We start from the raw sequence: 143,700 nt of genomic DNA on the forward strand, positions 1-143,700 counted from the left end.
CCTGCCCTGCCCCATTTCCTGTCTGAGAGTTGTAACATTTTGGCCAGTCCAGAGCCTCTTGGAATCTCTCTTTCCGGCCTGGCTAGGGATCCTCAGATTGCTCCTTGTCTTCCCTGACCAGCCAGCAGGCTTCGCTCCAGCATCCTAACTGTGAGGCAGGCACAGAATAGAAGTCTGCCGGTTATATGTGGGTTATATCTGACAGAGGATTAATGTCTAGAATATACAATGAATTTGCAAACCAAACCCTAAACAAGCAACCCAATTAAAAAAAAAAAAAAACCGGGGCTGGAGAGATGGCTCAGTGGTGAAGAGCACTGACTGCTCTTCCAGAGGTCCTGAGCTCAATTCCCAGCAACCACATGGTGGCTCACAGCCATCTGTAATGAGATCTGATGCCCTCTTCTGGTGTGTCTGAGGACAGCTACAGTGTACTCATATACATAAAATAAATAAATCTTAAAAAAACATTTAAAAAAAAATTTTAAATGTAAAAAAGAAAAAAACAGACTAAAAATCTGAATAGAGTTGTAAAAGAAGAAAACTAGCTGGTGGTGGTGGTGGTGCACTCCTTTCATTTCAGCACTCCAGAGGCAAAGGCAGGTGGATCTCAGAGTTCAAGGCCAGCCTGATCTACAAAGCTAGTTCTAGGACAGCCAGGGCTAGCTCTGTCCTACCTCAGCACTCTACCACTGAGCTAAATCCCCAACCCCTTTTTTGGGGGGGGGGTTGTTTGTTTGTTTTTGGTTCTTTTGAGACAGGGTCTCACTATGTAAGTAGCCTAGGATGTCCTGGAACTTTCAGTATAGATTGTGCAGACCTTGATTTTACAGAGATCTCTGCCTCTGCCTCTGCCTAAGTGCCAAGGTTAAAAGTATGCACGCCCAGCTACAATACAGATTTTTAAAGGAAGGAAGATGACTGTGTTGAAAGTTAAAGGAGGGTTGGGGATTAGCTCAGTGGTAGAGCACTTGCCTAGCAAGCGCATGGCCCTGGGTTCGGTCCCCAGCTCCAAAAAAAAAAAAAAAAAAAAAAAAAAAAAAAAAAGTTAAAGGAGAATGCAGCAGACTGTATAGTAGGACACAAGGTTACAGCTGTGCCTTCTATGTTAGGATGTTTGGATATAGTAAGGTACATCAAGCCATACAAGTAAGAGTACTGAAAGAGCTTCATTGTTTGAGGCTTCCTTTTATTGAGTTCAACAGAAGCAGGGGCTGCTACTAAGGGTATATTGAGGGTGGTTCTCTGTTTTAATTGCTAAGTTAGGTCATATATTAATTTTTCCTACTACATAATACATTTGGTTTTATTTAGATCAGAGACATGCCAAGTTATGCACAGGCATAAGATAGCAACTGGGATTCTCCCTAAGTTTTAACTCACTGGGTATGGTGGTTCAAATGGGAAATGTCCCCTATGGACTCCCGTATGTATTTAGACACTCAGTCCCCATTGGACGGCAATGTTTGGCAAGGCTATGGAAGGAAGAAGTACATGACTGTGGGTGGCCTTACCCATCTCCAGCCCATGTTCTCTGCTTCCTGCCTATGAACAGAGATGTGGTCTCTCAGCCTCTTGTTCTAGTGGCCATCGGCCACACCTCCCAACACTGTGGACCCTTCCGCTGAAACCATAGCCATAAGACACTTTGGTTTTGTTCATGGTATTTTATCACAGCAATAGAAAAAAGACCACACTGGTCATGCATGCAAAACCAGCTCAGGCCCCCTCACCCCTTCCATCTTTCCTGCCTAGGTACACTGAGAATAGAAACTTCCTAAACGTGATTGTTACTAAGGGAAGGGCAAAGCGTTCTAGTGTTCCGAGATGGGAGTACCCATAGCCCAATACAGGTGGGAGGTGGAAAAGGTTCTGGGGTGTAAGGAGTATCATTTGGACAGGGATGTTTGGATATAGTAATAAGACATTTCTCTGCCAGGCGTGTGAGCCAATTCAAGCTAAACCAGAGAGCCAGAGTATATATAAAGGTGGGGAGACAGGATGGGGGGAATGAGAGGGGACAGGGGGCGAGGGAGAGAGAGAGAGAGAGGGAGATAGATGGGGGTGTCAGGCAATATATAGGAAAGAGCCTCTGGGTGAGGGGAAAGCATGGACTGGAAAGGGTAGAGGGCAAAGTTTATCAGGTAGAGACTGAGGGATGCTGGGAGATCCCCTGAAGGCCAGGTCCACTTTGGTATGTTGAATATGCACCTCAGCTATGTGTCCCAGGTCTCAACCCCAAGAGATAGTAGTGGCAAGTGAAGGAATTAGGCAGAGGAGTGTGTTATTACAAGAGAGAGGGTGTGCATGACCAAAGAAGACTTTCCAGGCCAACTGTGTCTGCTTCTCTCACAATGACTTATTTAACAAATGCTTGCCGAGTATCTATCATGCGATAAACATCATCTTATTTGTCACACATTTATTTTTATGTAATAGGAAATACGATTTTCAGTATGGTGGGGGTTAGAGGTATGTGTGCATACCTTTAATCTCAGAGCTCAGGAAGCAGAGGCAGGTGGATCTCTATGAACCTGAACTCATGTCCAAGGCCAGCTTAGATTCCAGATCAAGTTCCAGGACAGTCAAGACTACACAGAGAAACCCTGTCTTGAGAAACAACAACAAAAAAGAAATAATAATTTCTTGTACGTTGGGACGTGACTCTGTTACCCCAGCAATCAGGAGGCCGAGGCAGAAAAATTTCAAGTTTGAGGCCACATTAGGCGTCCATAGCAAAATCTTATCTTGAAACAACAATCTGGATGTGGTGGTGCATGCCTTGTTATATGAACAGTCAAAGGCAAGTGGTGGAAGATACCACCACTGAGACTAGCCTAGTCTACAAGGTCAGTTACAAGATAGCCAGGGCTATATATGGAAACTCTGAAGAAAATGAATCAGGGTTGGGGATTTAGCTCAGCGGTAGAGCGCTTGCCTAGCAAGCACAAGACCCTGGGTTCGATCCCGAGCTCCAAAAAAAAAAAAAGGAAAAAAAAAAAAAGAAAAATGAATCAAACAACTATTTTTAATGGGTTTATGTGCTGGATAGTTTTATGTCAACTTGACATAATCTGAAGTCTTCTGTGAGGAGAAAACTTCAATAAAGAAAATGCCTCCAGCTCTTTCTCTCGGGCCTGTGGTGCCGGCAAGATGGGTAAGTGTCGTGGTCTCCCACTGCTCACAGTCACTGACAGGACCAGAAGTGGCATGATAAACAGTACAAGAAAGCCCTCTTAGACACAGCCCTGAAGTCTAATCTGTTTGGGGGTACCTCTCACGCAAAAGGAATTGTGCTAGAAAAAGCAGGGGTTGAAGCCAAACAGTCAAATTCTGCCATCCGGAAGTATGTCAGGGTGTAGCTCGTTAAGAACGGCAAGAAGATCCCAGCGTTCGTGCCCAATGACGGTTGCTTGAACTTCATTGAGGAAAATTATGAAGTTCTGGTTGCTGGATTTGGTCGCAAAGGCCATGCCATGAGTGATATTCCTGGAGTCCACTTTAAGGTGGTTAAAGTAGGGCTGAAGAGATGGCTCAGCGGTTAAGAGCACCTGACTGCTCTTCCAGAGGTCATGAGTTCAATTCCCAGCAACCACATGGTGGCTCACAACCATCTGTAATGGGATCCGATGCCCTCTTCTGGTGTGTCTGAAGACAGCTACAATGTACTCATATATAATAATTTTAAAAGATTTATTTATATAAATCTTTTTTTTAACAAAAAGGTGGTTAAAGTAGCCAATGTGTGTCTTTGGCTCTGTATAAAGGCAAGAAGGAAAGACAAAGATCATAAAATTTTGAAAATGGAAACAGAGTAATAAATTTTCATATCCTGAAAAAAAAAAAAAGGAAAATGCCTCCATAAAGTCAGGTTGTAGGCAGGCCTGTAAGGCATTTTCTTACTCACTGATTGGCGGAGGAGGACCCCATCTGTTGTGAGTGGTGCCATCCTTTGGCTGATGGTCCTGGGCTAATAAAAAAGTTTGCGGAGCAATCTGCAGAGAGCAGCACCCTCCATGGCTCTGCATCAGCTCCTGCCTCCACGTTCCTGTCCTGTTTTGAGTTCCTGTCCTGACATCCTTCACTGATTATAATATGGAAGTGTAAGCCAAATAAACCTTTTCTTCCTAACTTGGTTTTTGGACATTGGGCTTCATCACAGCGATAGAAACCCTAAGAGAACATTCATGGCATAAGTAATTAATCATCTGTTATTATCACTTGTAGCGCTGTTTTGAATTTGTGCATCCATCTCTGCATATGAAATTAGCTTTTCATAAATTCCCAGAAATGCAAATACTGAGACGAAGGACCAAGATAATGAAACTTTTTGTTGTGTGTGCCTAGATTATCCACAGAACCCATGGTTTATCTCTCCTACATGGTATGAAGGATTCTTGTTTCTCAACATCTCTTCTAAAATGGGCACCCTTTTAAAGTTTTGCTCAGCATCTGGGCATAATGGTGCATGCCTGCAGCCCTAATATATGAGTAGCTGTAACCAGAGGATTACTATGCATTGGAGGCCAGCTTAGGCTACACAGTGAGACTTTCTCAAAAAAACAAAGCGATGCAGTTGGCATAGTTGTGCAGTGTGTTGTGAAGTGGAAATTTCTGGTTTCTTTGGAGACTCAGTTGTGTCATGATGTTTTTCTGGGAAAAAAAAGTCTTATGAGAGAATGTTTTGTTGAACTTTACATGTGGAAGGATGTTTTGCAGACATGTGATGTTTTTCTAGAAGGTTCCTGGAAACAGGGCATGTGATATTTTGCTAGAGCAGATGCTTGAGAGAACATACTATGTTTGAGAATGATATAAATATAACCCAACAGACAGTGGACAATGCTGGATGGTATTTGTATGCCCTGCCACTCTTTACTGGTCACTGTAGATTTTGCTGATGCTGGTCTTTGATGATGGCTCTGGGTGGTATTAGTCCACCTTACCATTTGTACTGGCTAGTTTTGTGTGTCAACTTGACACAAGCTGAAGTTATCACAAAAAAAGGAGCCTCAGTTGAGGAAATGCCTCCATGAGACCCAGCTGTAAGGCATTTTCTCAACTAGTGATCAAGGGGGAGGACCCAGCCCATTGAGGGTGGTGCCATCCCAGGGCTGGTAGTTTTGGGTTCTATAGGAGAGCAAGCTGAGCAAGCCAGGGGAAGAAGCCAGTAAGTAACATCCCTCCACGGTCTCTTCATCAGCCCCTGCTTCCTGCCCTGTGTGAGTTCCAGTCCTGACATACTTTGGTGAGGAACAGCAATGTGAATGTGTAAGCAGAATAAACCCTTTCCTCCCCAACTTGCTTCTTAGTCACGATGTTTGTGCAGGAATACAAACCCTGACTAAGACGCCATTCTTTGCTGGTCACTGTTCATTGCAACTGTATAAAGAGAAATGCACCAACAAAACTCTGGTGGTATTCTAGCAACTTCTTGCCACTTCCACAGACTCGAGCCTCGTGGTTTCTTCTGGATCGACCTACTGTTCCTGATTCATGAATGGTGTTTGCAAGTCCTGCCATTGCTGGTTCATAAATAGTGTTTGTGAGTGGATCGAGCTGCCTTTGCTAATTCGTGTGCACTAACCTGCTGATATTCTGACAACACAGATTGTGTTTGCTCCAAAGAAATATTTCTGAGCAGGTCCACATCCTTCTTTGCTCTGCTAACCTTTCCTTTCCACTACCTCTGGTAGGTGGTGGACTAAAAGGGACGTTAAGGCATTTAAGAACCCTTATTAAAAGTAGATATTAAAAAAGCTAAACTTACACAGGTGATGGGGGTGGGAGAGTTAGCTGGAACCCTTTATAGAGCCAGGTTGAAGGTTTTTGGATGAAGAAATGGTTGCAATTTCAGGGAACTAGGACTATAGTCTCTCCTGCAGTCTCTCTCTCTTTTTTTTTTTTTTTTTTTTCCTTTTCTTTTTTTCGGAGCTGGGGACCGAACCCAGGGCCTTGCGCTTGCTAGGCAAGCGCTCTACCACTGAGCTAAATCCCCAGCCCCTCTCCTGCAGTCTCTTTTTCCTGAAACTGTTTGCCCAGGATGAGACAGACATTCCTCTCTGGGAAGACTGACTGATTGTAACTGGGCACAGTCATTTGTAACCTCACACAGATACGCTGTTTTGCAAACAAGGCGCTCTATCACTGAAGAGATGGCTCAGTGGCTTAGAGAATCTACCGAGCTTCATAATATTTATCCTTTTAAATTTACTTAATAATTATACCCAATAATGACAGGGAGCTGAGGTAACTTTATTCTTTTTTAACTGCATACAAAATACCTACTTACAAACCTTATTCTACAACTAAACTATTAGCTCTTTTAAAAATCTCCCTCTGTGTTGTCCTACCGAGCTACTCTTATCTTTCTCTGAGCACTCCCAAACCCAAGTGGATCCTAAGCTCTCTTTCCAAGAATCCTGCTTTACTTGTCCTTCTAGCTGATCTCCGTGATTCCTGAAAGCCAAGAAAGAAAATCCCCACCTCTTACTCAGACCCTCCATGAAGCTCCTCCAATTCAAACTAGAGAACCAGAAGAGCAAGCTCTGAAAGGTCCAATTGCTACCAAAGAGGTCTCTAGCTCCTCCTACACCTGGCAGGCTGAACCTTGTCACTGTCATGATGAGGTGCTCCAACCGAAGTCAGCGTGGGGGGGGGGGGGGGGCAGAACCATTCCTCCACCATCCAGCTGACTTTGCCTCAGGTCATAGAACAAAGATGGTAGAACCAAGGAATTTGCCTCAAAATAGGCAAAAACTTTCTTTAAAGTCCCTTACTTTCTTTTAAGTCCTTAAATTCTTTAGCATTCTATCTAAGGAGGCTTTTAGAGGTACACCCAAACTGTATCTTTATGGGACTCACTTAACACTGCCTCTGTGTGGTGCTCTCAGACCTAACACGTCTTCAACCCCAGCAGTCAGGAGGCTGAAGCAGTTGAATGTCTGTGAGTTTGAAGCTGGCCTTGTCTACATAGAGAGTTGTTGTGTTAGAAACATGGTTCATGTCCGGAGAGACCACAGCAGGCCACACCTACTGACAATAGCAGTATCTTTCTAAGCTTGTGGATTTTGCTAACGATTAGGTTTTCTATGCACAAATAATCAAATATCCTGTAACAGATCTTACAGAGTATCCATGCCTGGCGGCTCACAACTGCTTATAACCCCAGCTCCAGAGGGTGCTCCAGTGAACTCCATGGCTACCTGAACTTACACAGGTTCATATATGGACACATCTACACGTAAAAACCTTTAAAAGTTTTTTTAAAACATTTTAAACTTTTTGTTACAATAAATATTGCTTGTTTGTTTGGGGGAGATAAACATGAGCAGTAGCAGGAACAGGGAGGTCAAAGAATTTCCCCCATTTTGGTTCCAGGTCTGACAAAGGGTAGACACAAGTGCCTTTACCTAACAAGATCTCTCCGTGGTCTTTTTCCCCCCTTTTAAAGATTTATTTAGCAACACGTGGTTATGCTGAGAAGATAACATAAACTCCATTTTAGAGCCAGGCCTGACTCCAAAAGGAAAAGACATCTGTTCTAGGAACTAACCATAAAACCCACAACTCATTAGTCCCAGAAACTAGGCCATAAGTCACCTGCTCCAGGAAAAGTCTGTAAATCCCAGGAACAAGGTCATAGAATCCCCCATCCAAAGGACAACCTGGAGAAAATCACTAGGATGGGAAAACATCTTGTCTCAGGATGGGCCATTTGTGCAGGGCAGCCTTATATGGATTGGGGATCTGGTCCTGTGGTTAAATGTTCACGACACAGGGATGCAGCCCACTGGCCATGTGGACACAAGCCAATCACAAACTGACCCATGTTACATCCCCAGCACCCACCAGGGAAGTTTTAGATTACCCAACCCTAGCTATAATTTCCCTACTTCCCTATAAAGAGGCCCATGTGTCCTTGTCTAGGGTCATCACCATTTTCGTAAGTGACCAACCCCTGCAGGCTTCTTGTTTTCATGGAGTGAAAACACTCTTGCCAATTGCCAAGCCAGTGGTAGTCTCTGTGTGGTGCTTTCGGACTTAACACGTCTTTAATCCCAGCAATCTGGAGGCTGAGGCAGTTGAAGCTTTGTGAGTTTGAAGCCAGCCTTGTCTACACAGAGAGTTGCTATGTTAGAAACGTGGCTCATGTCCCGACAGACCACACCGGGCCAATACAGTTCCACATGAGAGATAAGGGATCAGGGGCACAGGGGGCAACGGAGATGAAGAAAGAAAAGAGAAAAAGGGGTGAAGGTAAGGAATGGTCTGCAAGGTAATCACTCGATGGTAAGAGTGGGAGGTCAGCCAGGGGACGCTGGGAATGTGGGAATGTATGGTGATTGCCATGGCAACAGATGAGCGGGTCCCTGTTGCCTATGGGTGATGTCACCATCATCTCGGGCTTCAGAGGCAACCTATAATCATAAAGCCAGTTCCTGATAACAACACACCTCCCTTTTTCTTATCATAAAGAGAAAAAAAGGGGGGAGAGGGAAGCCGATGGTGAAAGGGGAATAGGGGCATCGTGTCTCTTAAACTGCTTCCTGCTGTCTTGGGGCATTGTCAACTTCAGGGTGTAGCTGACTTTTACCATCGGGGTCCACCTGTTAAATGTTCACATCAGGCTCCTCTGTGGACAGCAGTTGGTAATCCTCTAACAGGAACTGATTAATAGTTTGGTTAGAAATTGTATCCATATAGGAGTTTCAGAAATCCAGGAGTCAGAGGTCTCACATTCCCTGAGATTCTGTATGTCTGATTGTAGCTCCTGGATTTTATTTCTCACTATCCCAGATTGGTTGACATAGAAACAGCATTCTTGGAGGAACAAGCAAAGACCACCTTCTTTAGCTTTCAGGAAATCCAGCCCCCATTGGTTCTGAAGCACCACAGCTACCAAAGAATCGATCTGTTTCTATAAGCATGGTTTCAGACACTTTTTGAAAACCTGTGCTAAGCTTGGAAGAACTCATTATATTGGGTCATGAAGGTCGTTATTCCTGCAATCCCAGTGCCAGCGCCTATGGCTATTCCTTCAGTGACCATGAGTGGCATGAGCTGAACTGCCCTCTTATGTTGGGCAGCTATCATATCTACAGCTGGGATTGGCAAGGACTCATTTCCCTGGGTTACCCCCAGTTCAGGGAAAAGGAACACCAACGTGCAAACTCCTGACCAGCTGGCAGGTAGGCGATGATATACCTGAGTGCCGCATGGAATTGATGTGCTTTAGACCGCAGGGCATTGCGACAGAGATGAGGTATCAAGGGTTGTGGTTCTATTGCAGTCTAGGGAGCTTAGTGTTCCTACAGAACATGTCCCGGATGTCTTAAAACAGTTTGCCACACCGAAAAGAGGGATAGCAAAAAGGTATGGAGTCGTGGCAACATCAGAGTCAGGGCAGCTGACAAAAGGTGAGGTGAGGTTACTTGACAGTACCACCAGAGAGGCTGTAAGTGGCGATTGTGAGCTAGTTCCAGGGGGTACACACAGCCAGCCATCTTTAAAGCAACCAGGTCGGGTGTCTCCTTTGCCCCTTCCCCCACAACAAACCTCTCTCATGTGGAACTGTATTGGCCTGGTGTGGTCTGTCCGGACACAGGCTGTATTTCTAACACAACAGTTTCCCCTCATATTTTTATAAAGATAAGATTTCACAGTATTCCAGGCTGACCTAGAACTCACAATGATCCTTCTGCCTCAGTTTTCTGAGTATTAGGGTTACAGGCATCAGCCACCACACAGGAGCTCTTATTTTCCTGGTTGTTGTTAGTGGTTTGTTTGTTTGTTTATTATGAGACAGGGCCTCACACTATGAGTACAGGCTGTCCTGAAACTCATCATGTATACTAAGCTAGACTCAAAATTGTAATTTTTCTGCCTCACTCTCTGTCTTAGTTAGAATTTCATTACTGTGAAGAGACACCATGACCACGGCAACTCTTATAAAGGAAAATATTTACTTCGGGATGGCTTACAATTTCAGAGGTTTAATCCATTATCATCATGGCTGAAGAATGGTGGCACACAGGCAGACATGGTGCTGGAGGAGCCAAGAATTCTACATCCTGATCCTCAGGTGGCAGAAGACTCTGTGTCACACTGGGTGCAGCTTGAGCATAGGAGACCTCAAAGCCCGCCTCCACAGTGACACACTTCCTCCAACAAGGCCACGCCTCCTAATAGTGCCACTCCCTAGAGGCCAAGCATTCAAACACATGAGTCCATAGGGCCAAACCTATTCAAACCACCACACCCTCTCAAAAGCTGTGCTTACACGTGTGAGCCATACATAGGCCAGGATTTGTATAAATTTGAAGCCAACTTGGGCTGCATGAGACCTTTCTCATAAAAGCAGGAGCATGGTAGCATTTGCCTTCAATCCCAGTACTCAGGAGGCAGAGGTAGGTGGATTTCTGTGAGTTTGAGGCTGGCCTGGTATACAAAGAAGTTCCAGGACAGCCAGGGCTTTCTTGAACCTTCCTCCCCCACCAAACCAAAAGAAGAAAGAGAGAGAGAGAGAGAGAGAGAGAGAGAGAGAGGAAAAAAGAAAAGAGTCTCCATCTTTAGAGTGTATTAGATCAAGAATGAACCCAAATTTGAGTTCTCCACTTCTCTCCCTGTGTCATCCTGCCTGTAGTTTGTGTCACTGTGCACCTTATGCCTGTCTGTCTGTCACTAACAAAAGGTTTTTGTAGGCTTAGATTTTTCAAGACCCACTTTTAATAATGGTTCTCAAATGCTTCAATCCCCCCTTCTAGCCCAGCATCCAAAGGTAGAGGGGGGAAAGATGGTGAACAGAGCAAGGGGATGTGGACCTGTTTAGAAGTAGTGCCTAAGGGCAATTTCAATCTCTTTTTGTTTAGTGGTGTCAGAATATCAAACATGAATCAGCATCGGTGGCACAATCCAGTGGAAACAGCCAGGCCTCCAACAAATCAGCACTGGTCAGTGGGAGCGAGCGACCAGAGTTGGCTCAGATGCCAGAAGTCCTCTGTCTCGCCTCTCTCAAGGAAGTGAAGATCAGCGAAGACAAAGACTTGAGACCAGCAAAGCTTTGCAAAGCTAGCTATGCAAGCTCATCTTCATTGTCTGTTCAGTCCTGTTTATACTTTCTCTAAACATCATGTGTCCTCCCATGGGTCTTGCCTCAGCAGAACACCACATGAGACTGTGTCCCATGACATATCCAGAAACTTCCACTTCAGGTTCTGCCACCTATTCACTGAATGTCACAGAGAACAAGGTGTGGGAAAGGAATGAGGGGTACTTTCTACAAAAGCCTTTAACAGTGTTAACTGACCCAGAACAGCTAACAGATGTTACTAAACCATCCACAGGCTACTCCCTACATTTATAGTGAATAATTGTCCTAAGGTTACTTTCAATCTGTTGGTTACTTTCAGCAAGTGATTACCTCAACACACACACACACACACACACACACACACACACACACACACACACACTATTCTAGACAGGGGCATGGAAGACTACATAGTTTAGGATTAAGGCTAGTAAGTTGTGGTTTACCAGTTGTAAAAAGCTGATTACACCATGGGCTCTCTGGTTCTATGTCAACTTGGCACAAACCAGAGTCACCTAAGAGGAGGGAACCACTATCAGATGGAGCTGTAGGCAAACCTGAAGAGCATTTTTTTAATTAGTGATTGATGTGAGTGGGCCTAGTCATTGTGGGTGATGCCACATTTGGGCTGGTGATCCGGGGTTCAATAAGAAACCAGGCTGAGCAAGCTATAAAGAGCAAGCCAGTAAGCAGCACTCCTTCAAGGCCTCTGCATCAGCTCCTGCCTCCAGGATTCTGCCAGGTTTGAATTCCTGCCAGGACTTCCCTCAATGGACTGTGATTAGCATATGTGAGCCAAAATAATTCCTTTCCTTCCAAAGTTGCTTTGGGTCAGGCGTTTCGTTGCAACAGTGACCCCAATTAAGACACACAAGTCAAATGCATAGTAAGGTTGGTTATATTATTTTCTTAACTGCAAGTTGAAATTAGACAGAGTACACAGTAAGAAGACAGATTGGGAACACAGCATTAAGTGAGCCCAAGGTACATGATGAACTTGGTTTCGAAGTCTAGCAAAGGCTCAGTTTCTGAAATAGAGGGCATTTTCAGAAAAAGTTGTTTCCACAGTTAAAGCCATCAAGACTGGTCCTAAAGGGAGATTACTTGTGTTCCTAAGAAACAAAGGGAATTCTTTGACCTTATAGGCTCCAAGGGGCCAAGCTGGGAGGGGTCTCACACCACATGACATAGCGCACCTGCTGAGAGTCATAGATAAAAGATAAAAATAATTCAAGGTTGTCTTGGACTTTGGTATGGGGTTTGGACTGAGGATCTGAGTTAGATCTCCAGAGCCCACATACACACAGTCTTTTTTTTTTTTTTTTTTTTTTTTTGGTTCTTTTTTTCGGAGCTGGGGACCGAACCCAGGGCCTTGCGCTTCCTAGGTAAGCGCTCTACCACTGAGCTAAATCCCCAGCCCCACATACACACAGTCTTATGGGCACACACATCCTCATGGCCAAGTGCGCACACACACACACACACACACACACACTGAATAAATGTAAATTGTTTGCTTTGTTTTTTGAATAGAATCTGTCTTTGCTGAAGTTTTAGGGCTGTGAAGAGACACCATGACCATGACAAGGCATATCATTTAATTGGGACTGGCTTACCGGTTCTGAGGTTCACTGCATTAGTATCATGGTAGGAAGCATGGGCAGCATTCAGGCAGACATGGTGCTGGAGGAGCTGAGAGTTCTACATCTCAATCTATAGGCAGCAGAAGGAAACCGTGTGCCATACTGGGCAGAGCTTGAGCATATATAAGACCTCAAAGCCCTCCCCCACAGGGATGCACTTCCTCCAACAAAGCCACACCTCCTAATAGTGCCCCCTCCTGTGGCCAAGTATTCAAACACATGAGTCTATAGGGGTCATTCCTATTGAACGACCACAAAGTCTTTGAGTCCACTGTCTGTCTGTCCTAGAACTCACTGTCGACCAGGCTAACGTCAGACTCGCAGAGATCAGCCTGGCTCAGCTTCCCAAGTGTTGAGATTAAAGGCATGAGCCACCCCACTAAGCTACTAAGTGTAATTTTTAAAAAGTGAAAAGATAGAGGTTACGGAGATGACTCAGTGAAATTACCTTTAATCCAGATCTAGGGAACATGGTGCCCATCTCCTGACCTCTTTGAGAACACACACACACACACACACACACACACACACACACACACACCACAGGACACAGGACACAGACATATACACATACATTAAAAAAAATAAATCTTAAAAAATCTTTTTGAGAGTGAAAAGATATACCTTACACCATGGCTGGGGAGGTCACAGACCCTAGTGGGGCAGGTCCCACAATTGTTCTCTTACGTAGATATGTTGTATCCATCAAAACTGTCCATGGCCACAGATGGTGTTGCCATGAGTTTTGGTCAGGAAAGCCTCCTGGACAGTGGCCATTACTGCAGAGACTCCTAACTAGTCAAAGTTCTGAGAGTAGTGACTAGTGGACGAATTCTTGCCCTAAGGGGAACATCATTGTCATCCAGCCAAGAGTTAGGTTCCCGTTAGGGTTCTCTAGAGAAGCAGAACTAACAATGAGAATATATATTGAATGAGAAGGTATCAGATCGTCTTATGCCCTTACCGGAAACCTCAGCAGGAAAGTCTGCACTGAAGCAGGCAGCAGAAATGGAGTGGAGGATCAGGAATAGTTTGTTACATCCACAGCTCAGTGGAGTTGTCTCTGAAGCTCTGAACAACTGTACAGAGGGTGTTTCCATTCATTCATTCATCCATCCATCCCAGTATGTATAGCCTTTTCAGCACTATTTTTAAGTACTTCATCATTGGAAAGGTTAACTCCCTATCAGCCTTAGAGGGGCTACAGGTCTAAGACCAAAACAAGGAATCTCTTGCAGTCAGGCATGGTTACAGAAGCATAAAGTGCTGAGGTTAGGGCATTTTCCCTTCTAGTAAAATATGATAATTACAGGCAATAATCTGTCTCCCCAGATTGCTGTAAGCAACTGGTCCCTCCCGGTGGTCTCTACAGTTGTTTTCTCCTTTCATTTTGTTTTGACTTTATTTCCTCCTTCAACACAATAGGTTTAGTCCAGCAATGGCTATTTCTCACTGAAGAGACAGAATCCAGTAGTTGCCAACAAGACTGGGGGTCTCAGTTGTCCCAGTTTGACACGCCAAAGGCCGGAGGAATTCCTGGAGCACCACCGGTTTTCTGTCCAAGTTGAAAGCCAGAAGCTGTTTGTATCAGTGAGTTCACCAGCAAGAATGAAGGCCAAGAGAAGAAATACCATAATGCTTCTCTTCTGGGTCCTTTCACCACAATTTAGGCAGGGTCTTCCCACATCAATAAGGCAAGCAAGACATCCTCCCTCCCCAGACATTCCTCCAGATCAGCTCAGTGTGGAAAACCTTTCAGTGAGATTCTGTTCCCAGATGATTCTAGGCTGCACCAAGCTGTCAATTAAAGCTAAATACTACAATCAATCTCTCTCTCTGTCTCTCTCTCTCTGTCTCTCTCTCTGTGTCTCTCTCTCTCTGTCTCTCTCTCTCTGTCTCTCTCTCTCTCTCTTTCTCTCTCTCTCTCTGTCTCTCATACACACACACACACACACACCCCTCAAAATGTCTTAGTGGATGCTCTATTGTTGTTAAAGAGACACTATGACCAAGGCACCTCTTGTAGAGCACATAGGGGCTTACGGATAAGCACTGTTGAAACCAGGAATGTTACTCACGCAAGTCGTCTCCTCAACAGAGGGGATGTATAGCTGTTTACTACCAGGATGGCTGGGGTGGATTGTTAATGACTTGGTGACCCTTGCTACCTGTAGGACCAGGCCTCGCCCAAATCCCCCAGAGCGTTTATCCCAGACTCTCCCTCCTTAGACCTTTATCCTCCTTTGGCTTTGTCTGTCATCAATAGAACCCATCCTTCGGGGAGATGCCACATTTGCTTTGTGGCCTGGTGACCTCAGATCTTACAAACAAGAAGCTGTTTGTATCAGTGAGCTCACCAGCAAGAGTAAGATCCTTAAGGTATTGAACCCATGTTCAGGGTACACATCACATGTACTTTGCAAAAGTGTTCTGTAGTCATGCCTTAAGCTTTATTGGGCACATGGGATCGGGATCATTGATAACGAACTTTTTTTCCAAAACTGTACTGGATTTAAATATGTCTGATGGTCTGGTGTCAGACTCCAGAAGTTTCAACCAGCACCAACTGAGTTGTGCTGAAATTCTTATTTCGTCTGGATCGTTCCTCTGCCAGCTGTGATGCTTGCAGAGACCTCGAAACTCTTAGAAAAGAAAGCGTTTAGCTGGGGGCTTGCTTACTGTGTCAGAGGGTGAGTCTATCGTCATCATGTCAGGGATCATGGCAGTGTACATGGCAGGCACTGGAGAAGAAGATGAGAGCTTCATCCATCCAGGGAGAGAGAGAGAGAGAGGGAAGTGTTAATAACAAGGCTGGAGTGTTGTGGATGCTGTTTTCTGTCCACGTCATGGCTGCTACATTCACCAACTCACAGTGGCTATGAGTACACGTGCAAGACATGCACAGGGCTGGGGTGCAAGTGTGGGAAGGTATGGGGAAGTGTGGACGCAGGGCATGGTCCTGACTCGAGAATAGAGTTTAAATAGAAAGTAAGAAGCATGCATAACTAAACAGCCCGGCAAAGTGTGTGATTCTTGCCTACTAATTTACCAGTCTGGCCGGCAAGGTCATCTGATAAATTCTAAAAGATTTCACAGGAGATAAGCTTCTGCTCTGGCTGCTCCCAGCAGGAGATTTCCAGGGAGAGTTTAATTCCTGAGGGTCCTTTCTTTCAATAGTCTGATGGCACAAGTGTCTCTTTGGAATATATTCATTTCCGCCAATGTGGGCAATATCATTAAAAATTGCAAAATAGAGAACCTGACAGTAAATTGAATAGAAGATAGGCAAGGGATTAAAGAGAACCTAAATGAATGCAGTCAAAGCCATGACCCTGGAGAAGATATTACTTAAAAAATATGCTTTAAGAGCATCAGAAACTCAAAACAACACCAACACCACCACCAAAAAGCGTCCTTCGTAAACTCTGAGTCTGGGGATATAGCTAGGGTGGCAAGGAGGGTGCTTGTTTCGCATTCACAAAGTCTCCAGTTCAATCCCTAGTCCTGCACGAATAGAACATGATAGAATATTGTTGTAACCCTAGCACCTGGGAGGTAGCAAGGAGGATTAGAAATCTAAGGTTGGGGCTGGAGAGATAGCTCAGTGATTGAGAGCACTGGCTGCTCTTCCTCGAGTGCCCGGGTTTAATTTCCCGAGTCCACAGGTGACAGACAATTATCTCTAACACCAGTCCTAGGAAATCTGATACCTTCCCTGGGCACCAGGCATCCAAATCACATGGTGCAGAGACATGAATGCATGGAAAACATATATAAATGAATAAAGTGTGTGCAGGTGGTTGTTGTAAGAGCCCCAGGCCCTTAGGAGGCCCCTACAGCTTAGCACATCTGACTCCATGTTGGAAGTGCTATGCAGGTCATAAAACTCAGCATATAAACAGCACTGCTTGCCAAAACTTTCTGGGAAAGTCTCTGTGGTAATTTGAAAATGTGTAGCCCAGGGAGTGGCAATATTAGGAGGTGTGGCTATGTTGAAGGCGTGGCCTTGTTGGAGGAAGTGTATCACTGTAGTGGTGGGCTTTGAGATTCTCTAGCCATGTGGGAGACAGTCTTCTGTTTGCCTTCAGAACAAGATGTAGAACTCTCAGCTTCTCCAACGCTATGCCTGCCTGGGTGCAGCCATGCTTCCTGCCTTGATGATAATTGACTGAACCTCTGAACCTGTAAGCCAGCTCCAAATAAATGTTGTCTTTTATAAGAGTTGCCTTAGTCATGGTGCCTCTTCATGCAATGGAAACCCTAACTAAGACAGTCTCTAACTGTATTAACCTTGCTTTTTAGCTTCTGTAGTCTGGCTAACTGTTCTTAACTGAAATACGCCAACCCTTGGCTTTTCCTGAGAAAGACTAGGGGCTACACTGGGATCCTCAACACCCAGTTTAGTCACCAGGTGACTAATGAGACCTTCTATTGGCTTAAACCCATGTCTAAGCATTCTCTGGTGAACACTGTACAACTCTTGTGAGCCACAATATGCATGCTGGAAAGTGTATTCTAGCTCACAGTTTTAGAGGGGTTGGTTCTTGTTTTGGGCCTGGGGGCATATGATGACAGGGCAGAGCAATACCCTTTACTTCAGCCAGTTCATGAAAGAGGAAAAGAGAGAGGCTGGGAATGGGGTGTGGTAGAGAGATGGATCAGTGGTTAAAAGCACCACAGACTGTGCTGGAGTGCCTCGGTGGGTCATAAAACAGGTTTCCTGTAGGATTACAGTTGACTGTCTCTTTCTGCTTACCGTTTCTCAGTGCTGCTTCAGAAATCTAACACTAAGAACCCGAGTTTGATTCCCAGCACCCATATGGTACCCCACAGCCATCTGTAAATCTGGTTCCAGGTGGTTTGATGCCCCTTTCTTGTCTGCGTAGGCACCAGGCATGCATGTGCACCAATTAGACATAAATACAGGCATGAAAACTCATACGCATACAATGAAAATCAAATGTTGGGCTGGAGAGATGGCTCAGCGGTTAAGAGCACCGACTGTTCTTCCAGAGGTTCTGAGTTCAAATCCCAGCAACCACATGGTGGCTCACAACCATCTGTAATGAGATCCGATGCCCTTTTCTGGTGTCTGAAGACAGCTACAGTGTACTTACATATAATAAATAAATCTTTAAAAAAAAAAAAAAAAAGAAAAGAAAATCAAATGTTGGCTTGGCATGATGGTACATGTCTTTAATCCCAGCACTTGGGAGGCAGAGGCAGCGGGATCTCAGAGTTCGAATCCAGCCTGATCTACACATGCAGACCAGCCCAGGCTACATACATAGTGAGACCCTTTTGATGATGATGATGATGATGATGATGATGATGATGATGATGACAACGACGACAGCAATGACGATGACAAAATTTTAAAACAAAAAAAGAGGTTGGGGGATTAACTGTTCTTTTACATGCATTTCTACAAGGGATAAGGGCACACAACTCAAAACAAAATGAGGGTCCTGGGGCACGAAATTGTCTTCTGTGCTTGTCTGTTTCTGTTCTACCACCGTCCACACCCTAAGAGCTAGAAGCAAAACCTTCAGCACGGATGTTTGGAAACTAAAGCACAAAGCAACAAAATGGAAGCCTGGTCTCACATCAACTCTACAGCTACCCTACAAGGAAAGGCTACAGGGAGACCAGCAAACTGGACCACTTGGGGAGGAAAAAGAGTTTACTGGGGTTGGGTGGCGACAACAGTGCATGCCTTTAATCTCAACACGCAGGAGGCAGAGGCAGGAGGATCTGGGAATTCGAGGCTAGCATGGTCTACAGAGTGAGTTCCAGGACAGCCAAGTCTACACAGGAAACCCTCTCTCAAAAACAAAAAAACAAAAACAAACAAAAAACGGTTCACTGGGGGAACAAACTGGGGCTACCTCTGAGAGCAGAGGAGAGCCAACTTGTTAGGGACGGCAGGCAGGTTTTATCTGACAGCCAGAGGGAGAGCTCGGGCAGGTGAGCTCTTTGAGCTGATACAGGCTGGTCATATTAATCCTTAATCCAGAACTAGATGCCCTCAAGAGGACGGGACGGGAGTGTGGGCAGATAAAGGAGGTATTGGATTTTCTTGCTAAGTAGAAATCTGACTTTTGAGATTCCTGAGGAAAGCTGAGTTTGAGCTTCCATTTTCCCAATAACAATCCTGCTTACCCAGTCAGAATGCTTCCCTTTAGGACACAGTCATAGGCACTGCCACTGGGTATCCATGTTGGACCTAGTAGACCAGGTATTTTTGTTTGTTTTCTTTGCTTTTGGTGGGGCTTTCCTTTTTATTCCCCTTCACTTCTTTGAGACAGAGTCTCACTAGGTAACACAGGGTCTCACTAGGTAATAACAATGGTCTAGAACTCATTGTATAGACCGGGCTGGCCTCAAAATCAAGACAGATCCACCTCCCTCTGGGATTAAAGGCATGGGCCATAGGTGCCGTACCTGGCTTCTGTGTTTGACTTTTGGAAGATTAATTTATTTCAATTTTATGTGTTCTTAACTGCTGAATCATCTCTCCTGCCTCATGTATGTAGAGTTCTGTAGAATATGTGTGTATGTGTGTGATTTCATAGGTACTTTATACAACTTTAATTATGTCATACATAGTTTTGTTTTAAACATAAACATTAAAATGTTTGTCATATATTATTCAACACATGATAATAATTTAATATTTCTTTTATTGTTTGTATTTATGGGGGTACAGTGAGTGTATAAGTACATTTGCAGTGTATGCATGTTGTGGAAGGCAGGGATTGACCTCAGAGGTGTTGGTTTTTAAATGTTTATGTGTGTTTGTGTGTTTGTGTACGTGTGCATGCAGTGTCCTTGGAGACCAGAGGGGCACTGGACCCTTTGGGACCAGAGTTACAGATGATTGTGAGCTGCCATGTGGATGCGGGAATCAAACCTGGGTTGCCCTCTGAAAGAGCAACCAGGGCTCTTAACCACTAAGCTCTGTCTCTAGCCCCTTGTTTTGTTTTCGACACAGGGTTTCTCATTAGCCTGGAACTTGCTATGCTAGGCTGCTGACCAAGGAGCCAAGGATCCATCCACCTTCCCCGTCTCTCTGGATCTGGGACTCCGGGTGCATTCTACCATGTCTGGTTTGTTTTTAAAAAAACAAAAAACAAAACTCAGGTGCTGGGGATCCAACTCAGGGTACATGGAAAGCACCCTACTGGCTTAGCTGTTTCCATAGACCTATTTGTTTGTTTGTTTACTTATTTATTTTAGGTTGACTCTCATTGTGTAGCCCAGGCTAGCCTCAAAATCAAGACAGCTTCTTGCCTTTACCTCTCATCTGCTGAATCCTGCCCCAGGCTCTCCAGTGTCAGGATTATCAGTGGCTTCCATGTGCTAGGCTAAAGTACAGCTCTACCCTGACTCCTGCAGCAGCCGGCTGAGCCCCCTTCCTGAGATCCCTCTACTCAGGAGAAGACAGATTCTTGACACATAGTTCCTGCAGGAAGCAGTTGTGGGTTTCTGATTGGCAGGGATAGTGTTAGGGACCATGAGGTGAAGCCCTAGGTTAGAAGGCCTATGAGGTTAAAGAGCACATTTGTTAGTTTTCTGGGTTTTTTTTTTTTTTCTTTATTGTAAGTGAGGGTTTAATCTTGCTTTTGAGGTTCCCAGAAAAATGCCTGGGTGGGAGTCAGGAAGAGAGAAAGCAGTATGGTCTTCTTCAGGGTCACACAGGCTCTGGCTAATCTAGCATTGCTATTTGAAACTAATCCCACACAGAAAGAGGTATTGCATCTATTTTGGGCAGGCGGCTGGTGCTGACCACTGAGCCATGTTCTTTGGTCTTGGTTGCTGAGAGTTTTCAACCAGCCTCCCTCCTCCCCTCCTGAGTTCCCTTAATTTCCCCTGTCTTTCTTTCCTGCCTCAGGATTATAGACATTAGCCCCACAGTCAGCTAAATTGATGGTTCTCATGTCTGGCCGTCTACTGCAATTAACCAGAAGGAATATACAACAGCAGAGTCTAGATCCTACTCCACACAGTTTGACCCAGAGCAGCGGGGACCTTAGACATCTTTACATGATTCAGTGAGACCCTTTTTTTTTCTTTATTTTTTCTCTTTGAAACCAAGTGTCACTGTGCAGCCTATTAGAACTCACTAGGTTAAGCTCAAACTCACAGAAATCAGCCTGCCTCTGGCTGAGGGTTGAGATTAAAGGCACATGCCACCACGCCCAGTCTATGTAGTGCAGGAAACAAAAGAGCCTGGCATCCTGCATGTGAGGCAAGCACCCACCAACTGAGCTTCATTTCCAGGCAAATACCCTTAAGTGTTTACTGGTTCATGGAGCGTGGGGGCCAGTCCCAGCGTTTAAGTTAAATACAGCTTCACCTTCTCTCTACCTCCCAGCTAAGTTTGAACTGAATTTCCCAGAAAGGGGGTTGTGGGGGAGCCTACGTTAATGATTCTACAGAGCTGACTGATTAGAACCTCCGGATTGTAGAGAGTTGGAATGTTGCAGATTCAGAGACGAATTATCTTGAGCAATCTTTGATCCCCTTGCATAACTTTCTATTGCCCACATCTGTGTGTGAACTGTGTGTCACTTGCAATGTGGTGGGGTGTATTAGATCACTACTATTCACCAATCCCAAAGCCAATAGCCACAGATAGCATCTCAAAGCATTATATATATACATATATACATATATACATATATACATATATACATATATACATATATACATATATACATATATACATATATACATATATACATATATACATATATACATATATACATATATACATATATACATATATACATATATACATATATACATATATACATATATACATATATACATATATACATATATACATATATACATATATACATATATACATATACATACATACATACATACATATATATATATATATATATATATATATATATATATATATATATATAAAATCTGCTCGCTTGATGTTCTCACTAATTTCATTTATGGCTGCCCTGTTCTGTAACTGCGAAAACTTACCATGTTTGGCATTGTCACCGCTTTCAGCATAAACTCACTGTCTCCCGTTGGTGAGAGCTGTGTGTTGCTTCCATGGAAGGAACTATGAAGTCTGAAGGAGTCTGGGCGCTCCCTTGGGTCACCATTTTCTTCCTAAGCAGAGAATGCTTGTTACTTTATTGGAAAACTGGAGATGGGAATTAGTAGAGAAAGAGGGTTTGTATTTAAAATTTTGGCTAGAACTAGGGAGACAAGAGCCCCCAGCTTCTTTCTACATTGTTTGCAGCAGTGTTGTGATTTCTAAAAATGAAGGAAGCGCAGGGCAGTGCACAGGCTCAGCCGTGAGGTAAATTACCAGTCCTGGTAAGCGGTTACCCTGGGAGATAGCGCCACCTCTGGCTTGCTCCAGAGCTCCAGCCTGGGGCTTTCTGGATAAATTTTAATTCTTTAGAGCCCTTGTTAGAGAGCTTAAACTCCGAAGAGAAAAAGATTAGGGAAAAAGATTAGAGAAAAAAGGAAAGGGATCAACTGGTCAGATTAATTTTACCTCTGAAGCTGCTTCTGGTGGCCTGGTCGAAAAGGACCTTAGTGAGCTGGATAGTTTTATGTCAACTCGTCACAGACTGAAGGCAACTGAGAGGAGGGAGGCTCAACTGAGACCATGGCTCTATACACCAGGCTGTAGGCAAGTCTGTAGGGCATTTTCTTAATTAGTGATTGATGGACAAGGCCCAGCCCATTGGGTAGGGTGGACCGATGGTCCTGGGTTCTGTAAGAAAGCAGGCTGAGCCATGAGGAGCAAGTCAGTAAATGGCACCCTTCCACGGCCTCTGCATCATCTCCGGCCTCCAGGTTCCTTTTTGGCTTCCTTTGATCATGAACAGTGCTGTGGAATCCTAAGTCAAATAAACTCTTTCCTCCCCAAGTTGCTTTGGCCATTAAGTTTCATCATAGCAATTGTAACCCTAAGACATTTAGCTTTAAGGCAACCTGCCGCTGGACTCCCATGGCTCTGTCCCATGAGGGTGGTGGCCTGGAACATCTTCTGCCCTTTCAAACTCCAGCTTCAGTGCATTGCTCTAGCTCGAGCTCGTTATTCCTTAGAATTTTTCAGCCTTTGTAGCTCAGAGCCGAAGGGGATGTCCCAGGACATCCTTCCAGAAGAGGGCGCTGTTTCGCCCTCGCTGAAATCATTCTGAGCGTCATCATGTTGTAAGGGTCCCAGCGCTGGCAGGAGCCAAGCTATTCCAGAGAGACTCTTGTGTTCCTTATAGCTTTCAGGAGGCAGAGGCTAGTGGATCTCTGTGAGTTCCAGGCCAGCCTGATCTACAAAAACCCTGTCTCAAAACAAAACAAAACAAAACAAAAAGAAAGGTCTACAGTTGCTAGAAAATTGTGCTTGATAGAAAACAAACAAGCCGACCCAACCAACCAGCCGAAAACCCTCCTCTGGCAAGGGTGTGCCAGATACTCATTTTAAAACACAGAGGCAGAGGCAGATGAATCCTAGTGAGTTCAAGGCCAACCTGATCTACAGAGTGAGTTCTAGGACAGCCAGGGTCACACAGAAAAACCCTGTCTCAGAAAACCAAAAGAAAACCCACCACCAACAAAACACATTTGTTTGTTTGTTTGTTTGTTTGTTTGTTTGTTTGAGAAACATTGTCTTGGAAAAAAAACCAAAAAACTGAAAACTTTATTTACTTGAGAAAACCAAAGGAAAAGCCATTACCACCAAAACATTATCAATTAACTTAATTAATTGTATATGTATGTATGTGTGTGTGCATGAACTCCGTGATGTGCATCATGAGAATCAGTTCTCTTCTATCAAGAGGATTCAAGGGATTGAATGCGGTCATCAGGTTTGGTGGCAAGTACCTTTAACTATCTTTCTGGTAAGTTGAGCCATCTTGCTAACCCATGAGGATGCCCCGGACTTGCAAGGTAAGAACTTTACTTAAGTGTATAGTGGGGCTCTTGTGGATATAATTTGCCCAAGCTGAGCCCTGCCCAGCCATTTTAGCCTTGACTGGAAAAACTGGGTAGGGACACTTCACTTTCCTGGTGCACCTGGGCCCTGGAAACCTGGAATGGGCTTTGGGGCTTTAGCAAAAATTCCCTTTTGAGTGAGGCGGAAGTGGCAAAGGTCTGCCTGGAGGAGTCTTGCAAGCTGAAACAATGGGTAGCTTAAGAGATAAGGAACAAGACTGCAGTTGGAAACCCCATGGATTCCTGAGCAAGATCTCTTGGGCTTTGTCCCTACACAGCAGGAGCAGCCTGGAGGCGGGGCTGGGAGTGGGGGCGGTAGGGATCAGAGGCTGACTGCCTCTCCTATGGTCTAGTGAAGGACTAGAGGGTGGATAGAAAAGGCAGAAAACAGGGTGATAGTAACATAAGCTATTTACAAAATTCAAGCTCTGGCTGAGGTGTGGCTCAGTAGCACCATGCTTAGCCGGTGAACCCAAGGCTCTGGGGCCACCATCAACTCTCTGAAATGAATACTAGAACAAAAAACAAAAAAATGAAGAGTCAAGGCTCAGAGTATAAATAACAATTCTTTGAGTTTATGTATGGTGTATAGTGTGGTATATGTATGGTGTATATATGTGTGTGGTGTGTGTGGTATATGTGTGTGGTGTGTGTGGTATATGTGTGTGGTATGTGCCATGCATGTGCAATATATACCAACAGTATATCTTATTTTTTAAGATTAATTTTATTTTATGCGTATAGGCGTTTTGCCCGCACGAACATCTGTGCACCTGTGCATATGTCCAGAGCCCACGTGGGCCAGAGGAGTGCACCAGATCCCCTGGAACTGCAGTCCCAGGTGGTTATCTACCATGTATAGGACCTGGGACTCCAACTCCAGTCCTCTGCAAGAGCAGCAAATGCGCTTAACTGTTGAGCCTTCTTTCCAGCCTTCAATGGGGAGTTTTAAAGAGAATGGGAATATGTGCAGATTTCCATCTTTAGAAGGTAACTCTCGATAGTATTTAGAAGGAAAATGGTAAACACAAGAATAGGAACCAGATGTCTGGGCTCTTGACTCAGCAGATAAAGGCACTTGCCACTGAGCCTGAGCACCTATGTTCAATCCCTCGAACCAATGTACTAAGAAAGGTTTTTAGAAGGTGGGGCCCATGGAACAAGCCAGTGAACAGCATTCTTTCCGTAGCCTTTGTTTTGGTCCCTGTGTCCAGGTTCCTGCCCTGACTTCCCTTCATGATAGACTGTGACTTCTACCTGTAAGCCAGGGAAACCCTTTCCTCCCTGGTTGGTTTTAGTCAGTGTTTGATCACAGTCACAAAAAGCAAACTAACATAGTAATAAGGTATAGCACACATCTACTTATAAACTCCAGTTCCAAGGAATCCAATACTTGTGGCCTCCAAAGACACTTGTGTCTTATGTGTACATCCTTCTTTCTCTTACACACACACACACACACCCCTATCTCTCTATGTATCTATCATCGACCTATCAGTCAATCATCAATTTATCTGCCTATTCATTTGAGGCAGGTCTTACTGTGCATCTCTGCCTTTTACTTGCTCCCTACCTAAGTATAACCTTCCAGAGAGATATCTCTTGTGTGCACGTGGCACTGGCATAGCATGGAAACTGTATGAATGAAGAAAGCGCGTGTGGTGGTTTGAATGTGCTTGGCCCAGGGAGCGGCACTGTTAGGAGGTGTGGTCTTGGAGGAAGTGTGTCACTGTGTGGCTGGGCTTTGAGACCCTCCTCCTACCTACCTGAGGGATTGTCTTCTCCCATTTGCCTTTGGAACAAGATGTAGAGCCTCATGTCAGCTTCTCCTGTCTGCCTGGACGCTTCCTGCCTTGATGATAATGGGCTGAACCTCTGAACCTGTAAGCCAGCCTCAATTAAATGTGTTTTATAAGAGTTGCCTTGGTTATAGTGTCTCTTCACAGCACTGGAAATCCTAACTAAGACAGCAAGCATGGGGTTGGGGATTTAGCTCAGTGGTAGAGCGCTTGCCTAGGAAGCGCAAGGCCCTGGGTTCGATCCCCAGCTCCGAAAAAAAGAACCAAAAAAAAAAAAAAAAAAAAGACAGCAAGCATATTTGTCCTCTTCTTCAAGAGCTGCCACAGTGTGACTGTGGGCTGTTATATACGCTATCTTCAAACAACCCGGTTGAGTGTATAACATTGCAGGTAAGGAACCCAGAGTGGTGCTTTGCCCTGGGTTATCTGGATGTCACAGCACCCTTAGACTCAATCAACTGAGAATCACACTTATTTTTTAAGGTTGTCCTCTGACCTCCCTCTGTCGGCGCCAGCACCGACCTGGTACTGAGAATCGACCTGGTACTGAGAATCGGGCGAAAGCCTACGGGATGAAAGAAGCACACACACAGGTTATTCGTGTCAAGCCAGGAGAGGAAGAGAGAGAGTCCTGTAGCTTTATTCACCACTTATATACCCAAGTTCCCCAGGTAATATCTGGGAAGCACAGTGGGAAACCCTGGCTCGTGACTACCTGGCTCGTGACTTCGGTAACAAAAGACCGACTTCGAGATCTGAATTAATTAGGGAGAAATCTGAGAAGACCAGCCTAAATCTCCAGGATAAAGGCTGAGGAAGTAAAAGGCAGAAGTAAGTTGACCACCACCCAGGTGTGGTCCAGGTGTGTCGGTTCCATATGCATCAGCCGGGCTCAGCAGAGGTCATGCAGTGGAGATACCGGGTGTTTACTACTTGGTCTGGTCTTTTCTTCCTGTGCCGTAAATACATGGGAGAGGCTCTTAGGAGTATGTGTGGCCAAAAGTCACATAGCCACTTTGAGCTATCCAGGCCCAAATCCAATATGGCTCACTACAACTCCCCCGTTATTTATTTATAAAAGACCATTAGGTGGAGGTAGTGGTCTGAGAGAGATCAGACATGCCTCACAAAGTGCCCAGCTCGGCCATGGCGAGCCACTCTTGCAGTTAGGACTGCACCCCAATGGCTAGGAATGAACTTATGCTGTAACACACCGTTCTGGGCTATACGTGTGTGTTTATTGGGGGAGAAACTGGGCAGAGGAGCATTTGACCGGCCCGTACATTTAAACGGGGTGTAGCCACCTCTGTCTTAGGATCGACCTCTCAAACCCCAGCCTTATCTGTCATAGGATCACCTTGTCGCCCCCAAGGTTCCTGTCTTAGATTGGTCAAGGGTCAGAGGAAGTTGCCCGTCCCTGAGGATAGCTACATTGGATCATCTTGTCATTCCTCTTACTTGAGCCCAGGGGCGAAAGAGTAGGAGCCAGATGGCATTAATTTAAGAGATTGTGGAAGTTGAGCCTCTCCCGAAGTGATGGGCACCTCATCTGGTTCTCCTCAGCTGCTATGGCTATACCACCAAGGGCCCTAGTCAAGCAGCTCCTGTAATAAAATTTAGAATTCCCAATTGTTAGCAACTACTCCAGAAAGTTCACCCACTGTGCTTGCCTAACAATAGATTGGGGGAGGGTAACTCCAGACACTGCAGACACAATGGCTGCAGCAGTGATGGCTGCTACAGTAGCAGTTAAGGCAGCAGGAGTCACCAGGGGAATGAGGGGGGCAGGGGTAACAGCTGGAGTCCAGTTTTCTCCAGCAAGCAGCAGTGCACAAAGGGTCGAAGCGCAGGCCGCAGTGGGACGGGACACACGCAGTGGTCAGCAGGCAGGGCAGCTGCTTTTTCTGGCGTCCTATTGGTGGACATCACTGCTGACTGGAGTGTGCTCCTTATTCCCACTGGTATCAGGATCACGGTCTCCATCGGTACCGGATTCCATGGAGACAGGACGAACACAACGTTCAGGAATCCAAATGGGTGCTTCAGCATCTCTAGGAAAAACACAAGCAGAACCCCTAACCCTAACTAAGACAGGGTCAGGTCCCTTCCATACTCCTGAGGCCAAATCTTTCCAACGGACCATACCTTCCTTGTGTCTTTTTCCTTTCCAATGTCTATCTGCTGCTGAACAGTTATTCTTATCTACTAACAAAAAATTTAAAATATAGGTAATAAAGGCAAGTTTAGCAGGTGGGGAATTCTGGTCCCCTGTTTTAGTTTTTTCAAGATAATTCTTTTTTTTTTTTTCCTTCTTCTTTTTTCGGAGCTGGGGACCAAACCCAGGGCCTTGCGCTTCCTAGGCAAGCGCTCTACCACTGAGCTAAATCCCCAACCTCAAGATAATTCTTAAGTGTCAAGTGAGCTCTTTCTACTATAGCTTGTCCTTGAGGATTATAAGGAATGCCAGTCTTATGTACAATATCATAATCCTCACAAAATTTTCTAAAAGGCCCACTAGTATATGCTGGACCATTATCAGTTTTTAATTGTCGTGGGACTCCCATAAAGGCAAAGGCCTGTACGCAGTGACTTCTAACATCTTTAATTTTCTCTCCACTATGAGCAGAGGCAAAGAGCAGGCCAGAATAGGTATCAATAGACACATGGACAAACCGTAGCTTCCCAAAGGAAGAAATATGGGTAACATCCATTTGCCAAATATCATTAGGTTGTAACCCTCTTGGGTTAACCCCCAAATTGGGAGAGGAAATAAACGGGGCACACCGGGGACATTGACTGACTATTTGAGCTGCTTGTTCTTTAGTTATTCCATTGTGAAACATCAAAGAGCTAGCATTAAGATGAAATTTTCTGTGCATTTGTAAAGCTTTATCATAGGCAGTACCATTCATTAACACATAGCAACATGAAGATCGAGTATAAGAATCAGCTAATTCATTGCCTTGTGCCAAGGGGCCAGGTAACATGGAATGACCTCTTATGTGGCCCACAAAAATAGGTTCCCGACGCTGCCACAGCAAGGCCTGTACTTGTAATAAGCAGGCACAAATGGATGAAACAGGAGCAACGAAGGCAGCGGTCTCAAGGGATGAAACAATCTGAGACACATCACACTATCAGTGTATATGTTGCAAGGTTCATCAGGAAACATAACCAAAGCTAATTGTAAGGCTTTCAATTCGGCTAGCTGTGCAGAACAATTAGGAACCTCTACCTTCCCTCCAGACACTACCACAGCACTACCATTGAAGGAACCATCAGTAAATACTAAACGAGCCTTTTGTAAAGGAGAACTAACAATGATTTGTGGAAAAATTACCGGATGCATTTTGAAAAATTGACAAATCTTACTATCAGGATAATGGTTATCAAATTGACCAACAATTGTGCATATTAAAATAGCCCAATCTGTAAGTCCCTGGGCTAAATGCTGTAGCTGTTCTTTGGTATAAGGAGTAATAATAAGATCTGGTTCTTTACCAAAAGTCTGTAAGCTAATTCTTTGAGCCTTGAACAGTAATTGAGCAACGGCCTGAGGATAAGCCACCACTATCTTCGCAGGTGAAGCTTGTAAATAAACCCACGTTAAAGGTCCATCTTGCCAAAAAAGTCCCATAGGGGAATAGGCAGATACAAAAATCAGAAATAAAAGAGGTCTAGAATAATCAATATAATTAAGATGAGCCTCTTCCAAAGCCCGTTGTACTAAATTTAAACATTCACGAGCTTCCGGTGTTAATTGTCTAGGTGAATTTGGAGAGGAATCGCCTTTTAAAATATCAAACAATGGCTTCAACTGTCCTGTGGTTAATTTTAACGTCGGTTGGAGCCAATTTACATCCCCTAATAATTTTTGAAAGTCATTTAAAGTCCTTAGTGTATCCAACCTAATTTTAAGTTTTTGTGGGCGAATTCCTTTTTGTAACAATTCATGTCCTAAGTATTGATATGGGAAGTCTTTTTGGACCTTTTCAGGGGCAATCACTAGTCCTGCAGCAGCCAAATTTTCTTGTAAGTCAGCATATGCTGTCAACAACTGTTTTTCATCTGGAGCCGCTACCAAGATATCATCCATAAAATGGACGATATAAGTCTGTGGATATTTTTGCCTTAAAGGCTTTAAGGCAGAGGCTACATACACCTGACACATGGTAGGACTGTTGGCCATTCCCTGAGGTAACACGACCCAGTGATAGCGATGAGAAGGCTCTTGAAAATTTATGGAAGGAATGCTAAAGGCAAATCTCTCACAGTCTTTAGGATGTAGCGGAATAGTAAAGAAACAATCCTTTAAATCAATAACTATCATATGCCAATTTTTAGGTATAGCAACAGGACTGGGAGACCAGGCTGAGTAGGTCCCATAGGTATCATAATTTTATTGATTTCCCTTAAATCTTGTAATAATCTCCACTTCCCAGACTTTTTCTTAATCACAAAAATAGGTGTATTCCAAGGGGAAGTGGAAGGAACAATATGACCAGCTTCTAATTGCTCCTGTGCTAATTGACGAGCTGCCTCCAATTTTTCCTTGGATAGGGGCCACTGTGGAATCCACACCGGATCATTAGACTTCCAGGTGATGGGCAAAGGTTTAACATTCGGAGGCTTATTAACAGTGACCCTTAGGATAAATTTCCCAAGTCTGTTTTATTGCTTACACTACTAGGTTTGCCTTGTTTCCTCATCACATTTCGTACAGGCTGAGTTGTCAGCACAGCCCCCATATCATTGAGCACATCTCGTCCCCACAAATTGGTAGGTATTTGCTCTAAAACAAAAGGCTGAAACCATCCCTCATGTCCTTCCTCGTCTCTCCATTTAAGAATCTTGCTACTTTTTAGAGGAGCTGTAGCTGTCCCCACTCCTTGTAAGGTGGAGTAAGATATCTCTAGCGGCCAGGCCTGTGGCCAGAAAGCTTTAGCTATTACAGTTGTATCAGCTCCGGTATCCAGGAGCCCACGCAGGGGCTTTCCTTCAACCCATAGAGTAAGCGTGGGACGCTTCTCTAAGGAGGACACCCAAAATGCTCCGGGCCCAGTGGACCCAAAGCCCTGATTACCACGGGCAGATTTAAACACAGGATTATCAGTATGAAACTGGGGCAAAAGGACCAAATGAGCTATCCTATCCCCTTGAGGAATAACTACAATGCCTTTTTCTACAGAAACCATAATTTTAATTTCTCCTGTAAAATCGGAGTCAATCACTCCAGGAAAGATTTTTATTCCTCTCATCAGGGCACTGCTTTGGCCTAACAAAAGGCCTATACTCCCAGAGGGCAGAGGCCCATGTACCCCAGTGCCAAGTGTCTGGGGGCCCATTTGAGGGGTTAACACTGCTCTGGCAGAGGAGCAGAGGTCCAGTCCTGCGCTTCCTGGGGTCCCTCTGACCAGGTCCTTGACGAAAAAGGATTGGTTTGAGGGATAAACTGTGTCGGGGTAGGTTCTACCTCGGAAGTTTTCATGGCTCCGTACACTCTGGCTTGTGGGCCCCGGAGCAGGCCCCGTCTCCCGTTTCCCGGAAAGTTTAAAGGCTGCCCTTCAACATCTTCCCTAGATCTACACTCACTTCTCCAGTGATGGCCTTTACGGCACCCAGGGCATAATCCAGAGTCTCCTATCTTTTTGTTCTGAGGGCACCCTCTTTTAAGATGTCCAGGTTGGGGCTGGGGATTTAGCTCAGTGGTAGAGCGCTTACCTAGGAAGCGCAGGGCCCTGGGTTCGGTCCCCAGCTCCGAAAAAAAAGAACCAAAAAAAAAAAAAAAAGATGTCCAGGTTGTCCACACCTGAAACAAATCATGGTTCCTCCGTTTCCCTTGTGCATGGCCGCAGCGATAACCTGTCCCATTACATAATTCCCATCTATTTCTTTACACAACTTAATATAGTCAATCAGACTCTTACTCTTGTGAGATCTAATAACCTCCTTGCATCATTTATTAGAATTCTCATGCGCCAATTGTTTCACTAAAGGCATAGCAGTATCAATGTCTCCAAACAGCCTCCCAGCCAACTGTAATAATCTATCAGCAAATTCCTGGAAAGGTACCGAGGGTCCTTGTACTACCTTCGATAATTGTTCCCCAGCTGCCTTATTGGGCAGGGCCTTCCAAGCTTTAACTGCCGCTGTGGAAATTTGAGCATAAACGGCAGGATCATATAGAATCTGGGCTGGAAGGGCCGCATATTGTCCTGTTCCCGTCAACATTTCTAGATCCCTCTGGGGAAATCCTGCTTGCGCATTAAGTCTAGCTAGTTGCGCACATAGTTCTTGAAATTCTCCCCTCCATAATAGAAAGTCTCCGCCACTCAATGCTGCCCTACATAACTGTTGCCAATCTCCAGGAGTCAAAGTGGATGCAACATAGGACTCAAAAATGGCAGAAGTAAAGGGAGCGAGGGGACCATAGGCAGAGACTGCCTCTTTCAGGTTTTTCAACTCCTTAAAACTCAAAGGAGCATGCTGTCTGATGGATTGATCCGCATTGCTGGGGTCCGGGACCTCAACAATAGGAAATGCCACCCTCTGTCCAAGGGGAGGCTCAGAGAAAATTACCCCTCTCCTTGTAGCCTTGTCTTCACAACACCACTCCAAGGAGGAATAGGGTTCATAGGCAGAAGCAGTAGCTCCCTCTCCTTTAAAGAAGGGATTTACACTAGGGGGACGAGATCCTGATCTTTCAGTGGCCCTGTGCTTATTAATCTTTCTCTTAGGCACCTCTAATTCCTTTACTGATGTCTCTCCTTTTTCCTCCTCTGAGCTAGAATCCTGATCTGGATCAGAGGTTTGTAAGGACCTACAAGAGGCATCATCTTGTGCTGCTCCAAATGCTCTTTCTATCTTTGACCTCCGTCCCCTTATTTTCAAGAGAGCATCCTTGACCAATCCCCACAAAGAAAGCGTGGCAGCAGGAATGCTCTCAGGGCCATATTTCCGCAGCGTTCTTTGCAAATCTCTCATAACCTGTTCCCAATCAGGAATATTAAGTTCTCCTGAATGGGAAAGCCAAGGACTAGTCTTTTCTAAGGTTTTAATAAATTCTTCAACTGTTTCTTCTTTTATACCAATTCCCTGATGCTCGAGCAAAGTAACTACCTGATCAGCTAGCTGTGAAGTAGAACTCGCAGTTCCCATGGCACGAAAATTTTCCTTTTCCACTATCCACTCACCCAATCCGTCCCTTCTCCTATGCCGGCCGGGCTCCTGGGACGTCCCGTAGGTACCCCTTTCTTCTCCGATCTCGGTGGGACCTCCAATTGTCGGCACCAGCACCGACCTGGTACCGAGAATTGGGCGAAAGCCTACGGGATGAAAAAAGCACACACACAGGTTATTCGTGTCAAGCCAGGAGAGGAAGAGAGAGAGTCCTGTAGCTTTATTCACCACTTATATACCCAAGTTCCCCAGGTAATATCTGGGAAGCACAGTGGGAAACCCTGGCTCGTGACTACCTGGCTCCTGACTACCTGGCTCGTGACAAAAGACCGACTTCGAGATCTGAATTAATTAGGGAGAAATCCGAGAAGACCAGCCTAAATCTCCAGGATAAAGGCTGAGGAAGTAAAAGGCAGAAGTAAGTTGACCACCACCCAGGTGTGGTCCAGGTGTGTCGGTTCCATATGCATCAGCCGGGCTCAGCAGAGGTCATGCAGTGGAGATACCGGGTGTTTACTACTTGGTCTGGTCTTTTCTTCCTGTGCCGTAAATACATGGGAGAGGCTCTTAGGAGTATGTGTGGCCAAAAGTCACATAGCCACTTTGAGCTATCCAGGCCCAAATCCAATATGGCTCACTACATCCCTCCTACAGTGTGTTCGAAGAGCTTCATGCACACAAAACACATGTATAACTACATAATGTTATAAAAAGATTTATTTAAAAAAAAGAAAGAAAGAAACAAAGACGGGTGGGCAGAGGAGGAAACTGGGAAGAACTGAAAATTTAAAAAAGAAAAAACCTTGTAAAAACTATCTTTACTGAGCACATGCAGACTTCTGTAGTTATCCAACACGCAACACAAGCCTAAGTTTCTGTGGCAGTGCTGCTGGTTGCTATGGTAAGAAACCTGGAGATAATTGGGACCTTAGAGGGAAGATGTGTGTAGGCTGTGGGCCTTGAACTTTGGACTGTATTATCAGCAGAGTCCTGGAAACAGTCCTTCTACTGCCTGTACATGGCTATTCACTGCAGTGTACCCATGCACTAAATCAGAGCCAGGGTGAGGGCTAGGGTCTCCAGCTGAGCAGCGCAGAGCCATAATGCTCAGCACCTCGGAGAAAAAGACTTTCCCACCAGACTCTCATTCATGCTTTGTTGGTATTAATTACACTACAGTGGGATTGATTTTAAAGGTCCAGCAACTAAAGTTTAGGTTCAAGATATATTTGATAACGCTAAAGTTATATATATATATATATATATATATATATATATATATATATATATATGTATATATATATATACACACACACACATATACACACACATATATACATTTATACATATATATACATACATATACATACATATATATATATATGCTGTCTTCGGACATTACAGATGGTTGTGAGCCACCAGGTGGTTGCTGGGATTTGAACTCAGGACCTTTGGAAGAGCAATCCGTGCTCTTAACCACTGAACCATCAACTCTCCAGCACGTTAAAGTTTCTTTAACAGGTGTTTGTTTGTTTGTTTGTTTGTTTGTTTGACACAGGTCCTTCTACATAGCCCTGGCTGTCTTGGAACTCACTATGGAGACCAAACTGGCCTGGAGATGAACTAAACTCAGACAGATTAAGCTAGGAGTTACCACTCCCTGCTTGTTTTTGTCAGTTGTAACTAATCAACTTGTCATTTTTAGTTTGCAATAACAGCATCAAATTTGCCACTTCAATTAATATTTATTTATTTATTTAATGGGCTTGACTTTTAAAACAAGCTGTTTTTAGCTGGGCACACCAAGGCAGAAAAGGGTCAGAGCTCAAGGTTATCCTCTGTTACAGAGCTAGCTAGAGCCAGCTTGGGACACATTAGACCCTGACTCAAACACTTAATGGGGTGTGGTGGTGCATGCTTTCAGTTCCAAAGCCCTCAGAAGAACAAATAAATAAGCTGGGTGGTGGTGGTGGCCACACCTTTACTCCCAGCACTTGGGAGGCAGAGGCAAAGAGCTCTTGTGAGTTTGAGACCAGCCTGGTTTACAGAGTGAGTTCCAGGATAGCCAGGGCTACACAAAAAACCCTGTCTTGAAAACAAAGAAACACTCTGTCTTAGGGTGTTACTGCTGTGAGCAGACACCATGACCAATGCAAGTTTTATAAAGGACAATATTTAATTGGGGCTGGCTTACAGGTTCAGAGGTTCAGTCCATTATCATCAAGGCAGGAGCATGGCAGCATCCAGGCAGGCATGGTGCAGGAGGAGCTGAGTTCTACATCTTCCCTGAAAGAAGCCAGGAAAAGACTGAGCATCCTCAGGCAGCTAGGAGGAGGGTCTCCAAGTCCACTCCCCACAGTGACACACTTCCTCCGACAAGGCCACACCTTCTAACAGTGCCATTCCCTGGGCCAAGCATATGCAAACCAGCACATTCCACTCCCTGGCCTCCATAGGCCTGTTCAAACACATGAGTCTATGGAGGCCATACCTAAACATAGCATAATAAAGTACATTAAGTCCAACTTCCAAAGTCCCCATAGTCTATATCAGTATCAACAATGTTAAAAGTCCAAAGTTCAGTCTCTTCTGAGATCCATTCAATCACGTAACTATAATCCCCTAATTAAGACAGGCAACAAGGGCTGGAGAGATGGCTCAGTGGTTAAGAGCACTGACTGCTCTTCCAGAGGTCCTGAGTTCATTCCCAGCAACCACATGGTGGCTCACAGCCATCTGTAATGGATCCAATTTTCTCTTCTGGTGTGTCTGAAGACAGTGACAGTGTACTCACATAAAATAAATAAATAAATCTTAAACAAACAAACAAAAAAAGACAGGCAACCAGCTGGGCAAACTTCAAACTCTGCCATTTCCATGTTTGATGTTAAAGCAGTCTTCAGACCTTCAACTCCTTTTTTCATCTTTGTCGACTACAACAAATTTCTTTCTCCTGAGCTCCCTGTTAGCAGCCTTCCTCAGCAGATAGCCCTGGGCTCTGGCATCTTTAACATCTTTGTGTCTCTAAGGCAGCTTCAATGTTACAGCTTGTTTCAATGTCTGAGATCTCACATGATCCTCCAAAGTGCTGGCTTCACTTCTCCAGCTCTGCCCTCTGTAACACTCAGAGTGATCCACTCCACTGCCTCAGCTGTTCTTGGCGATCCTCCCATGGTACCAGCACCTTCAATACGCTGGGGTCTTCTGTTGCAACTAGGCTTCCCCAGTAGCCTCTCACAGGCTCTCTTCATGGTGCCAAGCCTCAACTCCTTTGCATGACCCCTTCAGTTCTGGGCCGTCAACTGCAACTGAGGCTGCACCTTCACCAATGGCCTTCCACGGCCTCTCATAGTACCCAGCCTCAGCTGTTCTTCATGACCTCTTCATGTCTTCAAAGCCAGTACCACCTGGGTGACTCTTACACATTACCAAGTACAGCTGCAGCAGGAGGTACAACCTTGGTTATCTCTGGAACACAGCTTCTCTGTGCTCTCAGAGAACCCTTCCCAGAAGATTTCACCTCAGTGATGCTGATCTCTTTCTTAGCTCCAGCTAACCAGCATCAATTGTCCCAGTAGTCTCCTTCTCCTCTTGACTATAAAGCCAGAGACACATGGCTGAAGCTGCTGAGTTCTGCTGCTCCCAGGAGCTGGAGCATGGCCCCCTTGATCTATTACATTATCACTAGCTTCCTCTTCTCTAACTCCTTCACTGCCTAAGCTTGGCTGTCCTGGACCTTGCTCTATAGAATGACCTTGAATTTAGAGATCTCTATGCCGTCTCCTGGGATTCAAGGTGTGTACTACCACACCTGGATTTAAGTTTTTCTTCACCTAGAACTTGCTCTGTTCTAGGCTGGTCTTGAACTCAAAGATTTGCTTGTCTTTGCCTCCCAGGATTAAAGGTTTGTACTAAGTTGCCTGGAGCTAACTTAGCTGGGTGGGATTAGCCCCAAGGTCATTACTTCCTTAATTCAATTTAATATCCTTGAACACAGGATTCAGCTCCATTTCACTTCCTGGTTTCCCTTTAATACTCGAACCATGTATTTTTTTTTTTCAACTTCCCTTTTTTCATTAAAATGCTCTTCATAAGAATGAATTTTAGTAACCACACAACAGAATTTACACCAGGCTGTTTCAGACTTCCTTTTTCAAAGCAATTAATCTAAATCTCTTCACCTTAACCTCAGGCACACTCTTTGGACAATGGCAAAAAGCAGTCACGTTTTTCCCCAAAATACCACAAGAACAGTCTCTAGGCCACATACTGAAATTCTTCTTCACTGAACCACCCTGGGCCAGGTTCAAATAGTTCAAATTGCTTTCAGTAACAGTCTTCCAAATTCCTACTATGATAGCCCATTAAGCCCCATTTAAAGCATTCCACTGTTTTCCAAATCCCAAGTCCCAAAAATCCACATTCCTCCACACAAAAGCATGGTCAGGCCCTCACATCAATAACCCATTCCTGGTACCAACTTCTGTCTCAGTTAGGGTGTTATTGCTGTGAACAGACACCATGACCAACATGAGTTTTATATAGGACAACATTTAATTGGGGCTGGCTAACAAGTTCAGAGGTTCAGTCCATTATCATCAAGGCAGGAGCATGGCAGCATCCAGGCAGGCATGGTGCAGGAGGAGCTGAGTTCTACATCTTCATCGGAAGGAAGCCAGGGACAGACTGAGCATCCCCAGGCAGCTAGGAGGAGGGTCTCCAAGCCCACCTCACAGTTACACACTCCCTCCAACAAGGCCACACCTTCTGATAGTGCCATTCCCTGGGCCAAGCTTATGCAAACCATCACACACTCAAAAAGAATAAATAAACATATATTTTAAGTTAGTTTTTTTTTTTTTTTGTTCTTTTTTTCGGAGCTGGGGACCGAACCCAGGGCCTTGCGCTTCCTAGGTAAGCGCTCTACCACTGAGCTAAATCCCCAGCCCCATATATTTTAATTTTGATAATGCAGTGTTTTCTTGAAGAGGTGGTATTTTCCCCCAGCCCTTTTCTAATGTTTGAAGGGATCAGGATTTTGATTGTTTAGAGATAGGTTCTCACTATGTTAGCCTTGGCTGCCCTAGAGCTCACTGTGTGGACCAGGGTGGCCTCAAACTCACAGATCTGCCTGCTTGTGCCTCCCTAGTGGTAGGATCAAAGTCATACCACCATACCAAGCCAGTTTTCATTTTTGCTGCCTTGTGTTGTTGAGGTTTAGGTAGAAGGTTAAAAGCCTGGGTAGCATTACCTAGCCTGTCTAGCCTGCCATTTTGTGCTGTTAACAAATATTATGGGGGTTGGGGATTTAGCTCAGTGGTAGAACGCTTGCCTAGGAAGCGCAAGGCCCTGGGTTCGGTCCCCAGCTCCGAAAAAAAGAACCAAAAAAAAAAAAAAAAACAAAACAAAACAAAAAAAAAAAAACCAAATATTATAAGGAAATTTTTCTCATGGGTTGTTTCTGGTATTGCCAGGAAACTTTCTCGTGCTGTCTTAGTCAGGGTTTCTATTCCTGCACAAACATCATGACCAAGAAGCAAGTTGGGGAGGAAAGGGTTTATTCAGCTTACACTTCCACATTGCTGTTCATCACCAAAGGAAGTCAGGACTGGAACTCAAGCAGGTCAGGAAGCAGGAGCTGATGCAGAGGCCGTGGAGGGATGTTACTTACTGGCTCGATTCCCCTGGCTTGCTCAGCTTGCTCTCTTATAGAACCCAGGACCACCAACCCAGGATGGCACCACCCACAATGGGCCCTCCCATCCTTGATCACTAACTGAGAAAATGCCTTACAGCTGGATCTCATGGATGCATTTCCTCAAGGGAGGCTCCTTTCTGTGATAACTCCAGCTTGTGTCAAGTTGACACACAGAACCAGCCAGTACGCATGCCCAGGTTGATTAAATATTCTGTATAAAATCATTTATTATTACATAATCTGTATGTAATTATGTTCTGTGCTCTTGAAAACCAATCACAGCAGAAGTTAGAACTGTTTTGTATAGTTAACCAAGCCAATTACCAGGCAGCACTTCCCACATCTATGTACAAGATTTTATGGTTTTTGCTTTTATAACCTGCCCCTGGGATGGACCCCAACACAAGAGAAACACCTGCATCAATATAAAAAAGGTTACTTGAAATAAGACTTCTGACAGACAGGCGGCAGCAAGCGGCTGGTGTCCTCTGATTGGTTGGAGCCAACCGATGCCAGGCAGGCTGCCTCGGCTGGCACAGGCCCTGTGGAGCGAAGACCGTTGGCCGAAACAGCGCCAGCGTCGCGGGCATGTGCGGTACCCTCTTCGTCGGGTACTGCATCTACTTCGACCGCACAAGGTGGAGTGACTCCAACTTCAAGAGCAGGCTTCGAGAACGAAGAGAGAAACAGAAGCTTGCTAAGGAGAGAGCTGGGCTTTCCAAGTTACCTGATTTAAAAGATGCTGAGGCTGTTCAGAAATTCTTCCTCAAAGAGTTACAGCTTGGTGGGGAGTTATTAGCACAAAGTAACTACGAGAAGGGTGTGGACCACCTGACAGACGCAGCTGCTGTGCGTGGACGGCCTCAGCAGTTGCTGCAAGTGTTACAGCAGACGCTTCCACCACCAGTGTTCCAGATGCTTCTGACCAAGCTTCCAACCATTAGTCAGAGAATTGTCAGTTCTCAGAGCACGGCTGAAGGTGATGTGGAATGAACCAGGTACCGACATGACGGAGTCTCAGTAAAATAATTTAACAGTTAGCTTGGAAGCTGATCTGCTCCGGGGGGATAAGGGCAAACTGTGCTTGTCATGAACTGTCCCACACTGACATCTGCCAAAGTGAATGTGAACCTTGGTAGATCCATGTCTGTTCTATTTATTTTCCCAGCGAAAAGTATTTCGATAGAGCTTTTCATTTTATAAATACACTGTGTTAACCAGAAGATCATGGACTTTTTGTTCTTAAGGCATGCAATTCAAATGTGAATAGAGCAGAGTATCACTTAGGTAGAGAACGCCTAGTGATTTTAAAAGATTGGAAAAGACTATGAGGAATAGTTGAATAACATGCATTTTAAAGATTAGAACATTGGGTAGAAACTTGTATTTGTGAAAACTGAGCATTAAAACCTTACAGAGCCAAAAAAAAAAAAAAAAAAAAAAAAAAAAAAAAAAAGAAAAGAAAAGAAAAGAAAAGAAAGAAAGAAAGAAAAAGAAAAGAAAGAAAGAAAAGGTTCTCCAGACCTCCCTGGGAACTGACATCCTACTTGACAGAAAGAGACTTGAACATGGGTAATGGATGTCCTGGTTGATAATTAAGACACGAAGTGTTAGATGTGGCAAATCTGTCACAGTTGACTAACATAACCACTGAAAGCGTGATAAGTGTACAACAAAGACATGTTCCTAAGAAAGTCCCCTATCTCTAAATCCTGACTGATAAAGTAACTTGGCACAGATGTTTGTGGATTTCAGGCTTAAAAGGCCTATAGGATCTTAACTCAACATTGCAGTTAGCTCCCAAGTCTGGCCTGCAGCCCTGATCGACCAGTCCTGGGGCGAATGCTCAATAAACTATCCCTGTCTGACTGAGATCGGTGTTCTTGTGACGTAACTCCTGGACTCCAATATTGGATTTTGCAATTTTTCAGAGGTAGATTTAACACCCAGTTAGAGACAGAATGTATGTGGCCTTCTGTCGTGTTTCCAGTGCGTTTAGCTAAGAAATGTAAAGGATTATGGGATAGTGTTATCCTAACAGTTAAAGTGAGCTGAGCATCATGGCACATTGCTATAATTAAGCATGTGGGACGATGAGTCTGCAGGACTCCTTTAATTAGAAGGCCAGCATGGAATACTTAGTGAGTTCAAGATCAGCCTGGGCTTCATGTTGAGACCTTGTCTCAAAAATCAGAACAACAGAACTAGGGCAATAACTGGTTAAGAGCTTGCCTTGCACAGCCCCCACAGCCCACCTAGATAGCAGGCATGCACTGTGGCGCACACTTGTAATACCAGTACTGGGGAGATAGATGGCTCCCTGGAGCCTACTAATCAGACAGCTTAGCCTACTTGTTAAGTTCTAGGGCACTGAGAGACACGCAGCTTCACAACACAAGGGAAACAAAAAGAGGTGGCTCTCAATGAATGACACCTGGGATGGCTATCTTGCCTGTCAATCTTACTACGTCTGGAACCCAACCAGCTTGCTCACCTGTGAGGGATTTTTTTGATTGGAGTATTTGAGTTGGGACCTAAATCTGGGCCACACCTTCTGGTGGCAGCCCATATCAAAGGACACAGAAAAAGGAAGATTTCGCTTTTTGACTTCTTGTCTGCGTTCTTGCTGGCCAATTTACCCGTCCTGCTGTTGAGACAGTTCATTGCTGGGGTTAGAACTACTTTGGGATTCCAACATAAATTGAAGGCCAGCTACTATGGTGGTTTGGATGAGAATGGCCCCATTGGCTCATGTATTTGAGTATTTGGTTCCCAACTGCTGGATTGTTTAAGGAGTATTAAGAGGTATGGCCGTGTTGGAGAAGACATGTGACCCGGGGAGGAGTTTCAGGTTTCAAAAGCCCACACCAGGTCAGATCTCCCTTTCTGCAAGTCAGATATGAGCTCCCAACTGTGCTCCAGTGCCATGCCAGCCTGCTGCCACCAAGATCCCTGCTGTGATGCTCATGAAATAACCCTATGACACAGTTTGCAAGCCCCTGAAGTGGAAAATTTTAGTTTCTTTGGAGACTTAACTGGGTCATGTGATGTTTTCTTGGAAGCTGTCTTATCAGAGGATGTTTTGCTGAAGCAGACACTTAAGAGGATGTATGGAAAGAGTATAAGTATAACCCAACAGACAGTCGACATCGGTCTTGCATCGGTTCAATGCTTTGCTGGTCTTCACTGATCTTCACTTGCCATGACTTTGTAGAGAGAGAAGCGCCAAAGAACCTCTCGTGGTATTCTGGCTGCTTGCTGCCACTTCTGTGGGGACTCAGGTTGATTCAGCGGAGCCTTGGGGTTTCTTCTGGATGGAACTTATGCTACTGATTCATGTTTAGTGTTTGCCAATTGGACTGGACTGCCACTACTAGTTTGTGTTTGATGTTTTGGACTGGATTGCTGATATCCTGACAACAAAAAATGGAATTGTCCCAAAGAACTACTTCTAAACAGGTCCACATCTCCCTTATCCTATTAACCATTGTGAGGGTTTGTATACGCTTGGCCAGAGAGTAGCACTATTAGGAGGTGTAGCCTTTTTGCAGTAGGTGTGTCACTGTGGGTGTGGGCTTAAGACCCTCTTCCTAGCTGCCTGGAAGTGAGTCTTCTCCTCCAGCCTTCAGATGAAGATGCAGATCTCTCAGCTCTGCCTGCACTGTGCCTGCCTAGATGCTGCCATGCTCCCACCTTGATAGTAATGGACTGAACCTCTGAACCTGTAAGCCAGCTTGAATTAAATGTTGTCCTTTAAAAGAGTTGCCTTGGTCATGGTGTCTGTTCACAGCAGTAAAACCCTAAGACAACCATCTTCTACTACCCCTGGTTGGTGGGCTAGAAGGGAGGTTGAAACATTCAAGAAACCCAATTAAAGTAAGTTTTGAAAAATCTAAGCCTCCAAGCCTCCAATTAACTGATTTCTTTTTTTTTTTTTTTTTTTGGTTCTTTTTTTTTCGGAGCTGGGGACCGAACCCAGAGCCTTACGCTTCCTAGGTAAGCGCTCTACCACTGAGCTAAATCCCCAGCCCCTAACTGATTTCTTTTATGAGTTACCTTGGTCATGCTGTTTCTTTATCACAGCCATGGTAACCCTAACTAAGACAGCAGCTCTCTGGGAATCCTCCAGGACTCTAGCACCTGATTGATTCTCTAAAATATCTACTCCCAGAAAATGAACAGTTCCTGGATTCTTGGCCTTTCTGTTGTGAGAAAGCCATTGTTGGACTACTTCAACTATACCCTGTAACTCTGTAACTCAGTCTGATACGTCACTTCTGTTCCTTTAGAAAACCCTGACTAATACAGTGCCCAAGGTTATCCTCTGACCTCTACGTGCGTGTGCACACGTGTACCCCTCCAACATATACAGAAAATACCTAGAGAATAAAAAACACAGCAGCAAGAATGTATGAGGCAATGACCATGTACCCAGCACAAGACTAAGAGCTGTACTTAGGTTCTTTCAGTTAACCCCATGACAACATCATGGAGCTGGCACTGCACTTACCACTATTCTCCTTTCGAGAGGAGAAACGCGCCTGGAAGGCTTCAATTATTTGGCGCGATCCTAAAGTAAACAGTAGAAAGATGAGATTTGACTTCCTAAAAGTCACATTCTGGGTGGATTCTTTGGGTCAGTAAAAGCAGAGTGAGGGCTTATCAATGCTGTAGCTATGCAAATACAAGAATAAAGTGAGAGTTGAGAAGTATCCATCAACACTGATGTGAAAATACTCTGTCCCCAGCATACAGCAATCACACACAGAGAAAATGTAATGACTATTGACGTGAAGTTCTTTTTTTTTTTTTTTTTAAAGATTTTTTAAAAGATTTAGGGGTTGGGGATTTAGCTCAGTGGTAGAGCGCTTGCCTAGCAAGCGGAAGGCCCTGGGTTCGGTCCCCAGCTCCGAAAAAAAGAACAAAGAAAAAAAAGATTTATTTATTTATTTAATGTGTATGAGCACAGTGTTGCTGTCTTCAGACACACCAGAAAAGGGCATCAGATCCCATTGTGAGTCACCATGTGGTGGCTGGGATTTGAACTCAGGACCTCTGAGTCAGTGCTCTTAACCACTGAGCCATCTCTCCAGCCCCTGATGGGAAGTTCTTGATGCCAGAGTAGTTTTTGTGCAGAGGAAATGTTTATAATATATTTATTTTAGTTACAATTTTAAAATATTTTTATTCATGTGTATATATATCCATGTATTTATATGCTATACTGTGGACGTCCAAAGAAGAGACCAAAGGAGGGTGCTGGGTCCCCCAGAACTGGAGTTATAGACAACTATGGTGTTTCCATAGCTAGAAACCAAACTTGGGTCCTCTGGAGAAGCAGCAAGTGCTCTTAACCACTGAGACATATCTCCAGACCCATGCGTTTTGTTTTCTTTTTTAAATTAAATTAAATTTAGTTTTGAGACAGAGTTTCTCTGTGTAGTTCCGCTGTCCTGGAACTTACTCTGTAGACCAGGCTGGCCTTGAACTCAGAGATCTGCCTGCCTCTGCCTCCTGAGTGCTGGGATTAAAGGCATGTGCCACCACTGCCCAGCTTCTTTTATTTTTTAAGTTACAAGTTTAACAGCATGATTCTTTAGATTTAAAATTCACTTCACTTAGCTTTGTGTGTGTGAGTGTATGTGTGTGTGTGCCTGCATGGATGTGTGGCCTGGAACTTCTTGATATATATATTGCTTTTTTAAATGAGAATAGTCTCCATAGGGTGATATATTTAAATGATTGGTCCGTCCCCAGTGGGTGGAACTGTTTGGGAAGGATTAGAAGGTGTGGCCTTTTAGGTGTGCTACTGGGAGTGGGCTATGAGGTTTCAAAAGCTGACAGCGTTCCTAATTAGCTCTCTCTGCCTCATAGTTGTGGATCAAGGTGAGCTCCAGTTACTGGTCCAGCACCATGCCCACCTGCCTTCTGCCATTGTCCCTACTATGATGGTGTGAAACTAGGAGCTCAAAAAACTCATAGTCTATAAGTTGCTTTGGTCATGGTGTCTTATCACAGTGACAGAAAAGTAACAAAGACAGAAGTTGGTTCCTAATACAACCAAGCTAGCTTCAAAAGTGCTTTGATCCTTCTGCCTCTACCTCCTGAATGCGGAGTTTACACAAGTGTTTCAGTGCTGACTGTGCCATGCTCTAACCATAAATGTTGTAAATCTGAAATGCCATTGTCAAACACTAGGCAGAGTAGTACTGAGTAGTACTTGGGAGGCAGAGGCAGTCAGATCTCTGGGAGCTTAAAACCATCCTGGTCTACATAGAGTTCCAGGACAGTCAGAGATACATAGTAAGACCCTGTTGTGGTTTGCCCTGAAGTTATCTGTATTTTGATGCTAATTCCACTGCCCCAGGATAGCTGCCTAGTCTGGTACTCAGGAATCAGGTGACTTCACCAAAACCTTTTCCCCATTGAATTTGTAAAGTACAGGTGAGGGGCAGGTACAGGATAGAAGGAGGCCTGTCATTGGAGGAGAAGGAAGGATGGGCGGGAGAGAAGTTTGAAGGAAGAGGAGGAGACTGGGAGAGAGAGGAAGAGAAAGGGAGGAGGAGAGGGTGAGAAGCCGTGGCAGGAGATGTTAAGATTCTGCTCTGCGTATTTACAGATTGTTATCAATGTTCCTAAGGGATGGATGGTACCCGGCTTTGTATGTTTAAGTGGGCAATTATATCTTATCAATTGGATCTAAGATTATTTTTTTTAAAGATTTATTTATTTATTATATATAAGTACACTGTAGCTGTCTTCAGACACACCAGAGGAGGGCATCAGATCTCATTACAGATGGTTGTGAGCCACCATGTGGTTGCTGGGAATTGAACTCAGGATCTCTGGGAGAGCAGTTAGTGCTCTTAACCACTGAGCCGTCTCTCCAGCCCTGGATCTAAGATTATTGTGTTGTGTGTTCTTTTATGTGAGGGTTTGAGTGTAGGAAAGTGTGCGGCTGGGATGTTTCTGCCAAGATATCTAGCAGATATCTTGGGGCACCGCAGTGCGGACCCAGCGAGGTAAAAGACATCAATACTCTTTTATTTTTATATTTTTACAACAACAAGACCCTGTCTCAAATAAAAACAAAAAACAAACAAAAACATTACAACAAATTCCATTGTCCTCCAACACTGTATACTAATATATTGTAGCTTAAAATCAGTTATTAAATTCAACACTTAAAGTATAAAGTAAATAACTATTCCATTAGGGTGAATTTCTGTAGACAATACTTGAACATAGGTTTGAAATGTGCCCAGACTGCTTAAAACAATACATTAACATCATAGACTCGAACTGAATAAATATCACATATTCAATTCTCAGTCTCCAGGGCTAAATGCTCTTACAGTAAAGTTTCTGTATTTTTCTTCAAGGACATTTTTATGGTAATTTTATCAGCACACACTGTTTATTTAAACACGTATACTTTTATGCATGTGCATTCAAAAAGGCCAGAGGAAGGAAGGCATCAGATGCCCTGGAGCTGGAGTTGTCCATGTAGCTGCTATGAAGTAAATAATTGTGTCCTCTGGAAGAGCAGCAAGTTCTTAATCCCCGAGCCAGCTCTCCAGCCCCAATCAGACGTCTTTTTATCTATTTTCATTTCATTTATGCTTTTTGAGACAGGGTCACTCTCTAACCATAGCTGTTCTGGAATCTGCTATATAGACCAGGCTGACCTTGAACTCACAGAAATGGATCTGCTTCTACTTCCCGAGTGCTGGGATCAAAGGTGTGCATACCAGACCAGGCCTAGTGTTTCCGAACGACAACAGAGTGCAGACTTTACCGGCTTTCACTGATGCTGTAACAAAAATATCACAGCCTTTAAAAGGTGGCTGTAATAGTTCCTTGAATTCAGATTGCAGTTTATGATTCTTAAGCCAGAAAAATGATGTAGTTGCAGTACTGGTGAATTAGACCAAAACAGCATTTGTTAATTTTAAGATTAGTTTACTTTACGTGTATGGATATTTTATGCACAGATGCATATGTACTGAGCTGGTGCCTACATTGTCTCATGAGTGCTGGAACTGAACCCGGGTCTTCTACCAGAACAGTAAGCGCTCTTCTTAGTCGAATGTGACGATGTAAGTTGGTGATTCTAGTACTTAGCATATGGGAGGCATGTGGGTGGTGAGTTCAAGGCCAGGCTGGGCTACTCTATGAGACAAAACCTCAGTGTGGCGGTGTGTTTTAGTTAGTGTGTATTGCCGTGTCGAGACACCATGACTAAGGCAACTTTTATAAAGGAAAGCATTTCACTGGGGCTGGCTCACACTTGCAGAGGTTTAGTCCGTTTATCACCGTGTCAGGAAGCATGGGCAGCGTGAAGGCAGACACTGTGCTGGAGGAGCCAAGAATTCTTTATCTTGATCAGAAGGCAGCCAAGAGGAGGGTCTCATTCCACCCTGGGTGGAGCCTCAGCATAGAAGTCAGCAAAGCCCACCTACACAGTGACACACTTCCTCTAACAAGGTTACAGCTTCTCCAATAAGGCCATACCTCCTAAAAGTGCCATTTCCCATGGGCCAAACATATTCAAACCACCACATGGTGTGAACTTGAAATTTTAGCATTTAGAATCATAGGCAAGTGCCACTGTGCCTGACACTGTAGCTTCTTTCTTTTTTGAATTATTTTCATAGTTTTCCTTTTTCTGGGCTACAACCCTAACACTAGACACTGGAAAGGTCAGTTGGGGCTCTGCCCAGAGTTGTGAGGTCAGACTCTGATGTGTTGGGAAGATCATCTGTACTTGTAATCCCGGTACTTGGTAGACAAGAAGAGTGATTGCAGTGTGTTCCAGGCCAGCCTTGTCTGCATAATGAGCTCCAGCAAACACAAAGGTCAGAAGTCACATTCTAAATTAGTTCGGACTTAGCAGGCACTCAGAATCTTAGATATGTGGTACTTTGTTTTCCAGGAAATGAATTTCACTCACTCAGACAAGGACTTGAAAGTATACAAAAACAAAAAACAAAATAAACAAACAAAAACCGATAGTTGCATGTATTATAGTTTGTGTGCAATTTTAGGCCATTAAATAATTCAGGACTCAGAGATACGAGTCCAAGATAAGACATTGCATTTTCATAAGTTTTGTTTAGAACGTCAGGGTAGCTATGGAATACAGACCCGGACAACTTTTCTAGGAGGATCCTGGATGGTCCCAGAGTCAAAGGATTCACTTTCATCGCTGAGTTTTCCTTTTTTTGTTCTTAGATTTATTTATTTTATTTTATGAGTGTCTTGGCTGCTTGTGTATATGTGCACCACATGGGTGCCTGGGCAGAAGAGAGCGGTTAACTGGAGTTAAAGTCTGTTGTGAGCTGCGGTATGGGTGGGAGCCAGGTCCTTTGTAAGGGCAAAGAGTGCTCTTAACACTGAGCCATCTTCCCAGTCTGCACCACTGAGGTTTCCCATGCACACAGGTGGGTGAGATCCATCCCAAATGATCTTTAGGAACCGGACATATCTTTGGCAGATCTCATAGCTTTCTTCTCATCGTTCATGAAAATACAGGTTTTTTTTTTAAGTTACAGAGATACTAAAAATATTATGATAGCAAAGTCACATGCCCTCCATCGAGATCCCGCCGTTAACTGTAGTTATGCTTGTCTGTTATAGACCTCCCTCATCTTGATTCCTCACAGCCCGGTAGGGAGAAAGACCCGCTAGCTAGGTGGCCTTTCCCACGTTCCCATAAGAGGCTGGCAGTGGCGGTGGGGGTGGGGGGCGGCGGCGGGCGCGCAGGGCGGGGCGGGGCGCTGCGTGCGCTGGAAGCGGGGCTGCGCTCCTCGGGTGCGCTCTTGGGCGCTCGTCGCCGCCGCGCCTTGAGTCAGCAAACTCCGCCGGGCTCCGGGCCGGACCCAGCCGTCCAGGACCGCGCGTGAGTAAGCCGAACCTAGGGGAGGGAGTCGGGTGGCGGGCGCTGCGCCTGCCCTGGCACCTGCTCAGCCGGGCTTGGGGCGCCGGAGATGCTGGCACGAGCCGGTCTCCCTCCCAAGCCCTGCTTCTTTCTGAATACAAGGCCAGGCACCTTTGAGTTTAGAGGCTGGGAGGGCCAGGAAGGATTTTTTTTTTTTTTCTTTTCTTCTCCTCTTCTTCTTCATGGGATTGTGGGATTGATGGAAAAGGCCGCGGAGGAAACCCATGCTGATGATCGGATTTGCTGACATAGGGAAGCAACAGCCTGTTTATCGGTTTTGGACACATCACACTTTGCTAAAATTACAAGGATTGTTAAGGGATGGTCACCGGATGTCTGTTTCCGCAAAGCACGGGCGCGTGGAGAGCTCCACGGAGATCTCAATTTACGCGATCTCCATCAGCCCTTTTAGTTTGCGACAGGGGAAATCAAGGTCTGAGAGGGTGGAGCAGCACGCACCGGGTGGGAGGGGTGTATGAAAATCCCTCTTGTCCTGGGAGTGGGCTTGTGGGAGTGGCCGGAAGGGGGCTGGGGGCATTAGGGGATTCCTTCAACCACTGGCCAATCCATGAGGGGCTTTCTGGAGGAGGAGGAGGTGACGGAGGCGGAGGCCGAGAAGGTTAAGTGTCCTGGCAACAATACCTTAAGTGAGCTTGAGGAGTCTGCATGACTTCGCTTGATTCCTGTCCCTAAGGCAAGGGACAGTCATTCCGGTCTCACTCACCGTGTCTTCCTCCCTTCTGATCCTGGGAATGGAGCCCATGATCTTGAGCGTATTATTAGCAAGCATTTTACCACTGAGCTGCACCCTAGCCCCCGTTTATTTTTAAAGGAGTGGTAGAATTGAGATTGACTGACAGACTGTTTCGAATAGCGATATAAATGTAGATATATTTAGAAGTGACTATGTGGAGATGCTCAAGACCTCATTAGCAGCTTCTAGTTAACCAGACCATCCATCTCCGGTTCTGCCAGCACATTCTTAGTCACAGAAACGGGCCTCCCTCAAGGAGGTGTGCCCGTGGTGGTAATGGGGTGGGGTTGCAGCCTTTTGGCCGTGTTACCCACTTCCTTTATTTCACTTGTAGCAAGACCTTCCGAGATTGGTGTCTTGAAATGAGCACCATCATTCTTTCTATGTGCTAAGTGTCTCCTTTACCACACAGTTCTCCTCTACTTTAAAGCATTCTTTCTTGATCTCTCTCTCTCCTTTTTCAGCCCAGGCATGGCACTACTTTCATTTTGAGTTAAGGCATTGGGGAACTAGTTTCTTTTTCCTCTTTCGGTATCAGGGCTTTGATGTAACAACCACTTGAGAAAGGGGGAGAACTGCCTGAGGATAGGGTCCAGCCTATAACAGAAGGCCTTGGCTGAAGTGATGATGGCCAAGTGGAGAATTCCCTAGATTTTAGGGCTGTTATCACCAAAGGGCTTTTTATTTTTAAGTAACGTGATAGGTATGAGTTAACATGTAAGCTCTCTATGCGGTGCTCCAGCCATACATGACTATGCGTTAGCCACCACTTCTGGTTTCAGACCCTTCTGAGTTGAAATCTTGGTGCCTTCATTTGCTACTTAAGTTATCGCTGGCAGGTCAGGCATGGTAGTGCATGTCTGTAATCTGGACACTTGGGAGGTGGCAGCAAGAGGGTCAGGGGTTTGAGGTCACCCTTATCTCAAAAATGACAAAAGTGTCCTGGAACTCAATATGTATGTAGATCAGGCTGACCTCGAACTAAGAGATCTCCTTGCCTTTGCTTCGCAAGTGCTGAGATTAAAGGCTGAGACAGTATCTCATGTTATCCAGACTGGTCTCTAACTTGCAGTGTGGGAGAGAGGATGGTCTTGAGCTTCTGATCCCCTTAAGTGCTTCTGTTACAGACATGAACTATTATAATCTGTAGTTGAGGATGGCCTTGAACTCTCAAGGGCTGGGGTTACAGTATGAGCCACCATACTGACACCATTATTGTTACTAATGTAATTCCTTTTGAGGAGCTTCTCATGTGGCTCAGGGCTGCACAGTGTGTAGCAGAGGTTTTGAACCTACTTTCCAAGTGCTGGGATCACAGGCCTGTGCCGCCACCCCATGATTCCAAGGTGGGGGGGGGTTCTAGCCAGGCAATGATGACACAGGATTTTAATCCCAGCACTCAGAGGCAGGAGGGCCTATGAGTTCGAGGTCAGTGGGGTTGTGTAAAGCTAGCTCAGGAAAGCCAGGGCTTCTCAGAGAAACCCTTTCTCAAAAAATGAGGAAAAGGCAAGAGGGGCGGTTGGACTGAGTGTAGGTCCATGGTAGAGCACTTGGCTAGTATAGGTGAAGACCTGGATTGGATCCCCAGAATGACTAAGTAGAGCTTTATGTGATAGCCTCACTAAATCATGACAAATTATAAAGCCAATTTTATTATTTAATCAGCAAGCAAATGTGTTGCAGGTTTCTAATAAAGGTATAAAATGATTTAGGACTCATGTATGTCAGACCCTGCACTTTTTTTTTTTAAGATTTATTTATTCATTTATTATATATAAGTACACTGTAGCTGTCTTCAGATACACCAGAAGAGGGCATCAGAACTCTTTACAGATGGTTGTGAGCCACCGTGTGGTTGCTGGGAATTGAACTCAGGACCTCTCTGGAAGAGCAGTCCATGCTCTTAACTGCTGAGCCATCTCTCCAACCCCAGACCCTGCACTTTTAATAAGTTTTGTTTAGTATTGTATTCTCTGTGTGTGTACATGTGGGTGCTTGCTGGGGTGCACATGTGGGTGGTGGGGATTGAGCTCAGACTGTCAAATTTGGGAACAAACACTTTACTTGCCGAGCTATCTTGCTGGCCCTGAATCTTTTCTTTTTCTGTCTTGTATTCTTTATTATACTCTTACTAGTTATTTTTGTGTGTGTACATTCACACATGGGTTTGCATGTGCCCTGCACATAGATGGAAATTGGAGAACCACTCTGGGAGTCACTTCTCTCCTTCCTTCCTGTGGGTCCTCGAGATTGAATTCCGGCTTCTAGGCTTAGCAGCAGACACCATTACCACCGAGGCTTCTCACCGGCCTCCCTGCTCCCTGAACCCTTTTTCTTTTTAAATTTGATGTAGCTGAGACTGGCCTTGAACTGCTGCTGATCCTCCTATTTCTGCCTCAAGTGCTGGGATTATAGTTGTTCACCTCCATGCGCCCACCTCATGAATCCTTTCAGAAGATTAAGAAAGGTACTTTTTTGTTTTGTTTGTTGATAATTAATACGAGTTTTCTTTTGATAAAATTGTTGAATACCAAGTTAACAATTCATCAATAACTAAGACACATATATGCACAAAGAATTCTGCTTCTTACACAGTTCTGTCCCCACCACCAGTCCTGTTGCACGAGGAGCAGGCTCTTCCAGCCTCGTTAGGTGCTGTTTTTGGAGTCATTCGAACTAGATTTGATGGATGCCAACACTGATATTGAGTCAGATTGCTGTATATGGCTGTTGCTTGTCCCCCAAGGGATCAAGGATTTGTCACCAGTGTGAACCCATGACACGTTGAAAAACTTGTAAGAGGTGGGGGCCCAATGGGACCCCCTAAAGTTACTGGGGGCTCTGCTCTTAAAAGGGATCAAAGAATGTTCTCCCAGGACCATGAGTTAAATCTCCTGTGGGAAAGTTGTTCTAAAAGCCTGAGGCTGACCGCTGCACTGCTCTTTGCTGTCCCATCGTCTGTCACGTGACGTCTTGATTTTATGCTCACTCTGTCCACTTCCAGGCCTTCAGCCGAGGAGCACACCGCTGTTCCCACCATGCACCTGCAGCGCTTCCCACTAAATACACCTCTGGGTATCGTGATGGTACCCTGTTGTGAGTGTTAAGTCACAGGTGGGAATGGATCAATTTCCAATGGAAAGAAAGGGAGTCTGGAGCCCTTTTTGATTAGAGGATGGGAAGATAGTGAGGGGTGAGGGGAGGCAAAGGAGGTCCCTGAGGACCAAGGCAGACTTTGCCAGGACCAGTCCTTGTGTCCAAGGAGTGTGATGGAGCTTTCTGACTTCCTTCCAGGGATATTTTATGCTTGTTAGGCATGATGAGATAGATGTTGTACAAAGGCGATGGGGACAGCTGCTCACACTGCCCAAGCACTTTGATTTATGTTATTTAATCCGGTGAAGTAGGAATTGTCATTGTCAGTGGTTCAGGGAGATAAACTAATGAAGAATTTGAATTCGACACTGTCTTCTGGAATATTCCTGATGCTATGTTTGCCTTCGGAGATAGGATGGTGTTCAGGGGTCAGGGGCAGGGCCAGGGGAATCTCTTACTGCTATTGCAGAGAATCTAGGTTTCGTCCTCAGTACCTATATTGGGTGGCCCTGAGTGATCTATAGCTCTAGTTCCAGGGGATCTGGTGTGCAATTTTGGCCTGCACATCTGTTCTGTGTAGAATCCACAAACTCCCACCCTCACCATTGCTGCTGCCACTGCCATCACCTCCACCATCACCATCACCACCACCTCCTCCTTCACCATCACCACCACCTCTTCCTTCATCCACCCACCCACTCCACATTCAAATACAGTTTATCTGGCATAGTGGCATATGCCTGTAATCCAGCACTTTCTGAAGCAGAAAGGTCTCGAGTTTGGGTCAAGGTTGGGCTATATACGTAGACATGATTGCAAAACAAGACAAAGGGAAAGAAGGTTGAGGCAACACTGATTTGGGTTTCCCCAGTGGAGGTCAGAAGGGAGGGAGAATCTGTAGCAGGTCACTGCTAGCTTTGAAGGACTTGGCCACCATTTTTCAGGATTCGCAAAACTCTGTTCTCCCCTTTGTGCTTTGGTTGTTAGGAGATCCCTAAAGTTGGTAGTAGCAGTGGGAGCGTGTGTAAGACACCCCAGGCTGCTGAGACAGCTGCCTGGAATCTGCCATTCAAGCACACAGTCCCTGTCTCCTGTGGGCTCCAAGACCCTGGGTCTCCTTCTCCGTGCCTCTTCCTGGGATCTCTTTGCACCTTACATGGCTGACCTGGGGCTGACCACACATGAGTTCTGATTCAGCACTCACTGAGCTCTTGTCTTTCTCAGTATGTGTTTTGATCCCAGGTCCTTCAGCTGTCCTCTGCTTCTCTGTGTGTGTGTGTGTCTGTCTGTCCGGAGCCTCTGCTTCTCTTTTTCTTTTTCTTTTTTCTTTTTTTCGGAGCTGGGGACCGAACCCAGGGCCTTGCGCTTGCTAGGCATGCGCTCTACCACTGAGCTAAATCCCCAACCCCCCTCTGCTTCTCTCAGATCCTTCCAATGTCATTCTGTCTCCCCTGGATCTCTGGATCTGTGCTTTTCAAACTGTAAGGATCCCTGAGTCCTGGGACTCAAGTAGTATGTAAATGCAAAGAGTGTTTTATTCTGTAGAAGTCCAGCATGCTGGGGTCTCCCATTACTAAGATAGAGAGACTCTGAGGTGAGCCTGCAGGCCCAATTTAAAGCACCTTAGGGGAATCCCTGGATAGGTGATCTTTGTCTTACTCTATCTCTAAGGACATTCCGTTACTGGGACATCCGAGCTGGCTAAAACTGCTGAAATTGTCTAGGTGGTGGGGCAGTTTCTGACTAGCTGCCTAAAGCCTGGATTTTTAGGCCTAGTCTCCTTAAACTCCTAATTTGAAGATTGTCATAGAGTCAGCCTAGCCTTCTCAAAACACTAAAAATATTTAAATAACATTATCTATTTATTTGTGTGTGTGTGTGTGTGTGTGTGTGTGTGTGTGTGTGTGTACACACCATGGAATGCAGGTGTGGAGGTTGGAGGACAGCTTGCTGGGGTTGACTGTATCTGGTCTTTTTGCTACTTTGTGGGTTCCTTTTTTCCTTTCACCCTTCTTCACCTTTCTTCTTCTTCCCTTTAAACCCCCTAACACTAGGTAGGAGAGAAAAAGAGGATAGGAAAGGGGGCAATGCTATCGTTAGACTACTTCCTGCTGATTAGGGGCATTAAGTTCCCTAGAGCAAGTTTGATCTTCTCTGTCAGGATATCTAATTTCTTCTTCTCATTCCTCTGTATATAATCACTTAACAAACTAGCAAACTGCATCCAACCACCAGCCAGCCAATCAGCCCCTTCTATTGGGGCTCTAGCATTGATTTAGCCTCTAAGGTCCCTAGAATTCCAAACGTCACACACTCACAAAAACTATCTGCATCTGGCAAAACCACACTCCTGTTGGAGCACGAGACAAATCACAGTCAGCTGCTGTGGGCTATATGAAGCAGCCCCATATCCCACACCTGGGATTAAAACGAAAATACGTCCTTACTGCATTTCTGAGTTATTAAAGTTGGCTCTCTTCTTTCACTGTGTGGGTCCCAGAGATTGAATTCAGGTCTTTGGGCTTGGTGGCAAGTGATGTTATCTGTTATGCTATCTAGTTGGCCCTCTCAGACATTTTATCCGTAAGAGTCTTGGGAGAAGAAACAGATTTCTGGGCCTCAGGGCTCAGTAGGCCTTCAGTGAAACCTGGGAGTCTATTTCTCATTCTCTGAGGCTGGCACAGATGCTGTACAAGTGAGACTTGTACAAATCATTGGTAAGCCAGAGACTCCCTTTTGTGCAGGGGATGGAAATCAGAGCCTCCTGGAGCATGCTGGGTAAATTCTTTAGCATTGAGCTATCCCCCCAGTTCTCAATTCTGAGTTCTTTTGTTTCCCTTTCCCTTTCCTCACCCCCTATTCTAGGGTGTGTCAGTCTGCTGACCCTCCTAGGCTGAAAGAGAAGCCATCTGTGTAGCTCCAGGTTCCTCCTGAACTCCAGCTCCTTTGTTCTGTAACTGTGGACACCACCCAGTTCCTCTTTTTTCCAACCCCAAGCTTTATTTCGTTATTTACTATGTGTATGTAAAGGCGTGTGGTGGTTGGAATGAGAACGGTTTGTAGAGGCTCATATATTTCAGTGCTTGGTCTCCAGCTGTTAGAACTGTTTGGGAAGGACTAGGAAGGAGGTTTGGCCTCTTTGGAGGAGACACATCTCTGGAGGTGGGTTTGGAGGTTGTTAAAGACTCCCATGATTCCCAGGCTTGTTCTCTCTGCCCGTGGTTGTGTTTTAAGATGTGAGCTCTCTGCTGTTCCTTTGCTCTGTCATCATGGACTGTAACCCTCTGAAACCATAAGATAAATTAAGTGCTTTTAAAGATTTATTTTCTGTGTGCGTAGGCGTTTTATCTGCATGTATATCTGTCTACCACATGTGTGCCTGGTTTCTTTGAAGGCCAGAAAAAGAGGTTGGATTGCCTGAAACTGGAGTTTTAGATAGTTGTGTCGTAATTGAGCCTAGGTCCCCTGGATGAGTAACAAATGCTCTTAACCACTGAACCATCTCTTAGGTCCCTAAAACACGTTCTTTTATAAATTGCCTCAGTCAATAGAAAAGGAAGGAAGAGATGGCATGTATACCATGTTGTGTGTGTGTATGCATGTGTGTATGTGTGTGTGTATGTTGTGTGTGATATGCATGTGTGCCATGGTAGGCAAGTGTCAAAGAACAACTGTGGGTGTTCTCTCCTTCCTTCACATGTGCATCTCAGAGATTGAATTCAGGCTATTGGACACTCAGGCATGCCGTTTATCAAGTTCTTTTATCTGCCGAGTCATCTTGCCATCCCTCTGTTCCTCTTCTGTGAGGACAAACTTGAATGGTTAATGTACAGGGTAGAACACAGGGCTTTGTAGGGAACTCATATTCTTTAACTCACAGACACGGACATACCAGGAGCTCTGTGTGGCGCTATGACTCAATTGTGACTTCTTCCTGGCAGAGCAGGTAGTAGAATGGTTTTGGAGAGGTGGGGGAGGCAGGCTGACCCTGCTGTGTGTGAGACGGGGCTCTGCTTGGGTTGGATGGCTGTAGTGTGAGCCTCAGAGATTTGCCTAGCAGTGATAAGAGCCTTAGAAGCCAAGCTCCATCTGGCCTCACCTTCAGCCATGTTCCCATGTTCTGGGAAATCAGGGTTATGATTTGAATCAGGGTGCTGGCCATCACCGACTTTCATGATCAGTTCATTTCTCTGATGGTTGAGCAACATTGGAAAATTGAAAAACTGTGACCTGTGTTTTGAGAACTTGGCGGTGCTGAGTCCGCAGACAGATTCGTATCAGATGCCCTTGGCTTACCTCAGTGTTTCTGGCAAAAATGAAGTTAGGAACCTTGGCATTTCACCTCCTTCTAGAAGGGCTTTCTGTGTGTCTCAGGCTTCTTCATCCAGGCCAGGCCTGGGAGTTAGAGATCTGACTCTCAAGCCGACGATGACCATGGTAGATGCTTCACACTGGCATGTGAACCTCAGAACACGTAGACGGAAAACATTCTGTCCCCTAAACATTGCTAACTGGCACAGAGGATATTTAAAGGAAACTTGTTTTTAGGTGAATGGTGACGGAAGCTGGCATAGTGAGTGCCAGGCACTGGCCTCCATATTTTCTTGATGGATCTTTACGGCAGATCCATGAAGTACACAGTTGGCTCGATTGTCTACGTAAGGAAACTGAGGCACAGAGATTCTAAACGACTTCCCTTGGCCAAGGGCAGGGTGTGAATGGACAGCCCATCAGTTTGGCAGCAAACAGCTTCACCCTCAATTCTCTGCGCCCTTGGCTGAGCATAGAAGTACCTTGCTCTTTCCCCGGATGGCCGCTGTGTTCACCGGGCAAACCTTTCTCCTTGCTTGTCAGCTCTTCCTGCATGGAGCAGTATTCCCTTAGGCCCTTTGTATTTGATCTTTCTTGGTGCCACGCGCCACGGAAACTCCACCCAGCAGTTCTTGGCGAGTCTGTGGCCAGTGTCAAAGGTGATGATTGCCCATGTGTTGCAATACTTCTGTTTTTTGTTTCCTTTGCATGGTTTTGAGGCAGTGTCTCTGTCTGGAGCCCAGGATGTCTTGGATCTCACTGTTATCCGAGCTGCCCCGGAGTTTAAGGAAACCTTTCCCAGTTTTCCAAGAGCTGCCACACCCAGCCCCACCTCTCCCTTTCCGAGGAGATGGTATCAGTTTCCAGGCAGAACAGTCACCAGTGGATTTTTCCATATCAATCATGCCTTCCTAATCCAAACAAGGGTAGCAGAGGTCCTGCGTTGTGCTAGCTTGCTCTTGAGCTGGATTTTCTCTCCGACTCCAGACAGAGGCCCCCTTTGCAGCTTCCTCATCCTGCCTGTGACACTAGCCTTCTTCCAGTCACTGGTCTGTGAGTCACGTGACCCCCCCTTGCCCATCCTGCCCTCCATCCAAGTCCTTCCTGTTACTTAATGGCCTTTATTTCCTTTTGTAAAAGTTTTTATTGATTTTTTAATTAATTCTGTAAGAATTTCATACAATGTATTTTGATCCTATTACCCCCAACTCCTCCCAGATGCACCCCAACTTCCTTGTCCCCAGTGGTCTTTATTTCTTAGAGTGGATTTGGGCTGAGCAGAAGTCGTAGAGAAAACAGAACTTGAATTTGCAGTGAAATATTATAGCATGTCTGTGTAAACCGAAGCTGTGTGTTGATGCTGTGTTAGATATTGTAAGACTCAAACTGGACACGGGTGTACACCTGTGATCCTGGCACTTGATCAGGAATTCAAGGTCATCCTTGCCTGTGTGCTGAGTTTGCAGCCAGCCTGGGCCCAAACTCAAAAACCCAGAAAACCGGCTGGAGGCTAGTTACAGAGGAGGGAGTGCACATGTGCACTTATGGGTGTGGGGGGTGTCAGAGCTGGGATAAACCCCAAGGATCTTAGTCAGGATCTCTCCAGTCCTGAATGCCCAACCTAGGCATTGTGATATTTCCCTTGCAATATTCTACCAGCAGAGGCCTCTGCTCCCAGGAGCTGTGTCCTCACATCCACCCAGAACACTGCTGCTTTAAGAAATATTTTAGTGTTTGTGTGTGTGTGTGTGTTCATGTGTGCGCATGTGCACATAGTAGAACGTTGTAGAATTTGGTTTCCCCTTCCATCGTTATGTGGGTCCTGAACTGAACTGAGCACCTCAGGCACGCGTGGCAAAGTGTGTTCACTCTTCAAGCCATCTTGCCAGCTGCCTTGTGCCTTCTTACGAGCCCCAGGCTGATCCTGTTTCCCTGCTCATCCTCTTCCAGCATCAAGACATAGTTGGGTCCTACCTCTCCTCTCCCTTTTGAAAACAGGGTGTCTATTATTAAAGAACTAGATGTCCTTGAACTTGACGCGAACACCAGGCTGGTCTTGAACTCACGGAGATCCACTTGCCTCTGTCTCCTGAGTGCTCAGATTAAATACGTGTGCCACCTGACTCCTGCCTTCTCTTGGGATAATCCTCTCTCTGTGTTCTTCTCCTTCCTGTAGCCCTGTCACCAGCTCTGTATCTTTTGGAACACTGGACTTTGCTTCACAAGTGACTTGTTTTCACCTTAGCATCTTTAAGACATGGACCAGGCAGTGTCATCTGCTCGGAGCAAATCTCAGTAATTACCCGGCGGGTTGACTGATCCTCTAGTCATCCTTGAGGACCATTCGTAGCCAAGGACTCTGAGCAGGGGTTGCATGTGTTAGCTTCTCCAAGGATGAGGATGTGGCTTTTCCAGGTTCATATGTAGACAGAGCTTGGCCTGCCTCTTATTCTGAAACAAATACTTGATAATAACCCAGAATTTGGGTTGGTATTTCCATCCTCTCTTTCTATTAAGCCTTTCTGACCTTTCTCTTCCCCTCTCCCTGTGGCCTCCCCCCACCCTCCACCAATCTCAATCTTTTCCTCCTCTTCCTCTTTGATAGGGTTTCTCTAGGTGGCCCAGGCTGCCCTTCCAAGTCCGAGGGTTCTTGGTGTGTACCGCTGTGCCTTAATTTAAGCATTTATTCTGAAGGTCAAGGGCAGGCACCCTGTTAGTTGGAAGGTCCCATGTGATAAGGATGAGGGATTTTCTGAGTCCATCTGGCCATTCATTGATCCTGGCTTCTTCACTTAACCAGTCCCAATACCCAGTTTCTGAGTTTAAAAATTGTCCCCAAATGATGTGTAGCATGTGTGGCTGCCTGGAAACCCAACAGGAGTTCATGTTACAGGCTTCCCAAGTGTCTATAAAAATCAATTATGTTTGATTGCTTGTGAAATTGTATTATTTTTTACTGTGTTGGATATTGAACCTAGGGCCTTGACATTCCAAGAAGTGTTCTGTCACCGAGCCACACCCTTAGCTCAGTCTATTCATTTCCTTACTTTTTTCCCATCCCAGGCTTGACCTGATCTCCTGCCCCTGCCCCCTAAATGCTCTGATTATAGGCATGAATTACTGTGTCTGGTTCATGTTTTCTTCTCCTCTCTTCCTTCACTCCAGCCCACCCTCTTTGTCTTTTCTTGCTTTTCTTTTTTTAAGTAGAAAAGGTTAAGAATTATTTTATGTGACTTGTATGGGTATTTTGCATACATGTAGGCCTGCATATATGCATGCTGTGCTCGCCAAGGCTAGGAAAAGGCATTGGACCCCCTGGCACCGCAGTTACAGCCATTATGAATCACCATGTGGACGCAGGGAACTGAACTAGGGTTCTCTAAAAGAGCAACCAGTGCTCTTACCTGCTGGGCTACCTCTTCATCCCATCCCGCTTTTGTTTTAAAAGCTCCAAACATTACATCTGGAACAGAGAGATAGATCCCTGTTGGCCAGGACTCCTCCCATAAAGCAAGGGCTGCCAGGATCCTGGGTTCATGTTACATCCTCCCACAGGAACACCCGTTGGGGACCATTCCCATGTCCTTTATTGGGCCAGCAGTGCTGGAAGCTGCCTTCAGAGTGAGGTCCCCACTGGGGTGTCTGTGGCATCCTGGTCTTGACCCCCACAGTGCTGGGGCAGGTGGCATCCATTACTTTCTGTGCTCTTTGACATACTCCCAGTATTCTCAGGCCTAAGAGGGGGCCACAGACAAGGCTGCCATGGCTGAGACGATGCCTGAGTTCCAGGGATCACGGAAGTTTGGAAAGTTAGTCTTTGAAGGGCCTGGGAGCTGCGGCATCTCCAGACGTGTCTGATGGCACACATATTGGTGGAATTGGTGCATTGCTGGTGGCACAACTTCCTCAGCCTTCTGCAGGGCAGCCTGGCTCTTGTCACTAGGCCCTAGCAGCTCCTGGTCATAAACAAGGTAGACTGTTCCTCCAGCCACACTTCCCTTGATGAGGAACCTCATCAGTGACCTCTTGAGCCACCATGGTCGGTCTCTGACTTCACTCGCCGTGCAGGGACACCCACTTTTTTCTTTTTAAAAGGTATCTTGGGGGTTGAGGATTTAGCTCAGTGGTAGAGCGCTTGCCTAGCAAGCGCAAGGCCTTGGGTTCGGTCCTCAGCTCCAAAAAAGAAAAGAAAAGAAAAGAAAAGAAATCTTGTTAGTGTATGTTTACTATGCATGATGAAAGGGCTCACTATGTAATGTATTTTGTCATAGTCTTCCCCATGACCCTCCTGTCTCCTCCTGCCGATCTCCTTTCTCTTTCCAAACTATTCCCTCTTCTGCTTTGATGGGTTACGGACAGCAGCGTGAGTGAGGGTTATTTACAGGACTGTGAGCACCTTACCACTGGCTTAGAGCATTGAGAAACATGTCTCTCCTTCCTCCATTGTCTTAACAGGTATTTGATTGCTGTGAAGAGACACCATGACCACAGGAACTCTTACAGAAGAAAACATTTAATTGGGGCTTGTTTACAGTTTCAGAGAGAAAGAGAGAAAGAGAGAGGGAGGGGGAAGGAGGAGGGAGAGGGGAAGGGGTAGAGAGAGAGAGAAAGAGAGGGAGAGAGAAAGAGAGAGGGAGAGACAGACAGACATAGTCACAGATACAGATACAGACATAGACACAGAGAAACAAGAGACACTGGGCTTGGCTTGGGCTTTTGAAACCTCAAAGCCCACACCCAGTGATACATTTCCTTTAACAAGGCCACACCCTCCAAACCACACCCCCTCCAAGACCACACCCCTCCAAGGCCACACCCCCTCCAAGGCCACTTCTCCTTCAAGGACACACCTGATGATCTTTCCAAACAGTTTTTTGACTAGAGACAAAGCATGCACACATCTGAGCCTATAAGGGCTGTTCTCACCTGAACCACCACACCTATCAATCATTGATTGTATCCAAAGTCTCAGGGAAAGATAGGGACTCAGGAGCCCTTCCGTTTCATCAGTGGCAAAATGTTAACATTGTTCTTATGCCTCAGTTCATTCTCCACAGTGCAGTGGAGTCAAGAGCGAGGAGACAGCGGAAGCAGTGTGTTCTTTCAGACATCAGCTGTAGATGGTGCTGGGGAAATGCTTTTTCTTTTTCTTTACAGGATGAAGGGTGTCTTAGTTAGGGTTTTACTGCTGCGAACAGACACCATGACCAATGCAAGTCTTATGAAAGACACCCTTTAATTGGGGCTGGCTTACAGGTTCAGAGGTTCAGTCCAGTATCACCATGGTGGGAGCATGGCAGCATCCAGGAAGACATGGCACAAGAGAAGCTGAGAGTTCCACACCTCCATCCAAAGGAAGTCCCAGAGCAGCCTTGTCTTTCAGGACACTGGGAGGAGGGTCTCAAAGCCCACGCCCACAGTGACACACTTTCTTTACTATGGCTAACCCCGTAATAGTGCCCCTCCCTGGGCCAGGCATATTCAAAGTACCACAGAGGGTTAACCATGATGGAGGGAGGTGGGCTGGCATGGGAGGCTACTGTTCTTACGTCCACCTTTCCCTCCCATGTGGTTGGGCTCTTCAGAACTTGATGATGCAGAAATGGAATTTTCTGGAACTCATTCAGTCAGGTTTAATGTACCCAGTATTTATTGAGTACTGACTCTCTGCCAGACTCCGTGCTAAGTGAATGCTAGGTTTTAAAGCATAAATGATTTGGACAAGGCCCCTGCCCTCTGGGGACTTTTGAGATGATAGATAATAAACACAGAAATAAATGAATGATTAAAACAATGCCAGCTACAATAAAGATAAGGTTTAACAAAATGGGGCACTGCCTCTCTGAGGAGGTGCAGAGACCTCCTCACAGATGGGAGGGAACCATTGAGGTGAATGGGGTAGGGGGCGAGATGGAGGAATGTCAAGGGAAGGGTTTTGATAGGAAGGTTGAGGACAAAGATGGATGGTATAAGGTGGGGTGTGTGCAGAAGGTTAAGAGGTAGGCATAGTTGGGGACCTCCAAGGGGTGTGGCTTTCAGGGCTCACACAGATGGGATCTACTTTGGAATGGGGTGTTCACACATTTCCTGTCATAGGTACACTAGAGAGGCGTGGGTGTGTGGGTGGAACATTGGGCATTTATGATTTGGATGCCTCCTACCTTAGAGCCCGCCCCAGAGTCCAGTGCTTGTTGTGTGTGTGGTAAGAGAGGCAGTGTAGATCTTTTACAATAGGACAGATAAGCCTAGTGCAGCCTACCTGAATAGCCATCTAAGTGCTGTGTGAACAGGAGTGATTTGTCTCCATATGTTATGTCTGGAAGCACACTAGGGTGAGGCTACAGTTTATGAGCAGGGCGGAATGCCATTGTTCATGGCCGGTCTCTAAGAAACTCACCGGGAAACGTTCTTGTAAATTTAGGGCAGAAACGGACTTTCTGTGTGTGGTGGTAACCATGAGGAACAGAATGATAAATAAAACTCATTACTTAAAAACAAACAGCATAGCAAACCCCAGAGTGGACAAACCAGGAAACTGCATTTGTAATTCATGTTTGATTAAGGATCAGTTAATAGAAAAAGCCCTACAAATCACCTAAGACAAGAGCAAACACTGAAGAAGAGAGTTGAGAACCACACCTGTGGTGCTGGCCTGCCATGCTGACACTGGAGAGGTTGAGACTGGAGGTCAAGAGTTCAAAGCCATCCTGAGTACCCCAAATGAAAATGGTTAAAGGATCTGAACAATTCATCAAAAGGTATTAGGGGATCCTAAGTGCATGGAAGGGACTTAGCCTTACACATGCTTAAAAAAAAAAATTCCTCCTCAAAAAATAAAACAGCCGGGGCTGGGGATTTAGCTCAGTGGTAGAGCGCTTACCTAGGAAGCGCAAGGCCCTGGGTTCGGTCCCCAGCTCCGAAAAAAAGAACCAAAAAAAAAAAAAAAATAAAATAAAATAAAACAGCCCAGTTAAATCCCACTTGAATAGAGCTGGTGGCAGGCAGGCTCAGCAGGTAAAGGTGCTGGCTACCAGGCCTGACGGCTTGGCACAGTCTTCCACGTGACGAAAGGAGAGAACCGACTCCCATAAGTTGTCTTCTGACCTCTACACGAAAGCCATAAATAAATGTAATTCAAGCAGGTCACCTATGCCGACTCATTTTACTTCCCTGGAAAAAAATGTGGGAACTGATCGCATTAGGAAAGACCGGGGAAACAGCTCATTCAATTGAGAACTCTGCAGAGCGTACATACCTGTCGGAGTTAATAGTTCACCTGACCCTGTGAACCCAGGAACTCCACGTGTAGACAGTCGTTTCTCAGATGTACTCAGGAAGGTATTCACTCAGCACGGTAGGTAACAGCACCAGTGTGTGGCCGGTGAAATGAGTAACCGTACAGCTTCAGGGTGGAGTAGTATGCAGGTGCAAAGAAAGGCAGCTTTGTTTTCTTCTGGGTATCGGGGTGCAGGCGACATTGTTAAGAGTTAAGAATGCGGCATATAAGGGATGGAGAGGCCTCAGTGGTTAAGAGTATAGACTGTTCTTCCAGAAGTCCTGAGTTCAAATCCCAGCAACCACATGGTGGCTCGAAACCATCTGTAATGAGATCTGATGCCCTTTTTTGGTGTGTCTGAAGACAGCTACAGTGTACTTACATATAATAAGTAAATAAATCTTTAAAAAAAAAAGAATGAGGGGGCTGGGGATTTAGCTCAGTGGTAGAGCGCTTGCCTAGGAAGCGCAAGGCCTTGGGTTCGGTCCTCAGCTCCAAAAAAAAAAAAAAAAAGAATGAAGATGTGAGTGAGTTGGTACCATTTGTAGGGAAGGAGGTGCATTAAATATATATATATATATATATATATATATATATATATGTATATATATATATACTTGCATATGAAGAGTGCCTATAAGGACTGGAGGCTGGGGGAGGGGGAGTTTTCACTTTTTCCTTGCAGTCTTCACATTTCCAAATGTGTTATATTAAAAATATTTTTATTATTAAAAAAAAAGATACATCTGTGTGAACTAGAGAGATGGCTCAGTGATTAAGAGCACTTGCTGTGCTTGCAGAGGACACTCACATGGTGGCTTACAGCTGTCCTAAGGCCAGTTCTAGGGGATCTGATGCCCTCTGACCTCCGCAGATATTAGACATGCGCCTGGTGTGCAGACGTCCATGCAGGCAAAACACTTACTTGTACGTTAAATAAATAAATCTTTGTAGAATCTGCCTTTAAAAGTGTGTGTGTGTGTGTGTGTGTGTGTGTGTGTGTGTGTGTGTGTGTATGTACGAACAAGCCCACATATGATGTATGTGTGAGTACTGTAGAGGAGAGAGGTATCAGACCCCTTGAGTCTGGAGTTAAAGGCAGTCATGAGTTGCTCTACATGGGCCCTGGGAACTGAACTGGGCTCCTCAGCTAGAGCAGTGTGTGCTTCTAACTGCTGAGCCATCTCTCCAGCCCCTCAATGTGTTAAATCAGGAAGCAGTGAAAAATGAAGCACAGAGTGTTTTGCGGAGATGGAACGTGGGAACCGCTGTTGGATTGTCTCCAGGGTCCAGCATGTCTCCTGTGATTTAGCTTTCAGTGCAGAGGGGGACCAAGGCTCAAACTTCAGAGAACTCTTGGCTAGTGTGGGGACACAGGACACAATCAGAGGCTATAGGCGGGTCATGTGATCACCCATCCGGGGGCCGTGGGCAGGTCATAGGATCACCTATGTAGGTGCTATCAGGTCATAGGATCACAGCTGAGGGTGTCAGTTCCATACCTGTCAGTGGACCACTTTATTCAAATTTGGCTTTTACTTTCCTTTGCTAAAGCAGCCTGGTCAGGAGCCTACTGTTTGATAAGGACAATAATGAGTCTCTGATCCTCCTGCCTCTTCTAAGTGCTGCAGTGACGGCTGGGCCACCATGTCTAGGTCTGTCTTCACACAGCGCCTCTCTGGCCTCTGGGGGGTGAGAGGGACATGTTTTCAGTGTTGTGGTTACTTGTAAGTTGTCTGTGCTCCAGTAGATAACCTATCATTTATGCTCCTGTAGGGTAACTCTGGGTTAGGAAAAAAAAATCACAGATTTTCATTCCTGAAACGTATGAATCAGTTACTTACATCCATACAGGATGTGCCTATGTTAAGGAACTTAATTCCTTCTTCCTTTTTCCTTTTTTCCTTTTTTTGAGACAGGGTCTCACTGTATAGTTCTGGCTGGCTTGGAGCTTGCTATGTTAGACCCAAGCTGGCCTAGAACTCATAGAGATCCATTCGCCTCTGCTTTCCAAGTGCTGAGATTTAAAAGGGTATACCATCATGCCTGAGATTTTAAAAAAACGTACAAGTTATTATCGTGTGAGTGTGTGCACGGGTCACGATGGGGAAAACCCAGGACATGAAAACAGTCACAGCAAAGCAAACCGGAATCCAGCAGTGTAAATCCACCCCCCCCCCCCCCCCCCCCCGGAGCTGGGGACCGAACTCAGGGACTTGCGCTTACTAGGCAAGCGCTCTACTGAGCTAAATCCCCAACCCAGCAGTGTAAATCCAAATCCTGCCGCCATGCCACTCGCCACTCGCCACTCGGTGCCAGCATCTTTGAGGCTTGTAATCCTTTGGTCTCCGAGGGCCTTGGGCAGCCCTGCCTCTCCAGCTCTGCATGCACAGCACCCAGAGCCTGACTCTTAGGCACCTCCATCTGCAGCTCTCCTAGGCGGATGTTTTATGGTCCTGGCATCTCCATAGCAACTAGAGACTGACCATCAGTAGCCCCTCAGACCCTTACTTGCCACGAGATGCCAAATCTCAGCTGTTCTCTTTGAACCCTCCCTCCCTTCAGAGTCAGTAGAGTAATGCACTCAGAGTACGCTAACATTGACAAGTTTAGTTCAAGGTGTAGTCTGACCCCATTGTGACAGCTTTGGTGTGTTGGCCTTGGGGAATACTTCTTTCCTGTTCCAGGGAAGCCAGAGCTCTTGTTAGCGGCAGCCGATTCTTCAGTCAGTCCTCTCCTGATCAGTACCAGTTCCAGGTCACAGGAGCAGGAGCAAGTCCCAGGCCGCGTGTGCAGGGGTCTGAGGATAACTTCCCAAAGTAGTTTTTCTCCTATGGCTGGCCCCGGGTATTGAACTCAGGTTGGCAGGCTTTTGCAGTAAGTGCTTGTGTCTGCTGAGCCGTCTTGCTGGTCCTGTTCTGGGTTATCCAGATGAGTGCTTGAAGGCCGACCAGCTGACTGTGGACAGAGACAGAAGTGACCTCAGGCCTGGTGGCGCCCTGTGGACACTTTGATGTTTAGCTTGGAGCCCAACTGTGACTTACAAAAGTGTGGTAAGGAATCTCTGCTGGGGAAAGTCACTTGATTGGGTGACATTGGTCTGCAGCATTGTGGGGATACACGTTTCTCATTCTTAGTCTCCCCTCGAACACTAATTAGAGCACTGCTCAGCATGTGGTACCCAATTGTTTCTTTTTCCCTTTTAAAGATGTATCATTTTTGTTTGTTTGCTTGCATGTACGCCTGTGTACTATTGTGCACTGTAAAGGAGTGTACTTGACGTCATCAGAACCTTTGACCCAGTGTCTTTCTCCCACGGTTGCTCACCTTTGCCTGAAGCACTTTCTGTGTCAGGAACTTGGTTCTCACTCTGTACAGCTGTTTAGTGGGTAGAGAAAGGCCTCTGAGGATCTGCAGGGGTGTGAAAAGAACAGCCAGGTGAGCCAGTCAAGAGTTAAACTATTAGGTATCAGACAAAAGAAACCCATGTGCCTTTAGGTGTTTTCTGCCTAATCATTCTGTAACAAGCCACACCCCCTGCTTGTCTCCGCCTTCTTCCTCTTCTCCAGGGTCAGGCCGGTTAGCTGTTTAAGAACAAAATACCCTGGGATGTCCAGTCTGTCATCAGACTGATGAGCAAACAAAGCCACGGCCCCTAAGAACTCCTGAGAGGTAGACCTACAATTTTGCTTTTCAAACGCTATTCCTTTTTGCTTTATTGGACGGCTTGTTTCCTTAGGCTGTGTTTTCAAAGTTTATCCTGTGAACAGGTTGGTGCCTTGGCTCGCTGAGTGTTTTTATTTTGTGTTTGTGTTATGTGGTGAATCTGTGAGCATTGTTTGAAATATATTGGTCCGAAACCCTTGGGCAGCTTCCTGGTCATATCGACCAGTTGTGAGGGAGTGCTGAGATTTAATAATGATTTAAAAAAAGATTTATTTGGTCTTAATTATTTGTGTGTGTGTGTGTGTGTGTGTGTGTGTGTGTGTGTGTGTGTGAATGAGTAAAGGTGTCCTTGGAGGAACTTTGGAACTAGAGTTACTGGTAGTTGTGAGCTACTGGTGTGGTCACTGGCAACCAATCTCAGGTCTTCTGGAAGAGCATCAGATGTCCCTAACCACTGAGCCAGCCATCCCTTCCTGTCACCCACCCTCCCTCCCTCCTTTTTTAAAAATGATGTTTTCATTGTGCGTGTGTGTGTGAGACGAGAGAGAGAGGGAGGGAGAGAGAGAGAGAGAGAGAGAGAGAGAGAGAGAGAGAGAGAGGCAGACAGACAGACGGACACAGAGAGAATCCCTATGTGTGGCAGAGTCTGCGCTGGCCTGATGACAGCTCTCCTCCCCTGAAGCTGCAGTTCTAGATGGGTGTAAGCCACTGGCATGTGTGCTGGGAACCGGATTCAGATCCTTTTGTTCCGGAGTTTCCTCTAATTGTAACTGCTTTCACTTTCACTGCCTAGTGTCAGAGGCACATGGACTGCCTTTGCCTCTGCCTAACCATTTTAAGAAGAAAGATCCTAGGGGGAAGGGAATATCAGATTAAAACAGCAGGCAGAACAGCCAGATCTTCAGAAGCCATGAGCTCGAAGAGCACTTCATACAGAAGCATTAACTGGGTTCCTGAGGAGTGATTTATCCGTGTGTAAGTGCAGAATGAACTATGGTGTGTGCTCACCGGCATGTAAATGTTCAGGAGTCTAACCTCTAGCCAGGCACGCTGGTTCACAAGTGTAACCCCAGTACCAGGGAGACCAGGGAGCCAATGCTAGGAGGAGCGTAGCATGTTTGAGGCCAGCCTATGCTACATATCAAATTCCAGGACAGCTAGAGCTACATGGAGTAGCTGAGTAGGTCTGCATGTGTGAGTTCCTGAGGAGGCCAGAGGCCAGGCTGTAGGAGCTGAGTTCCAGGTGGTTGTTGTGAGTCGGCCCGTGTGGGTGCTGTGAGTAAATGGGCCTCTATGGAAACAGTAGATGCAGTAGGCGCTCTTAACCACCGAGCGGTCTCTCCAGCCCCTTTGTATACGTTTTAAAAAGCACAAAATAGTTGATAGCTAGTAGGCATAACAAATCAGACGAGTGTTTTTCTGTTAAGAAATCAACTATAAGCTGTATGTAAAACTATAATTCTTGCATTCCAAAGCTGTCAAATCTGACATTTTGATATTTATATCAAAGTGATATGTTTGGCATTGTACCTTGGTAATCAGTTGGAACCCTGTTTACTTGAGCAGGTAATACCTGGGGACTCACCTAAGTGAACTGACCTGAAGTCACATGTCTTCAGAACCCAAAGGAGCACAGATTGTCCAGAATCCCAGTGTGATTCCTGGGAAGCATGACACAGCATTGGTGCAATTACATCATCTTTCAGACAGCAGTTGTGGACCAAGTGGTCAGAGGAGAAGCAAGCCCAGCCCTTAGGCCTTACAGCCTGTGGCTCCGTGTTTGTGTAAAACCTACTAAGAGGCATTAGCAGTAATTGCACATGCTTCTGAATAGCGAGGCTTTGTTCTGAGGTGTTCTTGCCTTGGTTTGTTTACTGCTCAAGAACAACAGAAGCAGATCCTGCTATGGCTCTAATTTTATATATAAGGCTACTAGGCCAGCAGAGGTGAAGCCGGTGGCCAAAGGTTACTCAGCAGTGGTCTAGGCCGGCTGACCAGACAGTGCTTGAGCAGACCTTCAGACTTCTTGCCATAGTCAGAGGTGCTGTGGGCCTGCCCCTGCTGTGAGGGTTTGGACTTTGAGCCCTGCTGGGTCCCTGAGCAGAGCCAGCACCCTAAGAATCCATAGTGACAATCTGTGACAGTGAGCAGAGCCAGCACCCTAAGAATCCATAGTGACAATCTGCGACCAGCAGTTTGACTGATGAACTAGTGACCTTGAACAAGTCACTCTGGGCTCCAGCCTCCATCACAACAGGCGGCTGTGAGAAGTGAAAGGTGGCACACACAGGAATACTCAGTGCAGTGCTGAGCAGGAGTTATGATTGGCAGCTGTATTTTTTCTCATGGGTATTTTATGTTGGTTTTGCGAGAACCTTTTTTTTTTTTTTTAGATTTTAAATTTTATGTGTATGAGTGTTTTGCCTATGTTTATGTCTGTGCACTGTGTACATGCAGTGCCCACGGGTTCCAGAAGAGAGCATTGGATCCCTTCTAACTGGAGTTCCAGATAGCTGTGAGCTACCGAGTGAGTGCTGGGATCACACGCGGGTCTTCTGGAACATCAAGTGTTCTTAACAACTGAGCCATCTCTCAGCCAATATGCGATTACATTTTTAACTTACAAAAGTAATGTTGGCTTTTAAGGTTTTGATAATCTAGAGGGTATAATTCCCTGGTTCTGTTTACATTGGCGTACATCCTTCTGTGTGTATACATTTTCATCTTTGCGTATATAAAGATCTAAGTATGTAGCGTGCTATGAGTCTCCTCCCACAACTGAGTCCTTTTCCCTTTCCCTCTCTGAATCATGTAACCTGTGACAGCAACTGAGCAGTGAAGGAGACATTTATTCTTGGTTAAGAATAGCGGAAGAGGGCTGAAAACTCATGTCAGTCTCTCCACCTTGGGTGGGTGGGTGATGAGGGCAGCGATGTCGCTTCTGGGGGTGGGTGGAGAGTTTCTGCAACTGTAGGAGTCTCATCCTTTTGTCTTTCATGTTTGTTGTTTGTTTTGCAGTTGTTAACTATTGTAGCCCTATGAGTGTGTCATTTAGCATGCACAGGGTCATAAAGAAATGAAAGAGCTGGGCTGTGGTGGTATGTGCCTTTAATCCCAGCACTTGGAAGGCAGTGGCAGTCAGATGTGAGTTCCAAGCCAGTTTGGTGGAGAGAGAGAGAAAGAGAAAGAGAAAGAGAGAGAGAGAGAGAGAGAGAGAGAGAGAGACAGAGAGAGACAGAGAGAGACAGAGACAGAGAGACAGAGAGACACACAGAGACACACAGAGGGAGTGTTAGTTCCAGGACAGCCAGGGCGCTGCACGGAGAAACAAACAAACAAACGAGAGGTTGTCTAGTGGTCACTCTGACAGCCATCTTAGATCTGACAGAAATATTAGTCAGCCTATCTGAAGAGGACTTCTGCTACCCAGGGAATCTGTCGTCAAAGATAAATAAGACCAAAGCAGGTAGAGATTCAGCTGACACTGCAGTGCTCAGTGGGCTGCAGCTAGGCAGTATCCAGAATGAAGACCTAAGTGTCCTTACGTCAGACGGAGAATTACACTTCAGAGGTGTGGGTGTGGCTGCTCTTTCCATTTCTGGGTCATGGATGTCCCCCTGGCTCAGCATTTACACAGTTGCCTCTTTCTTCCAAACTAAAGGGTTTACCACAAGCGTGTTGCATTTAACAGGCATTTGCTTGCCACTGGGCATTTCGGTTCTCTCAGCTTTGTCAGTTACAAGCATGGATGCCTGTGGGTGCCGCTCAGTGGTACTGCATCCACTGTGAACAAGTTTTCCTGGGAATGTTTTGCACTGGTCTGAGTCTAGAATACCTGCTCTGAACCCCAACAACAGGCCTCACCTGGGCAAGCCTTGGTCTGCCCCTTGAGGGAATTACTGTGTAGCCACTATTAGGACAGCTACAGCCGTGGGTTTGGCAGGACAAAACTGAGGCAGGGCATTGTTGAGGAGGGAGGGGGAAATCAGAGCCTGGAGGAGACAGAGCTCATGGGGTGGGGATGTTGGCTGCAGTAAGAGTTCTGGAGACAGGGGACAGGTTAGGAAAAGAGGTGAAGGGGAAAGGAGGGGTCTGACCAGGGAGGAGAGGACCCCAGGGGATGGATGGTTTCCGAAGAGCTTCAGTAAGGACAGACCTGTGTGCCTGGAGAAGTGGGGAGGGTGTTGTGGATAATAGACCAAGCAAGGGGTCAGGCTCGTGGTTTTCAGAAGGCATTTATTGAGATAGGTTTCATAAAGTTTATCCATTCAAACTATACAATTCAATGGTCTTTAGTATACTCACAGTCGTGGATGGCTGTTGATATAGTCAATTTTAGAATAGTTTCATTAACTTAAAAAAAAATCCACCTCTGTACCTGTCAGTTATCACTTCCTAGGTCCCATGGGGTTCCTTGATTTCTCTGCCAGCCCTAAGCTCCTGATGTACAGTACATCCTGTCTCTGTCTCTGTAGATACCTCCGTTCTGGACTTCCAGGAGTCATTCATATGTGGACTTCTGGAACCAGCTTCCTTCAGTCAGTGTGGTGCTGTTAAGAACTATCTAACGTATACAGTGTGTCAGAACCGCACACCATTCTTTTAATGTTCCCTTGTGTGGACATACCAGGGTTTGTTTATCTGTTTATCTACTGGTGGAATTTGGGACTGGCTTCCTTTTATGAGTTATGTGGCTATGAATGCTCACACATAGGCTTTTGTGATGGTGTTTTCCTTACTCTTGGATATGTACCTAGGCGCTGAATCTGAGCCAGTGGGTAACTCTGTGGTTGCTTAAAAACAGCCAGAGTTGCTGTACCAGTTCTCATGTGCACCAAGGGTCCCGATGACTCTGTGTTTTGTCAACATTTGTTATCCAGCCTTTTGCTTCTCACTTCCAGCCTCATGGGAAATGTAGTTCTGTTCTGGTCTTTTCATTTCCCTGATTATGGTGTTGTCAAGCTGCCATTCCTGTGCTTACTGACTGTCCACGTAGCTTCCTTGCAGAAATGTCTATTGGGAGTCCTTTGCCTCTTTGAATTGGGTTGTAAGAGTTCCTTATATATGGGCTGGAGAGACGGCTCAGCAGTTAAGAGCACTGGCTGCTCTTCTAGAGGTCCTGAGTTCAATTCCCAGCAACCACATGGTGGCTCACAACATCTGTAATGGGATCCGATGTCCCCTTTTGGTGTGTGTCTGAAGACAGCGACAGTGTTCTTACATATAATAAATAAATCTTTTAAAAAAATAGTTCCGTATAGAAAATGTAAGTAAGTCTTATTAAACGTGTACCCAGGGCCTTGTGCTGGGTGACCATTATAGGCTCTGTTTTGGTTTTAGGAGCCTTTTCTTTGCTCTTGGTAGATGACAAGCTCTGCGGTCGGTCGTGTGGTGGCTGTGATAGTTTGACAGCTTCCGACCTTTCTGTTTGGGTTTGGAGATAGGATCTCCTTGATAGGTGCCCTAGATCGGCTTTGAACTTGGCCTCCTCCTGTCTCCCCTCCTCAGTAGCTGGGATCACAGACCTTTGTGCTACCTTGCCAAGTTTGTACTAAAAACACTCTTTGTGAGGTTAGGCTTAATTATTTTTTGTAGTTTATGTTGCTGCTACCTTATCTGAAAATCATTTGCTAAATCTAAGGGCATGGGAGTTTACTCCTTTTTCTTTTCTTATTCTTTTAAATAGGAGGGGTTTCCGTTTTAGCACCCTGGGGATTAAAGCCAGGTCTGAGGCTTCTGGGCACACACTCTACCACTGAGCAACTTCCCTAGACTTGGAGTTGACTTTAACACATGACGGAAGGGGGCATTCTCTTGCATTAATCTTGCACTATATGTTGAAAATATTCTTTCTGCATCGAGTGTTTTTGAAACCCTCTTGTTTCTTACTGCTGTGATAAAACACCGTCATGAAGGGACGACATCAGGTCAGGAACCTGGAGTCAGGAACTAAAGCAGAGGTCAGGGAGGAGTGCTGCTCGCTGGCTTGCTCCCATGGCTTACTCAGCCTGCCTTCTTAGAGAACTCAGAAACCTCTCCCAGAGAGAGGACCATCCGCAGTGGGGTGGGCCCTTCCACGTCAATCAAGAAAGTGTGCCACAGCCTGGCCTGCAGGCCACTCTGATAAAAGCATTTTCTCACTTGAAATTCCTTCTTCTCAGATGACTCTGGCTCGTGTCAGGTTGAAAAAGCTAACCAGTATACGGTCAAAGAGCATCTGACTGCAGAAGTCTGGTTTACTTTGGGACGGTTTACCCGCTTCCTTTGCCCATGGCCTGTAGCATTGCCTCAGTGCAGCCACTTGGAGTTGGTTTGAGCATCAGGAAGTGGAAGCCCTTCCTGCTTCCTTTTCTGGAATGTTTCGACTATTCTAGGTCTCTTGTCAGCAAGTGAAGAGTCTCTATCTGAGTATAAACTGTGGGGTAACCTAGGCTGGCCTGCAACCCATTATATAGCTGAGACTGGCCTCAGACTTACAGCAGTCCCCCAGCCTCAGACACTTAAACGCTAGGGTTATAGATGTGAGCTTCTACACTCGGTTCAGAAAGTCATGCAGGAAGACGTCGCTGGGTTAGCGAATGCCCATCTGCAGTGGGCAGCCTTTCATCCTGATGTTTTCTGAGCCACGAACATAGGATGCTTTCTCCATAGTTAGGTTTCCTTTAGTTTTCCTCTCGTGAGGGCAAGGAAGGGCTGCTGTGACTGTGTCATGTGTAGCCAAGGCTGACTTTGAACTCCTGATCCTCCATGTTCCAAGTGCTGAGATTTCTTTAAATTTTAACAGTGTTTTGTCTGTTAGTATTTTTGGAAGTTTTGCTTTATTTTATTTTATTTAGTCTCATACAATTCATGCTTGCCTGGGACTTGCTGTTACGTTCCTGATCTTCCTGACTCCACCACCTTTTCCTACCTCCCAAAAGTACTAAGCTTGTATAAGTCTGTGCCTCCACTCCACACCAGGTGAGACCCTATCTTTAAAAAAATAAAAAGATCCTTTGGCCAGGACTAGGAGGGCCCTAGAGAACTCCTAATACCCGGCTGTCAGTCAGTTTCCCCTCTTTATTTACTTGCTGATTTCTGAGACACGGTCATACTTGGCAGCCCAGGTCAGCTTGGACCGGGTGGCATCCTTCTGCCTCAGCCTCCTGAAGAAGAGCAGGATCACAGGCACACACTACCACACCTCGTTTACCAGCTGTTCTGAAACAGAAATAAACAAGAGGGCCTCAAATAGATCATGAGCGAGGAAGCCATGTTAGCTGAATTCAATGAGAAGGTGGGGGGGGGGTACTTTCTAGGAGGCGAGGGCTGTTTCTGCATGAGGATATCACTAACCCATAAGGACATCCTCATTACCACACACCGCTCTGGTAACCGCCCTGGGTGACCACCCTGGCCTTCCTCTACTGTTCCTTGTACCGACTTTCACCTTTCCCCCTCACGGTCTGTTCAGAACTGCAATGGCGTCTTTTCTAGCGTGTGGAGGAAAGGGCGCTGGTCCCCACGCACTCAGCATGCAGATCTGCACCCAGTTCCAAGCAGAATGTTGCCAAGATAGTTGTGAAGTTCATTTTATTTTTTCTTGTCTGCTAATTTTACATCCTAAATTTGGTCACGTTTGGCACCATGTTTAATTTCTTACACACGTTGTAGAGATTTGGACGTCAGTGCTTTGTTGATTTTCCCATACAAACAGTCTCTGGTAGTTTGAATAGAAATGGCTCATAGGCTCATATATTCGAATGTTTGGGGTTCCAAGTCAAGTGGGCTGTTAAGGAAAGAGTAGGAGGTGTGACCTTGTTGGGGGAGCTGTGTCACTGGGGATGAACTTTGAGGTTTCAAAAACCCACACCACTACATGTGGTCATACACCACAACTGTTGCCTTACCTTCTGCCTTGATGACCAAGGACTAATTCTCAAATCGTAAGCAGGCTCCCAGGTAGTGTTTGCTAGCGTTATCTCTTCCTCTCCCTCTCCCTCCCCCTCCCCCTGTCCCCCTCTCCTCCCTCCCTCCCTCCCTTCCTTCCTTCCTTCCTTCCTTCCTTCCTTCCTTCCTTCCTTCCTTCCTTCCTTCCTTTTTCTTTCTTCAGGGTTTCTCTATGTAGCCTTGGCTGTCCTGGAGCTCACTATGTAGACCAGGCTGGCCCCAGACTCAGAGATCTGCCTGGGATTAAAGGCCCGTGGCACCACGTCCTGCTAGTGTTTCTTTATAAATTGCCTTGGTCATGGTGTCTGTTCACCATGTTCACGGAGCAGTGACTCAGACAGAATTGTGGCATGCTAGCTCAGCCCATGCAGGTCATGAGACCCAGCAGCACACACAGGTCTGGAACCTGCTTTGTTCGGCTCCATACCTTTTCTCCACATCTCTTTACTGTTAACCTCTGAGCTGTTTCTCTGGGTCCTCCTTATCTCTCCCATTTCCTGTGAGCACTTTCCAGCCTATTTCCCCGAGTGCTTTCAAGCAGTGCTCCAGTTCCTGGTTCAAATGCAGGGAGAGCTATCATTATCTAACCACGGGGCGGTACCTGAGGCACCGGGCTTGTGGGTTGGCTTCTCTGGACTCCAACACACATCCTTGGTGTTGCAACTCATGCTGAGGGAGGGTCACAAAAGTGGGGTTAAGGTCACGTAGCTCTGTCCTTTGAGAGCCCTGGGAGCCCTGGAGATGTGCGGGAAAATGCTTGTCCTGCCCAGTGCAGTGCAGAGGGCAGAGACAGCAGGTAAGAAAACTGCTCCTCAGAAAAGGGTGAAATATCTAGTATCCTTGAGAATATGAGCATAAGAAGCCAGCAGTAATTTAAAACTTTAAATGAGAAAAGTAGCTGAGGATCTTATGAGGAAGCAGAGCACCGAAAAGTGAAGCTAACTTAGTTCCTGTGTGTGTGTTTGGGTGGGGGGAGGGGGAGAGAGAGAGAGAGAGAGAGAGAGAGAGTGTGTGTGTGTGTGAGTGTGAGTGTGTGAGTGTGTGTGAGTGTGTGTGAGTGTGTGTGACTGTGTGTGTGACTGTGTGTGTGAGTGTGTGTGTGAGTGTGTGTGACTGTGTGTGTGAGTGTGTGAGTGTGTGATTGAATGTCTGTGTGCTCCATAACATCGAATTTGTTGGTTATCTGACTACTTGAAGGAGTTGGTTCCACTGTTTGGGTCCAGGGGTTGAATTTAGGTTGTCATGCTTGGCAGTGAGCACCTTTATCTGTTAAGTCACCTTTCTTGTCCCTCTATTTCTTTTATTAATTTTAAAAGATTTATTTTATTTTATGTATATGAGTGCTTTGCCTGCATGCATGTTTGTACATACCTGGCACCCAGGTCAGAAGAGGGCACTGGATCCCCTGGAACTGGAGTTAGAGATGACTGTGAGTCACCATGTGGGTCTTGGGAACCCATCGTCACTGAGCTGTTTTTCCAGCCCCATTTCTCTCTCTCTCTCTCTCTCTCTCTCTCTCTCTCTCTCTCTCTCTCTCTCTCTTTCTCTTTCTTTTTTTGAGTAAGCATCTCACTGGGCATCCCCAGTTAGTCTGGAATGTGCTATGTAGACCAGGTTGGCCTCAAACTCAGAAATCTACCTGCTTAAGGCACACATCATCATTTCTAGGTATTGGTTGTTTTTTGTTGTTGGGTTTTTTTTTTTTGTTTGTTTTGTTTTGTTTTGTTTTGTTTTTTTGAGACAGGGTCTCACACTGTAACGCAGGCTGGCCTGGAGCTTGCCTGCCTCCGCTTGCCCAGTGCTAGGATGTGTCGTTTAAGGCACACCACAGTGGGCAGGTCTGTTGACATGCATGGACTCTGTACAAATGCACTGAGCTGTTTAGGTTGTTCTCTGAGGTCATTTTAGTGAGTTAAAGAATATATACAATTTACAGACACTTGTGAAATGTAAGCTTGAATTGCCTCTTTTAGAATTTTTTGAGACATGGTCTCATTCTGTAGCTCAGACGGTCCTTGAGTTCGTGATCCTCTTGCCTAAGTTCTGGGATAACCACAACCAGCTTGGGCCTCATTCTTTTTCATGGTGTTGACATAGCTCATATTCCTATTGATAATATCTAATTTTCATTTCTAATGATTCTTGTCAATAGCGGATGTGTCACCAAAGTTTTACTTTTATTCTCTAAAACTTATTTTTACATGTGTGGAGTTTTGCCTGCATGTATGCCTTTGGGCCGTGCGTGTGCCTGGTGCCTCAGGTGACCAGAAGAAGGTGTCAGATCTCATGGAACTGGTGTCACAGAAGGTTGTGGGCCACCATGTGGGTGCTGGGAATCAAATTTGGATCACCCTGGAAGAGCAGCCAGTGCTCTTAACCACTGACCTGTCTGTCTCTCTAGCCCCAAATCTTTAATTTTAAAGGGACAGCTATGTTATTCGGTGTCTTCGGGCTTCTATTAATGGAAGGTTTAAGCATTTAAATCTACTTTAGAATTTTTAGGGGCTGGGGATTTAGCTCAGTGGTAGAGCGCTTACCTAGGAAGCGCAAGGCCCTGGGTTCGGTCCCCAGCTCCGAAAAAAAGAACCAAAAAAAAAAAAAAAAGAATTTTTAAAAATTGCTAACTCTTAACTGTGGACATGCAACTTAACCGTCTTACCCATCTGATGCACACACAGCTCAGTTGTGTGTCATGTACTCGTGGTGTGCGCCACCCCCTTCCACCCCTTTTCCTCTCTGGCAGAACTGAAACTAGAGGTGGCTCAGTGGTTAAGAGCTCAGACTCTTCCAGAGGCCCTGAGTTCAAATCCCAGCAACCACATGGTGGCTCACAATCATCTATAATGAGATCTGATGCCCTCTTCTGGTGTGTCTGAAGACAGCTACAGTGTACATAATAAATAAATACATCTTTAAAAACAAACAAACAAACAAACAAACAAACAAGCGTGTACCATTTCCTCTTGCTCCCTAGCCCCTGCCTTCTTCCTGTATGAATCTGATTAGGTCAAAAGTCTCACGGGAGGGGGGTTGGCAGTAGCTCAGCTTGTAAACATGAGGGAGCTAAGTTTGGATATCCACCACCTGTGTAATACGTGTTGACATTTTGTGTCTCCAATGCAAGAGCAAAGAGGCTCCTTGGAGCTTCCTGGCTAGCTAATTGGGGAGCACAAGGTTCAGTCAAGGAGTTTGTCTCTATAAAGATGACAGAGGGATTGAAGAAGACACTTGATATTAACCTCTGGCCTCTACTTTCATACACAGGTACATATGTACTTACAACACACTCTCTCTCTCATACACACACACACACACACACACACACACACACACACACACACACACACACACCATCTCATATCAGTGGAATCATGAAGGTGAAGGCTTGGTCTTTTGTGACCAAGGTTTTCAATTATCCTAATATCTGTAAAGTTATCTGTGTAGCTTGTGCAGATCACTTCTGTTTAAGGCTGAACAATATTGTATGCATATTTCACATCTTGCTTATCAACTTGTCCGTGTGTGAACACTTGAATCGCTTCTCCATCTTAGCCTTGTGAAGGCTTCTGCTATGAACATTTGTATTGTGATGGTTTGTTTATGCTCGGCCCAGGGAGTGGCACTATTTGGAGGCGTCGCCTTGTTGGAGTGGGTGTGGCCTTTTTGAAGGAAGGGTGTCACTGTGGGCATGGGCTTTAAGACCCTAATCTTAGCTGCCTGGAAGCCAGTCTTCTCCTAGCTGCCTTTGGAACAATATGTAGAACTCTCAGCTCCTCCTACACTATGCCTGCCTGGATGCTGCCATGTTCCTGCCTTGATGATAATGGACTGACCCTCTGAACCTGTAAGCCAGCCCCAATCAAATGTCGTCCTTCTAAGAGTTGCCTTGGTCATGATGTCTGTTCACAGCAGTAAACCCTAACTAAGACATGAATGAATATCTCCTTGAGATCTTACTTTCTGCTTCTTAAAAAAATACGTACTGGGGGCCTGGAGGGATGGGTCAGTGGTTAAGAACTGCTGGCTGCTCTTCAATAAATAGACCTGGGTTTGATTCCCAGCACCCACGATGTGGATCACAGACATCTGTAACTCCAATTCCATGGGATCTGACACCTTCTTCTGACCTCTGTGGGCAGTAGGCAGGCGTGCAGTATATAGACATACGTGCAGGTAAAACACTCATATGCATAAAACAAAATGATACAAAATAAAATATATACTCAGAAGTAGAATTGCTCTGTGTGGGAATTCTATTTTCAAAAATATTATTTTTATTATCATTATAATTTATAGCCATATGGTTTTTCTATGCCTGTCCTAGCAATGAATAATGACACAGAGACATATCTGTAGTAGCTCTAGGCCTTAGGTCACTCTTGTTCCCAACTAGCTTTTATAACTTATGTTTGCAAGTGGCTAGTTACCTCCTAGCCTCCAGTCACTAGTCCTGGTGGCTGCTTTTTCCTCTGTGTCGGGCTGGCAAATTCTTTCCCAGAGTACCTAAGTCTGGCTGGAAGTCCCTCCTATTTTCTCCTCCTTTGCTCTGGGTCCTCAGCTTTTTATTAAAACCGATCTGCAGGTAAGAGAAGGAGTGTTTATAAAATATGACACAGACATATGAATAACAATACCAAAGTCTGGTCTGCCCTTGGCTCTCTGCTGGCACTGAAACCAGCATTTGAATAAAATAAAAGATAATCTTTCTACAGTGCACAGAAAGATCACCCCGACAATCACCATCATCACCATCATCACCACCATCATCATCATCAACCAAGGGGTATATTATTTAAACACTCGAAGGGTGGGCATAGCTCAGTGGAGCACATGCCTAGCATGTGTAGGATCCTGAGTTCAATTCTTTGTACCACACGCTCAAGTATGACCAGATGTGGACTCCGATGAGCTGACATGATGAGTTGGCAAACGCTGAAGGAAGAAACTTGCTGCAAGAGATAGGGAGAAGGAAGGAGAAGTGGATTGATTGCTTCCTTGTTGAAATGGAACTGATGGCTTTGCTCATCCTACTGCCTTGGGTAAAGAGCCTCGTGACTCACTGGTTTCAATTTCCAACTTCACCGATTGCTTGTCGTGGGATAGGGGCCTGTGTTCTGGTTTGATCAGTCTGGTGAGCCTGGTGTGAGAGCTCAGGCCAAATCCAGGGCTTTGCGTAAATTTCATTTAAGTACCTTTTTGGCTTTAGTTTTATGCATTGATTGTTGAAACCCTTGCTTACACCTTTCTTTTACAGAAATATTTGTTGGTATAGACTTGCAGAAGCATTTCATGAATTGATCTGACCATCATCCGTCACGTTATAAATGATTTTTATTATTTGACTTACTTATTTACAGTTTTTGTAAATTTATTTTTATCCGCGCGCGTGTGTGTGTGTGTGTGTGCGCATGTGTCTGTGTGCATCAGTGTCTACAGGGGCTGGAAGAGGGCATTTAATGGAATTGGAGTTTACAGGTGGTTGTGAGCTACCAGACCCCGGTGCTGGGAACCGAACCTGTGTCCTTTGCCAGAGCAGCAGGTGTTCCTAACGGCTGAGCTATCTTTCCTGGTCCTTTGTCTTTTTTTTTTTTTTTTTTTTTTGAGACAAACCACAGATTTAAATTCTCATGTACTTCTATTAACTGCTGGTTTCTCAGTCTTTGTATTGATTTTGTATTTTTGTAGGTTGTCATACACTAACTGCTCCTAGGACCTGTTGCCTGTGTGTGGTGCTTAGGAGGCCTCAGTGTTGGAGTCCATCCTTGCCACAGTGGCCACAATGTTAACTGCAGCATGACCTGGGCAGTGCACTGGTCAGGTACAGGGTAGACACACACAGCTTTCCTTCCTGCGTGCTTTCTGGAGGAAGTGCTTCTGAAGGAGTTTTCATCTAGAGGTGGAAAGTTTCTGAGGACTGTAAACCAGCATAGCTCTCAGATGCCTTGGAAACAACCACTTTTCCTTCCTTCCTTCCTTCCTTCCTTCCTTCCTTCCTTCCTTCCTCCCTCCATCTGCCCCCCCCCCCCCCTTTCCTTTTTTCTTATTCTTTTTTCCTTTTTGTTTCTTGAGACAGAGGTTCTCTATATAGCCCTGGCTGTCCTGGAACTCGCTTTGTAGACCAGGCTGGTCTTGAACTCCAGCTCCCTCTGCCTCCTAAGTGCAGGATTAAACTTGTGCACCACCACTCAGTTCAGCTCTTTTTTTCTCTTTCTTAAATACTTTTGAGACTGACCCAGGATACTAAGATTATGCATGTAACCTTTAAAAAAAAAAAAAAACAACCCAAAGTAGCTGGGGGCTGGAGAGATGGCTCAGTGGTTAAGAGCACTGACTGCTCTCCCAGAGGTCCTGAGTTCAAATCCCAGCAACCACATGGTGGCTCACAGCCATCTGTAATGGGATCCAATGCCCTCTTCTGGTGTGTCTGAAGACAGCGACAGTGTACTTAAAATAAATAATTCTTAAAAACATAAAAAAATAAAGTCCTGTGCTGCTCAGTTTTCCGTTGTCGCTGACAACCTTACTGGCAGGTGGAGTTGGTTTTGGTCCGTGTTTTCAGAGGTGTAGGTCTGGGTTGGCCATCTTGTTGCTCCTAGGGCGTGGGGGGACAAATCATGGCCAAATGTGCAGGAAGAGGGAAGGCCGGGGTCCCAGGGACGTCGGGGAAGTGCCTCAGGGATTGTTTCCTTAATCGAATCTCAGTCTCCTGAAGATCTGCCACTTGTAGATAACACATAGATGTGGAGCTGGGCCTTGAACACGTGGGCCTTCCACAGCTAATCAGGAGTCAGACTGTAACAGTGACCTTTCTGCACGCAGAGTTATAATGAGAAATGAGACATTTGACTGGTCCCTCCCGTAGGTACAGTTGTTTCCAGGGGAGTCTCCTCAGTATTAAGGAGGCGATGTTGAGGGCTAGGATGGTGTACACTGGAGGAGGCAGTGTCAAGGCGACATGGTAAGACAGAGCGGAGAATACTGGAAAGGTCTGTTAGTAGCCCTCTGTTCCCAGGCGTGGGCATCCGCTCTTGGGACCTGACCCCATACCCATAGGGGAGATACAGACAAGGGTTTGTTGGACGATTTTCATTTATACTCTTCTTCCTCCCGAGCCCCTGTGCTCCCCTCCACGCCATGCTCCCCTTTCCTCCCCGTCAGGGACCTGCCTGTTTCTGCCTCTCCAGAGTCCAGCGAATGCATGTCACCATACCTGGCTCTTTATATGGGTGCTAGGGACCAAAGTGAGGCCTTCATGCTTCTTCAGCAAGCACTTTCCCGACTAAGCTGTCACCCATATTTCTAAATCAGCCAATAAAAGGGGGAAAACTTGTTTCCTGGACAATGAAACCCACCAGTTTCTCCCTGGGTCTTAGAAAGGCCCTTTCCACTCTGAGGTTAGGGATGAACCCACCCATTCTTCCCTTGCGGGTAGATAGAGCTGGGGCTGGGGTGAAACCTCACCTCTGGCCCATTTATCTCTGCTATGCTGTCATGGAGCCAGCATCAGGACTGGAGTAGGGAAACAGATGGGCTTGACTTGAAATGGCATTCGGGGGCTGGGGATTTAGTTCAGTGGTAGAGCGCTTACCTAGGAAGCGCAAGGCCCTGGGTTCGGTCCCCAGCTCCGAAAAAAAAAAAAGAACCAAAAAAAAAAAAAAAAAAAAAAAAAAAGAAATGGCATTCGTGGTCTTTCCTTCGTTTCAAGACTGTGGTGGGCAACTGTAATTCCTCAGCTACATACAGTGAACATGTCGGGTCTCCCTCACAGGAAATACAGAAAGCCTCACAGTTCCGCTCTGTTGGAGAGATGCTGTAGAACAGGGCACTAGGACAGTAGAGTGTGTGTGTATGTGTGTAAATTACATAAGTATTATGAGATTTATATATATACATATATGATTTGCTATAATAACCACTTATAAATATACAGATCATTTGTTGAGATTCAATTGCTTATAGACAATGTATAGTCAGTCTCTAGAGTTCTTTAACTTGTGAACTGAAACCGCCATTGAACACTACCTCTAAGTTGCATCCCTCCCGCCCCAAAAAAATTCCTACTATTTTGCTTCTGTCTATGACAACGGTAGGCGTTTCCTGAATATCTATGTTTTTGTGATGGTCCCTTTTCCCCATGACATCTTGGCCTCTTGGTTCATCTATGGTGTGTGTCCTTCCAGTGTTGTCACACAGTTCCCTGCCCGTATCATTCCCATGTTGTAATTGTATAGTAATCTCAGAGCTGAGTCTGCTTTGCATCCCGCTAATGCCTGGGTCAGCACATGGTCTCTTACTGTTGAATGAGGTTTGGACAAACGTACGAGTCCCCACATTCCCAGTTGTACCCCAGGTCATCGTTCTAGTTCACCCCACATAGACCCCGTCTGTAAGTGCATCCTGCTTTACTACACATGAGGTCTTCCAAACCAGACAAGTGCATTCTCAGACAATTCCGGAAGCTGGAAGTTCAAAGCTGAGGTCTTAGCAGGATGCTGCTCCCTCTAGAAGTTTAGGAGGGGATCCTTCCGTGTCTCCTCCCTCTGGGGCTCACTCTGTAGTTCAGGCCAGCCTAGAACTCAAGACAATCCTAGTGTTTCAGCTTCCTGAGTACTGGGACTCCAGGCGTGAGCCACCACACCTGGCCCTAATCTTTCTTTTATGAGGATACTTGTCACTAAGTATGGTGGCAGACACTTTTAAATCCAGGACTTAGAGGTAGGAGGACCAGAACCAGCTAAAAGATGAGTTTAAGGACCATATCGGATATATGACACCCTATCCCCCAACTTGAAAAGGAATCTTGTCATTAGATTTAGGACTCACTTTAGTAAGCTAGAATGGCTATCTGTGTACTCTTAACTGCATTTCTGAATAAAGCCACATTCACAGGACCTGGCAGTTGGGGTGTCTTTTCGGCAGCTACACTTCAACTCCACCCTCTGAGGTCTGTCTGTCTTGACTGTACATCACACTTTTACATCATCTGTTGTTTTTACAGGGCTGGAGGGAGGGACCTGGAGGTTGTGAATGAAAGATTCAGCTCAGTGAATTGAAGAGTCTGGGGGTGTGGGAGACTGGAGAGTGGAAGTTGATTTCACGAGTATTGATACCTTATTTTTCAGGTTGATCGTGTCCTGAGCCGAAGATGTTCCCAGAACAGCAGAAAGAGGTAAGATAATACCCACTCATTTATGGAAGGTCTAGGCTGAAAATCTGAAAATAACCCATCACAGATTAGTCCAGGAATGGGTGACATCTCAGAAGAGGGCTGAAGGAAGAACAGATACTCCCTGTCCCCTGTAGACCTCCCATGCCATCCCCTTTCTCGGTCTGTGACTGAGCTCTAGCACACTCTGCCCCCAGCTCATGCCAGACCCAGAATCTCCCAGGTTCTGCCCCCACCCTTGCCTGAGCCTCTCTTCCATGCTGCCTCCTTGTCTTTCTGCTTCACTGACTTATCCCTGGACACTCCCAGGATGGAGTAGGGACCCAGGAAAGTGTCGTCTGACCTGTTCGTTGTCTTTTAGAGTTCTGTTTTGTTGTTGTTGTTTTGATTTTGTTTGTTTTCCACACAATTCAACAAGACTATCTTTTTTTTTAAAAGATTTATTTACATTTAAATACACTGTCGCTATCTTCAAGCACACCAGAAGAGGGCATCGGATCCCATTACAGATGGTTGTGAGCCACCATGTGGCTGCTGGGATTTGAACTCGGGACATTTGAAAGAGCAGTCAGTGCTTTTAACTGCTGAGCCATCTCTCCAGCCCAAGACTATCTTTTCTTGATTGCATCATGGACTTACAGGCTTCCAAAGTGAAGTTTCCTGGGCTGCCATCTGGGGTAGGACTAATTCAATGTCCTTCACTACCCACAAGGCATTCGTTATAGGAAACTAACCACCACGGTCTCAGGATGATCAAGCCCTTTGTATAAAATGGTGCAGTGTTTGCATCTAGCCTGCCTCGTCCTACCAAGTATATACATAATTCTTCAGTCTTTTAAGGCAGGATATCAGGGTGGCTTTGAACTCACTGTGCAGCCAGGATGGGGCTTGAATCTCTTATCTTTCTGCTTTTACCTTCCCAGGGCTAGGATTACAGGTGGTGCCTCTATACTATATCCAGCCTCTCATATACTTTAAACCATCTCTTGAAGACTTATAATCCTAAATGCAATGTAAATGTTGAAGTAATAGCTATATCATTTAGGGGAGAATGACCAGGAAAAAGTTTGTATATCTGCTAGAGATATGCTATGTCAGCTCAAGATGGCTTCCAACTAGGTGTGAACCACCATGTCTAGCTTCTTTCTAAATGTGTATGTGTGCATGGTGCATGTGTGTGGAGGCCAAAGGTCCACCTTGGGTGTTATTCCTCAGATGGCTGTCCAACTTATGTGTTAAGAATCAGTCGCTCACTGGGATCTGGGGCCTATCAGTTAGGTTAGATTTGGCTGGCCATCAAACCTTGGCAGTCCTCCTGTCTTCACCTCTTCAGCCTGGGATTACAGATGCATGCTACCATGACCTGCTTTTTATATGGTTGGATTCTGAGGATCAAACTCAGGACCTTATGCTTGTGTGGCAACTACTTTATAGACTGAGTTATCTTCCCACGCGCTGTCAACAACTGTTTTAGCTGCTTTTCTAGCTGCTGTGATAAAGAACCCTGACAAAGTGATTTTCAGGAGCCATGGATTATTCTGGTTCACAAGTCATGATGCAGTCTCTTATGGTAGGGGAGCCATGGTGGCAGGAGGTGGAGACAGCTCATCATGTTGTGTCCACAGTCAGGAAGCAGAGTGCTGTGAGTTCTCATGTTCAACTTTGTTCCTTTTATGAAGTCCAGGACTCAAGCCTAGGGAATGGTGACACCCATGATTAGGGTGAGCCTTCCCACTTCAGTTGACCAAGTCATAGGCATACCTGGAGGGATTTTCATTTCTTTATTGCTCCAAGAATACCCTGTACTGTTCGGGTGATTCCAGATCCTGTCAAACTGATAATCAGTATTACCAACGCACCAACTATATAGAGATAAACATATCAGTGATCTTGAAAATGTCATCTCTGATTTAAATGATTTTGTAACAATCTTATAGCCTTAATGGATTTAAACATGGCGATTTCTTCAATGGGAAAGGAAAAAAACATACTGAGAATAGATGTACAGTGGTCAAAGATTTAGCTTAGCTTCCATCAGGAAGAAATAAATAGAGAGAGGTGAGATCCTGGTGGGCTGTAGGATAACATCTGGCTGCTTACCAGCTGTTTGTCCATTCTCCATGTGGACCAGCAATGCTAAGCTGTATCCTTTTGAACAGAGCCAGAACTTGGCTTCTAGGTACCTGCAGGTCCAAAGTCTTTCTCCAGTCTTCCTTCTCCCCAGCTTGGGAGCACTTCTTGCTCTGTCCCAGGCTTATTTTGGAACCTGTGGAGCTCTGTGCAGTCTTGGCCCTGGGCTGTTTCTGGTAGTGCCTCTTGTCCAGCTTCAGCCCCTCCTTTGCTTCCATGCATTGTTGAAGGAGGCTGATACCTCCTGTTCCTTCCGGTCTCAGTTGGGGATCAAAACGAGACTTCCAACAGCCTCATTTTAGAAAGGTATTTTTGCTGTGCAGTGGTGGTGCACACCTTTAATCCTAGCACTAGGGAGGCAGAGGCAGACGGATCTGAGTTCCAGACCAGCCTGGTCTACGAAGTGAGTTCCAGGACAGCCAGGGTTACACACATACACGAGAGGTATCTTCATCTCCTAGATTTACTCCAAGAATACCCTGTGTTCAAGGCCAGCTAGAGTTATCCGGGTCTTAGAGCGTAGTCGTGCAGTGTAATAGAAGTCGAGATGCCCCTAATTGCACATGTCAGGGCCACAGGCAGTGTCACTGGCTGTCCTAGAAGTTAATCCAGTATTTGTATAAGCGCGTTCCAGTGATATCCATAGGCAGCAGCCATTCCTAATTAATCATGGGATTGGCATGTGGACTGAGACCTCGCCATCCTTGCTCGGGATGCAGATGGCCAGGGGTAACATGCCAGTCATAGCTGGTGGTGCCAGCCTCGAGGTTTGGTAATTTTTAAAAAAGGATTTGGGAGACGTGGTCTCTCTTGTCGAAGCAGCTTTATTACCATAATAAATCTAGCAAGAGGAGAGAAGGGAGTGAGAGTCTCCCTTGTTAGTTAAACACGTTCCATTTGCACATTGGTTCGAATCCCCAGGAGAGCAGTATCTCAGCTGATGGATTGTCCCCATAAAAAGGCCTTGGCATTGGGCCATTGTAAAATTAAAATGAATTCAGACTCATTCATGCGTGCAACTTTAATTTACAATTAAAATATTATGGTTACATATTTTAATAAGAATAATTAGACGGACCCAACTGAATCAACCCTTGTGTTTAATGAGACAGAACCTGGATCCAAATGGAAAGGCAGGTGGGTGTGACAGGGGACAGTTTCAGGCTTTTGTGGGCTCCGGCATTTTTGCCCTTTTTATAGTCTAATGCCTGGGGGGCAGCAGTATCTCTGTGCAGCACCGGACCTTTGTCCCCTGCCCCAGCAAGCTTGTTTTCCGAAGGGGTGAAGGGGCAGCTCTTCCTTACAGGACACAGACTGTTTCTGCCTGGAGACTCACATGCTGTTTTTTTTTGTTTTTTGTTTTTTTTTTTTTTTTTTTCGGAGCTGGGGACCGAACCCAGGGCCTTGCACTTCCTAGGTAAGCGCTCTACCACTGAGCTAAATCCCCAGCCCCCTTCACATGCTGTTCTTAATCCTCTTGTGCTGCTGCTCCCCCATGAAGTCGTCCCATTTCTTTCCCAGCTGTTATAACTGGAACATCCCTCCTAGGGATGGGACTCTATATCTGTGTACATGTATTCACGTGTGTGTACATGTATTCACCTGTGTGTTTCCCTGTTTCCTGCATCACGATAGCTATAGCTGCATTCTGCTTTTAGAGCAGTAACCTGTGGGTCATGACCTCTTTAGAGGTAGACCAACCCTTTTGTAGGGGTTGCAGATCAGATATCCTGCATATCAGACATTTGCATTGTGATTCCTAACAGTAGCAGAATTGCAGTTATGAACTAGCAACAACACTAATTTTATAGCGGAGGGAGGCCACAGCGTGGGAACTGTATAAAAGGGTCTCAGCACTAGGAAAATTGAAAACCACCGCTTTAGAGACTTAGAACTTAACCGTAGGGAATTTTCTTCTTCAAAGCACATTCATTTCGTGTTGGGGAATAACAGCAACTCTTAGGCAGTCGCCAGCTATTGACACTTGAATGAATTCTTTGTTTTTATTCTTTTGGTGTTTCGAGACTGGGTCTCACTATGTAGCCCTTGTTGATCTGGAACTTACTCTGTAGACCAAGTTAGCCTGGAGTATGAGTTCAGGTTTGTAGAGAAGCACTCGCTCCTACCTCCTTAGTGCTGGGATTAAAGGTTTGTGTCACTACACCCAGCTTGGGCGAGTTTGGCAAGGAATACCCAGAGTGTCACAAGCCCAAGTGTCCCAGGACAGTTCCGTGCACCACCAGGACCCCATCACTAATGCGAAGGAGTGCTATAGAGGTGCTGTTGCCATTCAAGATGAAGAACCTCACTGAATGGATGAACACTGTTAATAGGTGTCAGATACAGGTAGTTAAAATGGAAACATTTGGACTCCCTTTAAGAAAGGGCCGTGGCGGGGTTGGGGATTTAGCTCAGTGGTAGAGCGCTTGCCTAGCAAGCGCAAGGCCCTGGGTTCGGTCCCCAGCTCCAAAAAAAAAAAAAAAAAAAAAAAAAAAAAAAAAAAAAGGAAAAAAAGAAGAAAAAAAAAAAGAAGAAAAAGAAAGTTTTTCTTTGTTTAGAGATTTGAGGCAAAGATTCACTATGTAGTCCAGGCTGGTCCTGCCACTCATTATTTAGCCTGGCAAGGCCTCAAATGCGCAGCGATCCTCTTACCTGGGCCTCTCCAGTGCTGGGATCACAGGTGTACACCATGATACCCAGTTTTGGTTTTTTTTGCTTGTGCATTTGTGATGCCCAGACTAGCAAACTTGTAGCATGTATTCTATCACTGAGCCGCACCCTGCAGCCTGAAAACACAGGGGTGCAGCTTCTGACATTGGGTCCCGACTGGCAACTGCCTAGGGTTTGAATGAAGGAATATCGTTAAAAAAATAGAAACTAGTGTCTTGTGTCTTGTGACCCTTTAAACACTCTTCTAAACTTAAATTCTGCCTTTTCCTCTTCCTTTCATGCCTATGCCCTTTTCTTCTTCGTCTCGACCTCTGGTGTTCCACTCAGTTACTGAGTTTTCCTACTGAAAAACCTCACCCTTTCTATGGCTGGAGAGATGGCTCAGCCTTTCAGAGCACTTGCTGTTCTCTCTGAGGACCCAGCTTTGAATCTCAGCACCCACGAGGCAGCTCGCAACTGTCTGTAACTCCAGTCCTAGGAGATCTAGTGCCCTCTTCTGCACGTTTTTCCAAACCAAGCACGCATGCGGTACACAGACGTACACTCTGGCAAAACACCCATAAGCATAAACGTAAGTGAATAAAAATTAAAAGTAAAAGCATCGTTTCAGTAAGAAAAGCAAGACAACCTGCAAAGCCAGTCGTTCCCCACCCCGCAGGTTCCTGGGAGCTTCCAGCGTTCTGAGCCCATGTGTGTGACCGTCACAAGGGAGTGTCGCTGTCATTCTGAGTCTCTTTCCATCTCCCAGACTTGAAAAGATTTGTTCACGACAGAGTATACGCTCTAAGGGAAAGATAGACGCTTGGACCGTCCCTTCCAGCCCTTTCTCGTACTTAACGTGTGTGCATTTTTAGAAAATGGAGACCACCTAAGATTTATAGTTTAATATCCCTCTCTTTCATGTTAGCATCCCAATACAGTTTAAATATTGGAACTACCACTCTGCCAGCTACAGGTAAATTAGAAGTGACTGGAAGAAATTAGCATATGTTTATTGTCACATTTATCAGCAGGCAGGAAACAGGCGACTCCCAGTGACAGCAGGTGCCTTTGGAGCGCTGAAAGACGGGGCTTCATCTCTTTTCTTCCTTCCAAATATGGAGAACCCCAATCTAGGCCTGGGCCAAACACTAGATAAACCCTCACTGAAGAACACCTACAAAAGACCCAGCAAGTTCTCAGAATTGTCAAGGTCACTAAAACCAAGGGAAGCCTGTGAGAGTGCCACAGGCCAGAAGGAGCCCAAAGGAGCCCACAGGAGACACAGTGACCAAACTGCCATCCTGGGTGGGAGTGGCACTGCAGTAGAGCCAGCGTTTACCTATAATAGCAGATAATCCACCGGGTGGGAACACGGTGACATCCTATTGCTGCTAAAGGAACCGCCAGAGTCCAGGCTTTGGGCAAGAGGCAGATCCAAGTTCTAAACTCAGTCGGTCTTGCTGGTCATCTGACTTTTGGGCTAGATTCTCTTATCTGTAGAACTGAGGCGGTGTTGCCCAGCTGTTAGGGAGGAAGAGGCTAGGCAGACAGATAAGGGCGGAGCTGGGTCAGGGGTCAGGGAGAAACAGGGCCGTGGAATTCAGAGAGTTCACGGGGATTGGGGTTCTTACAGACCACACGGCCTGGGCAGGAAGGATCAGTTACTTTAAATTTTTAATTCTTCTCCTCCTCTCCTCCTGGCATTTCCTTTCATAGCAGATGTAGTCATTAGGCCCAAGAAGTCATTAAAGTGTTTAATAAGGTTATTAAATTGACTAACAGCGCCTCTGGAAGCCATTTCCATAGGAAATCCATATGATTCCAGGTATGGGACATGGGGCTGTCCTCTGTGGCGGACAGCCTGTCAGCATCCCCGTGAAGGATGGTAGGCAGGTCGTGAGGGATGTGTCTAATTAAAGAGATTATAGGTGAACCTCGGCTGTCTGGGCATGCTGTTCGTAGCTGGAAGTGTGTCGAAAGTTCACTAATTTCTACTAATTGCAGGGTGGGGGAGGAGAAGTCCATCCAAATTACGGAATATTTTAAAATAAATGCACTTTTATTGCATCCAAGTACATATTTTAACTCCAACTAGGCTAACGGATTGTTGCCCTGCACAAGTCTTAGGGGACAAAGTTACGGAGGGTATCGGAATGGGTTTCAATTATTTCTATGTAAATAGGTGTTTCTGGAGTTCTTTGGGGTGTTTGAAGACAGCTTGTCCTCGTAGATCTTAGGCATCGCACTGTCGCCTTCTACAGTTAATTGGCACACCCTTGGAGGGTGGGATGGGTAAATTAAGATAAACTCGTGGCCATCTGGGAAATAACTTAATTCAATGATAAGTGGTATCCAAGAGGCCAGGTGGAAGAGTTTTTATTTCAGCTCAAGTTTAGTTTCCCCCATGAAGGCAATCTGTTCATTGGTGCAGGCACCCGCTGATTGGTTGACTGATGTCAGTAGGTGCACGGAAGGAATCAGGCATTCTTGTCTGGAAAGACAGCCGAAGTTACTTATGGTAGGATCCAGGTGAGGAGACCCACAGCTTAGTGCAGTCCAGCCCTGAGAGCCAGGAAGCAAGAGGCTCTCCTAGACAGTCAAATAAATCACACCAGGAGAAATCTGTCTTTGGACAACGATTGGATTAGGGAACAAAAAGCAAGAAAAAGGTTGGGGTAGGAAGCAGAAGGAAGAAAAAGAAAACGGCCTGGCTTTATTAACCTGGGCTGGAAGACCAGTGTTCAAGGGCATGAATGACACTTATGCCCTTTTGCCCTATGCCCAACCTCAGGCAGCTGTTAATGGAGCCTGCTCTCCCCAGTAATGGTCACCACTTACAGAACTTTTTTCCTTATATTGAAAATGGATTTTACAGTTTCCCCTCCTTCATTAACAAGGCCTGGATTATATTTTCTTCTTTCTTTTCGCCTCCCTTCCCCTCTCTCCCTCCTCTTCCCCCCTCTTTCCTCCTCTTCTTTTTTTCTGAGTCAGGGCTTCTCTATATAGTACTAGTACTCGCTTGCTCATAGACCAGGCTGACCTTGAATTCAGAGACCCTCCTGCCTCTGCCTCCCATGTGCTGGGATTAACGGTGAGCGCCACCACGCCTGGCTGGCTTTTCTTTTTTCTTAATGCCAGCGCTCTGAGTTGCTGAACTTCTCCCTTGGTGTATGTTTGTTTAGCTCTAAAGGAACATGTCCAGATGTTTTCTTAGTGTTTTGCTATTGGATCTGCTTAACAGCTGAAATATGGGGAGACTTCCCATTTTCTGGAGGCAGAAAGTGAGGCTTGGTGAATCAATCACTTTAGGGGGAGTGCAAACTAGGGTTTTGTGACTGGAAATTCTGTCCAAAGTTGGAATGTCAGATCTGGGCAATAGCAAAGAATTACGGTAAGGAAAGCACGAGTGCGCTGGCTTTAGAACCTCTTAACGGGGTTGCCACAGTGGGTTGCTAAGGTGCCGTGTGTTTGGGCAGATATGGAGTTTACAGTTCAGATGATCGCAGATGTGTGCGATGTCGGCCTGTGTGTCTGACCTTCCCGCCAGTTCTTTGGCTGTGGGTTTGTGTTTACACAGAGTCTCACCTCCTACACCTGACTTGTTTGGAACTCAGTATATGGCCATGGGCCTTGAACTCCGGACAGTCCTGCCTCCCCCTCCTGAGTGCTGGGATTATGAGCCTCCTTGCCTGGCTTCCCCTTCTGCTTCGCTGGTTGAGAATCTGCCATTTCAATGCAGGCGCATGTTTTCCACCTCTGACCATGTGTGACATTGAGTGGTTGGAAATAGTTGGCCTCTGTTCGACTCATCCCAGAATGTGTGCCTCTTCCATGGAAAACGGGTACTGCCAATACCCTCTGTGGGAATGTGGCTTCCACGGGACACAGTGACTCTGAACCGTCCCTTAGTCTAGCCACAGTGCCAAGGACAACACTACTTTTGAGGGACAGTGAAACAGTTATTTCTTTTTTCTCTTCTTTTTTTAAAGGTTTGTTTATTTTTTTGTATAAGAGTGCAATGTAGCTGTCTTCAGACGCACCAGAAGAGGGCGTCAGATCCCATTACAGATGGTTGTGAGCCACCATGTGGTTGCTGGGAATTGAACTCCAGACCTTTGGAGGAGCAGTCAGTGCTCTAACCACTGAGCCATCTCTCCAGCCCCTATGATTTTTTTTTTTTTTTTTTTTTAATTAGAAGAGAGAACTTTTAGGTCAAAGAAAGGCCCATAAAAGCCAGAGTGGTGCCTTATGAGTGCAGGGTTGGGAGGCTTGGATGGGGTCATGGTCTTCTGAAGACCGCGGTCTTTCCTCTCTTCCCAATCTATTTATTTGATGAGATTGGATGTGGTCAGGGTGAACCCTAACTCCTTCTTCGTTACTCTCTTTCCCTCCCTCATTCCCTGCTCCTCCCCCTCCCTACTGGCCAAGCAAACAGATTTATTTATTTATTTGTATTGTTTCGTTTTTCAGGATGGGGTTTCTCTGTGTAGCCCTGGCTCTCCTGAAACTCTCTCTTTAGACCACGCTGACCTTGAACTCCCAGAGATCTGCCTGTGTCTGCTTCCCTAGAACCCTGAGGCCATGCAGTGAGACAGTCTCTAATGCAGGATCAGAGCCATTTTGTAAGACCCGGCTTGCTGGATGCAGTGACGGAAGCATGAACTACTTTTCCGCTTTTGAAAAGCGTCTTATGGACTGAGGCAAACCTTGTTTATTATTGGGACAGCAGCACAGACGTCTGTCCAAACCCATGGCCTGCCTTCCTCTTCTGTTTTGAATCTTTAAAAAAAAAATTAAAACTCTTTATGTGTGTAGGTGTTCTTTCTGCATGTACGTCCATGCACCACATGCACGCTGTGCCCAGGCAGCCCAGACGACGGGGTCAAATCCCCTAGGAACCACAGTTACCATGTGGGTGCTGGGAACAGAGTCCTTGGTCCTCAGGAAGAGCAACAAGTGCTCCCTCCAACTCCTTCCTTCCATTCTTACTATCTCTAAAAACAAACACAATTTTCTTTTATGTGTGTCTACTTACTGACTTATTTTGTCGTTTTGACTTGGCTCTGTGGCTGAGCCTGGTCTGCCATTTATGGCCCCCTCCCGCCTCTGCCTCCAGGTGCTGGGGTTGCAGGTGTGTCCTGTGGCTCTGCTTTAGAAAACTTCCCTTTTAGTCATCATGAAAGGGGAAACAAATGACTTGGTGTATAGAAAATGTATTTAAAGATCATGGGAGAGGGCTGGAGAGATGGCTCGGTGGTTAAGAGCGTGGGCTTCTCTTCCAGAGGTCCTGAGTTCAATTCCCAGCACCCGCATGGTGGCTCATGACCATCTGTAATGGGATCTATCCGATGCCCTCTTCTGAAGACAGCTACGGTGGCTCAGCTCATAGACACAAAATAGATAAATAAATAATTTTAACAATCGCGGGAGAGGGTGTGTGTCTTCCTGTTAAGTTACTGTGGCCCATTCTCAGGGGAGCCTCTTTATTTGTGACCCAGAAAGCAATTTGCTAGACAGACCATGGATACTTGAGGTGGTCTTAGCTGATGCACTGAGAAGCTGAGACAATGGCAACTTGTTTTTCACGATTGGGTATTGAGGGCCAGTATGAAAATGTATCTTCTCCATGGTTTTCAGATACCCCAGCACCGTCCCTAAGCACTCTCGGCTCAGTTTTGCATTATTTAAAGGTTTCCACTGTGGCCGTATGTTCTGGACTCTGGTGACACCTGATTCATGGTCTCTACTTCCTTCTTGCCGAGGGCGGGCGAGCACGCTGGCTGGCGCTTCCAGTTCTGCCCTGCCAGCTCCTGCCAGCCCTCCCCACAGTCCTGACGCTGCTCTTTCTTCCCAATGCCCTTACAGGAGTTCGTGAGTGTCTGGGTCCGAGACCCCAGGATTCAGAAGGAGGACTTTTGGCATTCTTACATCGACTATGAGATATGTATTCACGTGAGTATAGCCGGTAGGAAACAGGTTGTAGGCGGCGAACATTCTATGTGACAGAATGCTACTGAGAACCGAAAAACCTTAATACAGAGAACTGAGCCGGATGATTGTGGCGAAGTCTGTATCACAAATGAAGCAGGGAGTTGAGGAGTTGCTTCTTTGAAGCTCATATTGTACTTGTTTAAGATATTAATATTTCAATATTTATTAGCTTTACTTATAAAGATGTGACTACTTTAAAAATGAATGGTTAAAGAGCATGCCTTAGCAATGGTATTTCCTTGTGATATTATATTTTTAAAATGTTTGTTTATGAGTGCTCTATCTGCATGTACACCTGCATGCCAGATCTGATTACAGATGGGTGTGAGCCACCATGTGGTTTCTGGGAATTGAACTCAGGATCTCGGGAAGAGCAGCCAGTGCTCCTAACCACTGAGCCATCCTTCTACCCCATGATATTATATTTCAAGATAATATATTATTTGGTAAACCTTAAATTTTGAGGGAACATTGAATTTTGGGGGAAAGAGATACAGTATTAACCACTGTAGGTGAATACACGGTAGTCGGTTTTATGATAGCATCTTTATTCACATGTGCCTTCATACTGAACAAGGTCGGCAGCCTGTCCTGCATGGGGCCACGTGAAAATATCCCGAGGCAGCTCTGCTGTTGCTCCTGCTCCTGCTGCCGCCGTAGAGCACGGGCAGCAGGGAGTTCGTAAAGGGACGCCTATATTTGTTCCCCTAGAACTCCTGGAAAAGGCAGGAGGCAGAGCAGACTGGCCCCAGACACTGACTTGCTGGCCCCTGGCCTTGACGATACATGCGTTCTTGTCTCACCAGGGCAGTCTGATGTGCCTGGGACTGTGTCTAACACAAGCATCTGATGTGTCTGGTGCACATGAGGTAACACGTAGCCCATCCCTCAGTGCCATCTGCATGCTGGAAGTCTGAGCACCACTGTAAAACCTTTTCCTCCCAGAGTTCCCAGTTTAGAAAATAAGCGAGTTATAAAACTCTGAACTGCCCCACCCCGTTTTCCTCTTTTTGCGATCATTTTCTAAGCCATTGATGTTCTTATTTTGCTTTTGTTTTACCCAAAAGCTCAAGCCAAAGATGCATTCTGTGTGCAAAGTTATGAGCACGTAAGAATAGGCGTGTGGGCTGGGGAGACGGCTCAGCAGTCACGCGCTGGCTTTTGCGGAGGACATGGGCGTTCAGGTCCCAGCACCCACATGGCAGCTCACAGCAGCTGGAGCTCCGGTCCCAAGGGATCAGTCTCTCTTCTGACATGCCCAGGCTTCTGCAGGCACACTCAGGAGCACACACACACACACTCTGGAGCACACACACACACACACTCAGGAGCACACACACACACACTCAGGAGCACACACACACACTCAGGAGCACACACACACACTCAGGAGCACACACACACACACTCAGGAGCACACACACACACTCAGGAGCACACACAAACACACACTCAGGAGCACACACACTCAGGAGCACACACACACTCAGGAGCACACACATACACACTCAGGAGCACGCACACACACTCAGGAGCACACACACACTCAGGAGCACACACACACTCAGGAGCACACACACACACACTCAGGAGCACACACACACACACTCAGGAGCACACACACACACACTCAGGAGCACACACACACACTCAGGAGCACACACACACTCAGGAGCACACACACACTCAGGAGCACACACACACTCAGGAGCACACACACACACACTCAGGAGCACACACACATTCAGGAGCACACACACACACTCAGGAGCACACACACACTCAGGAGCACACACATACTCAGGAGCACACACACACTCAGGAGCACACACACACACTCAGGAGCACACACACACTCTCAGGAGCACACACACACTCAGGAGCACACACACACACTCAGGAGCACACACACACTCAGGAGCACACACACACATACACTCAGGAGCACACACACACTCAGGAGCACACACACACACACTCAGGAGCACACACACACTCAGGAGCACACACACACACTCAGGAGCACACACACACTCAGGAGCACACACATACTCAGGAGCACACACACACTCAGGAGCACACACACACACTCAGGAGCACACACACACACTCAGGAGCACACACACTCTCAGGAGCACACACACACTCAGGAGCACACACACACACTCAGGAGCACACACACACTCAGGAGCACACACACACACTCAGGAGCACACACACACTCAGGAGCACACACACACACACTCAGGAGCACACACACACACTCAGGAGCACACATACACTCTCAGGAGCACACACACACACTCAGGAGCACACACACACTCTCAGGAGCACACACACACACTCAGGAGCACACACACACTCAGGAGCACACACACACACTCAGGAGCACACACACACACTCAGGAGCACACACACACTCTCAGGAGCACACACATACACTCAGGAGCACACACACACTCAGGAGCACACACACACTCAGGAGCACACACACACACACTCAGGAGCACACACACACTCAGGAGCACACACACACACTCAGGAACACACACACACTCTCAGGAGCACACACACACTCAGGAGCACACACACACTCAGGAACACACACACACTCAGGAGCACACACACACTCAGGAGCACATACACACACTCAGGAGCACATACACACACACTCAGGAGCACACACACACACTCAGGAGCACACACACACACTAAGGAGCACACACACACACTCAGGAGCACACACACACTCAGGAGCACACACACACTCAGGAGCACACACACACTCAGGAGCACACACACACACTCAGGAGCACACACACTCTCAGGAGCACACACACACTCAGGAGCACACACACACTCTCAGGAGCACACACACACACACTCAGGAGCACACACACACTCAGGAGCACACACACACTCTCAGGAGCACACACACACACACTCAGGAGCACACACATACACACACACTCAGGAGCACACACACACTCAGGAGCACACACATACACACACACTCAGGAGCACACACACACTCAGGAGCACACACACACTCAGGAGCACATACACACACTCAGGAGCACATACACACACACTCAGGAGCACACACACACTCAGGAGCACACACACACACTAAGGAGCACACACACACACTCAGGAGCACACACACACTCAGGAGCACACACACACTCAGGAGCACACACACACTCAGGAGCACACACACACACACTCAGGAGCACACACACACTCAGGAGCACACACACACACTCAGGAGCACACACACACTCAGGAGCACACACATACTCAGGAGCACACACACACTCAGGAGCACACACACACACTCAGGAGCACACACACACACTCAGGAGCACACACACACTCTCAGGAGCACACACACTCAGGAGCACACACACACTCAGGAGCACACACACACTCAGGAGCACACACACATACACTCAGGAGCACACACACACTCAGGAGCACACACACACACTCAGGAGCACACACACACACTCAGGAGCACACATACACTCTCAGGAGCACACACACACACTCAGGAGCACACACACACTCTCAGGAGCACACACACACACTCAGGAGCACACACACACTCAGGAGCACACACACACACTCAGGAGCACACACACACACTCAGGAGCACACACACACTCTCAGGAGCACACACATACACTCAGGAGCACACACACACTCAGGAGCACACACACACTCAGGAGCACACACACACTCAGGAGCACACACACACTCAGGAGCACACACACACTCAGGAGCACACACACACACTCAGGAGCACACACACACACTCAGGAGCACACACACACACTCAGGAGCACACACACACTCAGGAGCACACACACACTCAGGAGCACACACACACTCTCAGGAGCACACACACACTCAGGAGCACACACACACTCAGGAGCACACACACACTCAGGAGCACACACACACACACTCAGGAACACACACACACTCAGGAACACACACACACTCTCAGGAGCACACACACACTCAGGAACACACACACACTCAGGAGCACACACACACTCAGGAACACACACACACTCAGGAGCACACACACATGAAATTAAATAAGTATTTTTTTTTTTTAAGGAATAGACATTTGAATCGGATGTGGGGGTGCACACCTATGATCCCAGCACGTTTCGGGTAGAGGCAGGAGGATCAGAAGTTCAAGGTGATTCTCAGCTGTAGAGTGAATTTGAGGCCAGCTTGGTGTATATGAGACCCTGACTCAGTCCTTTTACCCCTCCCCGCCCAATGGAATGGGGGGAGGGGTGGGGATAAAAGAAGCATTTGAACTGAAATTAAAAATTTTAAATTATTTTAATGATTTAATTGCTTGTAAGAATGTCTGTGGGCCTCATCACATACTTCAGGGCATCACGACATTTGATTATTTCCAGGAGATAATCAAATATAGATTATGCGGTGCTGATTGTATGATATGAATTCAGAAACCTGCACATATGAATAAAAATGCTATAATAAAACTCACTATCATGTATTAATCTAAAATGGTTAAATACCATTATCTCTTTCCCTCCAAATTCCATGTCACTTTGATAATTACTTCTGTGTCATGGTGCCTCTCTGAAGTTAATACTTGGTTGACAGTAGTAAGTCTCTAGGCTTGATGGGTGGCCGAAACAAGCATGTGGGACTGCGCCAGTCGGTGTAGACCTGTTCCCGTGGTAGAGTTGAAAGCATACCTGAGGCTTTTGGCTAACCCTAGTTAGCTCTGAGGGCATCAGCTGGGGGTCCATTCACTCAAGTGAACCAGCCGACTTTGGAATGTCCATGTTTACTCGGGCTATAAACCAGTAATGATAGAGCTGGTTGGCCCTTCAAGTATCTTCCCCTCACTCTGTCCTCTGATTGAGGGACTCACAGATGCACCTTATGCTGATATCAGTATCAGGTGGGTGTTTGTTACCGACACCCATGACTGGGCTGGGAAACTGGACTTAAATGGGTGGGTCCAGCCTACACTGGCAATGTAAGAAGTCCCTGCGGTGGCCTGGTTCTCTCTGAGGAGAGGATACTGAGAGGATGGACCTTATTAGGGCGGTCACTCTGGTGTAACAAAGCCTGCTGCCTTGGTCCCCGAGGAGTGCTTTAGTCAGGCAGTGCTGCCCTTTGAAGTTGTCCCTCAGAATTCATGATGCCTTAGGCATCTCTGGTAGGCTTTGCTTCTGTGCCCGCGTAAGTGGCTGGGTGCAGTGCTGTGGCCTTTGCAGGTGACTCTCTTAGACCTGCTGTGCCCTGGAACTTTGCCCTGTGTTTCATGGGGACAGCTCATGAACAAAATGTACAGGGTCATTTAGATTTCCAAGAAAACAGCCGAGCTTCATGGGCAGGATAGTTTTTGAAATCATGAAGATCTTAGTAGCAGAAGTTAATTTTCTCATTAAGTAAGGTAATGATTACGAAGTGGACTTTTGTTTAAACATATAAAAGAGTGTGTTTGTTGTTGTTTGTTTGTTTTGTAGGGGTGGGTGAGATTTTACTCTGTAGCCCAGACTGCCTGGAATTCACCCCGTAGCCCAAACTGGCCCCAAACAAGTGGCAATCCCCCTGTCCCAACCTCTCTGGGTCCTTGGTTAGAGGTGTGAGCCACCATGCCCAGCTGAGTTGGCCTTGGGTTTTGAATCTAGTAGACACAGGTGTTGTCAGCTGTGTGTTTGCCCAGAGGAGCGACATCATGTCTTAGCTTAGGCTGGGGACTTGCACCCGTTTGTTCCCCAAGTCCATCTCAGGGCAGCTACAGGGAAGCCGACAGCTGGTGACTAAGGGTGGCAGCCGTACTTGCCAGGTGCTGATGCCGTCCCTGGAGGAGAATCGGGGCTCACATTCATACCTGTCGTGGGCACTGACGCTGAGTCCCACCACTGCGTTCCTGACTTAGGTCGCTCTTCCCTCCCGTTGGCTAGTAGTGTGGGGGGAAAATGTTGTCTGGGTGAGCAGTGACTTGAGGAATCCCAGGCATGGGTGGCGTCCATGCTGAGATGCAGATGTCTGTGATGCTTTGTGTGGGGCTGTGGGAAGTCAATTCTGATCTACAAACACGTCGGGATGGTGTTAAAAGTGCAACGATGCACCCAGGCCTTGTGCATTTTAGGGTCTCTGTGTGTTTATCGAGATGTGGGATCCAGGCTGGATTTGAACTCAGTCCTCCTGCCTCAGCCGTCTGAGTCTGAGATGACCCACTGGAGTTCTCCTTAATGACCCATCTTTGGAAACAATGCTTGTAGTTAGGAGAGCACTGGTCAGGGGCGGGCCATGCCCATTCAGGGCTAACACTGCTCATTCATGGCATGGCGGCTTCTTCGGGTCTGAGACGGATGGGCTGCAGGTAAGATTTTGCAGTGCACACACAAATGCACACATTTCATGGCTCGCCTGCCGCTGAGAGTGCCGGTTCCATCGCAAGTTTTATGTATATAATAAGAACGTGCTTTTCCCCTCAGGTGCGGCTCACGTTCTTCTGTCTCTTTACAGACGAATAGCATGTGTTTTACGATGAAGACGTCTTGCGTACGAAGAAGGTATAGAGAGTTCGTGTGGCTGAGGCAGAGACTCCAAAGCAACGCATTGCTGGTGTAAGTGACCTACGGCCTGAATTACGGGGTCACAGTCTGAATCCGGCCGACGCCGGCTAGCTCTAAAGTCGATAGCGTTAAGGTGCATGAGGAAGAGTAGGGCCCAGGCCTGCTTCCTCTGGTTAGTTCTGGGCCTTCTGCATCTGACTCTAACATCCATCTCCTTGCCAGCCTTGAAGGATATTAATCATGAATGGCCCCAGAGGAGTTTAAAGACAGATTTCCCTTTAAATTAATATTATACAACAACAATTAGGTGATAGCTGTGTGACGATTATTACCACGCACGGCAGGCCTTCACTTTGAGGGATGCCTGTGGCTAAGTCACCGTGATTTGGTGATTGACTTTTTTTTTCTTTTCTTGTCAGACAATTACCAGAACTTCCATCTAAAAACCTATTTTTCAACATGAACAATCGCCAGCATGTCGACCAGCGCCGCCAGGGCTTGGAAGATTTCCTCAGAAAGTAAGTAAGGGTCTGCACCAGGCTAGGGATGAGGGCAGAGGAGCCTGTGTGGGCGATTACAGCTCTGAAATTCTGCAGGCCTGCTGGCCACTACATTCATATCCTGTATTAGAGCGCCATCTTGTGGCTGGCATTGAACGGTACAGATGTGAACAGAGTCTGCAAACAATGGACGTCAGAATCAGAGAACAAACACATGGTCTCTTTTTTTTTTTTTTTTTTTTTTTGGTTCTATTTTTTGGAGCTGGGGACCGAACCCAGGGCCTTGCGCTTCCTAGGCAAGCGCTCTACCACTGAGCTAAATCCCCAACCCCAAACACATGGTCTCTTAAGAGTAAAGCACGTACAGTTTACGCTTTTAATGGAAGCACTCGTGAGGTTGAGGCAGGAGGATTTTTGTGAATTTGAGGCCAACCCAGGCTTTGCAGTGAGTTCCAGCCAGTCCTTGTCAAACAAATACAACGAATACCCCAAAACAACAGCTGACCCAAAGCAAACAGCAGCAAAGGAGTGTGGCCAACTTTTCCCAGGAGATAAGTGTGCCTTGTATTTACAAGAAGCACCTCTCTAAAACTGGCTTTAGGTACAGCAGCCAGGACAGACAGACCGAAACAGCCTTGAAGGCTCTGATGGCCTGGCTTAATTCATCCTTGCAGAGCCATTGGTCAAGTGCGCGTGCATCCGACTGATCTTAGGTTGACTCTGCGATGGGGCACACTTCCGCACTTCCATGGCAGCTGCCTTGAGTCCACGCCACTAGGACTTCCCATTGTCTCACCCCCTCCCTGCAGGGCCAGCATGGGAAGCCTGCCCCCCACTGATTTGCGGATTCTGAAGCTGGGCTGCTGGGGTTCAAATCCTGGATCTGCCACTTTAGTAGCTGGGAGTCAGGCAATCCTTTTCCTTTCTCTGGGCCTTTGTTGTCCTGTCTATAAAATGGGGATAATGTTAGCCTTTCCCCCATCAGGGTCGAGGCAGTAGAGTGGGCTAAGGGCTGCAGAGCACGTACAGCAACGTCTGACAATCTAGATTTCCAGTGTTGTTATTATTTTAGTCTCAGGGCTAAAACAGCTGTGAGCTTCGTTTTCCAGCTTTTAGATAAGGAGTCAGGCGAGTACCAGCGAGGGGCGGGGCCCCAACTGTCCATTCTTCTGGTGGCTTGGGATCTGAAATGATCTTCTTTTGAGTTCAGTGCATAGGACCATGAGCCGGTCTGAAGTAGCTGCATTCCCCCGTTTGGCTCGCTCATTAAGGGCCTGGGTATCAAGTGTGCACATGAATATTAATATGTGTTTCTATGAGATTGGCACGGTGCCTTTCCTTCCAGGAGGTCCCTGGGATGCACAAAAAGCTGGAGCTGAAGCACTGAGGGAGGGCAGGGAAGACTGACACTAGAGTGATCCTGTGGAAAGAGCCCTGAGGAACTGTTAGATGAGCTAAGGCCTCTGAGAACATCACAGCAGGATCCAGTGTAGTGTCACAGATGTGACAGAACAAAGCGCTGGTCAAGACTTTCACCATTTTCCCATTAGGGACAACTCTGGTATTATTATTATTATTATTATTATTATTATTATTATTATTAAATGTATACTTATAGGTTTTAATAATAGTATATTATTTTTAAATGTAATTATTTTTATTTCACGCACATTCACGTTTGTCTGTGTGAAGGTGTCAGATTCTCCTAAAACTGGAGTTATAGGCATTTGCGAACCACCATGTGGCTGCTGGGAATTGAACCCAGGTCCTCTGGGGGATCAGCCAGTGCTCTTAACCGCTGAGCCATCTCTCCAGCCTCGGAAAGCTCTGTTAATTGCGCTCTCTAAGGTGCCCAGGTGGCCGACGGCTTCTCTTTAAGATAGAGCTCATGTTTGCCGGGCAGCCTCCATTCCAGAAGCCACTCCATGGAAACTGCAGTCTGGCCTTGGGACCCAGGCAGGAGTTGGGGATCCCATAGCCCTGGCTAGCACTGGGGGTGGGCGTGGTGGGGGTGGGGGTGTGGGGAGTGTTGCAGTTTCAGGGACAGCCAGTGTCTGTGTTTATGTCACTGGTCACTCACTCCTCTCTTGCTGGCCTTTTAAAAACCTCACGCCATCCAGAATGGCCTCAAACCTGTGTGCTGATTCTGCTGCCTGCCCAGAGTGCTGGGACCACAGGTGTGCGCCACCAGGCCCAGCTTCCGGTTTGGGCTCCTGCAGTTTTTAAACACTGTACTCTCACAGCCCGTGTACCAGCATCTGCTCCGGTGGTGATCGTGCCACTGCAGAGGTGCTCTGTGCTGTGTACTGTTTAGCTGTTCTCCATTGGCTTTGTTTGACCCACGGCACAGACGAGAACATCCTGCTTCGAGAGCTCAAGGAACATGGGTCTAAATCGTCTCCCCTCAGCCCTGGCCCTTGATGTTTTCCGAGCTGTGGAACTCAGGTTCTTTTGCTGCCTGTGGTGTGGAGCGGCATAGCCAGTGTGGCGCTCTCCTGGCTGGAGTCGTGCTGCTCGGATAATTAACTGCTCGGAAAGCACGCGCTGACCTTTCACCCAACAGCTGTGTGCCAGGGATACAGGCACAGACGCAACGTAGAACAGAGCGCCTATAAATTATTCTCCCCTAGAAGCTCCCTCTTTCGTTTGGGAGCTCTTGGTGCTGTGTCTGAATTAGTTACCTCTGATCTGGGAGCTGGAGGGATGGCTCAGTAGGTCAGAGCCCGCACTGATCTTCCAGAGGACCCAGGTTCAGTTCCCAGCTCCCATGTGGCAGCGCTCAACCCTCTGAGACTCTAGTTCCGAGGGACTCAGAGGCCACGTCCAGCCTCCTTGGGCACGTGGCATGAATAGGGTGCCCATACATACATATAGGATAAACACACATGAAGTGAAAGTAAAGAAATTAAAAAACATCGGGGACGGGGAGAGGGGGCTGGAGGGATGGCTCAGTGGTTAGGAGCACTGACTGCTCTTCCAGAGGTCCTGAGTTCAAATCCCAGCAACCACATGGTGGCTCACAACCATCTGTAATGAGATCTGATGCCCTCTTCTGGTGTCTGGAGATAGCTACAGTGTACACATAGATAATAAATAAATAAATCTTAAAGAAAAAATTTGGATATCATTGTCATCTTAGGATCAAACCACGGAGCAGACAGCTTTCTTACGATATTCTTTTTTTTTTTTTTCCTTTTTTTCGGAGCTGGGGACCGAACCCAGGGCCTTGTGCTTGCTAGGCAAGCGCTCTACCACTGAGCTAAATCCCCAACCCCTGGAATCAATAATATTAAAGAGGACATATGCCAGTTACGGACTATAATAAGCACATATTTAAATTTGGTTTTTATGTAAATTTTTGAGTTGTTAAAATTCCATGAACGAAGAAATCTCTCTGCATATGTATGCATGTATAATGTAAGATGAAGAGTCCATTGTAAGGTCATTTGTGTAATAATATATACTTAATGTAAGCACAGTGCGTATTCAGGTCGATGCCTGCGGAGGGATCGGAGACTTGTTTCTCTGATTGGCTGTCAGAGAAGATCATGCGTTTGATCTTGTCCGGGCTTGGAGCTGCAGATGCACTGTCTCTGCACCAGCTTTGGCCGGTGCGGTTGCCTCAGCTGCACGAACTGCAGAGAGGGCAGAGGTCATGTGATCATAAACACTGCTGCGTTTATGATCAGCAGAGTGGCCACTGCCAGCTGAACCGGTCACCATGACTGAATTTCTAGTCATTCATTGTCCCTTGTGACTGTCATTTTCCTTTTTTGTATTCGTTCTCCTAATTATAAACTGCAAGCTCTTATAATAGCAACAGAGATGTAAGGCTATAGATGAGAGTTATAAGCTCGTAAGTCTCCTACTGTGATGGAAGCCCTACTGATTCCTTAGGTGTAATTGCTATGAACGGGAGCCAACTTTTCTGTATAGAATGCATCCCGGTGATAGCATACCAGCCCTGCCGTTAGACTCTGGTTTTACGTGATTTTTATTCATTTTTGTTGTTGTTTTAGGACAGCCCAGGCTGACCTTGAACTGCCTATGTCATGATGACCCCGAATTCTGATTTTCCTGCTTCTACCACTCAAATGCTGTGCCACCATGATCGACTCTGGTGGGAAAGTTTGTTTTTGTTTTTGTTTTTGTTTTTAAACAAAAGACACATACATATGAGAATGCACAGGGATACGCACAGAGAGACATCCTCACAACACACACACACACACACACACACACGCGCACACGCACACACACACACACACAATTTGTTTTATAAATCTTTATGTTCAGTAGAGGGCACCACAGCATAGATTATGAATTTCTTTGAATGAAAATTTGGAGGTTTAAATTCTCTCTCTCTCGGTGAGAAGTTAAATAGGCTGAGATAACTTTTCTTTTCTCAACATCCAACCACTCTATACAGATGCGTGTAGGGAGCATCGTATGGACAGAGATCAGTAGGTCAGGGCATCCGTAGAGTTAAATGATTTTGTGAGTCATACTGTTCTTCCACTGAACCACTATACAATATGCTTAGTAAAATCCCATTAAGGAAAAGTAGGCTTCACTATGTCCAGTGCAGAGGAACAGCAGGCCTTGTTTCATTTAGCATAGTTACCATGGGGTGGGGGGCAACTTTTGACTTGCACTGTAAATATATTTCCAGAAATTCCTTTAAAACTCTGTAGGCTGATTTGTGAAACTCCTGCTATAAAGGCTTTAAATTAATTTTATTTATTTATTTATTTGTTGTTTGTTTGTTTGTTTATTTAGAGATGGTCTTAATATGTAGGCCCAGTTGTCCTAGAACTCACTTATGTAGACCAGGCTGGCCTTGAACTCACAGAACTCTGCCTGCCTCTGCCTCCTAAGTGGTGGGTTTAAAGGCGTGAGCCACCATATCCAGCATGTGCATTTATTGTTATGGAGGCTTCTATCAACTATGGTTTATTGATTGTTTTACCAAGTACTCTTTATAGTAGCTTGAAGTTGATTTTCTACTGTTAGGTTTTTGGGGAAAATGTGGCACACGTAGGAGTACAAAGAACAAAGGCTCTTTCTTCTGCCGTGGGCGCACCGCTGGCACAGCAGGTGTCCCTCGGAGGAGGCCCCAGTGCCCTCCAGTCCTCCCAAAGGTCACATTTTTAAAATTAAAAAAATTATTGTTGTTGTCATTGCTATTTGAGATGGTCTCACGGTGTTCTGGAATTTGATTTTCCTGCCTCAGCTTCCCAAGAGCCACGATTAGAGGTGAGCACCACCACTCTGGACTCTTAAGATTTTACATTTTACATTGTAAACTATCTGACCGCAAAACGAAAACATGAATATGTCCTAGAGTGGTTTTTTTCTTTTGTTTCTTTCAAATTCATACCCGTGCAGACCTGGTGGCCTAAGCTTAGCCACCGAGACGGAAGAATTAAAAAAATAACGCCGTGCTCGGCAGGCAAGCTGGTTTTGCGCTCTCTCTGGGCCCTGTGAATGTGAGGATTCAGGCTGGCCATCCGGAATACTTCTTTCTTCCCCTGGCTTCCTGTGGAACTGGGTGACCTGTTCTCCCGCTTCTTCCTCCCATGTCCTCCAGGTGGCAGTAGTCAGCAGAAAACTGGGACCCGAGGAGCCTAATGTACAGTCAAATTGGAAATTGAATTATAGCGGAGGGAAAGGGACAGTAGCCTTGAGGTCTCCATCAGCCTGGACTCTGATCACTTTTGTTTGCGGTACCCATGTGTTAGGTACCCAGCGAGTTAATAACAGCACGTGAGCCATTCGAGGCTCAGCAGAATTGCTTTAGACGTGGAATAAAGCTGAAATGAATTTGTGTCCAATATTGTTGCCATTAGCGTACATTACTTCTGTGCTGCAATGCCTCAAACCATCTAAAATCAATTTTAAAGATCACCCATTATTTTATAGAGAAAATAAAACACATTTCCAACAGAAACAAAGCCGTATGTACAGTCCTATGAGCAGCCACTTGTCCTGTGGCTGGTGGGTAGCTCCCCACAGGAGGCCACAGGAAACGCTCAGCTCAGACGTCACAGCGGGGCCAAGTTCGAATCAAGGGCTCGTTGCTGTAAAACTCTCTCCTAATTTGAACTATGTAGGGCATGAATGGGAAGCATTTGTACATGGGGGAGACAGATTTTAGTGCACAGGCTTTTACAGTGTGGCAGACGCACCTTTGTCGTGCAGCAGGGCCGTCTTCTGGGAGAACCAGGGCACAGGACACATAGAGTTGAACGCTTAGATTCTTTGCCTGAGATTTTCTCTTTGCAAAGTGCAATACTATTGCTTTTGTTCTTGATGAAGCACCCCTTTCCCCTCAAATTACTTCATAAGTCTGTTGAGGCAAAGGGAATGGCTGGATTTCGCATGTTTGTAGACATCTGCCTTCTTGAGGAAATAACTGTGTTCTCTGGAAGAGAAGGATGTGGTGTTGTGATGTGTTTGGTATTTAGCAAAGCTGCTGTGATGACCAGAGGAGAATCGCTTTCCTAGTAACGTGTTTAAACATGCAGGATACAAGGCAAGGTTCCTCTGGCCTGAAATGATATGATCTGGTTTTCATAGTCTCTGTATGAACAAATCCCACGTCAGGCAAAATGACCTGTGGGCTGTTGTGTCCTGCCTTTACTTCGACCGCTGTGGCTCCAGAATCTCTTGCAATATCACCACTGAACTGTTAACAGAGACTTAAGTATTATATATCAAAAAAAATGTTTGCTAAAAGGATGTGAAGCCAGTTTTCACTGGAGTGTGACGGGACCCTTTGACCTGATTTCTTATTCTGTAACACTCCACAAAAACACACCCGCAGCCGACGATACGGATTTGACCACGCCAGAGTCCCGTTGGCAGGGTTTGTTTTTAGTCCTCCATCTGGTCCTGATGCCTTAGTCGAAATGTGTGCTGTCTTTATAATAAGCTTCAGTCTGTCCTGCTGGATGACTAGTGTGTCCATAGCACCAACCTGGCCTACTTGGGAAAATGGCTTGGGATCAAGTTTACCTGCTTACTGTTTTGACAATAGCAAGACGCGTTGCTGCTGGCTGAAGATTTTATAGATGCTTCCAGTCAGCTTTAGGTATTGGGAAAGCCACCTCAAAGGAGCCCTTGTCAGTCTGTACTTCTGTGGACCGTGCACCAGGAAAGGTTTAAAGTGTGCAATGTGCTGAGGAGTGTACTGGACTTTTCGTATAATTTTAATGGTAGAGGAAGTTTTGGTGTTTCGTGACAGCTTGTCCAATAAAGACTGCCGTACTGATGTGCTATTAGCCATGAATTTTTAAGAGTAGAATAAATTTCTATAACCATATAAGCAAAATATTCCTATAACTAATCCACATGGTCTTAACAGATGGTCATACTGAAGAAATGTCCTTGAAGTTATTCTTTTAACAGATGTTCTCAACCATTAGCTTTCTGTTTTTACTCACCTAAGATTCCAAATAATTGAGTAAAAGTTAGCACATGGCTTTCATCCCGTCGGCGGGCAGAGCCCAGCTTCGGGGCAAAGTTCTCCTAGTGAAGAGGTCAGTAACACAGTTTGTGAGGCTTGCCTGCCTTCTGCCCGATCTCTGCCCACGCCTGACCACTGGTTATTTTTTTTTCCTTTTTTTTTTCTTTTTGCACAGAGTCCTGCAGAATGCACTCTTGCTTTCCGATAGCAGCCTGCACCTCTTCCTGCAGAGCCATCTGAACTCCGAGGACATTGAAGCATGTGTTTCTGGGCAGACCAAGTACTCGGTAGAAGAGGCAATTCACAAGTTTGCCTTGATGAACAGACGGTTCCCCGAAGAAGAAGAGGAAGGCAAGAAAGACACCGACGTGGAGTATGATTCAGAAAGGTACTCCTTGGCGCTTTGATGTAACAGACACATTTATATAACACATGGTGCCTATGTGCACGCACATATATATATGGACACATTTTGCCTTTTGTTGATGTAATAGTAAGATAATGAAAAAATTAATTGACTGAGATTTTATTGAGCTGTGACAGCTCATCATAGTGGTCTTCACACACACCTCCACACTGAATTAATGAATGCAGCAGAAATTCAATTATCTGCATTCTGATTATGTGACTTTCATTTAGTCAGACTTGAATTATTCGCGTTTAAATTATCTAGCTAAAAAAAATATCCAACTGCACTCCAAATGGCTAATTAAAAGTCCAAATTTCCTGTCTCTCTTTGTGACTGGAGATAATTAAAGTTCCCCTCTGTTACTCAGGCTTTGAGTGTGTTGTGAAAACCAATTTCCTCTTTTTATTATTTTCTCCCTCTCTTCTTTTCCAGTTCATCCTCTGGGCTTGGACACAGTAGTGATGACAGCAGCTCTCATGGATGTAAAACGAGCCCGGCTCTGCAGGAGTCCTGAGAAGGAACTCTAGGGCTACCACCTTAGGAACGAAAATTGTGCCCAGCCAGAAAGAACGCTTGCTCATAATAGATTCTTACCTAACGCCACTGTCAGTATCCTAGGTGGTTAAATTCTTAGAGTGGTGGGTTATTAGTAGTAGTAGTTTTATGTTGTCTAATTCTAGCCAAGCTTCTGTATGAAGCTGTAAGGTCTGTGAATGCCGTACAAACCTTTATTGCTAGTACTTGTAAATATGATCCTGCTCTCAAGTGAAATGAGTTATGTGCTCTATATATTATACAGTTGGTCTTAACTGCACTTTAAAGAGCTAGGTGTATTAGTAGCATTTAAAGCCCAGACAGAGCCTCCTTGCTGTATCAATGAGGAAGTTACTGTAACACAGTGTGACTGGAGTCAGAGTACGGAGTCACGGCACAGGAGACTGCTTCTCTGACTCGTGGCTCTTGCTTTGTGGGGACTTCTTCTCTGGAAAATACTTTGCCTTCAGGTATTCGATTGAAATATTTAAGAGTATTTAAGCTTCCCAGCATATCGCATCATGTGTAAATGGGAAAATACGTCTTACAAATAGAGATGTACTGAAAAAAAAAATGTTTACATCTTAGGAGGGAGAGAAACAGAAGTCTTGGTAACTTTGCTTAAATTTGCCATACATAGATTTAGAAGTACATTCTCACTGCCCCAAATCAGCTTAAATAAACAAGGCTTCTGGTGACAAGTCATTTTTTTTTTTTACCATTGTGCAATTAGAATCATAGCTTATGATTTATTTTCTGACATTTAAAATAAATGTACATTTTTAAAAAAAGGTCACCAGGTAACTTCCGTCAGGGGTGACTCCTTGCTGTTTCAGTTAGAAGAAGGTTTTTGTAATAGTTAATTTTACCCATAAATATTTCAATAGTCTCGGAGTGGAAGTTGGGTTGCTAATGTCAGAGCTCATGTTCATGATTTAGAAGCCTCCCTTTTTAATGTGTCTCCCAGAAGATTGGCTTAATTTGAATAAAATAGGTTTTGTTTTGTTTTTTGTTTTTTTTTCTCAAAGTGGCCCACAGATAAGATATCGTGGGTCCACCATGAGCTTCCAGTTTCAGACGAGACGGGGTTTTCCTGGACTAATTAGCCAAGTGCTCCCCAGAGTCTTCCCAGGTATCTCTGGGAGCCAGCAGAAGGAATTTTCACCTAAGTGGGATAACTTGTTGCTTTCAATGAATGACCCCCCCCCCCCACTCTCTCGGGTGCAAAAGCTGCTGCAAAAAGCAGCCATTTACTTGGGTACTTGAGAGTTACTGTATTAATAAAAAGTTATTGAATTGTCCTTTGAAATGCTCGTTACAGAGAACTGGTAAAAAAAGAAACAAACATTAAATTTGGAATAAGAATGACATCTTGGGGTTGGGGATTTAGCTCAGTGGTAGAGCGCTTGCCTAGCAAGTGCAAGGCCCTGGGTTCGGTCCCCAGCTCTGAAAAAAAGAAAAAAAAAAACAAAACTTCTGTAAATAGTTGGATTTAGGTCTCAGAGCCTGTTACCCATGTCCTCTAATAGTCATTATTTTAATGCGGAAAGAACATGGCTTATCAGCTGTATGTAAAGCTTCAGAGCAGCCCCACTCCTCAGCACTGTAGATGAATTCACGGCATTTATGTTTCACAGCGTTTTTGGAAAGCATAGCTTGTGACATCAGTTATATTACTTCTTGATGACTTCATGTAACCTTCGAAGTTAACGTGAAGCGATGCTTCATCTTTGCTCCGTAAACTCCAGTCACTGTTTTCACATTAAACATGAAAAAAAAAATCAAAACTTTGTTCGATTGCTTACTTTGCATAGGAGACGGTATCTCTGACTCTGACTTAAATTCTGTGTTTTGTTTTGTTTTTTTTACATTACCGGAAGTTCTGTGTTTTTTTACATTACCGGTCATTTCTTATTGAAGAGCTTTGGTAAGACTTGGTTTGATGCCCGCTGTAGTTGTATTTTGTTCTGCTTTGGCTGTCACAGCCACTGAGCGGGAGCACCGGCACGAGCCCTGGGGCCGAGCTAATTGAGATGAACTTCAGTTTCCAGTGGGCTTTGTTTCTCCTCTCCTGGCTGCAGCAAAACAAGCAGCTGAGCATGTAACATGTAACCAAGCAGACGATACATTTAGTGCTCTTTTAAATGGGAATTAAACTTTAGGAATCCTAATCCCAGATGCCTATGGTTTACACTCCGCAAAACTGGAGTTTTAAACTGGAGTGTTCTGCAAGTGTAGAGCTTAGCACCCGGAAGGTCAGGAGCTTCCTTTCAGAGTTGGCTTTGAGTAGCTGAAGGTGTCGGCCATGGAGGTCAACAACCTGTTACTTAAGACTTAAAGTCTCACTTGCTAGACAGTGATTTTAATCCTAGTTAAAATTTTCAGTTTAAAAAAAAAAAAAACCAACCCCCCCCAGGGTGGGGGAGGGACACCACAAATGTTTGTCTTTAACCATTTGCCATTCTTTAAGATACTAAATATATCTTGCCAGGGCCCTGCAGGTCTACTTCAAATTACATTTAACAATCAGATGCAAGCGAGTTATTTGCAACATGGAGAAGGAAAAGCATACAATTTCTTAGGTGACATTAAGAACTTAATCGCATTTATTTAGTTTAGCCATGTTATATCCAAGAGTGGCAGCTGGATGTCGTGAACCCAGCTTCTCCATTTTGGTGCTTCTTTAAAGGTTTATCATCAAGTTAGATGTGCACAATAAGGTTTTCAGGATTGAGCCATTTCCATGAAAGGCCTAATTTTTTTTTTAAGTACAAGAATTAGGAAGGCTTGTTCTGTTTCTAAATCATCTTCCTTTTAATATTTAAATTAGTTAGCTGGTGCCGGATATGTACAACGCCGTCTTTTCCACAGAGGAAACATTTATTTCAACACAGTTTTGTTTCAGAAGAAAAACCATTTCTTAATTTGCAATGAACACATTTTCAAACATAAAATGTCTGAAGTTAGTTGTGGCAACTTGACATTCATTAAAGGCACAGATAACAGTTTTCTTTGCAAGTCAGAGCAAGAAATGCTGACATTTTAATAAAATGGAGCTAAAAATAGTTTAGCATGTAAAGAAACAATTCCTTTGGATTTTGATACATTTACAACAGATTTGGGGCTTTGTTCTTGGCAGGATGCATTTTACAGTCCAGTCACCACTGTCAACCCTTTTCCTCATGCTGGAAACTTCTAGGTCCTTGTTAAGAACAGTGCATTGGACACTAATTTATTTTAACAGTGCAAACTCTGGTAGTTCATGACCCCTTTCCTTCAAAATTCCCAAGGCTTATTTTCAATAGATAAAGGAGAAAAGAGGGAGAGAAGAATACTAAGCTACAAAAATTTCAGAGGAATCCACTCAGCTTTAAGCTAAAGAGAAGTGGAGATGCTGCCAAAGCCAGCAGGCTCTGCGTGTCGTAGCGCGTGGATTTCGTCTCTTACCTGGGCCTTCTTTATAGCTCATCCCCCACCCCTGTGGGCCTCGGCTCAGCAGCCCGCAAGCTCCTGCCATCCCACGCATGCTCCCGCTTCCTCGGTTGGGTAACCCATAGCAACCGTCCTGGTAACCCATAGCAACTGCACTGCGGAACCAGGTGGGGGATGGGAGGAAGCCATTTGGAGTGGGCGGGCGGAGAGCGATTTACCATGGCCCACCTGCCTCGGGCACCGCCAGCGTCCCGCACCCAGACAGTGAGGACCAAACAAAGCCGCCGCACACGTGCCGGGCGCGGGTGGGGGAGGCACGTGTGCCTTTGTTCTTCAGGCACCGCCCACCGAGAGTGTGCACAGGGCTCCACCAGCTCCAGCCTTAGCTGACCCCACGCTGCGATGTGCGCTTATCCCAGGAGCTTGGAACCTTCCAGACTGGAGCCCAATACGCTAGGTCCCTCTCTTGTCTGACCCGGTTGTACCCAGGAGCCGGCCTTTTGCTCCTGGGGAAGAATCGCGTGCGTCTGGATTCTGGGCTGCGCGTGGGGAGATGCAGGCCCCCAAGCTGCTGAGCCAGGTCACTTGAGGATGACCAGTGGTGCGAGGCCACGGGTGGACGGACGGGGTCGCTGTCGGGCAGCGCGACGCGCTGATACCCTGCAGTCAATGCTTAGAGCTTCGTCTGCTGGCTTGTGCTCACCAGACTCCAAGCCTGTGGTGAGATAGTTCGGGCTATATTTGCATCGGGCCACAAAGCAAGACAGTGGGGTGTGGGGGGAGGTGGCCCTAGGCGTTGAGAGTCAAGGCAGATCACGGTCTACCTAGCTGTGACTCCAAGCTAATTTGGACATTAAAAAAGAAAAAAAAAAAAACACTCAAAAAACAAAAAACATTTGGCCTGGATGATTTGTGGCCCTTTGAGTCCTCAATTCTATTCTCTGTAGGTGCCTATCAGTTACAAATCTAAATAGCAAGGCCATCAGGAGCATCCTTTTTGGCGACAAGCTCTGCACATACATCGTATACACTTGTGTAATGTGCCTCTTTTCAAGTTAACTAGGTCCAACACGGGTTACATGTCTAATAGTACTCTTACACCTGACAAGAGAAGCTGGACTCAAATTTTAGTCCTCTCATTTCAAAAAGGCATATCCAACTGTCTATATTCGCTAGTATTGACCTTACGGGATCTGGGTTTATTTTCACAAACACAGCCTTCTGGCTTCTTCACGCAGCGCATGGGTACCGAAGTCTGTATGTACTGTTAGAGGCAAGCAGAGGTGTCTACCTGCCCTGGTGCTCAGTACAGTTCCAGCCCTCAGCACGGTGCTGTGTTAGGAGCCCCTTTAATTTTTTTTTTTAACAAAAGCAATTACAGAAAAGTGCACATTTAACGTGTGACATTTAACATTTTGCCGTGGCAGGCAGCCTCCACTTAAATGGGACCTTTCTTTGGAACAACAGGAGCCAAAAGGCCTTGTGTCACCGAGTAATGTAAGACACAATCTGAGCTGCAAACGCACAATGAATCGGGAAGGATTTATGTAATTAATTGACCAGTCTTAACCTGTTATCGTGATGTAAGGAATTTGGAACTCATTAATTTGGGCTCTGACAGATTTCATATTAGAACTGGCAAATATGGATTGAGCCTCTTATTCTTGTAGCAGCCGGAGTTTCCATGACAGTGAGGATTACTGAAGAAGACCTATTGCTAGAGTCAAACTGCTTTTTTGTAATCAGTGGCCCTGCTCTGCATTAAAGGGATAATGAAAAATAAAATTACCTGGCATGGGAAGTGGAAGGGGGCACGATCACCCCACTGCTGTGTGTGGTGAGTGCAGGCGTTTGCCGCTGGGGATAAGAAAAATACCAATTTCAATCTTAAAGTTAGTTAGTTTCTCAAATACACCGAGATGGAAGCCGTGGGGTCAAGATTCTTTTGCTGTCAAAGTTAAGAGAAATTAAAAGAGGGAGTCTTGGAACCTCCTCCATGTGGACAGGGACTGCATGAAAAAGGACTTTCCAGGGCTGGCAAGATGGCTCAGCGGTTAAGACCTCTTCTAGAGGTCCTGAGTTCAATTCCCAGCAACCACATGGTGGTTTAGAACTATCTGTAATGGGATCTGATGCCCTCCTCTGGTGTGCATGAAGACAGAGTACTCGTATACATTAAATAAATAAGGAAATCTTAGAAAGAGAGAGAAAGGGCTTCCCAGGGACAGTAGGGGGTTCTGGTGTGCCTATCCACACAGAAGCAATTCAGAGCTCCGAAGGAGGAGTGGCTTTCTCAAGAGCCACCTCCCGGCTCCTTGTCAGGACTCCTTAGCAGAGCCCACAAAGCCAGGACTGGGCGTTCAGCGGATAATCTAATCTGGGTTCTCTTCGCACTGTATGATGTTTAGTGAGGCGCCCATTTGAAAACATTTAGCTTCTTTGTGGTTTTACAAAAACTCGGTAAAAGCCCAACTTGAATTTTTCACTCTGCTTGACAGTCAGAAAATTGCCAGGGTTAGGAAAAGGTCCTCGAGATTAAACGGAGTGTTTTCTCCCCTCGCCTGCGCACCAGGCCTCCCTTACTGCTATTCTGTGCGATAAGGTTAATGCAACGACTGCCATAAGACCATTAATACAGAAAGATAAGCGACGTCGCGCATTTAAACGTTGGCTGGGATCATTTGCCTCCTCCTGCCGATAAGGGATACTTTGGAAACAAATCCAGTGCAGGGGCACGGAATACTTAACTTTTTAGAGCCAAACCCCAGTTGACCTTTCCTAATGCATTATTATTCACAAATGCACTTCAAAATTCAGGATCGACTGCTCTAGAAATTTACTCCTATTCGTCACCTTGAAAAACTCCCAACCGTTCTGTGTTTTAATAGAAGAAATATGGTTAATCTTTGGGGAAAACAAACCGATTCCCACTGATATGCCCCGCCCCTCGCCCACCGCTGAGTTTTTACTGGTGCTGTTGTCTTGCTTCCAGTCAAGTGACGGAGGATTTTTGTTAGGCTGATAGGATTCGGTCTCTCAGTGAAGTACGTGGTGAGGAATTTGTTTCACATGGCCTCGTTATGAAGTGATTTCTTAAATGACAGCACAGTGGTAAACACTGGGCATCTGCATCGATATTTTCCCGTTATCCCTCACACTGAGCAAGAGGCTCGCTAGTAGCTGTGATCAGTATTATTTCAGTGGGATGGCAATAAACAGCTGATAGCAAGGCTTGGGCAACTGCCACAAACCTGACCGGCTATTAGCAGTGTGGGTGAACACACTCAAGATTTATGTGCGTGATCTCGGATCTCATACAGGGATTTCTTGGTAGTTTTTTTTGAACAAGAAGGGGATGTATGTGTAACTTGACAATTGTGTATTATCAACTCTCCGTGTATACTGTTTATGGAGTAGACAGACTGAAGCCCAGTTAACCAGAAAGTGGTTTGTTTGTTTGCTTTTTTTTAATATAAAGATTTATTAGGGGAGCTGGAGAGATAGCTCAGAGGTTAAGAGCACTGACTGCTCTTCCAGAGGTCCTGAGTTCAAATCCCAGCAACCCTATGGTGGTTCACAACCATCTGTAATAGAATCTGATGCCTTCTTCTGGTGTGTCTGAAGACAGCGACAGTGTACCATATACATTCAATAAATAATATTTCAAAAAAACAAAAAAAGATTTATTTATTTATTATATATAAATACACTGTCGCTGTCTTTAAACACACCAGAAGAGGGCATCAATCTCATTACAGATGGTCATGAGCCACCATGTGGTTGCTGGGATTTGAACTCAGGACCTCTGGAAAAGCAGTCAGTGCTCTTACCCTCTCAAACCCCTAGCAGAAACAGTGTTGACCTGGCAAACCAGAGTCTTACCCAGCTGCTGAACTGTCCTCGAGGGCAGTTCCCAACTCTCCGACTGCCATATTTCCACATATGTACACAAGAGATCTGAATATAGGCTGTCCTACAGATGTTCTCTAGAGTGCTCTGTCTGAGGGACCCAAGTAAGTTTTCCTAAAATAAAAAGGGTGGAGGCTTCAATGGTCAGCTGTGCTCTAAATACATTGGAAAAAGTAAATTTTAACATCAAACCTTTCTGGGCTCCACGTCCCTTCTGCGTGTTGCTGCTTCGTTTAAATCTGTGTGTCAGAAACAGGAGGGGATGGTATGCAGTTCTTTCTTAAACTGAGTTGAAGAAAGGAATCTAAACGTCTTTGAAACTATAGAGCTTTGGATTTTTTTTTTCTCAGAACAATTCCAAGGCTCTTTTTATTCCCACTTGGTGTTCTTGGGGCCAGGGCACAAGGGACAAGTGGAGCCGTGTCCAGGCCCGTCACCATGGTGCAGGCTTGTAAACCCAACACTTAGGAAACAGAGGCAGAAATCCAGTCATCCTCAGCTACATGGTGGGTTCAAGGCCAGTCTAGACAGCATGATGTTCTGTCTAATAAATGAGTCTCCTTAAGACAAGGTTCTTGGAGAGGCAGGAAATATGGTGGGAAGTTTAAAGTGAGCGCTTGGGCAAGTCACTTAGGCATTCTGATTTTTGCTACTGCACATGAGAGCCCATGTTCAATGCAGGTGGAGTCCCTCTAAGACACGTATGATCCCTCTGTGTGCAAGAGGCTCACCCAGGTCCTTTCCAAAGCCCCTGAATCGGTCAGTTTCTGTTAGTGATTTATGACTGATAGAATGTCCTGATGCTCTGGCTACACCCACTGGAAGGCTGGTGGCCCATGTCTGTGTTTTTGAAGTCCTGCCTTCCCCATTTCCAGATGTTTTTCTGAAAACACTCAGGACTCGATTATGCATGCTTTGTTACCTGACCATGCCTGTCTTCAGGCCCCTGCTGGAAGATGGGGGACCCCATTTCATCTTGGATCGATTTTCCCTCATGAGGCACCAGCCACAGCTGGTACAGGGAGAAACCTCTGTGGATTGATTCCTATTGAAGGAGGAAGCTCACGGCCTGTCCTGAAGCCCCTTTCCTGTGGCAGATCCTGCAGCATTAGGCCTTAGAGCCTGGTTAGAGCCTCGCTGGGTGTGAGAATCTCCAACTGTCCCGAGGGTAAACAAAATCATCTGAGTAGCAATTTTCAAGTTACAGAGACTCTGTGGGGAAGTGGGAAAGTTGTTCCTTTCCTGAGGTTGACATTGTAGTCAAAATAATAGTCTGCCTGGGACAGCTCTTCTCCTTGACTAAAGGAGAATTTCTTTGATGATTCTCTGGAATATCTTTCTGGGCTACTCCTTTTGGTCAATCTGTTTCTGATTAGGTGCTGTATTTATTACAATGTGAGTGAGTTAAAATGTGCATGTAATAAGGAAGTGGTAAATTGAAATGCTCACCTATGCAGATGGTTGAGCATTTTCTCTAGAGGTCTGCTGTTTTGTCACAGAGGCCCACATAGTTAGGAGCCAGGCAGGCAGAGGCAGGCAGATCTCTTTTGAGGCCAGCCTGGTTTACAGAGTAAGTTCTGGGACTGCCAGGGCTACACAGAGAAACCTTGTCTCAAAAGGAAACAAAACAAAAAGCAGCATCAACCACAACAAAAGAAAGAAAAAGAGAAAAGAAAAAAAAATCAGTGAAGGAGCTTAAAGCTTGACCAAGGTCTAATACCATTGAACAATGGAATCTTACTTAACCCCTTAAGCTTCTTTTTTTTTTTTTTTTTTTTTTTTTTTTTTTCGTGTCCCAAGTGGATCAAGAATGTTTATTTATTTATTTTTTTTTTATTAACTTGAGTATTTCTTATATACATTTCGAGTGTTATTCCCTTTCCCGGTTTCCGGGCAAACATCCCCCTCCCCCCTCCCCTTCCTTATGGGTGTTCCCCTCCCAACCCTCCCACCATTGCCGCCCTCCCCCCATAGACTAGTTCACTGGGGGTTCAGTCTTAGCAGGACCCAGGGCTTCCCCTTCCACTGGTGCTCTTACTAGGATATTCATTGCTACCTATGGGGTCAGAGTCCAGGGTCAGTCCATGTATAGTCTTTAGGTAGTGGCTTAGTCCCTGGAAGCTCTGGTTGCTTGGCATTGTTGTACTTTTGGGGTCTCGAGCCCCTTCAAGCTCTTCCAGTTCTTTCTCTGATTCCTTCAATAGGGGACCTATTCTCAGTTCAGTGGTTTGCTGCTGGCATTCGCCTCTGTATTTGCTGTATTCTGGCTGTGTCTCTCAGGAGCGATCTACATCCGGCTCCTGTCGGTCTGCACTTCTTTGCTTCATCCATCTAGTCCAATTGGGTGGCTGTATATGTATGGGCCAAATGTGGGACAGGCTCTGAATGGGTGTTCCTTCAGTCTCTGTTTTAATCTTTGCCTCTCCCTTCCCTGCCAAGGGTATTCTTTTTCCTCATTTAAAGAAGGAGTAAAGCATTCACATTTTGATCATCCGTCTTGAGTTTCGTTTGTTCTAGGGATCTAGGGTAATTCAAGCATTTGGGCTAATAGCCACTTATCAATGAGTGCATACCATGTATGTCTTTCTGTGATTGGGTTAGTTCACTCAGGATGATATTTTCCAGTTCCAACCATTTGCCTACGAATTTCATAAACTCGTTGTTTTTGATAGCTGAGTAGTATTCCATTGTGTAGATGTACCACATTTTCTGTATCCATTCCTCTGTTGAAGGGCATCTGGGTTCTTTCCATTTTCTGGCTATTATAAATAAGGCTGCGATGAACATAGTGGAGCACGTGTCTCTTTTATATGTTGAGGCATCTTTTGGGTATATGCCCAAGAGAGGTATAGCTGGATCCTCAGGCAGTTCAATGTCCAATTTTCTGAGGAACCTCCAGACTGATTTCCAGAATGGTTTTACCAGTCTGCAATCCCACCAACAATGGAGGAGTGTTCCTCTTTCTCCACAACCTCACCAGCATCTGCTGTCACCTGAGTTTTTGATCTTAGCCAATCGCACTGGTGTGAGGTGAAATCTCAGGGTTGTTTTGATTTGCATTTCCCTTATGACTAAAGATGTTGAACATTTCTTTAGGTGTTTCTCAGCCATTCGGCATTCCTCAGCTGTGAATTCTTTGTTTAGCTCTGAACCCCATTTTTTAATAGGGTTATTTGTTTCCCTGCGGTCTAACTTCTTGAGTTCTTTGTATATTTTGGATATAAGGCCTCTATCTGTTGTAGGGTTGGTAAAGATCTTTTCCCAATCTGTTGGTTGCCGTTTTGTCCTAACCACAGTGTCCTTTGCCTTACAGAAGCTTTGCAGTTTTATGAGATCCCATTTGTCAATTCTTGATCTTAGAGCATAAGCCATTGGTGTTTTGTTCAGGAAATTTTTTCCAGTGCCCATGTGTTCCAGATGCTTCCCTAGTTTTTCTTCTATTAGTTTGAGTGTGTCTGGTTTGATGTGGAGGTCCTTGATCCACTTCGACTTAAGCTTTGTACAGGGTGATAAGCATGGATCGATCTGCATTCTTCTACATGTTGCCCTCCAGTTGAACCAGCACCATTTGCTGAAAATGCTATCTTTTTTCCATTGGATGGTTTTGGCTCCTTTGTCAAAAATCAAGTGACCATAGGTGTGTGGGTTCATTTCTGGGTCTTCAATTCTATTCCATTGGTCTATCTGTCTGTCTCTGTACCAATACCATGCAGTTTTTATCACTATTGCTCTGTAATACTGCTTGAGTTCAGGGATAGTGATTCCCCCTGAAGTCCTTTTATTGTTGAGGATAGCTTTAGCTATCCTGGGTTTTTTGTTATTCCAGATGAATTTGCAAATTGTTCTGTCTAACTCTTTGAAGAATTGGATTGGTATTTTGATGGGGATTGCATTGAATCTGTAGATTGCTTTTGGTAAAATGGCCATTTTTACTATATTAATCCTGCCAATCCATGAGCATGGGAGATCTTTCCATCTTCTGAGGTCTTCTTCAATTTCTTTCTTCAGTGACTTGAAGTTCTTATTGTACAGATCTTTTACTTGCTTGGTTAAAGTCACACCGAGGTACTTTATATTATTTGGGTCTATTATGAAGGGTGTCGTTTCCCTAATTTCTTTCTCGGCTTGTTTCTCTTTTGTATAGAGGAAGGCAACTGATTTATTTGAGTTAATTTTATACCCAGCCACTTTGCTGAAGTTGTTTATCAGCTTTAGTAGTTCTCTGGTGGAACTTTTGGGATCACTTAAATATACTATCATATCATCTGCAAATAGTGATATTTTGACCTCTTCTTTTCCGATCTGTATCCCTTTGATCTCCTTTTGTTGTCTGATTGCTCTGGCTAGAACTTCAAGAACTATATTGAATAAGTAGGGAGAGAGTGGGCAGCCTTGTCTAGTCCCTGATTTTAGTGGGATTGCTTCAAGTTTCTCTCCATTTAGTTTAATGTTAGCAACTGGTTTGCTGTATATGGCTTTTACTATGTTTAGGTATGGGCCTTGAATTCCTATTCTTTCCAGGACTTTTATCATGAAGGGGTGTTGAATTTTGTCAAATGCTTTCTCAGCATCTAATGAAATGATCATGTGGTTCTGTTCTTTCAGTTTGTTTATATAATGGATCACGTTGATGGTTTTCCGTATATTAAACCATCCCTGCATGCCTGGGATGAAGCCTACTTGATCATGGTGGATGATTGTTTTGATGTGATCTTGAATTCGGTTTGCCAGAATTTTATTGAGTATTTTTGCGTCGATATTCATAAGGGAAATTGGTCTGAAGTTCTCTTTCTTTGTTGTGTCTTTGTGTGGTTTAGGTATAAGAGTAATTGTAGATTCGTAGAAGGAATTCGGTAGGGCTCCATCTGTTTCAATTTTGTGGAATAGTTTGGATAATATTGGTATGAGGTCTTCTATGAAGGTTTGATAGAATTCTGCACTAAACCCATCTGGACCTGGGCTCTTTTTGGTTGGGAGACCTTTAATGACTGCTTCTATTTCCTTAGGAGTTATGGGGTTGTTTAACTGGTTTATCTGTTCCTGATTTAACTTTGATACCTGGTATCTGTCTAGGAAATAGTCCATTTCCTGAAGATTTTCAAATTTTGTTGAATATAGGTTTTTATAGTAAGATCTGATGATTTTTTGAATTTCCTCTGAATCTGTAGTTATGTCTCCCTTTTCATTTCTGATTTTGTTAATTTGGACGCACTCTCTGTGTCCTCTCGTTAGTCTGGCTAAGGGTTTATCTATCTTGTTGATTTTCTCAAAGAACCAACTTTTGGTCCTGTTGATTCTTTCTATGGTCCTTTTTGTTTCTACTTGGTTGATTTCAGCTCTGAGTTTGATTATTTCCTGCCTTCTACTCCTCCTGGGTGTATTTGCTTCTTTTTGTTCTAGAGCTTTTAGGTGTGCTGTCAAGCTGCTGACATATGCTCTTTCCTGTTTCTTTCTGCAGGCACTCAGCGCTATGAGTTTTCCTCTTAGCACAGCTTTCATTGTGTCCCATAAGTTTGAGTATGTTGTATCTTCATTTTCATTAAATTCTAAGAAGTTTTTAATTTCTTTCTTTATTTCTTCCTTGACCAGGTTATCATTGAGTAGAGCATTGTTCAATTTCCACGTATATGTGGGCATTCTTCCCTTATTGTTATTGAAGACCAGTTTTAGGCCGTGGTGGTCCGATAGCACGCATGGGATTATTTCTATCTTTCTGTACCTGTTGAGGCCCGTTTTTTGACCAATTATATGGTCAATTTTGGAGAAAGTACCATGAGGAGCTGAGAAGAAGGTATATCCTTTTGCTTTAGGATAGAATGTTCTATAAATATCCGTTAAGTCCATTTGGCTCATGACTTCTCTTAGTCTGTCGACATCACTGTTTAATTTCTGTTTCCATGATCTGTCCATTGATGAGAGTGGGGTGTTGAAATCTCCCACTATTATTGTGTGAGGTGCAATGTGTGTTTTGAGCTTTAGTAAGGTTTCTTTTACGTATGTAGGTGCCCTTGTATTTGGGGCATAGATATTTAGGATTGAGAGTTCATCTTGGTGGATTTTTCCTTTGATGAATATGAAGTGTCCTTCCTTATCTTTTTTGATGACTTTTAGTTGGAAATTGATTTTATTTGATATTAGAATGGCTACTCCAGCTTGCTTCTTCTGACCATTTGCTTGGAAAGTTGTTTTCCAGCCTTTCACTCTGAGGTAATGTCTGTCTTTGTCTCTGAGGTGTGTTTCCTGTAGGCAGCAGAATGCAGGGTCCTCGTTGCGTATCCAGTTTGTTAATCTATGTCTTTTTATTGGGGAGTTGAGGCCATTGATATTGAGAGATATTAAGGAATAGTGATTATTGTTTCCCTTTATATTCATATTTGGATGTGAGGTTATGTTTGTGTGCTTTCATTCTCTTTGTTTTGTTGCCAAGACGATTAGTTTCTTGCTTCTTCTAGGGTATAGCTTGCCTCCTTATGTTGGGCTTTACCATTTATTATCCTTTGTAGTGCTGGATTTGTAGAAAGATATTGTGTAAATTTGGTTTTGTCATGGAATATCTTGGTTTCTCCATCAATGTTAATTGAGAGTTTTGCTGGATACAGTAACCTGGGCTGGCATTTGTGTTCTCTTAGGGTCTGTATGACATCAGTCCAGGATCTTCTGGCCTTCATAGTTTCTGGCGAGAAGTCTGGTGTGATTCTGATAGGTCTCCCTTTATATGTTACTTGACCTTTTTCCCTTACTGCTTTTAATATTCTTTCTTTATTTTGTGCGTTTGGTGTTTTGACAATTATGTGACGGGAGGTGTTTCTTTTCTGGTCCAATCTATTTGGAGTTCTGTAGGCTTCTTGTATGCCTATGGGTATCTCTTTTTTTAGGTTAGGGAAGTTTTCTTCTATGATTTTGTTGAAGATATTTACTGGTCCTTTGAGCTGGGAGTCTTCACTCTCTTCTATACCTATTATCCTTAGGTTTGATCTTCTCATTGAGTCCTGGATTTCCTGTATGTTTTGGACCAGTAGCTTTTTCCGCTTTACATTATCTTTGACAGTTGAGTCAATGATTTCTATGGAATCTTCCGCTCCTGAGATTCTCTCTTCCATCTCTTGTATTCTGTTGGTGAAGCTTGTATCTACAGCTCCTTGTCTCTTCTTTTGGTTTTCTATATCCAGGGTTGTTTCCATGTGTTCTTTCTTGATTGCTTCTATTTCCATTTTTAATTCCTTCATCTGTTTGATTGTGTTTTCCTGGAATTCTTTCAGGGATTTTTGCCATTCCTCTCTGTAGGCCTCTACTTGTTTATTAATGATTTCCTGTGTTTCCCTAAGTGTGTTCATGTCTTTCTTGAAGTCCTCCAGCATCATGATCAAATATGATTTTGAAACTAGATCTTGCTTTTCTGGTGTGTTTGGATATTCCATGTTTGTTTTGGCGGGAGAATTGGGCTCCGATGATGGCATGCAGTCTTGGTTTCTGTTGCTTGGGTTCCTGCGCTTGCCTCTCGCCATCAGATTATCTCTAGTGTTACTTTGTTCTGCTATTTCTGACAGTGGCTAGACTGACCTATAAGCCTGTGTGTCAGGAGTGCTGTAGACCTGTTTTCCTCTCTTTCAGTCAGTTATGGGGACAGTGTGTTCTGCTTTCCGGCGTGTAGTTTTTCCTCTCTACAGGTCTTCAGCTGTTCTTGTGGGCCTGTGTCTTGAGTTCACCAGGCAGCTTTCTTGCAGCAGAAAATTTGGTCTTACCTGTGGTCCCGAGGCTCAGGTTTGCTCGTGGGGTGCTGCCCACGGGCTCTCTGCAGCGGCAGCAACCAGGAAGACCTGTGCCGCCCCTTCCGGGAGCTTCAGTGCACCAGGGTTCCAGATGGTCTTTGGCTTTTTCCTCTGGCGTCCGAGATGTGTGTGCAGGGAGCAGTCTCTTCTGGTTTCCCAGGCTTGTCTGCCTCTCTGAAGGTTTAGCTCTCCCTCCCACGGGATTTGGGTGCAGAGAACTGTTTATCAGGTCTGTTTCTTTCAGGTTCTGGCGGCGGTGTCTCAGGCGCAGAAGTCCTGCCGCTCCTGGGCCCTCCCCCACGGGAGCCCAGAGGCCTTATACAGTTTCCTCTTGGGCCAGGGATGTGGGCAGGGGTGAGCAGTGTTGGTGGTCTCTTCCGCTCTGCAGCCTCAGGAGTGCCCACCTGACCAGGCGGTTGGGTCTCTCTCTCACCGGGTCTGGGAGCAGAGAGCTGCTGCGGGCCGGGATCCGCGGGTGTGGGACTTCCCCCCCTTAAGCTTCTTAAAAGCCTGTCCCCCCTTCTATACACGCAAGCACGCACCCACGCACACACACAAGCAGGCAGGAAAACAAACACTCGGACACATGGGAACACACACACACACACACACACACACACAAACACACACACACACACACAGAGCTTTCTCTGGGCTTGCTGCTTTTCAGTCCTTTTCCACATTGCCAACCCCAACCTCAGTGGCTCTGCTCTGTCCCCATTTCCCTGCCACCCCTGGCTTTGTTTCCTTTCCCGGTAGGACTTGGTAGACACATGACCTGCCATCTCCAACCTACTCATTCTACTCATAGCAATTCCAACCCCAACCAATAACAACTCAGCACTGGTCTGCGTGTGAACATGTGTGCACTTGTGCATGTATGCATGCATGTGAACGTGCGTGCGCGCGCGCGCGCGTGTGTGTGTGTGTGTGTGTGTGTGTGTGTGTGTGTGTGTGTGTGCGCGCGCGCGCACAGGCTGGCAAGGATGACACTGGACGGAGTTTAGCCTGCAGCCAAATTCCTCATTTGGTTTAGGTTAATGAACCCTCTTTGCATCTGATTTCAGGTTAATAAACTTTGCAGATCTGTCTGTCAAATTTATTTCCTGACTTCAGGAGACGTGTGCTCCTAAAATTATGGTGTGGGAACCAACATGTTCCTGTGGGTACCTGGATAAAGTCTGTGGTCTCTGGGCAATCCGTGATGAGGATGAGTACTCCCTTCAGAAGATATCTTCTATCCACATGACCCATACTCCATGTGAAGCCCAGTCTATCACTCAGGCCTCCGTGAGGCTACCAGGGTGGACAGATTGCAGTCTAAGCACACTCGAAATGCACAAATCTGTAAATTAGTGTTGAGCTGGCTCCAATTTAGAGAGAGGAAAACCAAACCAACTAAACAAACAAAAACATTGTCCAGCTACAAGGTGGTTTACAATACAGCTGTGATTTAGAATAAAAAAGATTTAATTTTTATCTTTAACTATGTTTGTGTGGGGGAGGTTTAGAGTGAACGTGTGCATGTAAGTTCTGTCTGCATTGGCCAGAAGAGGGCTTTGCATTGTCCAGACTTGGAGTCACAGGTGGTTGTGATGCCCACCTTAGGTGCTGGGAACTTAACTTTGGTTTTCTCAAGAGCAGTACACACTTTTTATTATTATTTAATTTTTTAAACAATATATATTGATCATGTTCTCCCCCAACTCCTCTCAGACTTTCCTCTCCTACCTACCTACCCAACTTACTGTTTTCTCTTTCCTTAAACACACACATTCACACACTCACACACACACATATACGACATTGCCAGTGAGACCAAAACAAAACACAACATATTAAACAAAAAAACCCATCCCCTCTCCCTCCCCGTTCCCTCCTCTGCCTCCCTCTTCTTTATTTTTCCAGACAGGGTTTCTGTGTAGCCCTGGCTGTCCTGAGCTCACTCTGTAGACCAGGCTGTCCTGAACTCAGAAATCTGCCTGCCTCTGGCGCTCAAGTGCTGGGATTAAAGGCGAGCGTGCCAACCCCTGGCCAATTCATACTGAGTATCAACTGCTGAGCCTTCTCACCAGTGAACAACAATTTGCTTTGTTTTGTTTTTTGAGATAGGGTCTCACTATGTAGTCCCCACTGGCCTGGAACTCATCTAGACCACAGTGGTTTTAATCTCACAGAGATCTGCCTGCCTTTGCCTCCTAAGTACTAGGATTGAAGACATAAGCCACCATGAGCAGCTTAAGTTTTTCTTAACCATTTTTTTTCTCTTTGAAATGTTTTCAACATTACTATTTCTTCCTAACTTGTTCCTTGTTGTTTGTATGTTTGTCTTGGTATTTTTGTGTGCTCCAAACGTGTTCTACATTCCCAGTCCTCATCCTTAGTTTTGATATAATGACTTATGATATTTTTCTGAGTCAAAAGTTTGCTTATAGCTCTGTTAAAGGATCACACAAATGTTGGCTGGTGAGGGTATACGGGTTATGTTAGAGGGAAGGAGATGGACTTACATGGAATGGAAACAAGTGAGGAGCCTGGTTTACCTGGAGAATCTCAAGTCTGTTATGGAGACACAGATAGCTCACGTTGCTGATAGGTCAGTTTCTCTTTTAGGCAACTCTCCCCAGGCAGGAGGGTAAGCCTGGCTCCAGGAACCACCCAGGGTTCCGGCAGGGGCGGGGCTCTGCGGTTCCTGTGTGCGTTTATTACTGTCAGTCCACCCAGTGCTGCCTCCAGCCAGAGGAGAAAAGGGAACACAATGGGGGCAAGCACCTTTTAATTTTTATTTCTTTCTTTGCTGTCTGTCTGTCTGTCTGTCTAGCTATCATCCATCTATCTATCTATCTATCTATCTATCTATCTATCTATCTATCTATCTATCATCTATCTACCACCTGTCTGTCTATCAACTATCTATCTATCTATCTATCTATCTATCTATCTATCTATCTATCTATCTATCATCTGTCTGTCTATCTATCTATCTATCTATCTATCTATCTATCTATCTATCTATCATGTGTGCATGTGTACGACACAGCTCATGTATGAAGGTCAGAGAGCCACCCCCCATGGGAGTTGGTTCTTTTTTCCCACCGTATGGATTCTGGGAACTAAAGCCATCTCACTGGCTCCTTAGTTTGTTTCTTACTAGCAATTTTGGATGACATAATAGCATACCAGGCACGTGTGCCCAATGAACATTACTTCAAACCTTCAAAGATGCCCCATGCCCTGCCCCCTTTCTGAATTACTTAAAACCAACCTTAAGCAGATGGCCTGGAAGTTGTACACATCACTCCATTACTCGATGAGAACTCAGTCACATGGCCACACCACCACACCATAGCCACAAACAAGGCTGGGCAGATGTATGCCCAGGAAGAAGCAGGGAATGCCATTCTTAGGATCACAGAATTTTAGTGTGTGTATATGTGTGGCTATGTATGTGCAGGTGTGGAGGCCAGATGTCAACCATGGGTGTTATTTCTTGGGAGATACCTACCTTATTATTTTTTTCTTTTCTTTTTTTCGGAGCTGGGGACCGAACCCAGGGCCTTGCGCTTGCTAGGCAAGTGCTCTACCACTGAGCTAAATCCCCAACCCCTTATTTCCTTATTTTTATCTTTGTTTTTATTTTGAGGATTTATTTATAGATTTATGTGTGCATTGTTTTCTGTGTGGACATATGTGCCTATTTGTGCAACTCTCTCTCTCTCTCTCCCTACCTACCTATCGTGTGTGTGTGTGTGTGTGTGTGTGTGTGTGTGAAGGTCAGAGGCCACAGGAAGTCATGTGCACAGGAGGCCAGAAGAGGGTGCCAAGTTCCTCTTCTATCTCTGCCCACCGCAGGGTCTCTTCCTGAGCCCAAGGCATTCTTAGCTGGGCTGGAAGCTAGCAAGCCCTGGTGCCCCTTCTGCCACTCCCTTTCTTGAAACTGGAGTTGCAGGCTTGCACTGGACTACTGGTTTCTTATGTGGGTGTTGACTTCTGAACTCAGGTCCTCGTGATTGTGAGGCAAGCCGAGTCATCTTTCCAGCTCCCTGTTTCCTAAGACAGTGTCTGTCACTGGTCACTCATGAGTAGGCTGGGCTGGCTGACTAGTAAACTCTAGGGGTGCACTTCCTCAGAGCTGGGGTTCCAGGCGTGCCACCTCACAGGGCCAGCTCTTTACATGGATGCTGGAGACTGGACCCAGGTCCTCCTGCTTGTGTGGTATCTCAGGTCTAGGACTGTAAAATCTGAGGATGGGGGTGTTTGGAAAGGGCTTTAAATTGGAATTAAATCCTTCGAGGAAAGGCCAAGGTCATTTCTCCCTAGTCGAATCTAAATGATGACACTGCACATGGAGGGCTCCAGAGGGGACATAGCGAATCCTGTGCTGTGTATGTTTTGCAAATGCAACATTTGCTGACTGGAAACACAACAGCAAAAACCCGTGCGGCTGAGGAAGGCAGAGCTGCCTGCGCTCCTCTCTCACCTGTGCAAAGTCCACAGAGATAAGATCGTCAGAGGAGCGGTCACTGGGTGTGTGAGGCACAAAACCGCATATCTGCTTCTTCTGCTGGGACCCTGTCATTCAGCTGTGACGAGATGCAGATTGGTTTGAGACTTTGTATATTTTTTTGTGTGATAAAAAGACAAGATGTCCTAGGACATGAAATGAGCAAAAGAATGAATCTAGGGTAGCTTGATGGGTCAGTTCATCAATTCATATCAATTAAGTACGTGTCTGCAGAGGATTGGCCTTGGGCCTGGGAGATGCATGATAAACATACACTCTTTGTCCTAAGGGATGGTCCGAGGGCCAGCACCTGAAAGTCTCTGACCGTACTACAGGACAGAATGAGTCAGGTTCCTTGTCTTGCTCACATCGTGTTCTCAGAACCAAGACTGCCATGAAGCCATGAGATGCAACGTAGGTGAGCCTGGCTGAAGCATCTTGGTTTCGTTATACATGTGAGGTTGAATTAATGTTGGTCATTGAGTTACCGTTGGTCACTGTGCATTTAGGAGTCTTTTTCTGTGGCCGTTCTTTTTATAACCCCTGTATTCAGATATCGCTACCCCATAGCTGGCCCACAGTTGACAAAGCCATGTTCTAACCAATCCGCTTCCTTGTGTTGACTAACTCACTCCCATCTTAACAGCCTCAATCCACTTATGGGGTTGGTGCTCTTATGACTTAATCATCACTTAAGGTCCTACCCCCTAAAGCTGTCAAAGGACAATTAAATTGTAACATGGAGTTGGAGAAACACCCAAACTGAAGCAGTGTGGTGGCACTCGGCACTCAGAGTCTGTTGTGAGAGTTTGAAATACAGTCCTGCTATTGGTTGGTTATCCAAGTTTCAGTAAATCTCTGAATTTTGGAGCCTTAACCGGCCCTACCCTCAAGCACAATTTTAAGGAGAAACTGAGTTACTTACTGTATGCAGATGGGCAAGTTGCTGCCGTTACTGATTTTCAGTGGGTGGAAAAAGATATATAAGACCAGGGAAAATCCCGCAAGTGTCTGTGGCCATTATCATTTGAAACAACCGATTTCAGGACAACCAAATGACATGCTGAGTCTCGCTGACTCCTGTGTACTTGTTCGAGATCTGAGCTTTTGTATGTGTGAGTTTGAATTTGGCTATTTTCTTTATTGAGTGCGTTTCTGGTTTGTCATCTGCACATGTGTGACCTCAGTGACAGTGTTCTAAGTTCTCTGCCAACCAGGCTGGAAAGCTCCAAGAGGTAGCCCCTCCCCTGTCCCTCACAGGGCATCTTGTTTTCAAAAGAAGCCTCGTTATCTCCCGTCTTAAAAAAAAAAATCCATGACTTTATTTTGCATCAGCCTTTGATGTCGGTTTTGAATTAAGTTCAGTCCCTGTGCCTGAAAGGTCAAAATTTTCTGATATTTTTCTTCAAAATCATAATCACATTTGGTAAGCAAAGAAGCCCTCGCCCCGGGGCGGGGAATACACTTCCCTGTTGCTTGGTTGTACATAAGGACATGCTGCAGACATCTGAAGGCATTTGCATGCATACAATTGTCTGTGTGATGCTTGTTTGCATGCTTGTTCTCCTCTGGCCCTGTTCTCTTTGTGCAGGGAATTACCAATACAGATACAGATAATGAAATTTCTGATCCAGCCCGCAAAGCAGATGTGCATTTGGGAAGGCATCTGGGGAGAATGAATAGGTTCTCCTGCTCTTGTTGCTTTATCCAGACAGGACAGCGGAGAGGAGAAAGTAATTACGAGGACTTGTCTTTGGGGGTAGCCTGAGTGGCACTGACAGGGAATCTCGTAAAGATGCTGTTTTCTGGTTAATAGCAATAGGTGTTATTTCTGGAGATGGAGTTTGCGGATTAAATGTCTGTCCAGCAGATGGGACACCGTGGGCAGGAGGCAGAACAAGATCTGTGCTTGTGGCTTCAGAATGGATTCTGTCTGGTGTGTGAGGAAGTTGCTCCCGGCGTGAGAATCTGCCCTAGAGAGGGGTGAGCAACTGCCTGCTCCTGTGTACTAAGGAACGACCAAGTCCCCAAGAAGAAGTAGGACTTGTTTGGGCAACTAGCAGGGCTGGCTCCATGACCCTGCTTAGGCAACAACAGGCCCTTTCATGACAGTCTGTTTTATTAGCTGCCAGAAGGCTCCTCAGAGACCAGAGACACAAAACAACTGTGACTGTTTTTTTTTTTTTCAAGGTAGCAAACATTTTCTCTTGTTTAAATCCTCAGGGTAGACCTGAAGGCAATACTCTGGCAAGCACAAAATTTAAATGAAGCCCTTGCATCCGGTCTTGTGAGAGAGGGTTTAAGACAGAGCCTTGTTATGTAACCCTTGGATTTGTCCTCCTGGCTCTGCCTCCCAAATGCTGGGAATATAGTCCCTCACCACTATGCCTAGCCTTATAAGCAAGTGAACAAACAAACATTAATGTTTATATATGTGTGCATACATGTTTGCCCATGTACACATACCGAGGCACATGTTTGGAGGTCAGAGGGCAACTTTGTGCAGATGGTTCTTTCCTTTCATGTTTACATGGATTCCAGGAACCCACACAGGTAACCACGCTTGCACGGCAAAACACCTTCACCCGCTGAGCCACCTCACCAGCCCCACCTATGCTATCTGAAAGGACCACACAGAGCCATTTTAACGGTCAATGACTTAGATCATTTAAAGTGTAACACAGTCACCCTTGATTCTACAAATGCATGGCAAATCTTTTCTTTCAAATGAGCTTCCGTGTTACCTGTTGTTGACCTTTTAGCATAGATCATGTCGTAAAAACCAATTCCGTTTGCCTGAACAGGTTTCTAAACAACCCAAGTTTGTGCTGACAGCTTGTATGAAAAGAACAAATATTTGCTTTTATTCCACGTAAATATTGCACGCTGTCAAACAAGATGGGCTTAAAGAGGCTAAGATTTTATCTTTCATAGCTCACTAAGGGACAGCTAATCTATAGCAGAAATAATTTTAAATGTAGCACTGCTGTGTGGAAAATATAGACCTCCCACTGGTCGAGATGACATTAGTGGGGAAAAAAATGAAGCTGAAAAATGTTTTGAAATGTTTATTTTGTCATACGGCTTAAAATATGCTGAGGACGGAATAAAAAGAGAGGAATGGCTTAGAGACGATTCTACCAGCCATGGCTCTGTGGGAAATTAGTTTAGAGGTATTATAACGTTTTAAGTAGACATATGAAATGGCGTATCAACACTACACCCCACTATGTAACAGAACACAACAACAGCAGTGTCGTTCACAACAACAGCAGTGTCGTTTTGGGATGAATAAATGAGCTATGAAGATCTTTGGGCAGCCACCGTCCTCTGTGCCCTGCTCCATCCCAGTCCTGCTGTCGGACCACACGCTGTGAAGGCTTAAGCCAGCATCTGAATTTTCATTTGCTGATATAATGCACTCTGTTCTTATGGAGAAAATATTCATCCCGCGCCTTACGGCTTCTGTCTGGATTCACACTGCCTGCCATCTTAGGGGCTGTGGGCCACCTTCCCGGGGTCTCATTTCCTCATCCTCTGAACTCACTGTGCAAAGCTACTGGCTTGTCAGCCTCTGAGCTACCTGACGGGTGTGACTGGCATCCCCCCAGCCCCCTTTCCATTGTGCCTTGAAGAATTAACTGTTGGGTACTGTCAACAGCCTTATGTGACATACTTTGTAACACAGAAAGAGAATTTTAATAAGGCCTCCAAGGGGTCTGCTGCCATCTTTAGAGAGAAGGCTTCCTACAAGGAAGTGTATGGAAACTCCCAGGAGGCAGCTGTTGCAGCAGCCCCTGCTGAGAGAGAGAGGAAGCGGTGTCATCCCGTTTTATCGTTCAGCTGTCACCTCAGCCCTAGCACGATTCTGACAGGCTGCTCTTCCCAAGTATAGCCAGTGCTGCTTAATGTCACTTTCTTGGTTGAACATCTTTATTTCTGACTTGTTACAAACCATTAACTAGTTTTCAGGTTTCAATGTCCTGGCTACTTTTGACTAGTCAGTCATTTGGCATAACAAGGTTTTCCCTTTATCTCCTTGCTAAAGCAAATCTCTACAAGAAATGATCAATGTTCCAATTTTTATGAGTCCTAGCAGATAGGAAGTGCCTGTCACCGGATGCAGGGCATCTTTTCCGAGAGCATAGTCTACTTCCGATAATAGAACTTGACAGACACTGTAGGTAGCGTTACAGGGACGGTAGCAGCCTTCAAACAATTTGAGTGCGGAGAATTTTACAAATACACTTGCTGGTGATGGTTTCCAATAAACATAACAGCATTGTTGGTAATTTGAATTCCTAGATGCAATGCTAGAATTCCTCGGGTCTGTTTTGAAAGGAATTAAACAGTTGTCAGTCTCTATAAATGTATCTTTGAAGGTGTTAGTTGTATATTGCCTGGCTACCATGACGCCTGGCTGCTTGGATTTTGATGTTAAATATGATCTATACGGACATGGAATTCGATGACATATTATTAAAACATTAAACATGTAGGCTTTGGTTTGCTTTTGCACAGAGCTCCTCACATAATGGAACTGAAGCTTAAAATGTTTTCTGCATTATTCTGTATTATTAAGGTTTTAAAAAATGCATCCCTTTAAAATGTGCTTAAATATTATGGGCACTTCTATTAATGAAACAACACATTATTTAAACCTCATTTTTTTTAAAAGAAATTGTTGCCTAATTAATTGGTTAAGGAGTTTCAAAAATCACTTATTGTCTTAGTGGTTCCTTTAACAGGAATCTATCAGAGAGCAGGAGGTCGGCAAATTCATAAATGCACCCTCAGTATACATGGCGTTTAGCTGTTGCTTTTTGTCCTTGAGACAGTAGCTATGTGGCTTAGGAAGCCCTTTGACTCCCCAGTCTTCTTGCCTCAGCCTCCCAAGTGCTGGGACTACAGTCTGGCATGGTTTTCACTTATGAAAAAAGCCCACGACACTTAGCAATGTGTTAGGGAGGATATAGCTAAGCATGCCCTGCGCGGCTATCAGAGGCATCGCCGATTCTGTGCTGATAAGCGTGGGTATCGTGTGGCTTTGCCGAGTGGGGGGATTAAGTTTCGTCACAGTATCAGGGCACAGAGGGGATTTTCCATCCCTACCTCCTTCTTACCTGCACAAACACCAAAAACAGTCTGTAGAGAGACTCTTCAGACAACCACAGGGTGTGAAGAGCCTGGCAAACAAGGAGGGAGTGCTGGCTTTTGTTCTAGCACCCACACTGTTTGAACTTAAGACTCCGGACCACTTATGGACACGAGGCGTTAACAACCTGATTGAATCATTGTAAACGGCAATCTCCGTGCTGTTGAAGGATCAGATGGAAAGGGAGAAATTAAATTTCTAACGGTAGTTCTTCTGCTCACCTAACCCTGACACCTGGAGTGCCCGTGTCTCCTTAGATGTCTTAACAGCTTCCAAGTGTGGATGCATACTTTGAAAACCCCCAATCTTTGTCACCTTGGGCAGCGGCCATGGCCCTCCATTGGTTCCCTGGTGCCGTATTTCAAATCAGTTCATAAATTATTAATCATACACAGGTAGGTCAGAGGCACACTGACCCTGACAATCATCCCATAATATTCTCTCTTTAGCACTCAAAGAAAAGAGAAGGGGGGGTGATCAATACGCGCCATCAGAGGTACATCTCACAGAGACACGGTGCATGCACTGAGAAAAAAAGATCTTTACAAAAACCTGTCAGCCTGGCATTAATCTTGTATTATGAGTAATGTGGCTATGAATCTTTAATATTTCTTAAATGATGAAATTGTGTGGTGTGCTCTACCAAAGCAAATCAGATAAAACGTGCCACTAGTTTGATCAAGGGAGATGTTGATGCACTCGGCTGGAAGACTTGAAGAAGCTCATGGACGGAGAAAGAGGAACAGCTGGGGAAACCCCGAGCCCAGGGTCTCTGAGTTCCGCCCTTATCCACAGTGCCTTGGAAGTTTGGTCAAAACCATTGTCCCACAAGACACACATCTCTGGCTCAATGCTACTAACAGCCAATACATGGTACTGGCTCCCAGTGCATAATAAAAACTGTGTCTGAAAATTAACGAACACACAGATTCGTGTTTCATACTTAAGATCTGTGAGAGACTGTGAATCCAGTGTTTGCCGAAGTGCTGCTGTGTTCATTTTTGTCCACAAAGTAGCCCTGGAATAATTTGTCCCAGGTTTAATTTTTGATGAAATAAAAGTACATCAAGAACTTATGAAATTTGCCTAATGAAGAAATTTTAATCAGTTCCTGTTGGACTGAAGATAAAAAATATAGTTTGTTTCTTCAGATTTGAGGAGAATTAACATGTATCTGATTGTTAATATTTGATTCTTGTTTAATTATTTATGATATCAAGGAATGAATCTGTCAAGTAAATAATGAAATGCGTACACGCGGCATATGTAATTAGGTTAGGTGCATAAATCCAAAGTGTTCGCTTTAGGCTTGTCAGTGCAAAATTTATTAATAATGAGCAACGTTAAGTGAAGAGAGCTCCTAACGCATTCTACCTCATTAGTGTGGGTCAGAGCAATTGTTGGTCAAAGAAGAAAGGGAGGAGGAGGAGGAGAGGAAGAAGAAAGGTAGCGGCTGGCCTTCATTTCCTTGAGTGTGCTTTAATGGCTTAAAAATCAGAGTGAACAGAAGCCCATCTTAATTCCTTCTATTGAGAGATATATGACTTGATCAGAATGGCTTGTGGGTTTGAATGACTGTTGCTAACGGAAGAATTCCATACTGAAAAGATTCAGGTTCCAGAGCTTCCAAATCCAGACATTGATTTCGGGGGGGGGGGGGGCGGGAGGGGAATCCAATGAACATCTAAGGAGTAAAAATATACTCTGTGGGGTGGGGATATAGCTCTGAGGTAGAGCACTCCCCTTACATGTGCGAGGTCCTGGGTTCCATCCCAGCACCACAGACAAAACCCCTATTCTTATGTAGAACTGTCAGACTCTGCCTAAGTTTAAATTCACTGTGGAGGTGGAAGGATGCTCAACACTGCTCTCCTGTGTTCTCTTCTCCCCATTCATCATGGGCTGATCAGACTGAGAGCAAGAACCTGGCCGCGCATGCCCCTGGCCCCAGGTTTGAAGGGAAGCCGCCATGAGTAGGATTCAGGGGGTAGAGGAAATCTCAGGGACCCATGTGAGACCCAAAGGGGTAGAGGGTGGGATCCCTGGGATCTGATGGGCTGGAGGCTGGAGGATGCTCTTTGTCTCCAGGATGCTGAGTGGGTCCTTACGCTTCTGAGTTGTGATGGAATGGACAATGCTACCACAAATTAAAAGTCTAAAGTGATCACCTGGTTGGAGTGAGTCCTACCCTTCAAAAGCATCATGGGACATAAAGACCAACAAGAAAAGAAGGAAGTCAGGAAGTTTGCCCACACCATAATTAGCTAGCATAATTTCCAGAAAGTTCTTTAAACTCTAGGGTCTCAGTTTCTCCATTGGATTTAATGGTCTCTGATTCATAGAAATGCCATTGTGGCACACGAGATTACATGTAGGCAATGGCGTGTGAGTGTGTGTGTGCGTGTGAGCGTGTGTCTTTAAAACAAGGGAGCAAGAGAGACAGAAGTTGGCGAGCATCGGCACCTGACTGTTCTGGGTACAGAGGTGGCTCACATCTGCTTGCTGAAAGAAGTAGATGTGAGGTGGACCTGGAAAAATCTGAGGGCACGAAAGAGAAGGTGAGCATACAACACAGTGTAGCGTATGTCACGGGAAGGGGTGCAGCAATGCCATAGTAGTAGATAAATAAGGCTGGGTTAGCTGAAGACCATGGAGTGTCTTGACGCCTTGTTCGGGAATTCCGGTTTCTTTTCTTGGCAGAGGGAGATATTTGAGAGCAACACCACTTGACTCCAAATTTAATAAAACATAGTATCTATTTTGCTTTTTCTTAAATGAAAAATCACACAATTTGAAAAGAAACTATAAAAAAACTTACTTTCCTTTCTTGTTCTCCCCTTTCTCTTTTCTCTTTTTTTTGCATCATAGCATCCATCTATCTATCTATCCATCTATCATCTATCTATATCTATCTATCTATCTATCTATCTATCTATCTATCTATCTATCTATCTCTATCATCTATCTATCTACAATCTCTATCATCTATCTATCCATCCATCCATCATCTATCTATCTCTATCTATCATCTATCTATCTATCTATCTATCTATCTATCTATCTATCTATCTATCATCTATCCATCTATCTATCATCTCTATCATCTATCTATCCATCTATCATCTCTATCTATCATCAATCTATCCATCTATCTATCATCTCTATCATCTATCTATCTATCTATCTATCTATCTATCTATCTATCTATCTATCTATCTATCTATCTAAGACAGGGTTTCTCTGTATAACAGCCCTGGCTGTCCCGGAACTTGCTTTGTAAACCAGGCTGGCCTTGAACTCAGAGATCTGCTCACTTCTGCCTCCTGAGTGCTGGGATTAAAGTCATGTGCTTTCAACACCAGGCTCTAGGCCTTATTCTTATGTAGCTTTTAAACACAAAAAACTTGGTAAGTCACCAAGGATTCTCCTCTCCTACCACAAAGGGCAGCGCTGTTACCTTTCTCTTCTGTAGTTTCCAGGTAAAAACCACACATCACCCAGGTGAGGAGTGGAAATCTCTTCCAGGGGATTATTTTCTTAGGACAAGAAGTTCCTGTTTGCCAGGTTCTTCCTGCTGATGTCTCTTCAAATGGTGTGGGTTAGAACTGGTGACACACTCTTTTCAAAACTAATCCTTGAACATGGCAAGGGATTGATCCCAGAAGACTGAGGCCACTTACATTGATCTCTGGTCAAGGTGGGAGAGGGAGGGTAAAGTGGTAGGTAGGTCCTTGTCTTAGTTCGAGTTTTATTCCTGTGAACAGACACCATGACCAATACAACTCTTATAAAGGACAACATGTAATTGGGGCTGGCTTACAGGTTCAGAGGTTCAGTCCATTATCATCAAGGCAGGAGCAGGGCAGCATCCAGGCAGGCATGGTACAGAAGAAGCTGAGTTCTATATCTTCATCTGAAGGAAGCCAGGAACAGACTGAGCATCCTCAGGCAGCTAGGAGGAGGGTCTCCAAGCCCACCTCACAGTTATACACTTCCTCCGACAAGGCCACACTTTCCAATAGTGCCACTCCCTGGGCCAACTATATGCAAACCATCACAGTCTTGTTTATGTACTGCATGCAAGAAGGGCTCAGGAAAGGAAATTCCAGAGTGGTGGGAATATAGTACCTTCCTAGCTGGATTTTCCTGGGCTCCTTTCCAGGTTTAGCAGTTTCCAGGACGGGCATAGGGTATGTGGAACACATCGAGTAAAGCAGGTGGCTTCGCCTTGCACTTAATACATAGAGAGCCTCGAAGGTGCTCTCAGTTATTGCCATGATAGTCTAATTCTGCCTTCCATGGGGGTTGTCACAAGGTATGACTTCTTGCTGAGGGAGACCCCCGTTGTTTTCTGGTAAAGGCCGCTTTTCTATTTGCCTTAAAATTCCCATCTGGAGGAACTCAGGCCTTGGATTGGGGAGGTGGTCCTGCAGGTGCCTCCGTGTCCTCCGGGTGGCAGCAGGACCCGAAAAGCTGGGGAGCAGGAGCAGCATGCAAATCTTTATTCCTAGCTGGATGGATGGGAACCCTTCTTAAGGCTGAGGCCGGGTGCCATCCAGGGTGGTGACCTGGGCATAGGCTTACACCATCAAGGTTCAAGGTTAGGAAAGCTATTCTCGTGAGAGCCGAGAGCCAGGCACCGGAGACACTGCGGAGCCAGGACTACGCCCTGGATGCGTCCTGGCTCTGCCCGCCAGCGGGGAGGAGGCGCCTTGGGCCGCTCATTACCCCCGCGCAGTGGCGGCTCCGGGCCCGCAGCCCCGCGGCAGAGCGGGGGCAGGCGGCCGAGACGCGCGAGCCATTTGCATTCCCCGGCAGTCATTTTTATATGCGGAGGTAATGAAGTTGTCAGCGGCGCCCCGAGTGTGGCAGAGCCTGATATTCAAATCGCCTGCCGTGTCGCCTGCCATCCCCAGCCCCCGCCCCGGCCGTCCCTTGAGTCCCGGGGCTGCGCGCTGCCCGTGCCTGCATCTCTCTCTTCCCAGCCGCTTTGTCTCAGTTGTCACTCTCCTCTCTCCCCTTTGTGTTTCTGATGAGACTTGGTAGTCTCAGATCAGCGGCCGTCCCCAGATCTAGCGACCCCGGGGATGCACATCCAGCCACCTTCACTCTGAAGGCCTTTCTGCACTTTTCTCTCTCCCTGCTGGCATCCTTGATCGCCTTCCAGCTTCAGCTGCAAGAAAGATGACCTAATCCTGGTGTTAGCCGTGGGGTCCAAAGGACTGTCCTCTTGTCTTCTGACTACGTATTTATGAGCATGTTTATAATTACAAAACCCATATCAGACCTATCCATCCAGGCCACCATGAAAACACTAGCAGTCTCGGTAAGGAAAGGAGGAATGATGGGCACACTTGTCTAGATGGGCGAAGCAAGCATGATCCCTTTCACACCTGGTATTCATTTTCCAAAGCTGCCACAGCTGAGCTGCCCAACAGGGTGCCCTGGCCACCAGGGACCTGCAGTGTGGTGCAAATCCTGCAAAGGCAGAGTTACAGTGTGAGGGAAAGAGTGTGAACTTTCTCAGTAGTCGTTGTAAAGTACTGATTGGACGTTGAAAGGTTCATAGTCTCGATATAGTGTGTGAAATAAAATAGAGTGCTACGATCAAATATTGCTTTCTATTCTTTAAAGCTGTGTGGCAATGAACAACATTTACGATTCTGTCTGTGACTCAGATTCTACTTCTGTTGGGCAGTATTGGTCTGGAGGTGCAAGACCCAAGTAACTAGCTCAGAAAAGTAACCCACTCTTCCTCTGCAGATGGCCTGAAACTGGGTAGGGAAAAGGGCAGTGATCAGAAGCGATTGTCTTGGTGTGGAACCTCCTGACAAAACACAGCGGAGCCGGTGGCTTAACCGGTATCTGTTCCTTCCTTTGTTTACGCAGGCGGACACACAGCCGTGGTGTGCAGAAGCTGGCTTCTAGGAGTGCTGTTTTGTGCTGTTTAGGGGTTATTTGTCCCACGCTAAACTCACTGACATGTCATTTAGAAAAGTGAGTACTGTGTATGTGCTGTGACTATGTTATAAGTACTTTTGGTGTGTGTCGTTCCTCATCATGCACAGGCAGCAGAGTAAGGGCTCCCGGAGTGTGCATTGGCACCGTGCGCTGCAAATGATCTGGCCTGGGGGAGTCCCCGAGTGTGTGCTGGTTCCACATGCGGCCATGGTTCCTACTGGGCTCTTATGGTACGCCTCACCAATGATCCGTGCACTAAAGACTCCCAGAACACACATTGACACGATAGAGTGGAGTTGTTTGGGGTCTACCGTGGCAATGATCCGAGGATAATGGCCACATCTTGAGATTGGAGTGCTCATGGTCCTAAGGCACAGCCAGAAATGCCCCAGTTAAGGCCTCCTGTGGCTCCCAGGACAGGGTGCCTGGGTCTTTGACCTCCTGTATCCAGGTACTGTGGCACATCAATGTCTGTTGATGTTGTGACTTTTCTCCTGCATATGAAATTGAGACTTAGTCCTTACAGTGAGGTTCGCATACTAGGTTTTTGTCTGATTAACCACAGGCTGAAGAGCCATGGGAAGTTATATTTAAAGGGGAAGAATGGATTGGGAAGAACACAGTTGGGGAATAGATTTATGTCAGAGAGAGAGAATTAATACAAAATAAATAACCTTGATCTTTCGAAAACCTAATGGCTAACCCAAGATAGATAAAACAAAGGTGAGTAAGAAGATGAAGGAAGCTAGAGCTCACGAAGTCGATATATTCAGTAGTAACCAAATCCAACTGTATGCAGCACAAGGCAGAATCTTCCCGCTGCTCCTTCTCCTATACTTTGAAGTGTCACAACCATTGTTTGCTGGTTTGTTTTGTATATTCTTTTAATACTTTTGTATGCAGACAATTGTATGTTTCTGTTCTTTGGTTACACAAATGAGTTAACAAGAAAAGTTATTCTTCAAGGTCTTGACTTTTAATTAATAGTATCCTGAGCATCTCTCCTCATGTTATGACTGCACGAGTTCTGCAGGATGAGGAAATCATTTTTTAAAATGTATTTATTCTTTTATGGTATGAGTACACTGTAGCTATCTGCAGACACACCAGAAGAGGGCATCAGATCCCCATTACAGATGGTTGTGAGCCACCATGTGGTTGCTGGGAATTGAACTCAGGACCTCTGGAAGAGCAGTCAGTGCTCTTAACTGCTGAGCCATCTCTCCAGCCCCAAGGAAACCATTTTTCAGAGGGCTGCCATTTCTACCCTCACAACAACGAATAGCCTCATATTAAGTTTGCCCTTCCAAATTTGGACAAATGTTTATAGGGTAAATTTTCGGCAGTGGGAATTCTGAGACAAATTAATTTTCAGTTAAATGCTGGCCCACGCGGCCAAGTCAATCACCCTGCAACCAACAACGGTGTGTCTGTTTGCCTACTCTTGGCTCAAGTCGTATATCATCACGCAGCACACTTTCGATGTGCGCTGAAGTGAATTCTCCCACCAAGTTCTCCACTCTGGTATTGTGGTAAAGATGGGGGATGTAGAAGTCACACTATAGAGGAGGAAGTCCCCTTAGTCAAGATAAAGAAAGTGATTGAGGCACTAATCGCGCTGAGAGCAGATGAATTTTGGTGACAGCTCACCACTGTGGGAGAACTAGAATAAGCTTACACCGAGTCATCTTTTCAGCAAATATTTATTGAGATATTTAAGTTATACACAGCAAGAGTTCTCCCTTCAACAGCTTTCTACTGCCCCTCACTTCTGAGAAACTTAAAGGCATTCTTGCTGGTCTTTCTTCCCCACGAGTAAATTCCGGATTTGGTTCAGTTAGGACGCGTGCCTACCGATCTTCACGGTAGTGGGTCCTGTGGTGAGGCAATCTCGCTGGAGGCTGTTTTGGAGAGCACTCCATAGATGGCCGGGCTCTGCAAGGTCTCGCCTGAGTCCCTCTGGTTTCTTGTTTTCTTCTGTGAAGTTCAAGTCTTCAAAAATACTGGTGTGGCCAACAAGACAGTCCTCCTCACTTATCTGAGAGTCCCACCAAGCTCTCTCATATTAGGCAAATCCAGCATCATAAGAGATGCTAATTTATCACCTCCTTGGTTTTACGGGAGCCCTGCTTGTGTTTACTTTGTCTCCTTCTGGATAAACTGGGAC

The 143,700-nt window shown here is 45.5% G+C and overlaps 4 protein-coding genes and 1 long non-coding RNA gene across 10 annotated transcripts; 2 read left to right on the forward strand and 3 right to left on the reverse strand.

Annotated features, from left to right (window-relative positions):
- Positions 1-29,960: 29,960 nt before the first annotated feature.
- On the reverse strand, positions 29,961-35,637 carry LOC134486767 (igE-binding protein-like). Its single transcript, XM_063286960.1, has 2 exons — positions 34,891-35,637; positions 29,961-32,842 (listed from the first exon to the last, which is right to left on the reverse strand). Exon 2 carries the CDS (start codon positions 32,673-32,675, stop codon positions 31,473-31,475), a length of 1,203 nt encoding a protein of 400 aa, XP_063143030.1. The 5' UTR covers positions 32,676-32,842; positions 34,891-35,637; the 3' UTR covers positions 29,961-31,472.
- Tomm20l2 (translocase of outer mitochondrial membrane 20 like 2) lies at positions 32,730-39,387 on the forward strand. The gene is made up of 2 exons (XM_039109055.2): positions 32,730-32,820; positions 38,897-39,387. Exons 1-2 carry the CDS (start codon positions 32,730-32,732, stop codon positions 39,385-39,387), a joined length of 582 nt encoding a protein of 193 aa, XP_038964983.2.
- An 8,797-nt stretch (positions 39,388-48,184) lies between these two features.
- Positions 48,185-112,590, forward strand: Snx10 (sorting nexin 10). 6 transcript variants are annotated; one of them, XM_039107307.2, is made up of 7 exons: positions 48,185-48,299; positions 84,489-84,535; positions 95,180-95,266; positions 101,843-101,943; positions 102,312-102,410; positions 110,036-110,248; positions 110,702-112,590. In XM_039107307.2, exons 2-7 carry the CDS (start codon positions 84,512-84,514, stop codon positions 110,781-110,783), a joined length of 606 nt encoding a protein of 201 aa, XP_038963235.1. In that variant the 5' UTR covers positions 48,185-48,299; positions 84,489-84,511; the 3' UTR covers positions 110,784-112,590. The 6 variants fall into 6 exon arrangements, with proteins under 6 accessions (XP_038963235.1, NP_001013103.1, XP_006236548.1 ...); NM_001013085.1 differs by having other exon boundaries at positions 48,246-48,295; positions 110,702-111,504; XM_006236486.5 differs by lacking the exon at positions 48,185-48,299 and adding an exon at positions 67,316-67,443.
- LOC120102271 (MICOS complex subunit MIC13-like) lies at positions 57,568-60,626 on the reverse strand. Its single transcript, XM_039108676.2, has one exon. The coding sequence runs from the start codon at positions 60,509-60,511 to the stop codon at positions 60,230-60,232; it is 282 nt and encodes a 93-aa protein (XP_038964604.1). The 5' UTR covers positions 60,512-60,626; the 3' UTR covers positions 57,568-60,229.
- LOC120102272 (uncharacterized) lies at positions 66,380-116,084 on the reverse strand. The gene is made up of 5 exons (XR_005503569.2): positions 114,251-116,084; positions 79,794-79,942; positions 74,505-74,637; positions 67,099-67,182; positions 66,380-66,729 (listed from the first exon to the last, which is right to left on the reverse strand). It is a non-coding gene; the product is annotated as an uncharacterized LOC120102272 (long non-coding RNA).
- Positions 116,085-143,700: the final 27,616 nt, after the last annotated feature.

The sequence above is a fragment of the Rattus norvegicus genome, chromosome 4 (genome assembly GCF_036323735.1).
Source record: "Rattus norvegicus strain BN/NHsdMcwi chromosome 4, GRCr8, whole genome shotgun sequence".
Lineage (NCBI taxonomy): Eukaryota > Metazoa > Chordata > Mammalia > Rodentia > Muridae > Rattus > Rattus norvegicus.

Bases quoted from the DNA above. Each gene is read 5' to 3' on its own strand.
- LOC120102271 (XM_039108676.2), bottom strand. From the start codon at position 60,511: ATGAGGTTCCTCATCAAGGGAAGTGTGGCTGGAGGAACAGTCTACCTT.
- LOC134486767 (XM_063286960.1), bottom strand. From the start codon at position 32,675: ATGGGAACTGCGAGTTCTACTTCACAGCTAGCTGATCAGGTAGTTACT.
- Tomm20l2 (XM_039109055.2), top strand. From the start codon at position 32,730: ATGCCGGCCGGGCTCCTGGGACGTCCCGTAGGTACCCCTTTCTTCTCC. The intron at 32,821-38,896 runs GTACCGAGAATT...GATTGGTTGGAG, and splicing joins TCGGCACCAGCACCGACCTG to CCAACCGATGCCAGGCAGGC.
- Snx10 (XM_039107307.2), top strand. From the start codon at position 84,512: ATGTTCCCAGAACAGCAGAAAGAG. The intron at 95,267-101,842 runs GTGAGTATAGCC...GTCTCTTTACAG, and splicing joins ACTATGAGATATGTATTCAC to ACGAATAGCATGTGTTTTAC. The intron at 102,411-110,035 runs GTAAGTAAGGGT...CTTTTTGCACAG, and splicing joins TTGGAAGATTTCCTCAGAAA to AGTCCTGCAGAATGCACTCT.